The 107,335-nt window shown below is 47.2% G+C and overlaps 3 protein-coding genes and 1 long non-coding RNA gene across 6 annotated transcripts in view; 3 read left to right on the top strand and 1 right to left on the bottom strand.

Moving 5' to 3' along the window:
- The window catches only part of LOC116641632, a 14,510-nt gene extending 5,194 nt beyond the window's left edge, over window positions 1–9,316 (top strand). For both annotated transcript variants that reach the window (XR_004301207.1, XR_004301208.1), the window contains exons 2-3: window positions 6,451–6,670; window positions 8,775–9,316. This is a non-coding gene — a long non-coding RNA (uncharacterized LOC116641632). The remainder of the gene's footprint in view (window positions 1–6,450; window positions 6,671–8,774) is intronic.
- A 38,129-nt stretch (window positions 9,317–47,445) lies between these two features.
- Window positions 47,446–67,003, top strand: YWHAB (tyrosine 3-monooxygenase/tryptophan 5-monooxygenase activation protein beta). The gene is made up of 6 exons (XM_032419563.1): window positions 47,446–47,636; window positions 61,489–61,791; window positions 63,958–64,081; window positions 65,375–65,538; window positions 66,474–66,569; window positions 66,879–67,003. The coding sequence occupies exons 2-6, from the start codon at window positions 61,498–61,500 to the stop codon at window positions 66,933–66,935; spliced, it is 735 nt and encodes a 244-aa protein (XP_032275454.1). The 5' UTR covers window positions 47,446–47,636; window positions 61,489–61,497; the 3' UTR covers window positions 66,936–67,003.
- A 3,402-nt stretch (window positions 67,004–70,405) lies between these two features.
- On the top strand, window positions 70,406–89,275 carry PABPC1L (poly(A) binding protein cytoplasmic 1 like). Its single transcript, XM_032419943.1, has 14 exons — window positions 70,406–70,598; window positions 72,324–72,517; window positions 73,971–74,086; window positions 75,259–75,398; window positions 75,620–75,714; window positions 79,346–79,483; window positions 79,785–79,880; window positions 84,058–84,324; window positions 85,110–85,194; window positions 85,803–85,931; window positions 86,404–86,507; window positions 87,339–87,432; window positions 88,652–88,782; window positions 89,207–89,275. The coding sequence occupies exons 1-14, from the start codon at window positions 70,406–70,408 to the stop codon at window positions 89,273–89,275; spliced, it is 1,851 nt and encodes a 616-aa protein (XP_032275834.1).
- Window positions 89,276–91,851: 2,576 nt separating this feature from the next.
- Window positions 91,852–106,995, bottom strand: TOMM34 (translocase of outer mitochondrial membrane 34). Of its 2 annotated transcripts, none has more exons than XM_032419860.1 (7): window positions 106,747–106,995; window positions 103,105–103,204; window positions 101,852–102,004; window positions 98,789–98,958; window positions 95,931–96,078; window positions 92,302–92,428; window positions 91,852–92,116 (listed from the first exon to the last, which is right to left on the bottom strand). In XM_032419860.1, the coding sequence occupies exons 1-7, from the start codon at window positions 106,871–106,873 to the stop codon at window positions 92,012–92,014; spliced, it is 930 nt and encodes a 309-aa protein (XP_032275751.1). In that variant the 5' UTR covers window positions 106,874–106,995; the 3' UTR covers window positions 91,852–92,011. The 2 variants fall into 2 exon arrangements, with proteins under 2 accessions (XP_032275751.1, XP_032275752.1); XM_032419861.1 differs by lacking the exon at window positions 106,747–106,995 and adding an exon at window positions 105,802–106,096.
- Window positions 106,996–107,335: the final 340 nt, after the last annotated feature.

Here is a 107,335-nt window from a genome sequence, read left to right as displayed (position 1 = left end):
GTGGCGGTGGCGGCGGCGGAGGTGGCGGCGCAGCGCTCTGGCCCGCGGCGCCCCCAGCCGGCCGCGCGGGGCGGGCTCGGAGCAGCCGCCGCAGCCAATCGGCGCCGCCCGGGGGAGGGGGCGCCGCGCGCGGGGGCGTGGGAGCCGGGAGGGCGCGGGCGGGGCCCCTCCTCGCCGCCCCCAGCCCGGCAGGTGTGTGCGCCCCGTGAGAGGAGCGGGCCGAACCGGTTGCGCCCTGGTCCCCGGGCCGTGCCCCTCGCTCTCCCCGCCCCCCGCCCCCGGCTCTGTCCCGACCCCACGCTCAGCCCTCAGATTCGCCCCGGACGCAGGCGTCCAGTCACCGACCTAGACAGGCCTCACCCGGGGACGAAGACAAGCTCAGAAGGGACACACTCAGAGCGACCGGCGCACCGCACTCAGCCTCCCACACAGAGACCCTCAGATTCACACATGAACCCGCAGAGGAGCTCAAACAGGCTCCCACACGTTAGCATTCTCTCTGCAAGACACCCTCAGACTCACACACACACCCGGAGAGATGCACCCACAAACTCACTCATAGAGACACTTGCTGAATCAAATCCACAGACACCTTCTGACAGTCTCCAGAGACCCACACAGGTAGATACACCTGTGGACACCCTCAGACTCTCACACAAGATCCACAGAGGTAGATACACCCACAGACACACCCTGACTCAGAAGGAGACCTGCAGACGCACTCAGAGTGAAAAGCAGGGACACCCGCCCCCCCATCGCCCACACAGGGAGACCCTCAGATCCCACACAAACCCACAGAGAAGTTCAGACAGGCACACACACTCTCACGCACCCACACTACTCACAGACATCCTAAAATTCACACACAGAGACACTCATACACTCTGATGATGCACACTCTCAGATCTGCACACAGAGACACTCAGTGCCCCCCACCATTGACTCCCTGAGCACTGATTCACTCATACACACAGATGCTAGCAAACACTGGCCGACTCATACACGGTAACTAACCTTCAGACCCAGCCCCAGAGAGTCACTCAAACACACTTCAGTGCGCACACACATGCTCACACCCAGACACAGACATATAGTCTCAGTCACTCCGGGTGGTGGATCCATTCCCTCACACGCGCACACGGACAATGAGACACACTCCACCAGGATCACACGCTCACACAGACACACCCACATATACGCCTCCAGGGACCCACAGTCTTCAGACTCACACACACGTGGGTTCAGACACTCGGAGCCCCCAGGATGAACACAATCACAGTCAGAAACCCGAACTCCATTCTCTAACCCAGGGCCTGAGGTCCCCATCCAGCCAAGCCCCGATGTCTAACCTGGGCCAACTGCAGTCACACACTCTTTACAGAGCAGCCTGGGGCGAGGGCAAGATCCCAGAGTTTTGATCCCAGCCATGGCACTACCCTTCTGTGTGGCCTAGGGCAAAGCGGTTCACCTCACTGACCTGTTCCCTTGTCTGTACAATGGGGAGACCCTCTATCTTGGGTGGCTGTGAGAGTTAAGATAAGGTGTACATTAGTTTTCTGTTGCTGCAAAACACACTAAGAGGCTTGACGACATCCACATATTAGTGGACAGTCACATAGGTGAGAAATCTAAGCACTTTTAACACTGTTCTTTGCTTGGGGCCTCATAACGTATCAGCCAGACGGGGCTCTTATCTGGAGGCTCTGCAGAAGAATCCGCTTGTAAGCTCTCTCAGGTTGTTAGCAGTTTGCTGTTTCTTGTGGCTATGGGACAAGGCCCCTGTTTCCTCGCAGGCCTTTTGCTGGGGAGTTGCTCTTGAGTTGCTCTTAACTCCTAGAAATGACTCTCTGATTCTTCTCATGGCCTCCTCCATCTTCAAGGTCAGTATCAGGATGTCAAAAACAGAAGTCAGAGGTTGCTGCTCCTCTACCAAAAACCCTCCCGGGGTCTCATTTCACTTGTTGGACTCATTTCACAAGTTGGACGCAGTCCTAAGTCCTTTGGCTCTGCTCCCTCTTTGTCCTACCTCTTACCACACCACTGGCTCACTCCGCTCCAGATCCACTGTCCTGACTTTGCTGTTCCCTCTGACTGAAACACTTTTCCCTCCAGATAGCTGTGTGGCTCACTCTCACAGCACTGTGCTCAAACATCACTTTCTTCGTAAAGTGTTCCCTCACCACCCTTTGTAAAGTGGCAACACCCCTCCCTGAAATGCCACATCCTCCTTACTCTGCTTTATTTTTTCTCTCTAGCCCTTATCACTATCTGACATATCATATGTATATGACACCATACATATTTTTTCTTGCTTATTTGCTTATTGTCTCTCTCTCCCCCTTCCCAGAGTCTAGAAGAGTGCCTAGCAAAAAGCAGGTGCTCAGTAGATACTTGATTGGATAAATACCTCCCCACCAGTCTGAAAGATGAAGAACAGAGGCTTTCACAGGGGAAATGACACACTCAAGGTCACAGGGAGTGGGGGAAGGCCAGTGCGCTGTCCACTGCCCTGCTGGCTGCCTAAGACCATGGCAGAAGGAAGACAGGCCGGAGGGAGATCAGCACTCAGAGGCCTAGAGAAGGGACAGGACAACAGGGAGGCCAGGGAAGGCTGGCCTGGAGCTGGGGAAGGAGTCTCAGGGACCCATGAGGCATGTCTGATTGACCAGCAGTGAGGCTCCCAGGAACCAGGCCTGAATGTTAAAAGTAGACATGTGTGCCGGTTCAGCATGCAGACCCTGCTTGGAGGCCCGCATTCTAGCTTTTCCACTTACCATCTGAGTCACGATGGTGGTTTTAAAGCATGTGTGCACATTCTGACTGCCCTCCCATTGAGCAGTAGGGTCTATGTCCCCTCCCCTTAAGTCTGGGTCAGCCTTAGTGACTGGCTTGTAACCAGTAGAATGCAGAAGAAGTGACATGCGTCACTTCCGAAGCTGGGTCAGAAAGTTTCCGGCAGCTTCCTCCTGGCTCGCTTGGGTTGCGCACTCTGGGGGATGCCAGCCTCCACATAAGGACCCTGACTACCCTGAGCCACGCTTGCTGGAGAGGCCACAGTGGGCCCAGCTGAGCCCCCAGCCAACAGCCAGCATGAAGTACCAGGCATGTGAGTGAGTGATCACAGGTGTCTAACTTCGATGCAGCCCCAACTGACATCTGATGGCAGCTGCATGAGGGACACACAAGCAGGAACTGCTCAGGGGAAGCCCTTCCCAAATGCCTGGCCCACAGAATAAATGGTGGTTGTTTGACACCGCTAAATTTGGGGATAATATTGCATGCCACAATGGAATCGTGACCTTGAGCAAGCAAATGAACTTCTTCTGGGCCTGTTTCTTCAGTTGTAAAATGGGGACAATGCCTCCCAGTGTGAGTGTCATCATGGAGTGAGTTATAAATGTGGAGTTCTTAGAACAGTGCCCAAACACAGTACGTGCTCTGCAAGTGTGAGCTCCTACGACTCAGGACCGGACAGCCACATCTGTCAGAGGCAGACGTCCAGAGCTGGGAGGAATTGGAAAGGTCATCCAACGCCTCCCTCCGCTGGGAAAGAGGGAAACTGAGGCCCAGAAAGTGCAAGGGACTGCCTAAAGCCACATAGCCATGGGGACAGAGCTGTTAACAATGACAGAAGCCTCCTGACCTAGGCCAGTGCTTTTCCTGCTGTGCTCCAGGTTGCCTGCTCACCTGGCAAGAGAGGCAAGGGGCCCTGGGGTGAATGCAGACAAAGCTGGTGGTGTCAAGGAAGAGAAGCAGCCAACGGAAACAGACTTGGCCTCTGGCCAGCAATATAGGCAGCAGACTCCTGGTGTGATTTCTCCTTTCTTGGTTAGCTCATGCCTAAAATTCCCCCAGTAGGGTTTCGGCCTGTATACTTAAATCTTTGATCCCTTGTAAATATATCATTTTCCCATGGGAAATCGAAGTTGTCCACTACTTGCACCTGAGTACAAATAATGTGTTCTAAGAACAAGTTTGATGGTGGGAGATGCTCGAGATGGCGGATGGGGGAAGTGGCGAGTCTGGAACAGGGAACAGTGGGGAATCAGGAACAGACTCGAGGTGTGGGCTTCACAGCCCAGGGAGAGGGAGGATGCCAAGGGCCAGACAGCTCAGTAGATTGGAATCGAGGAAGAACTGCCTGCCTTGAGATAGGAACTGCCTATCCTTAGTTTAGCTGTGTGACCTTGGGCAAGTCCCCTCAGGGTTCCCATCAAAAAATGAGTATAATTCACATTCACTTTGCCAAGTCATGGTGAAGATGGGATGTAAATATAATGCCTGGCAGATCGTAGGTACTTAATAGACACATTCATTGAGTAATTTGGAGTGCCCACCCAGTCTAGTCATTGTACTCAGCCCCAGACACACAGAGAGGAATAAGACAGACCTGGTCCCCAAATTCATGGAGTTTACAGTCTGGCAACATTAAACAGATAATTATGCCAATAATTATTTAATTATAACATGATGTAATCATTTTATTGTAATAATAATTTTAACTACAATTGTGATGAGTGTCATAGAAGATATATATTTATGTGCTTTAGAGTGCACGTGTGTGCTTGTCTGCACCTGCAAGTGTGTGGGGGGGTAGGGCAGATCTAATCCAGCCTGCGGGAATCTAGGAAGACTTCCCTGGGGAGTGGCGTTTAAGCTGAAAATAGCACCTATTATGGGCCTGGCACTGTTCTTGGCCCTGAGGATGGATATATACAACAGTAAATAGAATAAAGTCACTGCCCTTACATTTGCATGTTAAATAATCCCTGGGGCTTCTCTGGAAGGAATAGATTGGAGTCAATTCAGAGGGTTGCCTTCCTCCTTCTCTTCAGATAAGTTCTAATTTGAACCAAAAGACCACTGACTGTTTCCTCCCTGGGAAGGGCCGGGGAGGCTGAGCAGGAGTGCCCTGTGGAAAGGTGAAGCAGAGGAGGGAGGGGGACCCTGGGTCCTAAGTCTCTGGGCCCTGGCCGGATGCAACAAAGGACAAGGCTGAGGAGGAACCAGAAGGGCTGACCCTGAGGAAGTTCCAGAGATGACCTGAGCCGGATTAAGAGATGGACTGGACTAGTAAAGACCAGGAAGGAAAAGGAAAGACAGAGGTACTGCCCAGCTTTAGAGCATCAAGAGAAAACACCGTATTTGGATGGAGCACCTCCTGTTCAATAGTTCTCCTCTGAGACAAAGCATTGAGGGAAGTGGCCCCTAAATTTTGCATATTTAGCAAGACCCTGGTGAGTGCCTTTCTCCAGAAAGGGAGAAGTGGCTAGAATATAGCTAAATCCAACAGGGCCCTGTTTGCAGCTTTGTCAGAGAGAGACTCTTCCTGTCTGTGTTCTGCCTACCGGGGTAGAGGTGTGCGTGTGTGTGTGTGCGTGTGTGTGTGTGTGCGTGTGTGTGTGTGTGTGTGCATGTGTAAAACATCTCTGTTTATGTGTGCATGTCTTGGAAGAGATGGGCATTTCTGCATATCTGTGTCCTTGTCTGTGAATGACCTTGTCTCTAAACATGTCCTTGCAAGGTGTGTGTTCCTGAGTGAAATGAGTCCAGTCTGGCCTTAAATGCAACATTCATCCTGGTGTATGTGTGTAACTGGGTTGTGTTAGTTATATTTGTATATCACTGTAAGATTCTGTTCTTGTGCATGTGTATCTGCCTCTCTGCATCCTGGTTGGTATGAATTTATCCTTGACTGAGCGTGAATGCAGTTTGTCCATGTAGACTGGTAGCTTGAGAGAGGACTCTTGTATTTCCTTGGCTTACTCCTTGCCTTAAGTGGCTAATACATGACTAAGCTGAGGGGGATAGAGGTATTAAAATCTTTTGTTAACTCCAAGTCCAAATCTTTTGTTAACTCCAAATCCCTAACCAACTACCTAACCATTATTTTATTCTTCCATCCATCCATCCACCCCTCCATCCAACTACCCACCTATTCATCTCAATTGCACTGACATTTACTAGTTATGGGGTTTTTTCTTTGAGGCAAATTCTAAATTTCTGTGTATCTCTGTTTTCTCACCTATAAAATGGGGATGATACAAGTATCTACCTGAAAGAGCTGGGAGTGGGTGGGGTGAATTAAGTGAGATATTGCATATAAAACACTTAGCACACTGCAGAGCACATAGTAGGTGCTTATTATATTAACTATAGTAACATCATCAGCATCATCATGAGACCCGGTTGGGCTGCCCCCAAGCAAGGCTTCACCTGGAGCAGCCCCAGGATCAAGATGCTGCTACTTTTCTTGGGTCATCCTTGATCAGCACGTGCACACACACACACACACACACACACACACACACACTGACCCAAATTGGGCTGGGATGTTAGCAAGAAATAAAATTGTATCGTCTAAAGTCGTTGAGATTTCAAAGGTGTTTGTTACAGCGGTTCACCTTCCCTAGCTAACGCCTTCACTACTGGGTATTTGTACTTCAACAGGGAGGAGATTGAAGTTGGGGTAATGGAGCTTTGTCTGGGCCATGGACCATGGGAGTGAAGAAAGCCAGGTTGCCCAGAGAAGCAGAAGAGCGAAAAAGAAGTCTGTGGAAATGAACAGAGCAAATCAAGCCGTGGGAATAGGGAGCAGGCGACCTCGATCGATGCCTGATACTTCAGTTCCCAGTTCCATTCCTTCATGAGGTCACCTGAAACCTACATGGTAGGTTGCCTACCCAAATCCCTCTTCCTGCCCCTTCCTCTGTTTTTATTTTGAGTAATTCAACCTCCACTACAAGCCTCACATTCCTCTTGGCCAGTGTTTGGTGTATGCATAGGACCCAGTTCTGACCATGGTGAAGTGAGTGAAATTTGGGGAGCCAGCAGCTACTTGGAAATGTGCCCTCACTCTTGAAAAACAGACACAAGAGAGAAACATCACTTTTTCCATGGCTGGACATATTCTTATTGCAACCAAGAGGGAAGCTAAATTAGGACAAAACTGCAACAGTGGATGGCAGAACAGGTAAAAAGAACCCAGATCCTTAATGATGTCATTGAGCCACTGAATTAACCAACCTTGGAGCTGCCCTACTTTGTGGGTTGGTGTAATTGTTAGCATATACATCTCATTATTGTTTAATACATTTTGCTTTGGGCTTCTTGGTTTTGGTTTTTGTTTTTTTGTTTTTTCGGATGTTTTATTTTTTGTCACCAAAAGCATCCCATGGATATACTTACCTGACTCTATTTCCTATCAGTGACTCTTTGACATTCCCCTGCATCTCTTCGATATGTTTTATTGGATACCAAGTAAGCCCAGACTCAGCCAGAGCTTCTCCAAGTCACATCTAAATGTTGATTTTCGTGGCAAGTGTCTTTGTTTCTGATTTGGGGGTAAAGAGAGCAGACAGGAAGGAGGAATGTGAGTGCCAGTCCTGGACCATGGGAGAAACATGTGGGAGAGGAGTAAGGCAATGATAGCCATCTCCCCCAGCCTTGTACCTGTGAACCCTGCTGACTCACGCACACATCACAGAGCCCTCGGAGAGTAAGTATTTACTGAGCACTTCCTTTGAGCCAGACACCATTCTAGGTCCTGGGGAATGCAAAAAACAATACTCAAACAGACAAAACTTTCTGTCCTTGTGAAACTGATAATGCTAATGGGGAGAAACAGAGAATAGAGAAGAGAAATAAGCAAGAAAAAAAAAACTATAGTGTTTGGATGGTAGTAAGTGCTGTTGAAAAAAAGTATATGAAATAGAGAAGGATAATCGGGAGTGTCCAGAGTGGGACTGATAATGTCATGCAGGATGGCCAGGGAAGGCAGCATGGGAAGGTGACATTTGAGGAAAGGCCTGAAGGGGTGACTCATGCAGACAACTGGAGAAAGAATGTTCTAGGCAGAGCAAAAGCCCTGAGGTGGGGAGTGTGCCTGCTGTGCTGGGAAGAGGCAAGGAGGCCAGTGTGGCCGGTGTGGATGAATGAAGAGGAACGTAAAACAATGTGCGGTCACATGGGTGCTCACGGGCAGGAGTGGCCGGTGGTCCGGGCCTTCTGGATTTGTGCAACGGGCATCAGCCACAAATATTATTATTTTGCTGCTCTTCTTTAAAATTACTTACTTTTTGTTTAGATGCATTTATTTGAAATGAATATTTTATAACACTACTATAAATGAAGACCCCAGTATTACTTGCCATAAATAGAAAGTAACCAGATAAGTAAATAGGACAAAACTGAAACAACAGTTTAGTTTTGAGTTATAGGGAGATACTGTAGCCTGCAGAAGGCTTGGGTCTGAAGCCAGCGATCTCTTTGATAACAAGCTGGTTGACAGTCTTAGAGAAGCCGTAAGACACAGCAGTCCCCAGTGAAGACTTTGTCCATGAAACAGAGACTCTCTTATGTTGCATAGTGTGACACATCATCTGTGTTCCAACTGTTCTGGTTTCCCTGGGACTGAGGGGTTGCCCAGGATGTTTTCTCAGGGCTATAACTGAGATGGTTCTGAACATCCTATCCCCAGGGGTCCCTATCCCATTCCTTAGTCTCACACCCTCTTGTTTCAGCTTGTTGTTTTCTGGGTTGCCCTTTTCATGGGCTGACTCCAAGATGATCCTCACCCCCTGGATCTATGCCCATGCATCGGGTACCCAAGAATACCCTTGAGTGTGGGTGCAACCTGTGACTTGCTTCTAACCTGTAATAGGAGACCAAAGTGATGGGATGCCACGCCCATGATTAGATCACATTCGATGGTGACATCCATATTGCTAACATACTCTCTCTCTTGCCCTTCTCTGTCTGCATGCTTGATGAAGCAAGAGGTCACATCAGGCAGACCCAAGGGCAACCTCTGGCCAACAGCCCACTAGGAATGAACACCCTCAATCCAAAAGGTCAGAGGAACCGAATGTTGCCAACAACCATGTGAGCTTGAAGGCAGATTCTTCTCTTGTTGAGCCTGCAGATGAGACAACAGCCCAGGCCAACACCTAGACTGCATCTTCCCAAGAGACCCTGAAGCAGAAAACCCAGCAGACCCTTGCCCAGACTCCTGACCCACAGAAACTGTGAGCTAATAAACGTGTGTGTATGTGTGTGTGTGTTTAAGCCCTTATGTACATACATGGTAATTTGATACTCAGCAATACATGACTAAGACATTCTTTCTGTCCCAGTGCTTCTCCAGGTCCTGCCCATCTGGATGGCTCATTTATGTACCCTTTAGACTTGACGCTATTATATCTGATCCTCAAGGAACCCTTTCCTGTCTCATTCTGGCTGCATCCAGCTGAGGCTGATAGTGGCTTGAGGTTCCCCCTGGTGAACAGAGCTCCATACTTGGGGGATCTTCACTCCCAGCCTGACAAACAGGACAATGACAAAATATCAAGGCTGGGAGGGGGTGGAGTCCAGGCCACTGGGCATCTGAAGACTGGCAAGCTGCCTGCAGGAGGTAGGGCTGGGTCAGGGCTGAGACTCTGCACCTTGACACTCCCTCCTGGCCAAGCCCCTAGCCTGCAGAGTCCCTGTAAGACACCGCCAGACCCTCTATTCTCTAGACTTTCTCCTTGCCCTCCCTGCTTCTGAGCTTCTTGCCCATCTCCTAGCTTCCCACCCTGATAGTTTTGTGCCTTGTTCTCTCTTCTCAACCTAGTTCCTTCCATTTGACAAATCATCTGGATAGCCTGCTCAATTTACAAATCAAAATAAATGAATTTATTACAAAAATAATTTTTGCACATTTTAGGAAATTGTGGGAAGAAAATAAGCACAAAGGCAAAATTGAAAATCATCTTCGTCATGCTACCCAAAGACAGACTGTCTAATTTTTGTCTTCATTTTTGAGATTCATTTTAACCTGATGTGTTTTCTCCCTTTTCCCCCCTTGACCGTGTTTCATATAAGTGCTTTTTTAATGGTCTCATACTGTAAGCAGTTTCATGGCCTGTGATCTGTTTTTTTCCACTTAGCTTCCTATCATGAACATTTTCCCACAGCAATAAATATACTTCTATGTCACTCTTTTAAATTACTGAATAACATTTCTTATGATTTAATGTTTTTGCTCTCGTGTTAAAATTCAAAGAAATATTCTTTGCAGTTCAGTTGTTGGACACACATTTAATGGCCTCTCTAGACGTGGAACCACTGGTCAAAAAGATGCATGTTTTGGAAGCTTGTAATAAGTATTGACAAATCTCCCCAAACAATATTGGCCCACTCCTCACTCTCCAGAAGCATATGACATTATTCCCCGTTCTCTCGAACTAGCTATTCTCTTTGTGATTCATTTTGTTGTTTGTCATCACAATCCCATGACTGCATAGCTCCCACTCCCCACCACCACCGGGCACCCACTCTCACATGTCAGATGTGTAAGCATCGACAATCCACCCCTGAAACCTTTGTTTATATATATGCATGTGTATCCCCAAACAATATATAATACTGCTTTGGGAGGGCATTTATAAAAACCTCATGTAAATGCTATTGTGCTATGTATTACATTCTATTGTCCCTTTTTGTTCAATCAATACGGGTGTTTTGGTTTTTTGTTTTTGTTTTTTACTGAGATCTGTGCTAACTTATGTAACTCAAATTCATTTGTTTTAACGACTGTCTAATTTTTGTCTTCATTTTTGAGATTCATTTTCAGACTGATGGAACTTGTTGCCATCATGTTGCTGTTATAAACAACGCTGCAATGAACATCTTCATACCTGTCTCTTTATCTCTGCTAGAGTTTCTAAGCAGAAGTGGGATTGCTGGGTGGCAGGGTTAACAGTATCTTTCCAACTCTTTTGACCAGGACACATCGTTAGAAATACATTTTTTATATCAGAATCTGGTAAGGCTCCCTCCACGAACACAAGTGAAACAAAAGTTTTGTGAAATAGTGCTTATGCTTATCATAAGAAAAACATTCTGGTGCGTTTTATTCCATTTAACTCAATTTCCTTTTCTAAACATTGATCACAACTTATTAATCTAATTTTATAACCTGTTAATGGCCCATGACTCACAATTTGAAAAATAATGGATTAAAATGTATTCAGTTTCATGAAATACTTTGAAATTACACGTCAGAGTGGCTACACTAATTTACAAGGCATTAGGTTCTCATCTCCCTATGTCCTAGCCAGCACTTGATTTTTTTTTTTTTCTGCCAGTCTGATGAATCTAAAGCAGAATGTCACTGTTTTTATTTTTCTTTCTCTGATTTCTAATAAGTTGTTTCTCTTCATGTGTTTATTCACTACTTGAGTTCCTCAGAAAGTGAGTTTGCCTATTTTTCTCTTGGGTTGCCAGATTTTTTTCTTGCTGATTTACTACTAAGTTTCTTATATAATTGAGATTTTAATTTTTTATCATCTGTTGTTGTACAATATGCTGCAAATACCTTTTCCTGGACTGTTACTTTGTCTGTGATGTCATTTATTGAACGGAAATCCATCAGTTATTTCCTTTATGGTTTTGTATCTTATTTAAAAAATGCTTACCTAACTCAATATCATAAAGATTTGCCTTTCAATTTTTTATAGCTTCTTAGTCCATCTGAAATTTGTCTTTACATGGTATGAGATAAGATGTTATTTTATTTTTTCCGTACAGTGGAGTCACTTTCCCAACACCATTAAAATAATCCATCCTTTCCCCACCAATCTGTGTTGCCCCCTCTATCACATACCAAATATCTGCATGCATGGGTCTCTTTCTGGATTCTTCTCTTCTGTTCCGTTGATCTGTAGTGCTTACACTTCAAAAAATTAGACTTTATAGTATGTCATAATATCGGGTAGGGTGAGATCCCCACCTTTGCTTTTTTTTTTTTTGAGACTACTTGTCTTAGCTACTCATGGAAACTTACTCTTCCATGCAAATTTTAGAATTAGTTTATCCAATTTCTCTCCCCCAAATATTAGTTAGAATTATATGAACTGACACCATGACAATGCTGTGCCTTACCTTTCACAAGCATATCTCCATTTATCTAAGAACTAAACCTCTCCTTCTGTGAGCTTTCTCTGACATGCTTGGTTAAGTTAATTTCTACATAATTAATTTTCTCTCCTTCTTTTGCTCTCTTTTTTAATATTCTCCAATTTAATCGATGGGAATGGTATCTTCTTTCAGGACAGCCAAGTTTTTTAGACAACTTCCCTTCATGACCCTGTCTCCTGGATCACCTCTTTGGCAAGGATTGACCCCAAAGATCTCAGAAACCCAGGCCCCTACCAGGACCAGGCAGATCCAGGAAAGCAATCATCAGATGGGCAGTTGCCAAGAGTTCTAATCTGTCAAAGGTGCTGTGCATCTCTGAGGCTCTAAAACAACTTTGCATATGAAATGAGATGGAAAGAATTACGCTGACCTGGATTCCTTTCGAGGGTACCACTAGGCTCATTTGAAGGGGATACTTAAACTGCTCGGGTATTGGGGGAGGGAAAAGATGATTTGCACTGTTGAACTGCTTTCTAAGGAAGACAGCTCTGCTCAACTGCAGGGCCCTAGTCTCATTAAGCCAGTTATGCAAGTTTGGGGCCAGAGCTGAATTGCTTGTTGCCACAAGGGTTCTTCCTTCCCAGCTCTTTTCTTATGCCTCACCCAACCTCCCTTCTAAGCAAATGCTTAGAACAGGCATTTAAAGGGAAAAAGAGACACTGGATTATTAGCTGCTCTGGGCACTATGCATCTCAGGCTGGCAAAGTATGGGATAGTGAGAGAGCAAGGGGTTCCTGACAAGAATGAAGCAGAAGCCCGAACCTAAAGAGACCAGGAAATCAAGTAGACCACCAAGGTAGGAACTTGGGAATGAGGACCAAGGCCAAAGCCCCATCACAGGAACTGTAGCCCATACAGGGGTGGAACAGGACTTCTTGAACCGAGTAATAGTCCAGTTATTGAAACACCAGCACGTGTCCCAAGAGAAAAAAAGTAGCTAAAGACCTGACCGGGCAAATCTCCAAATGAAAAAAAACAAAGGGCCAATATAAGAAAAGAAAATGGTCAATCTCACCAGAAAGCAAAACAATAATAAGGGATTCCCCCCTGCCCCATCTGATTGGCAAGGTTTTTTTTCTTTTTCCTTCTCTTTGTTCTTGTTTGCTCGCTCCCTCTCTTCTTTATGACGATACTGATTAGTGAGAGACAGTGGTGGAAGGGCGCTCACACGCAGCTGATAGTTCTGTGAATTGGCACAGCTTATCTGGAGGGCAATTTGGCAGACTGCATTAAAAACCCTAAAGACAAGCACTCTTTGATCCAGCAATTCTACTTCTAGGAATTTTTCCTAAGGAAATAATTAGAAGTGAACACAAAGATGAATAATAGCAGCTTAACATTAACTGGGTGTCCACTCAGTGCCAGGCAATATGCTAAGCTCTTTATGCTTACCTCAATTAGGCCTCACAGCCACAGCCAATGGGATGGGTATTGCCATGTCCATTTGCGGGTGGGGAAACTGAGGCTCAACAAGGTGTTGTAAATTGCACAAATTCAAGCCTGTCAAGCAAGTGATAGGCTGGGGCTCAAACCCCGATCTCTTTAACTCCCAAACCCATGCTCTGAACCACCTCACTATCCTACTCTCCAAAAAGCTGTATAAAAATGATGTTCCACATAGTACTGTTTAGAATAGCAAAAATTCAGAAATAAACTTAATTGTGCAAAAACTGAAGGATAATTAAATAAATCATGTAGAATCATGATAAAATACATAGACATTAAGAAGTTTTGAAAAAATTATGACAGGGAAATATTCATGATATACTAACCAAAAAATATGTAAAACAGCTAGGTCCTATTTTAACTTTTAAAATGCATATATGCCATTTTTATGAAGTTCAAAAGTAGGAAAGACTAGAGTGTGGTGATCAAGATTGGGGGGGTTGTCAATTGGGAGGCCTGCTAGGGTGCTGGAAATGTTCTAGATCTTGATTTGGGTTGGGGTCACATTGGTCTGTGCATACATAAAAAGCAATCCCGTTGTATAATTAAAATCTGTGTGCTTTAGGGGCACCTGGGTGGCTCAGTCGTTAAGCGGCTGCCTTCGGCTCAGGTCATGATCCCGGGGTCCTGGGATCCAGCCCCGCAACGGGGTCCCTGTTCAGCAGGGAGTCTGCTTCTCCCTCTCCCACTCCCCACTGCTTGTGTTCCCTCTCTCGCTGTGTCTCTCTCTGTCAAATAAATAAATAAAATCTTTTTAGAAAAATCTGTGTGCTTTATATAAGTTTACATAAGCCATGTTCCACTAAAAAAGAAAAAAATACATAAATGAATAGAAAAAGTCCTAAAGGAAAGGAACAGAAGAATGTTAGTAGTGATTGCTGCTAAATGTAATTTTCATTTTATTCTTTATACTATTCTCTACAGTTGACCCTTGAACAACACGGGTTTGAACTGCACGGGTCCACTTATACACAGATTTTTTTTTTCAATAAATACAGTCTAGTACTGTAAATATATTTTCTCTTTTTTATGATTTTCTTAACACTTTCTTTTCTCTAGCTCATTTTATTGTAAGAATACAGTATATAATACATATAACATGCAAAATACGTGTTAATTAACCATTTATGTTATCAATAAGGCTTCTGGTCAACAGTAGGCTCTTCATAGTTAAGTTTTGGGGGAGTCCAAAGTTATATGTGATTTTCAACTGCTCAGGGGTCATCAATGTCCAAGAGCCAATGGGTACTTTCTTTCCTTTCTTTTTTTTTAAATTTTATTTATTTATTTTGAGAGATCGAGAGAGAGCACGCGAGCAGGAGAGGAGGCAGAGACAGAGGGAGAGAGATAATTCTAGCAGACTCCATGATGAGTGCAGAGCTCAAGGCAAGGCTCCGTCTCATGACCCTGAGATCACGACCTGAACCGAAATCAAGAGTTGGACACCCAGCCAACTGAGCCACTCAGGCGCCCCCTTTCCTTTCTTTTTTCACAATGTCTATTAGTTTTGTAGTTAGAAAAAAAATAATGTCAAGCTCGTCATCGGAGGGGATATGGGGAGGAGAGCACACACTTGAGAGCCAGTTATGGTCCAGACCTGGCACTCTGGGGGTGAACTGGAGTCTGGTCTTGCAGGCAGGACACCACGGTTCCAAGGATAGAGAGAATGAAGGAGAGAAGCCCGGTGCCCGGCCCTGCTTGATAGGTAAAGCTGAGAGGCTCTGAAGAGCCTGGGATGGACTTGAAGTAACGTCCAGAAGACAAATTACTGCAACTTTAAAAGCCTGCCGGGGCGGGTGCTGCACAGAGCCATCCCACTCACGGCAACGGCTCCTGGCTCCTCGGCTCCTCCTCGTTCTGTTGCCAGTCAGACACCCGTGTTGCTCCCTCGCAATGACATCAGACCTCCGGGGAGCACACTGGCTGTCAATCAGAAGCCTTTCCTGGCAGCAGGAAGCTGTCTCTGCCTCCTCTCTTAAAAGGACAGCTTCTGCCTGGATAAGGGAGCTGGCTTTGGGCCCCCTTGCCTCTCTCTTTCCATTTAGAGTCTGATTTCCAGGGCAGTGGAGAAATGAGACGGGGTGCAAGGCAGGTTCTCATGGCTGCTTCCTAAGCCTCAGCTCATCCCTGACAATGAAATCCTGCCAACCAAGAAGTGGATCAGAATATAAAATTTAGGTATAAAGCAGCTTTGGTATATAAGATTACCTGTAAATATTAAATATGCTTAAATATAGAACAAGAAGAAAATAACTGGGCGAATTAGCAGTTCTCCCTTCCTTGCTAAGAAATACCAATTTTATTAGGTCCATCAAATGTGTTTAGTGAAAACAAAACAAAAGAAACAAACACACAAACAAACAAAAAAAAAACCCCACATTTCCTAGCCTCTTATGCAGCCAGGGGTGACATATAATGCAGTTATGGCCAATGAGATATAGACTAGGAATTTGTGGAAAGTTTTCTTTTTTTTTTTTTTTTAAGATTTTATTTATTCATTTGAGACACAGAGATACAGAGAGAGCATGAGCAGGGAGAGAGGCAGAGGGAGAAGGAGAAGCAGGCTCCCCGCTGAGCCAGGAGCCCGATGTGGGGCTCGATCCCAGGACCCTGGGATCATGACCTGAGCCGAAGGCAGACGCTTAACCATCTGAGCCACCCAGGCGCCCTGAAAGTTTTCTTGATAGAATCATTTTCTCCTTCTTCTAGTGAAATAAGGACATGGTGGCTGGAGCTGCAGCAGCTGTTTTGTAATCATGAGGAAAACCCCAGGAGACTTGCAGGGACCCCCAGTCCTGACATCCTTGAGGCCCTGAACCAGAGGCAGCAACTGTGTAACTCTTCACTACTTGTTTGTTTAAGCTACTGTTTGGTTTTCTGTAACCCATGACTAAAAGTGATCTTTAACTGTTTCACCCAACAATGTAAACATAATAATATAGCTAATACAAAATGGGAAGTTTGGGGAGAAGAGATGGGAAAAAGCATAACAATGCTAATGTTTCACAGGTAGTCACCACCTGAAATTGAAATATTTAGCTAAAAACAATGATGACTGCAACCTCCTGATGTTTTCCGGAGGGATCTTTGATGAGCTAATACTGCTTTCGATGGAAAAAGAGCTATCTAAAGTTCAGATAGTCTTTCATCTTTACTTTCATTTACAAAAATTCATTAAATCCCAGTCAAATAAATGATGCAAATGATAAAAGATATTTGAAATGTATTTCAAAATTGAAGAAGAGTATTATAATATGAAACAATTTTGATAAAATTATTTCTGATTATCTGTGTACATGCATCAAAAGATGCTTGGCATGACGTTCATTTCATTTGAATTATGCAAATTTCAGGCTTTTTAGGTTGTTTTTATTTTTAGACTTTAAAATTTGAAATGATTGTAGATTTGCAAAAGAGTTGCAAAGACAGTGCAGAAAGTCCCATCTCATTTATTCTTCACTCAACTTGCTCTAACATTAACATCCTTACAGAAGCATGGTGCATTTATCAAAATGAAATTAACTTGGTGATAGGTATGATGTGATTAACTACACTACAGACGTCATTGGGATTGTCCAATTTTTCCACTGATGTCCTTTTTCTGTTCCAGTTTCTGAACCAGGATACCATTTGGATTCAGATGTCAGGTCTCCTCAGGCTCCTCTGGCCTCTGACAGTTTCTCCATCTTTCTTTGTCTTTCATAGTCTTGACACTTTCAAAGAGGAGTGGTCAGATATGTTGTAGAATATCCTCAATTTTGGCGAGCCTCATGTTTTCTCATGATTAGACTGAGGTTGTAGGTTTGGGGGGAGTGATGTACTCTTCTTACCACATCACAGCAGGGGCACATAATATTAACATGTGCCATTACCACTCATGATGTTGACCTTAATCACTTGACTTTCTTACTTTTTTTTTTTTTTTTTTGTACTTTTCCATATTGCTTTACCTGCTATAATAAGGATGTGAAACCAGTGAGTCTGGAAGTACTTCATAAACCGAAGAACTCCAAAAATGTGAGGGTTAAATTTTTTATTTGAAAGAGAGAATTGATGTCCAAGCCTTGGTGGGAAGAGGGAATTGGAGATAAGTATAGCTACATCATCAATGTTTAATTGGTCTGGAGGCTAGCCAGGATGGCAGGGAAAGATAGAGATGACTTTGGGATTTATGTAACTGCTAGCAGAACAGATTATTAGGGCCTCATCCAGATATTTTTAATATAATATATTTCCCTTTCCCTTGTATCCCTGGGTAAGAGTGGAGGCCACTCCACTAGCCTAGTCAGAAATGACCTAAGAGAGGAGAGCTGATTCTGCTAGGAAAGCCAGTGGATGTGGTAACTCACACTGACTAAGCCCCATCTCTGGTCCAGGTGCTTCACCTTATTCATTTCATCCTCACAATGCTGCTAGCTAAGCATGATGATCAACTCCACATCATAGATGGGCAAATTCAGATTCAGAGAAGTGAAGCGACTTGCCCAAAGCCACACTGCCAGTTAACCATTAAATATCTCCCAGGCAATGTATTGGGTGGGTATGGGAAAGCTGCTGTTTGAATCGAGATCTCCCGGACACCAAAACTTCACTCACTCTCTTCCACTTCACACCACCTGCTGCCAGGGAAGAGCTGTGATCAAGTCCAGGAATTCCAATCATGGGGAAAGATGGTGAGCTATGGAGACTATCTACTATCCATGAGATTTTTCATCTTCTTCATAATCTCTCTGTCTCCTTACTGATCAGAGAGTCACCTCACATGAATTCTGGGTTCAGGACCCCACTACCCTTTGGATGCCTTGAACAGCTACCCTCTGCAATCAGATGGGACCAAAGGCCCAGGGTAACTGGGACAGCCTTTCCCTAGGATGCATCCAGCCAGGATGCAAAGAGAAACAAAGGGGAGAGGGGAAAAGGGAAAGAAAGGGGCAGGGCGGGTGGGGGGGGGGGTTGGTAGAGGGGAGAGAGAGAGAGAGAGAGAATGAATTGATTGCTTGGTTTGGGATTCCAGACTCTTCTTCTAGTCTGCCTCAAAACCAGCCCTAGTTTTGTCCCTCCTAAGGATAGATTTGAGCCAAGGAAGAATCCTTTTTTATTGAAGCTGATTCAAGTTTACTTTTTGCAACTTGAAACCAAAGTGTCCTGACGAGTACCTTTGCCTTACTCTGGTTTCTGTTCACTCTTAGTATCACTGTACCTGTGTGGCTTTTGCCTATCTGGGCCCCAGATCTGTTTCATGAGTGGCTATGGCTATAGGCTCTGGAGTCAGAGAGACTGGGGGTCAAATCCCAGTTCTTGCACCAAAAAGCTATATGGCCTTAGACAAGGATGTTACCTCCCTGAGCTTGTTCAATCTGATAAAATGGGGTGATAGTATTCCTGCAAGGGATATTATAAGACTTACACAAGATAATGTATGCAAAGTGCTTAGCACAACACAAATTTAGCTTAGCATTCAATAAATGGCAGTTATGATTATTAGCATTATTCAATTCTCCTTGCCAACTGGTCACAACTTATTGATTTCCCAATTCCATGAGACACCTGCAGACCTAAGCCATTTTTTCTCACCACATAATTCATATGCCACTGGAAGCCTATGGAGAAGTCCGCCCAGGGGTAGGAGTCTACCTCTGCCCCTTAAGTTACAACTCAGAGCTGGCATTCCAACAAAGGTTTGGAATTGTATGGCCAACCTATGTCCGGTGCTATGTCAGTAAATATTTCACAACTAGCGCTCCAAAATAAACGTTAACAAAAAATGCTTTTGCTAATTTCCATAGTGTAAATACTCCTTCCATGTCTGATTCCAAGCTATCAATGCGATGTCGTTCAACACAGAGTTGGGAAGAATGTGCGCAGTTGACCCTCACGAGCTAGAACTGGCCAGCTCCTGCACACCAGTGTCCATGCTAGGTGGAATTTCTCCCCAGAAGGGGGTATGGGCAGGGAAAGCATTCCAAAAGCTGTCTCCTAGCATAGTGATTAAAGCGGTGGTAGTGTGTCTTAGCCTGGGTTCTCTGGAAGCAAGGTCTGAAATGGGACTCTTGTTCGAGTGATTTATTGAGGGATCGCTCAGGTGAAGCCTTTGAGGGGCTAAGGGAAGCAGAATAGGACAGGGGAGAAAGGCCAAAAAATGTGGGTTCAGCTGAAGTCTTGCCTCTGTCTAATTTTGAAGAGAGCTCGAGGAGCGTGAACACTGCTAGGGAATTATCCCAGCCTGCGGCAAGGGGGCAGGAGACTCACACATCCAGTTAGTCAAGTCGTTGGGTGGCGGCTACCTTCAGGGGCACAACTTTCCAGGCCTTTCCTGGCAAGGGAGTTCATTGGCTGAGGGGTAATCTCAGAAGGGAGTAGCCATGACCTGTGAGCAACCAACCCTCACAGCAGCTGGGAGATGAGTGCGCCAGCCTGGTAAAGGGCATCTGGGTGGGGTGTCATCTACCATGGTGTCATCTATTATGTAGTGATAAGCGTCCTGATAATTTTTACCATGAAGATGATGGAGATGGAAATATCAGAAGTGGTAGCTGTGGTCAGCAGGCTGCTCCTGCTGGCAACACTAGGCTTGGTTGGGTTGGTGCTGATGGCATTGATGGCACTTGGTCGCATGGTGGTGATGGCGGTAATGATGGTCGTGTAACAGTAATGGTAGGGGCGCCTGGGTGCTTAGTCGGTTGGGTGTCCGGCTCTTGGTTTTCGCTCAGGTCGTGATCTCGGGGTCATGAGATCAAGCCCTGCTTCTCTCTCTCTCTCTCTCTCTCTGCCCCTCCCCACCCCCTGCTCGCTCTTGTTCTTTCTCTCTCTCTCAAATAAATAAATAAATATTTTTTAAAAAACAGTAATGGTAAACGGTGGTGTTGATGGTAATTGGTGGCTTGATGGGAATAGTGGTGGTGGTGGTGGTGGCGGTAACCGGAGGCATGCTGATGGCCGAGCTCCTGTGGGTGATGATGAATATGGCAAAGGTGCTGGTTACTGGGAGGGACCAAGGATACCAAAATCCCTATTTCTTCAAAGGTTGTCTCTTTCTTTTATGCTTAGTATTTCTACAGCGGCCCTGGGGAACAAAACTACTCAGGATTTCTTCTTGTCGAGACCGGTGAATGAAAACATGACCGAGAAAGTTGAAATGCATTCATTTCACCAGTGATGTCCTGCTGTGTGTGTGTTTTGTTTTGTTTTGTTTTTTGACAATGCACACATTCTCCAGGGCTGTGATTTATTCCGTTTGCCACTCTATGTCTTGGTTCACTGTGAAATGTAGGGGCGTGGTGACTGCAGACTTCCTAACCCATCAAACCTATCAGCAGAGTTTAACACGCCAACATTATATCAGGACGTCCTGGAGATTGCTAGAATGAATCCATCCTGCACTCAACGTGGGATGGTTGTTTTCAGCCAAAGAGCCTCGCTTGTAAGGACGAGGGCAGAGTGACTGATGTGAGTAAGCAGGTCAGCGTGCTGGTGGGGAGTGTGTCAGGGGAAGAGTCTGCAGAGTGGACGTCCTTTTATCTACCTCAGTGTCTGCCTGGATTTCTCTTCCTTCTCCTCCCTCCCTGGAGGGAGGCAGTGAGGCAGGAGGGGGTGCTCGCATTCCACTCCAAGCACCTATCACGTTATAGCTTCAACAGAGTAGCTCCCTACATGAGAGGTATTCCGGGACAAATGTAGATTTCATTCACTCATTCAATAAATATGTTTTTAGCCTCAGCTACAAGCCAGACACTCAGCTAGGTGCTGGGGATCGAGCATTTGGAAGGGGATGGGGGACAAAAGTCCTCGCCCATAAGAGCTTATGTTCTAGTAGATTAAATATGTCTCATTCTTATCACACACAGAGGAGGAAATTGAGGCTTTGACCAAAGTTCAGAGCTCAGATTTGAACTAAGGTCAGCCAGCTCTCAAAACCCATCCCCCTTGACCAATTCTATATTAACCTGCAGTGAACTTTTTTTTTTTTTTGGTTTTGCACCCAACATCTTCTTGCCATTCTTCTGGTACTTGAAACCTCGGGTTGCTTCCAGAAAACCACTCTTTCCAACACCATCTAGAAAGAAGGTCAGTCAAGGCACCCTGCCATCCTTAACTGTGGAGTGGGCTCATGACTCAAGCTATATCATTCCAGTGCTGGTTTCTGCTATCCAGATGGCCTGGAACTATGGTTCCCTTTGTGTTCAAGTTGGTTCTCCAGCTTCGCCTGAAATTCTGTGAACCATCGCATATTCTTCCCCCAAACTATTTTTTTCTCCAGCTCAACAGAATCCTTTTCTGTTGCATGCAATCAAATAATCAGACTGGCATGTGGTCACTTCACCCTCTGAGCCTCAGTTTGGACCTCAGGCAAGTTTTGTGATCTGCTAACTAGGAGGGATATTATCCACCTTGCAGGAAGCAGAAGGGAAGCTCTTGTCAACATCCCTGTTTTCTAGCACCTTCTTCAGACTCTAACCTCCTGGGAAAAGCTTCCCCATTCTTCGCTGGGGCTGCCAGACATGCAGATGCTGCATACTCAGCAGAAGCAGTGAAGGAGCCTGAGCTATATTTGAGCTTCCCTGAGAATACACAGACACAGCCTCCTGTTCTCTGGCTGGCCAAGGAGAGTGTAATTAACAGACTCTTCTTCAGAGCATGGACTGAACAGGTGATGGCTCAGCAAGTTCAGAATCACAGCCATGGCCAATTTCTCCTCCCCCAAGTCTATTTTTGAGTCACCACAGGTGCTTATGAAGGCCACATGTCAAGACTACAGGGCAGAGGAGAGACTTTTCTTGGAGAACCTGTCAGTTAGGATTGCATGAAGTTGACAGAACAGAAATCTGACCAAATAAAGCTTTATTTTTCTCATGTAACAAGGAACCTGGAGGTAGGCAATCCAGGCTGGTACGGAGGACTTATTACAAAGAAATCACTAAGGACTGAAGCTTCTTCTGTCTTCCTGCTCTGCTATCCTTAGCAGGTGGCTCTCACCCTCATAGTCACAAGATGGCTGCTGTACTTCCAGAAACCTCACCTACATTCCAGGCAGGAATGAAAACAAAGGCAATGAGGAAAAAGCTTGTCCCTGCTGACTTCCCCTACCCCTTAGTATGAAGAAGATGACAGATTCCCAAGAAGCCCCATCCAAAGGTCCACTTACATCTCATTGGTCAGAACTGGGTTAGGGGACCACCCTTAGCTGCAAGGGAGTATAGGCAGGTTTTTTGTTTTTTTTTTTTAACTGGGTGCATTTTATTCAAACAAAATTAGGATTCTGTTACTAAGTAAAAAGGGGAGACCAGACATTGGTTCAGCAACTAGGAGTGTCTGTCACAGAAAGCGAGATGGAGAATGAATGTTTGTGAGGGAAGTCTCTGAGGGGCTGAGTCAGAAACACAGGAGATGGACCAGGTTCTGGAGCCTCTGAGTGGCAAGATAGAGAGCCATCATCCTCACTGTGACATACAGAGAAAACCAGGCACCACATAAATATGTTCTGTAAAGACATGTTCCGAAACATGGGAAAGGTAGAGGGGTTTATCAAAAAGAGCCAAACGTCCTGGTTTTAAATCTCAGCCCTGCCGGATACCAACTCTGTGACCTTGGGCAAGTCACTTAACCTCTCTGGGCCTCTCAATTTTCTCAACTATAAAATGGGGAGGATAACTTGCAGTTTTTGTGTGGCTCAAGCAAGACCCCACGTATAAATTGTACATTGTAGGCATCTGACAAATGGGAGTTATTATTGGTCTAACTCCCTCATTTTCTAAATGGTGAAAATGAACCCTAGAGAGGGGAAGCAAGATGACCTAGGTCACACAGCCAGACAGAGGCAGACCTGAGACCAGGGCCAGCTTTCCGACTTCCAGCCTGGGCTGTGTTCCATTTCATCACCACTCTCCCTGTTAAAGAAAACTACTAACTTTCACCAAAGTTTGGGATGAGGCCCGAGTAGTGGAACAAAGTAGCAGGTTCAGAATTCTATTTTTTTTTTTTAAAACTGAACAAAGTGCTTTCAGACGCTTCAGATGCCAAAAGTCAAGCAGAAAAGGAAAAGACATCCTGACATACAGCTTCTGGTGAATTCTAGTCTTCATTATTTTTATCTTGATTCGTATGCACTGAGCACACTAACCACGTGTGACACAAAGCCGAAGTCCATCCCCAACGGCCAGAGCTAACACCAACCGGGCACTGTGTTAGCTTTCTATCGCTGCTGTAACAAATGAACACAAACCCACACGGAGTTAATCGCTGAAGTCTCTGTTCCTGCTGCTCCCGTCCCACTGTGTTTTGACAGAGATTTCCTCGAACACCAGGAACTAAAAACAGAACAAACAAGACACACCTCTCAGAACTGGTGGTTGCCAGAGAGGAGGGGGGTGGGGGATGGGCACAATGGGTGAAGGGGGGTTGGAGGTACAGTCTTCCAGTTACGGAATGAATAAGTCACAGGGGTGAAAGGCACAGCAGAGGGAATAGAGTCAAGGGTAATGTCATAGTGTATGGGGACAGATGGTGGCTATCCTTGTGAGCACGGGCTGAATCTCTATGTTGTACTCCTGAGGCTAATATCACATTGTGTGTCCACTATACTTCAATTACACACACACACACACACACACACGCACGCACGCACGCACGCACACACGCACACACCGCGCTCAGTATGTACAGACTGGCTCTGTGCTGCGGTGCTCCTCGTTCACAACTCTGCCCCAGACGGCACCCCTGTTTGCACTGAGCCGTTTTTAAGTTGCTTTTTTCTTCATTCAGCATTCACCTGGTTGCTCTAAACCTTGACGGTTTTCCAGAGTTTTCTGACAAAGTTAGTTCTGACGGTTTTCTGCTTGTTCTTTCAATGTTTTTCTGGAGGAGCTCGGAGCGCCTTGTCTTAGCAGCGGCTTGGACTGCTCCCACAGAAACATCATAGACTGGGTGACTTCTAAACAACAGGACTTTCTTTCTTACGGTCCTGGGGGCTGGAAGTCCAAGGTCAAGGTGCCAGCACGGTCAGGTTCCCGTGAGGGCCCCCTTCTAGGCGGCAGACGGCAGGCTTCCCGTCCTATCTTCACAGCTCAGGGAGGAGGAAGAGGAAGCACCGCTCTCTGGTGACTCTCATAAGGGCACTAATCCCATTAAAGGGCTCCACCCTCATGACCTCATCTCATCCTCCCAAAGGCTCCACCTCCTAATACCATCACTGGTAGGGGATGGGTAAGGTTTCAACACTCAAGTTTTGGGAAGACACGAACATTCAGTTCATAACATGCCTACTCTGCCATTTCTTTTTTAAAGATTTGATTTCTTTATTTGACAGAGAGCAAGAGAGAGAGAGAGCACGGGCCGGGGGGGGGGGGGAAGGAACAAGCAGACTCCCCACTGAGCAGGGAGCCCAACATGGGGCTTGATCCCAGGACCCTGAGATCATGACCTGAGCTGAAGGCAGATGCTTAACCGACTGAGCCACCCAGGTGCCCCACCATTTTGTTTTTTAAAGGCTTCCCTGCTGACTCTAATGTGTAGCCAAGGTTGACATCCACTACTCTGGGATCCTTGGCATCACTACTTTCAACAAGTTCCTCAGCTGATCCTGGTGTAGCCCATCCAAGCTTTGGGATCCTGAAGATTAAATAAACTCTGGGACTGACCTCAGGAAGTCCATTTTTTCTCCGCTTCCTCTAGTTCCTGGGAGCCAGACAGGATGAAGAGGTGAGCCTTTGTGTGCATGGCCTTCCATCTGCCCACTGCAGCACGTGGTGCCCATGCAGATATCCCGGAGTGAGTTGTTGCATTTGGGGTTAGTGTGAAGATTTGTTCCCATTTGCTTCCCAAAGGAATCAGAAGGGAAATAAAGAAAGGAACCCAGGATGTGCCAGATTCCTGCCTCCAAGTGTGACAGTTCAACTGAAGCTTGTCACCAGATCTCTGTTGGGACTTGGCATATGGGTCACCTCCACCCGAGCTAGAATCCCCCGGAAATCACTAAGATTTCAGGTCACAAGCTTTCAGGCTTTCAAGCTTTCAATGCAGCCAAGAGGACGAAGATCTCTCAGTCCAGCTGAACTCCAGGGTGTGCCCCCTCACAGACATGAGGTCCTTGAAGAGTAGTAAGTCATTCCGGGATGACCAAGAGATTTCCTCCTCTCTCACCATGTGTGATCACAGACAAGGCTTCCATGATCTGAGTCTCCGTTTCCTTGCGTGGATGGTGAAAATAATTACCTATCTCACATCTTGTTATTGCTGTAGAAGATAAAAGGCAGGGGAAGAAACACAGTCATAATAAATGTGTAGTAAAGAATAAAATAATGATAAATGTGTACTTTGACCCTGTTTTTGTTAAAAAATTATGTATGTCTCTTTATACATATTTTGATCTTTATATGTTTGTGTGCGTGTATATGTATATTTACGTGTGTATGCACACAGTGCAGTCTAGAACAATGTTCACCGAATAGGTAGTGGGATTGGAGGTGATTTTTGTTCTCCTCTTTGTGCTTTTCTAACTTGCTTATGATGTGCGTGTACCTATTCTTACAAAAGAAAACTGAGCTTTTGGGTCAAGAGAGCTGATTAAGTCCTTCTATTCATCTCTCCTCCCTCCAAATATCCCATTGAAATGACAAAATGAGCATTAAAGGACTAATGAAAGCTATCAAAATAATAGTAATAATCACTCTTAGAATTATGAGGTTTAAAATCTGGCCCATAGTGCTTGATGATTATCATCTCCATCCCCCATCCACTTACAGCCCTAAAGAGAACATTAATAGGAGGGGATTCTTAACCCTTCTTATGCCCTGGACCCCCTGCAGTCTGGTGAAGCCTGTGGACCTTTTCTCAGCATCATATTTTTAAATGAATAAGCGTCCATGCATAAGATTACAAAGGAAATCATTTATATCAAAAGGCAGTTATCAAAATATTTAAAAAACAAATCTGTCATATAGTAACATATGTGCTTCTGTATTAGAAGATTTAGCAGTGTGTCTAATAACCACAATCATTTCAAAGTCGTGACGAGCATAAGTGGTATTTTGAAATGACTTCAACAATAGCATTATGATAGAAAAATATCTGGTTTCTATGGGTAATGAAGTCACCGGAAGTGCTAATACTACCACAGTTTGTTCCTTATGTACGTAAGTGAAGAAAATGCTGCATTGAAATTGAGCTTTGTGAAAATAAAGACCGTGTTTCTCCTCCAGTATCATAGACCTCCAAATTTAATAGAATATATGTTCCCAGAGATCTTTGCTTAGATCTGTTCATCTGTCTGTTTGATCTCTTTCTCATTTACATTATTCCTCAAATGTACGAGGGTCCTTGGCTGTCTGCTCATATGGGAGCATGGGACCCACACAAAATTTATTGGACACCATGTGATTGGCGGGAGGTCTTATTCACTGCCAGCTTCCCTGAGACTATTAGGAAGCCCCCAACGTATCTTTCGGTTCTTCCTCCTGAGCTGGTCAAATTCTCCAGAGACAGTTCTTCTAGTTTCTTTTTCGGAGCCCATAATTCTCCCTGCCAGCGTTCTGGAATCTAGGTCAGGAAAGAAGCCTGTAAGGAGAAGATTGGGTGCGGCACGTCAACCTTCCATAGGTGAACTGTCGCTTAATCCCTCTGCTTTCAGGACGATGCCCCATCCTCCACCACACGTGGCGTTTCCCAACCCAGATGCCCTCCTGTCACAGCCCACTGCCGTCCAAGACAGCCGCTTCTGCCACATGCCGGTAGTTAGATCTAAATTCATTAAAATAAATGAAAGAAACGTTCAGGTCCTTAGTTGCACTAGCCACCTTTCACGGGCTCAGTAGCCCCACGGAGCCAGGGGCCAGCTACTGTATCGGACAGTGCTTGACATCTCTGTCGTTGCAGAAAGTTCCATTGAACGGTGCTGCTCTAGAGCAGGGGTGGGCATTTTTTTTTCCCCCTGTTAAGGGCCAGATAGTAAATATTTTTGGCTTTGCACGCCATATGGTCTCCTTCGCACCTACTTAACTATGTCATTGTAGCCTGAGATCTGCCGTAGACAATACGTGGAACATACATTGGAACGCATGGCCACGTTCCCACCAAACTTTATTTATGAGCACTGAAATCTGACTTTCATAGCGTTTCCACGTGTCACCAAATGTTATTCTTGTTTTGACTTTTTTTCCTAACCATTTGCAAAGACAAAACTATTCTTAGTTCGGGCTGTACCTCACCAGGCAGCAGGCTAGATTTGGTTAATGGACCATAGCTCGCTGACCTCTCTGTGTATTGCCTTAAAAAAAAAAAAAAAAAATCCCTGTAACTGTTATTTTAGTTATTTTAGTAGGTTCAAGGAGAAAGCAGTAGCTAAGGTGTATAGTCTTTTTTACCTAGAAATCTCATTACTGTTCAGGGCCTGTCTTCTCCCAGCATCTTAGGACCTACGGGCACAGAACCCTAGTTCTCTCATTCTGATGTTCACCTGTCTGTTTGGTCTCATCTCATTTACTATTCTCCACCTAGTGTCCAGCATAATGTTGGACATGTGGTGGGCTCTTCATCAGTAGAGCTGAATGATCAAATGCTCACCAAGCCACCTTCTTTGTATAATTTGTATAATTTGGCTTTTCACTGCCTTCACAAAGGAATGTGCTGGTCATGCTGATGAGAATATTCCAGTCTGCTCCGCAATTATATTTCCCGTTATCAGTGAATACACTGACATTCTGATTTTCCACATCAGTCCCGTGAGCTTGGTAAATGTAATCCCACCTCGGAGAGAAGACATCAGCTTCTAAGCCCGTGTAGAATCAAACAAATCTTGGTTACAGAAGTGTAAGTCTCAATTGAATTTGATAAGAAGACTTGTAAAGAGAGGGGAAGTAATCTGGCAGACATAAGTACTGGGAGATTTTAAATGCAGGGCTGAAAATGCCTTCTCAACAAGATAAGGGAGAGAAGGTTGCAGAATGTTAACACTGCCAAGGCCGTAAGAGGACTATATGCCCAGGGCATTGTTGGAAACCAATTGGATGGGGCAACAGCCACAGGTTAGATAAAATTATACGTATCCCAGGCTCCTAGAAGATAACAGAAAAACTTAAGTCTGGTGATGCTTTTTTAGATATAACACCAAAGCCACGATCCACAAAAGAAATCATTGATTATTAGCTGGACTTCATTAAAATTTAACACATTTGCTATGCAAAAGATAATCTGAAGAGAACGCAAAGACAAGCAACAGGTTGGGAGAAAATACTTGCAAAAGACACATCCGATAAAGGACTGCAATCCAAAATATGCAAAGAACCCTTAAAACGGAACAACAAGAAAACAAACAATCCAATTAAAAAATAAGTCAAAGACCCTACCAGCCACCTCACCAAAGATGATACATACATGGCAAATAAACATATGCAGAAATGTTCCACATCGTACATCATTAGGGAAATGCAAAATCAATGCCATGAGACACTACCACACAACCATGAGGCGGGCCAAACTCCACAGAGTATCGACGACACTAGATGCTGGTGAGGATGTGGAATGACAGCAATTCTAATTCATTGTACGGTGTCTGGAGAAATGTCCCCCTTCCTACTGAGTGGCCTTCCACCTCCCAGTCTGCCTGACATCAGATCCCAGACCCATAAGTTGTCTGGTTAATTGACTACATTATCTGTTTTTATGCCAAGTCCACGAGAGGTAAGATAAATATGTGAGAACGATTTGTGGCACAATGGGTCTTACGGATTTAACAAACACATCCTAGGCACCTGTAATCCAGCACATTCTTTCAGTTGTATCTTCACTCCCAGTTTACAGCTGAGGAAACATTTATCCCTCAAGAGGATGAATGACTCGCTCCATTTATATAAAGTTCCAAAAACAAAAGGAATTAGTTGACACTGTTAGAACAGAAGAATGGGTAATCTTTGGGGAAAAGGGATAGGTAGTGATTGGGAAAAGCACAGGGGGCCAACTGCTTGCTGGTAGGAAGCTATTTCTTGACTCAGTCTTGTTCTCTGGCTGTGACAATTCATCCATTTGTACACTTATGATTCATGCTTTTTTTGTTTGATATACTTACATAAATATGTATTAAAATGTCTCATATATTACTGCTAAAATGAAAACTGATAGATGGTTGAAATCGAAATTGAAGAAAGTCCTCCCAACATAGAACAAAAAGACGGAGATGGAAAAGACAGAGAGAGGCACCTGGGTGGCTCGGTTAAGAGACTGTGTCAGACACAATACATTTTAAAGATTCTAAAAGTTTTTCATGGATTAAAAATATATTCATCTATGGGGGCGCCTGGGTGGCTCAGTCGGTTAAGCGGCTGCCTTCGGCTCAGGTCGTGATCCCGGAGTCCCGGGATCGAGCCCCGCATCGGGCTCCCTGCTCAGCGGGAAGCCTGCTTCTCCCTCTCCCTCTGCCTGCCTCTCTGCCTACTTGTTCTCTCTCTCTGTCAAATAAATAAATAAAATCTTAAAATATATATATATATATTTTATGAAGAAAAAAGACTCAGACCGGTATTAGATTTCCCATCAGAATGGGGCACCTGGGTGGCTAGTTGGTTAAGTGGCTGACTCTTGATCTCAGCTCAGGTCTTGATCTCAGGGTCATGAGTTTGAGCCCCACGTTGGACTCCACACTGGGCATGGAGCCTACTTAAAAAAAAAAAGAAGAAGAAGAAGAAAGATTTCTCATCAGAAGTGAAAAGCCAAATGCCCATAATGTAGTATATTAAAAGTTCTGAGAGTTTTAACCTAGAACTTTATTCCTGGCCAAATGTAATCAAGTAGGAGGGTAACTTTAAGACATTTTCAGACTTGCCAGGACAAGAGAAAGTTTGTCTTTTTTTGTAATCTTGTTTTTTTAAGGTATGGACAAAACATGGATGTCTTGGTTGTGTTTGCAGGACAGAATATAATAATGTTCACTGCATCAGTTAGGATATGCTTGGTTATGCTGCAGTAACAAATAACCCCCCAAATCTCAGAGGCTTAGGACAACAAAGATTTACATCTCTCTCATACTACACGTTGACGGTCTACGGGTGGGGGTGCTCTGCTCTCCTGGGACCCAGACGAATGGAGGCTCTTCCATGTGGAATGTTGCTAGGTGTAGCAAAAGGCAGGAGAGCATGAGTGTCTTCGTGCAGGGCATGGAACTCCCACAGCCATTAGACGCTCCAGCTGAGGGTGACAAAGGTCACTCCCTCCCACAACCCCTCAGCCAGCACTAGTCACATGGTGACACACAACTAAAAGGGGGTGGGGAACTTCTGAAATCAGCAAAGCTGACAAAAGGTGGAAAATAGAAGCAGGGAGGAAAGACAGAGAAAAAATACTGCTCATGCCTTACGCTTTGGAAAGGGCGTCAAAAGGGATTGTCCACGTGAGGGAAGAAGAAAATAGAGGTTATGTTTATTGAACTTATGGGGAGAAACGAGAACTACAAGTAAGTATATAAATATCAACAGTAGAAGAAAGCAGGGAGTATAAGTAAACTTTACAGACAGTAAATATTGCCTAGCTATTGTTCATATTTAGGGAGATTATCACTAGAAAATCAAAATGATTACCAGAGGTTGCCCCAAGGGAGTTGGGATATGGGCACGAGAGTTTGCTTTTCATGGTAAACGGTCCCGTGCTGTTTGATATATCATCACACGTATGGACGTCTTCGCAGGGCTCTCCAGAGAACAGATAGGGATATGCATGTGTCTGTACTTGCGTGTGTATGAGAGAGAAAGAGAGAGATTTATTGCAGGAATTGGCTCACACACACACAGTCTGATGTCTGTAGGCTGGAAACCAGGAAAGCCAGTGGTGTAACAGACCAAAGGCCTGGGACCCCAGGGAGCAGATGGTGTAAGTCCTGGTCTGAGTCTAAAGAGCCAAGAACCAGGAGTGCTAGTGTCCAAGGGCGGGAGAAGAAAGATGGCCCAGCTCAGGAAGAGAGAGCAAATGCACCCTCCCTCTGCCTTTTTATTCTATTTAGGCCCTCAACAGATTGAGTGATCCCCCGCCCCCCCCCAACACCATTGGCAAGGTTGATCTTCTTTATTTAGTCTCCGGATTCAAATGCTAATCACTTCCAGAGACACTGTCGCAGACACACCCAAGAGGAACATTTTACCAGCTCTCTGGCCATCCCTCAGCCCAGTCAGGTTGACACAGAGAACTCACCATCACAATGAACTCCATTTTGTTTCAAATAACGTAGTCTTTGAGGTCGCACATACAAGCTTCACCACGTTGGGCCACTTTCCCAGACTTCGGCTTCTTTTTTTATAAAGTGGGGTGAGACTTTTATGAGGATTACGTGAAATCATGTATGGCAAGAGCCTGGCACGGCGCCTGACATGCAGCACACACAGGTTAGATTGGCGACACATCACACACCTCAGGTCCAGATTGGCTCTGTGCACAGAGATCTGGGCCCCAGGTCCTGACGGAGAAGGTTCTGGGAGACCGTCCAACCCACCTGCTTAGGCACGAGTGGCCAGCTCTTATCCACAGCCACACAAGGAGTCAGTCCACAGGACCAGGACTAGAATGGGCTCCTGTCTTCCCGCCCAGGGCCCTGCTGGCCAGCCCTACGGTCTCTGAATCAGAACCGAATTTGGCTCTGGACATAGAGAAGCATTCATTTGGGAGGGACGGAATCATTTCCTCCTGTGCAAATTTGTTTCTTTTTGTGTTGGCAAGTCCAAGGTGTTCTGACAAAGGTCAAAAGTATTTATTTTCTTTAATACTGTGGGGATCAGAGTGAGGCACAGATGAGGGTGAGCCAAAGCGGGGAAAGGAGAAAGAGGGGTGTTGCCAACTTTGAGAGCTGAAAGAGCTTCTTCTTATCACAGGAAATGGCTGTTTGGGGGGCACAGACGCAACCTCTGGTTTTCTATCAAAATCAGCAGAAATAACAAGGAGGGGAAACTAAGAAATCGTTGAACACAGATGATGCGGTTAAGGCCACCCTCCATCTGGTCCTGCCCACCTCCCCAGCTTCATCTCCCCCTGCTCCCTGCCCCATCTGACACCTGAGCCTTGCCGGTCCAGGGGCTGCTGAACTCCCCTATGCCATTCCCTCTGACTGGATTGCCAACCTCAGTTCCTGGGCCAGTTGGGCCCTTCCTCTAGGACTCAGATCAGGTGTCTTCTCCTCCTCAAAGATCACAATGCCCCCCCCCCCACTGCCCCCAGCTCTTCTGTGCACCCACCACATCCCATCTTGCCATTTTTAAACTTATCAAGCTGTGTCAAAATTGCCCATACACCCATCTGTCTTTCCAATTGGACTGGAGATCATACACTGGACCCTAAGGCTCAGATCTGGCATTCAGACAGAATTATATTTTATTTGGCCTGCACTATTTGGGCCCACATGGAGTTTTTACATTTTTTTTTTTTTTTTGCATTCATTGCCAAAAATTAAAAATTAAGAGATTGCACATAAAAATTCCAAATTCTGGCTTCTCTTGACAAATTGGAAATCCAGTAAGATGCATACAGTCCTTCACCCTTGAGGCAGCAGGCCCCTTTGGATTGAGCATGGTTCCTCTATTTCTCCGCAGTCCCCACCATGCCCTATGGTCTCTGCATTAAAGCCTCGTATCAGAGCTATTTGTCATAACTCTTGCAATACTGGGGTTTTTTTTTATAGTGGATTAAGGAAGAAAGTAAAATATTTATTTTACCCATGTTCCCTCTTCATACTTCATCCCCTTCCCTCATTTCCATCACCAGACTAGACCCTTAGGTACCTTGGCTTTCCACCCTTGCGCTAGGAGCGCCTTGAAAACACACAGGATGCTTATTCAGCCCTGTGGCTCCAACAGCAAGCACAGTGCCGCGCTCAGAGTTGGTCTCCATAAATGCTTGCTGGAATCATGAATGTAATTCTTGCTGTTAGAAGAGAATCCGCCTTAGCCATCCATTCAACAAATTTTACTGAGTTCATCTGTGTGTCCCTTTCCCTGACTTGGTGTTCTCTTTACTTTCAGAGTCCTGGATCCTCTTGTAACCCCCAAATAATCAAATGTCTCTGTAGATTGCCTTTAATAAAACCTTGCCCTTAGCAATTACATCAGAGAAGATCATAAGAACCATTGATTGGTAGTAGTAGTAGTATTACTAGTAATAAATATTTATCATTTAGTGAGAGCTTCCTGCGTAACCAGTCACTTGACATACATTTCCTCAATCAAGCTTTACAACTTTATTAAAGCAGCCTCCTTCCTGAACGATCTGCCACCGGGGCAATACCAGTGCCTAAAACTTGTCTTTTCATCTCACAGTCCAACTTTCCAGCAGGGGCTGGGAATTTTATTTCTTTTTGTTGTTGTTTCTTAGTCACTATGACGTTTTGGAAGAGATTTAAAGCGGCCCTTCAGGCGGGAGTAAGTGCTCAGTAGCATTTGTTGGGGAAGGGATGAAAGAATAAACAATAGAATAGTCAGCACTTGGTAAATGGTTGATGAAGGAGAATCAAATGAGCTAATGCATGGGAAACCGATGCATAATCTGTGAGTAGTGGAAATTGTAACCGCGAGGGACAGCACTGCAGTCTTGTCCGCTCGCGCCATCTGCTGGACACAAGGTAGCACAACAGGTCTGTTTCTGCTTTAGCAGCGCGTGGGGACGCAGGCTTCTGGAAATGCCTGCAAGGAGCTGAGTCAACGGTGGGGGCTGGGGGTGGGGGTACATTTCAGCAAAATCTAACCATGCTAAGTGCTTTACATGCATTATTTCTCTTCATCCTCTGCTGTCACTAGAAGAGGCAGATACTACTATTATTGTGTCTTTAGAGATTAAAAATCTGAGACTTACAGAGGCTTACAGTGAATTCATAGTGTGTGAAGCCATATAGCTAGTGGGTATTTGAGATAAGACTCAAACCCAGCTCTGTGTGACTTCAGAGCCTATTGAGGGTGAGGTTCCCCAGGAGTCAGACTCTAACATGGAGGTGTGCATGCAGAGTGCTCTCAGGAGCACAGAGGCAAGGGACAAGTCAAACTGCAATGCCGCCTTATGGGGGGCCTCAGCTGATGCCCACCCTGGGGGGAGGGAGGAGGAGTATGGAGCGGGGATGGCAAGGAGGCTGGACCTTGGGACTCCCACTTCATAGTCATTAGATGCAGTACTTGGGCTAGATTGTGCTCTTCAGCCAAGGGCAAGTCCCCAAGACGGACTCAGTTGAGCACCGTCAGCCCCCAATGCTCCCAGCAGCTGGGGGCTTAGGTGCCTCGGTCCAGGAGTGGGGCTTCTGGGCAGCATGCCAGTTTCCACTATGAAGCCAGTCACCTATCTTATCTGCAGTGCCGCTCAAATAAGGGGAACAGTTGGTAGGTAGACAATGTCAGTGGCACGCATAGTGGGAGGGGGACCGAAATCGCGAAAGGGGTTCTGCCCACCATTGGCTCAATGAACCTGCCATCCAGCTGCAAAAACCAGTGTGTTTTGACCAATTCATACAGAAATAATATATAGATTATTTCATGGGTTCCAAGCCATTAACAAAGAAGGAAAATACAATGTTCGGCTAGCTGGGCAAGTGATTGGTGATTCTTCACATCCTCAAATAAGGAACAGAGGGATTGAGGGCCACAAACTTGACTAATGCATTGGAGTAACTGATTTTTATTTTTATTTTTTTATTTTATTTTTTTAAGATTTTATTTATTTATTTGAGAGAGAGAATGAGAGAGCGAGAGAGCACATGAGAAGGGGGAGGGTTAGAGGGAGAGGCAGACTCCCCGCTGAGCCAGGAGCCCGATGCGGGACTCGATCCTGGGACTCCAGGATCGTGACCTGAGCCGAAGGCAGTCGGTTAACCAACTGAGCCACCCAGGCGCCCTGATTTTTATTTTTTTTTAATTTTTTTTTGAAGATTTTATTTATTTATTTGACAGAGAGAGACAGACCGAGAGAGGAAACACAAGCAGGGGGAGTGAGGGAGGGAGAAGCAGGCTTCCCACGGAGCAGGGAGCCCGATGCGGGGCTCGATCCCAGGACTCTGGGACCTGAGCCGAAGGCAGATGCTTAACGACTGAGCCACCCAGGCACCCCTGGAGTAACTGATTTTTAAAAATTCACTTTGTTTTGGGGAGCCAGGGTGGCTCAGTTGGTTAAGCGGTTAAGCGTCTGCCTTCAGCTCAGGTCACGATCCTGGAGTCCTGGGATCCAGCCCCATATCAGGCTCCCTGCTCAGTGGAGAGCTTGCTTCTCCCTCTCCCTCTGCCCCCCCCCCCCCGCCTCCTGCTCTCTCTCGTGGTCTCCCTCAAATCCATAAAATCTTTAAAAATAAATAAATAAATAAATAATAAATAATCACTTTGTGGTAAAACAAATTGTTTAAAAATATTTCTGTCTTTCCCCTACGCCACCTCCATAGGAGAGAACTTTTGATGCCGGAGGCTGCTGGGCTTGGTTATGCTCCTGCTTTAGCTTGAGGCAAAGCCCTGTACCTTGTTTCCGCACCCACTGACACTAGGCATGGCGGTGGGACTTGCTTTTCCCAACGGGATGATAGCAGTTTTGTCACAAGCAGAGGCTCGCAATGTGTTTGCATGGTTGACCTTGCCCTCTTGAGCTTCTATAATCCCAGAGAACATGGCCTGGCTAGCCTGCTAATCTAAAGAAGATGAGAGACACGTAGAACGATTTTGACCTCGTCTACAGCTTGGAGCCAAGCCCAGGCAAGCCCCACTCAGCCCAGCCTAGATCAGTCAACCTGCAGAAGTAGACGTGAAAATAAATGATGGTTGTGTTATACCACTGAGTTTGGGGGTGGCTCATAATGCAGCAATAACTGATTGGTACACGTCCAGAGTCGTAGAGGATAACACACATGCATATGTCAAGAATAATTTCAACTCTGTATGATCTTTCCTTAAGAACTGTCTTTAGACCTTAATCTCCATGTAGGATGAGACTCGTGCACTCAAACATGGAAAAAAATGGGCCAGACATTTTTCTTAGCATCTGTGGCAGAGATCAGTAAGTGTCTCCTGATAAATGTCTCCCTCTCTTCTACAAGGCAATGAGCAGTTCCAGGGTTCCCAAACCATTGGGAAACAGGACTATGAAAATCTGTGCAGGCCCCCAAAATGTGACACTGGTGTCTATTAGATACGGCCATGAGGATTCTGGACAAGGCAGAGTTTCCCTGAGGGAAGAGCCAGGGGTCATGGAGGTCAGAGGACAGGGACACTCCTCCTAGAAAGCAGGACCAACTCACCTGCCATAGAAAGATGAGTGTACAATTCCTGGAATCTGAATAGTATGTAGAGATCATCTCCCTTGTGCCTAAGTACATGGTGCCCCAAATGAATGCTCATCTTCCCAACTTCCCTTATAGTCAAGTATGGCCATGTAGCTGAGTTTTGCCCAATAGGATGTAAATCAGACAATCACATAGCAGATTGTAGAACCTTCATTAAGAGACAGCTGTGTTGCATCCAATACCTCCACCATTTCCCCTGGCCTCTTCCTCTTTTCTGTCTGGTTTGGATGCAGATGTAATGGCAGGAGTTGGAGCAGCTATTTTGGAACCTGAGGCGAACTTGGAACTAGCAGCTATGTAGAATGAAGCAACAAGATTAAAGGCGCCTAAGTCCCAGAAGACTTTATGGCACATATCAATGCCGAACTTCTTGTCTCCCACTTTTACAAGAGTGGGGAAATAAAACAACTTCTAACTTGTTAAAGTCACTGATATTTGTCATCTCTTTTATTCACAGACAAACCTAACCCTTACTGATACAGCATCCAACTATTGACAATTCATAGTCCCAACATCTAACTAGAAGGAAAAAGATCTTTTCTTTGTTGTAACTGTTAGTAGAAACAATAGCATTTTAAAAATTTATATCTGGAAGCGGTTCAATGTGCTGGAAAAAAAGACTCGATTGGAGTTAGAAAACCCAAGTTTTAAACCCAGCACTATTGCTGATGAACTGTGTGATCTTTTTTTTTTTAAGATTTTATTTATTTATTTGAGAGAGAGAGAGCATGAGCAGGAGCGGGGAACAGAAAGAGAGGGAGAAGCAGGCTCCCCAATGAGCAGGGAGCCCAATGCAGGGCTTGATCTCAGGACCCTGGGATCATGAGCTGAGCCAAAGGCAGACGCTTAACCAACTGAGCCACCCAGACGCCCCAAACTGTGTGATCTTTGTCATATTTTTTCCATTGGTACAGTGAGAAGGTTGGAAGAGGAAGCAGAATCATCAATAAACATAGGAAAAGATGCTTACCTTCACTAGGAATAAGAGAAATGCAAATTAAGACAAGCAGATACAATTTCACGCCAATCAAATTGGCAAAATCAAAAAGCCTAATAATTCCAGGTGTTGATGTAGATACGGAGAAAACAGGGATTTTCATACAATGCTGGTGGAACTGTAACTTGGTACAATCAATGTAAATTAACGATTTGTGGTAAGGCTGGAGAATGTGCATATATTATGATGTAGCAGCTCAACTTTTAAATATATACCCTAGAGACATTCTTGCGAGCGTGTCCCATGAGATGTTCTAATATGTTCATTGCAGCTTTGTGGAAACAACCTATAATCTCAATGTGTGTTATGGAAATAGATTAGATAAATACATTATGATATATTCAGGCAATGAGTACTGTCACAACAACAGTGAACAAAATTTTTTTAATTTTTTTTAAGATTTTATTTATTTGACAGAGAGAGCAGAAGCAGGCAGAGTGGCAGGCAGAGGAAGAGGGGGAGGGAGAAGTAGGCACCCCACTGAGCAAAGAGCCCGATGTGGGGCTTGATCCCAAGATGCTGGGATCATAACCTGAGCCGGAGGTAAATGCTTAACCGATCGAACCTACCCTGGCGCCCCCATAACAGTGAAAATTAACCATATCTGTGAGTATGAGCATGTTTAGGTCTTGAAACCCTAATGCTCAATGGTAAAAGCAAAGTACACAATGTTACATATAACAAGATGGCATTCATATAAAAAACTTTAAGCCCAGAAAGCAATTCTACGTATTGTTCATAGATATATATATATGTGGTAAAACTATTAAAATACGGTGGGAAAAAATATATAACCAATTCCAGATAGTGGTTTCCCCTGGGGAAATGAACTGAGGAAGGATATGAAAGTGATTTCAACTTTATTTACAATGTTCTGTATTTTTACTATTTAAAATTAGAAGCAAAACTGACAAGAGATTTGTCTCATTACTGCCTTATGATTTTGTATGTTTAAACCTTTGCATATATACATGAAAATGAAAGAATTGGAATAGAATGATCTAAGGTCTTATTCAGCCCTAAATTTATATGCACAAAACATACATAAAACATGATACAGTATACAAAGAATGGGGTTCAAATCCCAGATCAGTTGGAGGTCTTTCAGTTATGAGTGACCAACACACATACATATCACACCCACAACAAAATTTTCTGAAAGAAAAGGGAATTCATTGGCTCATGTTACCAAATAGTCATGTGCAGCCTTGGGTAAGGCTTGATCCAGGACTCAAAAGATGCCACCAGACCCATTTCTCAGCTCTTCCTGTCCACTGGCCCAAATATGATTACACAATTCCTGAAGCAATATCCAGGGAAGAAGAGACAATCTGTGTCCCTGAATTATCAGCAGAAGTCCTTGCTAATAATTAGAGCACTTTTTTTTTAATTAAGTAGGCTCCACACTCAGTGTGGGGCTTGAACTCATAACCCTGAGATCAATAGTCACGTGCTATACCAACTGAGCAAGCCAGGTGCCCCCAAAATGCACTTTTAAGTATTGGTTTTTTGCTTACGATATTGGCAAACAGTTAAGTCATTTCTTGTCCTGTGGGTAGGAGACTTGAGGGGATATCTTCTATTTGGTTCTCCAGATTGGCTCTCTATTCTGCCTCCTCCTCCGTGTCCTAGGGTAGGGGGCAGGACTGCGTGGGCTATAGCAACAGACTCCCTGGTCCTCAGTCATCTGGTTCAGTTCCCAGTAGTAGACCAGATGGAAAAGAGTGATTTGAGCCATTTATTCCCTCGGCTCCTTCCTTGTGGGGCCATATTGGGCGGGCTTCACCCACCCCATTCCACATGACTCTCCTCCCTGTTCTACTCCCTGCTCTCTCACCTTGCTCCTTCGGCCCAGGGCTGGTCATAGCTCCGCGGTTACCGGCCCTGGAGCGCTGCACTATTCTTTGTAAGCAGTCTTTATTAAACTCTCTTTGGAATTCTCTTGTGAGTGTGCCATATTAAGATTCAGAGATATTCATCAGTCATTCCACTTCTCCTCACCCACCCTAGAGAAACACTCACACATATGCCTACGGGGCAAGTGCAAGGATATGTGCTACACCCTTGTTTGCAATAAGAAAAAATTAGAAACAATTTAAACGTCTTCAAATAGGGAAATAGCTAAATAAGCTATAGTACATCCCTATTATGGAATATTATGCAGCTGTTTGAAAAGGAGATGGATCTATTTGTATAACATGGAAAGACTTAGACTTCTAAGATATATTTTTGCATGCAGAAAGTAAGATTCAGGAGTGCCTGGGTGGTTCAGTCAGTTGAGCGTCTGCCTTCGGCTTGGGTCATGGTCTCAGGGTCTTGGGATTGAGTCCCGCATCGGGCTCCTTGCTCAGCAGAGAGTCTGCTTCTCCCTCTCCCTCTGCCCTTCTCCCTGCTTGTGCTCTCTCACTCTCTTGCTCTCTCTCTCTGTCTCAAATAAATAAATAAAATCTTAAAAAAAAGAAAGATTCAGTACCATCATAAATTATATTAAAATTATACCTATTTCTATAGTTTTATGAATTCTATAGAACTATGGGGAAATTTTCACTGCCCCTCCCTGTGGAAGGATTATACATCTCTGCCCCCACTGAAGTGGGGCTTGGCCATATGATTTGCTTTGACCAAGGAAATGTGAGTGAAAATGACGCGATACTTCTAAGCAGAAGCTTTTTTTTTTTTTTTTAAGATTTTATTTATTTATTTGACAGAGAGAGATAGCGAGAGAGGGAACACAAGCAGGGGGAGTGGGAGAGGGAGAAGCAGGCTTCCTGCTGAGCAGGGAGCCCGATGCGGGGCTCCGTCCCAGGACCCTGGGATCATGACCTAAGTTGGAGGCAGTTGCTTAATGACTGAGCCACCCAGGCGCCCCATAAGCAGAAGCTTTAAAAGCTTCCATCATTCTTTCTTTTCCCTCTGCTGTGAGATTAGCACATCCTGGCTGCTCCTTCAACCTATGTCCAGAGAAACAGCTGCAGCCAACCCATGACAAACATGTAAGGATCAAGAAATAAATCTTTGAGGGGCGCCTGGGTGGCTCAGTCATTAAGCGTCTGCCTTCGGCTCAGGTCATGATCCCAGGGTCCTGGGATCAGGCCCTGCATCGGGCTCCCTACTCAGAGGGAAGCCTGCTTCTCTCTCTCCCACTTACCCTGCTTGTGTTCTCTCTCTGGCTGTCTCTCTCTGTCAAATAAATAAATAAAATCTTTAAAAAAAAAAAAAGAAAAAAAGAAATAAATCTTTGTTGTTGTAAGGCACTGAGATTTTGACGATGTTTGTTATTGCAGCATAACCTGACCTACCATGACTAATGAGCTCTGCTCTATAACTGCTACTTGGTTACTTTCGGGGGGGGGGGGGGAGGGGGGGGCATTGGGGAACAGGGATCACAGGGGACTTTAATTTTTAATCTTTAATATTTTAGTTTTCTTACAATGAAAGTATACCCATGCATCACCATGTAACAAAAATACATTTTTTAAAATGAATACAGCAGGTATTTTCTTACTTAAAATTAAATGCTAAAAAATATCATTCTTAAAATACACACACAAACACCCAACAAATTAATGGTTCTTTTTGCCCAGCTGGCACTCTGAAGAAACAGACTGGAGGCGGATAGCTCTGAGAACTTTCCAGGGCTAGAGGAAGTACTGGAGCATGACAATGCCTTGCCACTTTCTCTGCAGGTGGAAATAGGCAAAACCTAGACACACTGTGAAACTTCTTTCTGGTTCATTTATCATGAAATTGAAATGCAGACTCATAATCTTTTTTTTTTTTTTTTTTTTAGGTTAATGATGCCTGCGTCCTCAATGACCTCATTTATATGAGAGCAAAGGTGATTATGTGACCAAAAGTCAATTCAGCGATCTTGGAGAATTCTGGTCTCCTGACACAGTCTACTCTTCTGTGGCAAAGTTAGTGAGAGCCATGGGAGCTCTGTTTCTGATCATACCAATCGATCTAAGTCAGGATTTCAGCCTTTGTTCCATTAAAACAAAAAGCCAAAATGGGTTGGATGGATATCAAAGACCTCACTGAGTTGACCTGTCGTAGACTACCCCACAATTTCAACTTCTTATTCAAGCCAGACAACAACTCTCTGGTCTTTGAACTCTACTTTTGACCCAAATGTCAGTGGCCAGACGTGCCCAGTCCCCAGCTTCACGGGCAGCAGGAGTAGCCCTAACAACCCTTACCTCTCAATCACAGCTGTGGTGACTTTAAAACAAGAGTTGTCCCTTCCCTGCCCGCCCCCTTCCCGCTCTCCCCAAGTTGGCAATGCCAACTCTCTCAATGAGTCTGCAAGCACCTAATTTCCTATATTAAATTCCTTTCTGCTTAAAATATCTTGAGTGGTTTCTGCTTCTGTCTCCTACACAGAACTCTGACTAAATACAGGTTGGAAGATGATATTAAGAAAGGAGACCCAAACACACACACACACGCACACACACACACACACACACACACACGAAACATAAGAAAAGGAGAAAAAACAAGATTAGAAAATCATTCCAAGAGCTCAGATATGTGAATAATTGGGAGTTCCAGAAAGTAAAGACATAGAAAATAGGAGATGGAAGAAAGACATCTTCAAAGAAAGAATTCCCAAAAATATCCCAGAGCTGAAGTTTTTCAAATGGAAAGAGATCATCGAGAAACAATTAGACATTATGTGCCTGCTGATATGATGCAATAGGAAATACACAATCTCACCTGTAAAATATTCTTGCCAAAAACTGAACTGGAATCTACTACAGGATATTCAAGGCATGGTGTCACATTTTAAAAAACACCGCAAGGGCCCAATCAGCCAAATTCAAACTGTGAGAAATTCTATGGGATAATTTACCCAGGTTTTTCAACCAAATCAATTGTATTAAAAAAAAAAAGAGGAGGAGTAATTGTTACAGATTAAATGAGAATTAGCAACTAAATACAGTTGGTAGACCTTGAATCCTGACTTAAGTAAGCCAATATTAAAAAAGTCATTTTTGAGACAAATAGGGAAAATCAAACATAGACAGTATGTTAATTTCCTTAAGTGTGATCACAGAATGGCGGTTATGTCACTATTAGTTTTTAAATTCTCTTCTGATAGAGAGATCTGTTAGAGCTACATACTAAGGTATTTACAAATACAATGATAAAATATCTGGGATTTGCTGTAAAATCCTCTTGCAAAAATGGTATGAAGGATAGGGGCGCCTAGGTGGCTCAGTCAGTTAAGAATCTGACTCTTGGGTGCCTGGGTGGCTCAGTTGGTTAAGCGACTGCCTTCGGCTCAGGTCATGATCCTGGAGTCCCTGGATCGAGTCCCGCATCGGGCTCCCTGCTCCCCAGGGAGTCTGCTTCTCCCTCTGACCCTCCCCCCTCTCATGTGCTCTCTCTCATTCTCTCTCTCTCAAATAAATAAATAAAATCTTAAAAAAAAAAAAAAAAGAATCTGACTCTTGATTTCCGCCCAGGTCATGATCTCGAGGTCATAAGATCAAGCCCCACACTGGGCATAGAGCCTGCTTTAAATTCTCTCCCTATGTCCCTCCCTGTGCACGTGCTCTCTCTCTCTCTCTCAAAAAAAAAAAATGGTATGAAGGATAGATCAAATATTAAAATAAAACTGGGTGATGGGTACGTGGACTTTACTGTTCTACTTTTGTGTTTGAAAATTGTCATAATAAAAAGTGAAAGAAAGAAAGAAAGAAAGGAAAAAGGAAGGGATGGAGGAAATAAGGAAAGAAAAGGAAGGGAGGGGAAGTGAAGTGGGAGGAAGGAAAGAAGGAAGGAAGGAGGACCACTGGGTGTCTCAAGCCTATTAACCATGAAATTTCAGAGTAATAGGAACAAAAAGAAACTTTTAGAGAAACAAACTAGGTTCTTACTTTACACATCTACATAAGAATGGCTGAAATAAAAAACAAAACAAAAACAAAACCTGACAACACCAAATGCTGACACAAATAGGAAGCATCAGGCACTCTCTTTCACTGCCGGTAGAAATTCCAATTCCGCTTTGGAAGACAGCTGACAATATTTTACAAAGCTCAACATAGTTCTAACATGTGATTTAGCAGTCATGCTCCTAGGTATTCACCCAAATGAGCTGAAAACTTATGTCCACACAAAAACCTGCACACGGAGGTTTATAGCAGTTTTATTCATAATTGTCAGAAACGGAATCAAGGTATCTGTCCCTCAGTAGGTAGATCAAGTATTGGTAGGGCTGCTATAACAAAGTACCATGAACTGGGTGACTTAAAACAACGGAATTTCTTCTCTCACAGTTCTACAAGCTAGAAGTCTGAAATCCAGGTGTCAGGAGGGCTGGCGGGGTCAGAGGTCCCCCCGCTATGAGACTCTGGGTAGAGTCCTTTCCTGCCTCTTCCTAGTTTCAGGTGTGGCTGTGGGTCCTTGGTGTTCCTCGGCTTGTGGCTGCCTCTGTCATCATAGGGCCAGTTTCCCTTTTTTTATGAGGCCATCAATCATAGTGGGTTAGAATCCACCCTAATGACTTCATCTTGCCTAGATTACATCTGCAAAGGCTTTTCCAAATAAGGCCACGTTCACAGGTACCAGGAATGAGGACTTCAACATATCTTTTTGGAAGACATGAATCAATCCATTACAGCAGGTGAATGGACAAACTGCGGTGCATTCATACAATGGAATATTATTCAGTGATTAAAAGAAATGAGCTCTCAAGCTATAAAAAGACCTGGCGGAACCTTGAATCATACTGCTTAGTGAAAGAATCCAGTCGGTAAAGGCTACCGACTATATGATTCCAACTATAGGACATCTGGAAAAGGCAAAACTAAAGCCAGTGTGAAAGAGGAGTGATTGCCAAGGATCAGGGTGAGGGCAGGGGGTGAGGGTTGAATAAGTGAATAGTTGAGTTTTGTTTGTGGTTTTTTTTGTCTTTTTTTTTTTTTTTGCTTTTAGCCTAAATGTTATTTAGAAAGAGCACAGGCCCCCTGGGGACAGGATGGGGCAAAACAAGCAGCACAATTCTGCCTCCTGTTCACTATCTTCTCTTGTTGCCCCAGGGGGCAGAAGGCACAGGGGAGCTTTAAGACGGTGAAACTGTTCTGTATGGTACTATAATGGCAGATACTGGACGTTACGCATTTGTCAAAATCCACTGAACTGTACAACAAGAACGAACCCTGGGACACCTGGGTTGCTGGGCCAGTGAAGCATCTGACTCTTGATTTCGGCTCAGGTCATGATCTCAGGGTTGTGAGATAGAGCCCTGAGTCGGGCTCTGCGCTGAGTATGGAGCCTGCTTAAGATTCTCTCTCTCCCTCTCTCTCTCTCTGCCCCTCCCCCACCCCCGCTCATGTTCTCTCTCCCCCTAATGTAAACTTGAGTTTAGTTAATAATAACATATCAATATTGGTACATCAATTCTAACTAATGTACAACACTAAACTAAGATGTTAATATTAAGGGAAACTATGGGTGGGTAGAGATTGGGTATATGGGAACTCTCTGTACTATCTTTTTAAATTTTCTATGAATCTAAAACTGCTCTAAGAAATAGTCTATTAATTTAAAAAAAAAAAAAGTCCTTTATGGAATCCAAGGCTCAAGTATCTTCCCTTTCAGAAAGTCTTTCCTGTTCTCCCACCACACTCCCAAGATGGGTTGGGGCCCTTCCCCCAGGCTCCCATAATATCCTGGGCATTTATATTCTTATGGCTGCATCTGTAACATTTTAATATGTTTGTGTCTGTCAATTAATAGCTGTGGTTTGCTGACCTCTGGCCTGGAATGCAGAGATGGTGAAAGCGGGTAACCATGCAACCCGTTAGCAGATACTCAGGGATGCCTGGCAAAGGGCACTTCTGTTCCCTCAGCGTACTGATGACATCACTTGGGTGTAATTTTCATGAGCCCTCTGACCCACCAAGGCATTTTCTGGATGGGGACAGAAGGCACAGTCCGATTACATTAAGTCTTATTTCAACCTGAGCAATCTCTAGATTATTGATCTTTTTGGTTTGCCAAAGATGGATCCCCATGGAGAAATTTTTGCACTGGGAAACTCTTCCAGGGTTCAAATCCTGTGTTTTGCTTTGTTTTGTTTTAAGATTTTTATTTATTTGACCGAGAGACACACATCGAGAGAGGGAACACAGCAGGGGGAGTGGGAGAGGGAGAAGCAGGCTTCCCACCAAGCAGGGAGCCCAATGCGGGGCTCGATCCCAGGACCCCAGGATCATGACCTGAGCCGAAGGCAGACGCTCAACGACTGAGCCACCCAGGTGCCCCAAATCCTGTGTTTTTAATGTCAAATCCATGCTGTTTACATTACACAACATCCTCTTTCACTCTTGCTCAAGTTAAAAGTGTAGGGGTCACTGGCACAAATGCCTATATGACAGATAACGTAAATGAGAAAAGCAGACTCGGGTCAGGAGGGGACCCTGGCACTTTGAAAAGTCTATGCCTGACCTAGAGTGGGCAGTCACTCCTTGGCTTCAGCCAATTGTTGCCACACAGAAATGTGGACACAGTGTTGCCAGACAAGGCACTGAAGGCGATTTCTGGTCACACAGAAATCGCTCAGTCTTTAAAAAATGTTGGCAACTAACACAAATGGTTTAGAAATACTGGAGCGGGCATAGTGGGAGGATAAGGCATCATCCAATTGAAATGGGGTTTTATGATGGAGGGGAAAGAGCAGGGAAAGGCGGAAGGTTAAGGGCGGCTTCTGGGGAACCTCGACACGGTCACACTCAAGGAGCTTATCACTTGTCTTCCAGGTCTGAGTAACCACCAAAGGATTTAAGCAAGAACGGGAAGATAAGAATGGCATTTTTTAAAGAGTTGATGGGGGCAGGGCTGAGGGTAGGGTGATGAGTTAGAAGTCTATCATTCAGCTAAGTAAGGGTAAAGGAGAGATGACAAAGGCCTACTTACTTTGTTCTTTCTCCTACCAGACTGTCAACTCCAGGACAGCAGGGCCCAGCAGCCTTGTGCTTGCTGTGTCTCCAGCACTAAGTACAAAGCCTGCTCCATAAATATTTGTTCCAAGAATGAATGAAAGGGAGGGAGAGGAGGTGAGAGACATTCTGGAGAACTGAGTGGGGGGCTGTAAAGGTCGGTTTCTTCTCCTTAAGCTTCCCCTAGGAGCCTTGGGAAGGGCGTGTCTCAACGAAGAGATCGGAGACACGGGCTTCAAAAACAAAACAAAACAAAAGACTTGGCCGGTTCGATTCCTGGCACTTCACGTGGCCTGTCCTGTCCACAAAAGGAGAAAATGATGAGTGCCTCGAAGGGCTGACGGAAGATTAAGCGAAAATTGAGGCATGAGCAATTTCTGTCCTTCCCTAGGTCCAGTATTCCCAAACCACACAGCCAAAGGGGATTGACCTCAGCTTCCGAACCGGTGGCGATTCCTTTTTGGGTGGGGAGGGAACCGATGACCCCGGCGTCTGTGGGCCTGGCCCTGCCGGGTTCGAGCCCAAGGAAGGAGCGCAGCACCGGGGGCTCGGGCCCGCCCAAGCCCTCGCTTCGCCCAGTACCCCCGGTTCCCACACATTACCCCCCAGCTCCGCCCCCTCTTCTCCCACTGCCTCTTTCCGTCCCCCGCCTCCATTTCCGTCCCCCTCAGTCCGCCCCCTCCTCGCTCCCGGTCCGCGGCGTCCGGGTCTCCGCGCTGCTTCCTCCTCCCTCCGCCAGCGCCCCTCTCGGGCGGCCGGGGCAACCCCGTGCCCCGCTCGCCCAATGAGGAGCCGGCGCAGGGGCGGGGCGGGGCTCGGGCCGGAGCGGAAGTGGTGACCGGAGCGGAAGTGGAGCTGCCGCCACCGCCGCCGCCGATTCCGGAGCCGGGGTAGCTGCTGCCGCCGTCGCTACTGCAGCCGCCGCCGCTGCCGCCTGAGGAGTGGGCTTGGGAAGGAAGCGGTCACCGCGCTCGGAGCTTCGCTCACAAGCGTCTTTGCCTCCTGTTGCCCTCCCCCGGTGAGTGCGGCGCAGGGTCCGCCCGGGGCCCCTGGGGGCCCAAGCGCGAAGCCCCCCCCCCCCCCCGGCGGCGACTGCCGTGGCGACGCGGGCGACCCGCGGGTGGGCCCCGGGAGGTGGTGGCGCGCAGCTTCCCCGGCCCCGCGCGGCCGTCTGTGGCGCGGGCCCGGCCTGGCCGCGGCCCCTCCCTGTTTCCGGGGCCGGGCCCCTTAGCTCTCGGAAAGGCCCAGGCAGCCCTCGCCGCCTGCGGCCCTGCCCTGCAGGCGGGGTGCGGCTCCGTACGGGGTCGGAAGGGACCTTGAGCCGCGGACCCCCGACCCTCCCTCCCCACCTACCTTCGATGCCCGCGCGACCCCTCCCTGCTCCTCGGGCGGCGAAAACCGACCCTTTAAGCCCTGTCACCCCTGCTCCTTGCTTTCTGGTTTCCAAAAATTAAAATTTAACCAAATACGGGCGAGTTTTCGAGCCCCAGGGCCTCTGTTGACCCCCTCTGGATGGGTAAGGGGTTTAACCTTGGGAGAGAGCAGAGGGAAAACCCCCCCCTCCCACTTTGCAGTAAAGCCATTTCATCATCGTTCGCTGGTTTGGGAGCCTAGCAGGACCCGAGATTTCCTGAGAAGCACAAGGTTGAGGGTTGAGTCAAGAAAAGGCATTTGTTGGAACCGATTACTGAGTCAGGCCCGATCTCCAGGAAAAAAAAGATCGGAGACTGAAAATCGGGAGTGTTTTCCCACGGTATTTACCGTCATTTAATGCCAGAGTCTTTTGTCCTCACCCCAAATTCCCCCATACTGTGTGTTACCACGTTTTTAGGACTGAAATTTGCCTGGTGGCCTCTCTGGTGGTAGGGAAGGGATAGGATTGATTTGGGCCCCTTTTCTTCAGAGGATTGAGTACATCTTTGTCTATTGCAAATGGAGAATGCATGTAATGGGGCTTTCAAAGGTGGCAGTATTGGTAAGACAATTTGCCAACCTTTCCGTAAAAATGCATGTCTCTTGTCCTTGTCTTCACTTCTTTTCTTTTTGGTAAGGCCAGATAAGCATCAGACTCTGATTTTACTTGCTGTATGTGGGAGACCGGATTTGGCAGGATGATGTTAGGAACATACAAAATCAGGTGGCCACAGGATCCAAAAAGAAAGATGAAGCACTTTCAAGAATATGAAAATTTTCTGCATTTCTCACTGTGTCTCAATTGTTCATACGAAACCACACATATAGGCAGTTTATAGAACTGGACACGTGGCTACTCAGCTTTTTGCATTTTCTCTTTGGAAATGTGTATGTATAAATAATGTTTGATTCTTAGTGATTTCTTCTTGACTGCTTCCAGTGTACCCCATTTCTCAGGAGTTGTCTGAGCCCTCATTTTTCTTGGATCTCTTTCCTTAGAAGCATACAGGAGGGTGAGGGTAAAACCTCTTAGTTTTACTAGACCCAACTTAGAATTTTAGGTGTGGTCTTCCAAATGGAAGAGTAATAATCCAGTAGCAACTGCTGAATGATCTTCCTAGCCTCTCTTTTCAGTGAGATAAGAAACCATTCACCCATATTACAGATGAAGTCTTTATGAGAAATGAGGTAATTTGGCCTAGACCACACGCCTAGTTTTTAGATTGAATATCCTCATTCATCAGGAGCAAATATTTCTGGACTGTCAGCCCCTGGAGTATGGCTCCTACCCTATAATCTTCTGTACATTTCCCATCATGCAGTGCTTGTGTTATGTTGAAGCCATTTTAGAATTGGAGCTCTATAGATCAGGGAGGCAGCCTCCATAAAACCAGGCTGAGCAAATCCCATGATGCTAGTTCCGGAGGCAGAGTCTCCAGAGATTTGAGCCACTGCGAAAAGTGCCTTTTGCTCATTTGGCTGTGGATACAGAAACAAAGAGCACTGGACCTGGAGTCAGATAAATTTGATTCAGGTCTTGCCTGCAGCATTTTCTAACTGTGGGATATTCAGTACGTTACTTAATCTCTGGTTCTTAGTTTCTCTATCTCCAGAGTTGTCTTGGGGCCTTTTTACAAACTGTAAACTGTTAAGTACAAGCTTTTGGTTTTGTTTTTTGAATCACAGAATTCACTATTAATGGCTTTCTTTTTTTCTCCAGCTGCATTCTGATGAGACCCATCCCTGCTTTGTATACGTGTTGCTTTCAAAAATTGATATGTTATTGTAGAACTTTATTTTGTGTACAGCATCTCCAGTCTTTCTGAGCCTGTTTTCTCATCTGTACAGTGCAAATGGTAATAGCCTTTGTTGTGTTCTTGTGATAAACTCAATAATCAAAATAAGCATTTGGGATATAGTAGGTGTTTAATAAATATTATTTGACCATATCCGTGAATATACATAGAGACTAGATACAGGATATTGCTATATGGCATAGACACATAGAATCTATCTGTATGTGATTTATTCAGCAACTGATGAGGTAGCATCAGGGCAAATAGTCTATAATAATAATAGTATCACATTGCCTACTATGTGCCAGGCTTTGTTCTAAGCCCTTTACACATGCTAACGAAGCCTTCATAACAACCAATGGTAGGTAAGTATTGTTAGCCCCATTTTACAGATGAGGCAACTGAGGCACAGAAGAGTTAAATAATTTTCCCCGGGGTACACACACACACACCCACACAGCACAAGGTAAGTAAGTACTGGAGCCAGGAATCAACCCCAGGCAGTCTGGCTTTAATGATAAGTGTCCAGTGGTGGAGCATGTTTCATGTGAACACCATTTAGTCCTTAATTTTTCTTTACATGTATCCTATTGAATGTGTTTGGACAGGAATTTTAGCTATTTTTGAAGATACATGTGTAATTTATTGGAGGGACTATATTCCTTCTGGCCTGTGGGGATGATACTGCTGGTGTGCATCAGGAAGCAAGCTTGTGAAAAACCCAGTGCTTCTAGCCTTTTCTTCATACTAGGGAGACAGTTCATCAGTTACTTTGTGCCATGCTGATTTATCTAAGACTTGGTTCTTCATCTAACAGAATTTGGTCAGGACTCCCATCACTAATTTTGGTTTATCATACTACTTTTTCTATAGATTTTTAGATTTTCCATATTTTGTCGGGGAGGAAGAGATGAGGAAATAGTAAATTATAATAGTGAATTATGTCGTATTTGGCTTCCTGTTCTTTCGGAGGCACCGAACTGGGCAATTTTCCTTTAAGGAATAAGGATACCCCAGAATGAACTAAGATTGACTTGTAAAGGGACTTTCGTTCCTTGGTTCCTACATTTTTCTAGGGAGAGGTGACAGACAATTCACACTAGCAAGAGGGCAAGAAATTCATTGGATAAAAGCAATTTTTAAGCATTACAACCATCTTGGTCTCCACACGAGTATGGTTCTGGCAGTCATCTGTATGTCATGGGGGAGAAACTTAACAGTTGGAGCTGGATTCTAAGGGAATTTTTCTAAGGGGAATACTTAGGGAGGAAAAAGAGACTAAAGTACTTTCTATTTTGGGATACATGTGCTAAAAGCCAAGTAAGAAAGCTTACTGCTTTCTGGGCTAAAAGATCTTCTAATATAGGCATAGTTATGTGTTTCTAATATGTACTTATAATGAGATGAGATTGATTGATGGCCTCAAGAGAACAAGTCATTCCCAGCAGACTGTAGGTTAGAGAGAGGACTTTTTTTTTTTTTAATATGGCCAGTCCTCACTTATGTAAGTTTCTTCCTGTTAGTTTTATTTCATTGTTTTCCCTAAGAGACCCAGCAGTAAAAAGTTATTTCTGAATGGCCTTGACCTGGACAGAGGTGACAATAAAGTAGATACGAGTCCTGGCCATTGTTACTGTTTGCCCACAAACCTCACCTTAAAGCTTGTTTGATAGTCTGTTGAGCTTTTGGCATGTGCTGTTTTTAACTTAAGTTTGATTTTTAAAGCTAGATAAATTAAGGCCAATCCCTGAAACCTCGCTGTGATAATTCTGTATGGTTTTTTTGAAAAATTGTCCATTCTGTCTTTTCCAAAAGTATGCAGTGAGAATCATAGTTGATTGTTAGGCGTTAGTGCCACACAGAGGAAAGGCGTGTACCCATTTTACCGTGTGACCCTGGGCAAGTTACTCTAGGCATCTATAAAAGGGAACAGTGGCACCTACCTCATAGAATGTTTAGGATTAAATGAATTGATAATAAAGCCCTAGTGCTTTACACATTTGGGTAAACTATAAATGATGGGTATTTTTGTTATGTTTACTGAATCAGTTAGCTGGTATGGACTTTTGGGAAAAGAGGAGATGGACAGAAAGTACTCCAAGGGCTTGTTGAAACTCAGTTTGAATCTATAAATATAAAAATTGGTAGCTAAGAAATATAAGTCAAAAAGCATAGTGTTGTTTCCTGATTGGAGCTGGGGTGGCTCTATTCTAAAGTAGACTAAGGCAGAGGATAAATATAGTCTGTACTTTATAGGTCAGGTGTGGTCTACTTACCTCTGTCCACATAGGAAATAACAGCCTTGTGCACTTCTTTTAAAAAGTGCACCAAGTGATCAAATAGTCATACTCAGCATGGCACGCATTGTGCCACACGTTGTGTACCCAGAGATAAAAGTCTGGGTTCCTCCCTTAAGCTCACAGTCCAGTGTGGGAGTCAGTAAAGACATTTACAGTAAACTATGCTAAGTGCTACTTTAGAAATAGGCATAGGTAAGTTAACATGTGCCTTTCTTGTGAAAGTCTTTAAAGAAATCCATCTGGATTTAAAAGAAATGAGGTGTTGTAGGTAGTGTCCCTTCCCTGGCTGACCACGTTCGTTAGAATTTTGTGTGGCTGCCATTTGAGTGCTTACAGTGTGTAGAGACTTAAGTATTTTGCATCATGAACTAAGTTACTCTTTCCAAGAGCCATATTAAATAGATTTGCCTATTTTATGCATGAGAAAACAGAGGTCAGGTAACCTATGGCGTTGGTGTATGGTACTGGTAAATTGGGCTGGGTCAGTCCATTATGTTGGTGGGCTCAAAGCTTTTGAACCCTATTCACAGAATTGACCAATGGAGCTGTGTTTATGGATCAGAATTAGCAGATTGTCTAGGATTGATCACCTAACGCCAAGAGGTTAATTTATTGTCCTGTCTGCTGTTGATTCACAGTGCGTGACCTTGGGCATGTCATTCAATACCTCCATTTTTTAAAGTTTAATTTTGGCTAATTGGACATAATTAACAGTGATACTGAACAACTGATATGGAAGAGGGAAGAGATTTTGAAGTGGAAGTGAAGTTTCCCTCCACAATTCTGTGTTTGCTGGACATCAGTGCTAATGATTTTGTACTTAGGACATGCTGTGTTTAATTTTCTAACAGAGAGCTGGCAAATGTTTGAATGGAGTTCAGTTTATGACAGGACTGTGAAATTTGTGTGTAGAATGGCACAGAGACATTTTTAGAGTGGGTGTTTTTCAGTGAATAAGAGCTAGGAGTACTTCACTTTTTCTGGGTAACACCCCCTAACCACCCGGCCCCACTGACTTTCTCAAGTCCCTCCTGCTGTAGCTTGGCATCTGTTTTTCCCTTAGCAGAGTGACTCCGGAACTGTAACTCTGGCCTTGTGGTGCTGTGGGTGCTCTGTCTGGAATGGTACGACTGTGAACGCTAGTCAGAATTTACTGTCAGTTCCTTACCCCATGGAAGCTTGTGAGTCCAGATTTTTAAGATGCTCCTGTCAGTTTTCTCTCCAGATTCATAACTCTGCTCATCTCTTTATCTGCTTTGGCCTTTGATTTCCTCAGTTTCATCTAGAAAAACATAATGTGCTCTTTATTCATACATTGGTGTTTTTTGTACCTACCTGGAGTATCCTTTTTTTTTTTTTTTTTTAAAGATTTTATTTATTTGACAGAGAGAGACACAGCGAGAGCAGGAACACAAGGGGAGTGGGAGAGGGAGAAGCAGGCTTCCCGCTGAGCAGGGAGCCCGATGTGGGACTCGATCCCGGGACCCCGGGATCATGACCTGAGCCGAAGGCAGACGCTTAACGACTGAGCCACCCAGGCGCCCTGGAGTATCCTTTTTCTCTCCTGGCAGAACCTCTCCAGCCCAGAAAACCAGTGAGGACCCAGCCACTTTTAAACCAAACCTCTTCCCTCTAATTCTAGCTGGTTGCTTCTTCAAGAAGCTTTATAACCCTTAAATATGTGCCATCTTCTGTTCCTACCCGGGGAGTGTAAGCTCTCAGAGGCGAGCACCATGCTGTTCTAATTGTATTTCTTGTGAATTTTGAGAAAAGTTCCTGGACATACTGGTAGTGTTTTCATTACAGTGGTTTCAACACACATTAAATTATATGCACTACATTTTTATGAAATAGCATAAGAGTAAGAATGTGTTGGAGTGTCTAGATGGCTCAGTCATTTGGGTGTCCTACTCTTGATTTCGGTTCAGGTCATGATCTCAGGGTCGTGAGATCCAGCCCTGCGTTGGGCTCCACGTACTGAGCGTGGAGTCTGCTTGAGATTCTCTCCCTCTGTCACCTCCCCCCCCAAAAAAAATCCAAACCAAAACAAAAAGAGTAAGAATGTACCTACTGAGCCTTTACTCTGACCAGCATCATCTAGCCATTTTTTTGTACATCCTTGAAAGCTGCTAATGTTTCCTTTTAACATTTAAGGAAACTGAGGTTCAGAGAAGTTACTCTAAAAATCGCCTGATTTCTCTTTAGAAGCTGAGATTTGTAGTATGTAGGGCTTTCCTAGAAACAAATTCCATTCCTGTGTTTCATAATAGAGGTTTAGTAATCCTCACACATGATAGACAATGGAATCCATAATTTTAAATTTCTAGGAAATTATCAAATTCAATTAAAGCTCAGTATTTCGGAATTGAGCATGGGGCACCTGGCTGGCTCTGTCAGTAGAGCATGCAACTTTTAATCTCAGGGTTGTGAGTTCAAGCCCCACATTGGGTGTGGAACCTACTTTAAAAAAAAAAAATTGAGCCTCTTTTTTTGAAAACAAAACATAGCTGAAAGTTCAGTACTTCTAAAGGTCACATTTCACAAGGTCATTCTCTTCCTTTGCAAGGCTGCTTTTATTTATTTATTTATTTATTTATTCCTTTGCAAGGCTGCTTTTTAAAAAAAAATACGGTTTAACAGTGGGTAGTCATTTGTATTTTTATTTTTACCCTCTTATACTTGGATGTCTGCTTCTGGCCCCTGGGAGATGGCCTCTGAGTATCCTGAACCTGGATAAGAGAAATCCCTTAGGCAAAGAATTTTGAAACAGAGGACCTTGATTGGTTCATAGATACTCTTATTTCAGCATTTACTGTCAGATTTGAGGTTTCATGTATTTGAAGGAAATCCTGTTATTTCATGGGCACCCTTAGAATTATTTTTCATAATATTCTTTTTAGGGGTGTTTTACGAAAATAAAATACTTTTGCACATCTTTTTCTCCTTATTCCTATTATATGTATCTCTTTAACCAGATCTATGACATTAAATCTCTTCTTTTGACAACCACATAGTCTTGGACCAGCCGTCCCTTTTCTTAACCTCTCCCCTGTTAGATATTTAGATTGTTTCCAGTTTTTCACTAAGCATTGCTGTTTTAACCAGCACATGCTTCCCATTCCTCTAAAGTGCTGCATCCAGTGGCTTAGAACAGATAGACACCCATCATCATCCTGTGGCTGTGCTTGAGAACTGTTCGGAGGCATCTCTCTGTTGCCCAGATCTGTGCCCAGCACAAGGAGAAGTTTGCTCTGGTGTCTTTGTGCTATTAGTATCAGGCCTGATGGTGAAACTGCAGTCTTTTAAGGTTTTTTAGGAGGCAAATAAAGGCTCTCTTGCTGAGGTTTTTCTTGGTGTAGGACATTGATTGAAAGTCTTAGAAGAAAAGTAGGTCCTGATTATAAACCATCACTTCTTAGCATTCAGTTCAAGAAAATTCAATTAGGAACTGTTGGATAAAAGTGTTGCAGTTCACCTGTGTCCGTTTTGAGGCTATTGAAGGGTGGAGTCTTATCTAGGAATGTTAACGTTAACACTGTAACATATTCACTTCCTGTAGGAGATGAATCTAGACTTGCTTTCCTTCTCATGGGTTGTATGTTAAATAAATAAGAATCCGGGTGCCTGGGTGGCTCAGTCGGTTAAGCGACTGCCTTAGGCTCAGGTCATGATCCCAGGGTCCTGGGATCGACTCCCACATCGGGCTCCCTGCTCTGTGGGGAGCCTGCTTCTCCCTCTCCCACTCCCCCTGCTTGTGTTCCCTCCCTCGCTGTGTCTCTCTCTGTCGAATAAATAAATAAAAAATATTAAAAATAAATAAATAAATAAATAAATAAATAAATAAGAATCCAAGCTCACACTGTGGTCTGAAACAGTGATGTGTAGGTCCTGTGAGATGAACAACAGTACTTTGATTTGGTTTGCACGATGCATTTTTAGAAAAGATTTCCTTTAATTCCCTGCATCTCCTCTTCACAGCACGTCTTCTGAGGAGGGTGCTGTATCTCCAGTGTACAGATTGGAAGGCTGACGTTGAACAAGTGCACATGGCTTTGTAGTACACATCCCTCTCTTAGACCTAGTCGTGCTGCCTTTCTGCTCTCCCGCATACAGCTGCCCTGGGTTCTTTCTGCTCTCTCAGTACTGACTTGTTGAAAAAATTTACAGGGGCGCCTGGGTGGCTCAGTCGGTTAAGCGTCTGCCTTTGGCTCAGGTCATGATCCCAGGGTCTTGGGATCGAGCCCCTCATTGGGCTCCCTGCTCGGCGGGGAGTCTACTTCTCCCTCTCCCACTCCCTCCAGCTTGTGCTCTCTCTCTCACCTTCTCTCTCTCTCTCTCTCAAATAAATAATCTTAAAAAAAAAAATTACAGCTATTTATTTGAGCATTAGTTTTGTGCTTGGCACAGTGTGAGACCTTAAATGAGAAACAAATGTGAAGCTTTCCTTTGAGGACATAAACACGTGGAACTGCTTGTAAAAGGACACTACTCCTCATCTGTACCAGCAAACGTATGTAGTGTAGGCCCTGGACGGTGTGATAGGCTACAGGTGTGCTTGGATTCACAGGCTGGTACCTCAGTTGGGGGCTGGGGTAACCATGGAAGACTTTTTAGCCAGTTGGATGGATAGAGTTTGCATAGCAGGAAATAAATAGGAGAGCATTCTGGAGTGTGGCCAATGATAAAGCCTGACAGGTATGGAAGAGCCAAAATCATGAAGGACTTCGAAGGCCAGGCAGAGTTTAGATGGAGCTGCCCAAAAGAGAGTCATTCAAAGTGACTGAGTGAGGGTGACGGCAGGACTAAGAGTCACTTTGTTTTTCTTCTTTTTTTTTTAATTGAAGTATAGTCGATACGCAATGGCACATTAGTTTTGGGTGTACGAGATAGTGATTCGACAAGTCGATGTGTTAATTCTGTGCTCACCCAAATGTAGCCACCATCCGTCACTGTACAACGCTGTTACAGTACCACTAACAACATTCCCTGTGCTGCGTCTTTGACTGAGTAATTTTGAAGTAGGGTGCAGGAATATAACACATGAGGATTTAATGTGCTTGTAAAGAATAGGTGCTTTGAATTATTTGAGCAGAGAGAAAACTCTGCCAAATTTGCAGTTTTATTCTTTCATGTGGGGATCTGTTCATTCATTCAGCAGATGCTTGTTCATACTAATTATGTGCAAGGCACTGTGGGAGATCTGCCCGAAAGAGTTGATGGTGTGGCGAGGGACTTCAAGATATATACAAATAATTTTAGTACTGGAGAAATGTGATAGGACATTAAGAGAGGTATAGATGAAATGCTTTGTTGAGAGTATATCACAATTTCCACATGTGACACTAGCTCCATGTGGCTGGTGGCTATCATATGAGACATCTCCAGCTTAGCAGCTTAAGAAAGGCTTCATGAAGGGGATGGCACTTGAGCCATGCTGTGAAGAATTTTGTATGCTGAGTAAATGGGAAAAGACGGAGTGGCTTGGTGAGCAAAGACAAGGAGACACAAAAGCAGACTCTGTAAGAAAACCAGTTTGGCAGAAGCACAAATTGTATGGAAGGCATGTTTTGGCAAAAGTCGAGGAAGATAAGTTGGAAAATCTTCAATGACAGGAGGGAATCTGGCTATATCAGCAGGAGGGAACTTTAAAGAATTTTGAGCAGGAAGTGACTCGATCAAGGTTTTAAGAATGGGTCTGATCATAAAGACATGAAGGGGACTGCAGGTAGTGGATCTAGGGAGAGGGTGAATGGGAGGCTTAGTGCAGATGTAGAACTAGGAAGAATTCCAGATCTCCCTTGTCTCCTGCCTTCCTCCAAACTGCTGGGTGTTGTGTAACCCATTTCCTGTTGAAATTGGTCTAGCTGCTTCAAAATCCGTGTTATATAAGTCAAAAGTTATGTAAGCAGTAGGCATCAGGACATTTAGCTGTGGATTTTGTTTGTTGTAGTTGGGTGTGTGTGTGTGTGTGTGTGTGTGTGTGGAATTAAATTTTTTTAAACAGATGGATACATTTTTTAAGCATGCATTTGGTCTTACCATATCATGATGGCTCTCAATGTCCAAGGGCTCTTCCAGTGATCCTGAAGAATCTTAAAATAGTTGGCTCCCCAAACAGGCCACATTTGATTTTGAGAGAAATAGGGCATGTACCTTTGGGAGCTCCCAAGGAGTAGTCAGGATTCTCCAGAGAGGTGTGATTTAACTTTCGATGTTTGGGAGAGGAGCTTATTGGGGGGCCTGGTAAGGCCAAAGAGTTTCATGGCATCTTTAGCAGTGTTGATCTTTTGTATTTCTCTATTACTCTTTTATAATGCTGCATGGGATGGCTTAGCTCTGAATTGGCTTTTGGCCAGTACTTTATTAATTGGAATCTTTCCTGGTATAGTTGTGCAGGTGCTGTTTGATGAACTTTGGAGTGGGCTACTGAATGACTGCTAACTTTGAATTTGTCTGCAGACTGGACATTTCTGAAGTTGTTTAAAAGTTAACTTCTGTCTTCTTCTCACTTTGAGGAACAAAGAAGTAGGATTATTTGCTGATGGAGGTTGTATCCTGATTGAAAGGCTTTGCGGTCAAGAAAGTTAGACATAAACTGAGAAAGTATGTAATTTGAAGCCGCAGAATGGTGTCCTTTTGATGTACTTTTTTTTTTTAAGATTTTATTTATTTGTCAGAGAGAGAATGCGCACAAGCAGGGGGAGCAGTAGGCTCCCCGCTGAGCAAGGAGCCCGATGCAGGACTCAATCCCAGGACCCTGGGATCATGACCTGAGCCGAAGGCAGGCGCTTAACCAACTGAGCCACCCAGGCGTCCCTTTTTTTTTTTTTTTTTTTTTAAAGATTTTATTTATTTATTTGACAGAGACAGCAAGAGAGGGAACACAAGCAGGGGGAAAGGGAGAGGGAGAAGTAGGCTTCCCACTGAGCAGGGAGCCTGATGCGGGGCTCGATCCCAGGACCTTGGGATCATAAACTGAGCCACCCAGGCGCCCCAGGCGTCGCTTTTGATGTACTTTTATCAGAGTAGACTAGGCTGTGTTGTGACAACAAATAGCACCAACATCTCAGTGACTTCACCCAACAGATTTCTTTTTCACACTGCCATGGCCAGTGCCAGCCTATAGGAGTCTCTGTACAACAGAGTGACTCAGGGACTCAGGCTACAGGCACTAGCCACCGTCGAGAGCACATGGCCTTCTAGGCGCCTGATGTCAGAGAAGAGAGCCTGGCAAATGACATACAGGCTTTTCACAGTTTTCACCTGGAAATGGCATCATTTCTGCTGTTTCATGACATAACTCACCCTGTGACCCATCCTGAGGGCCTGGGGGCTGCCAGGAAATGTAGGAGAGCAAGTGGAATGTTTCGTGAGGATTATTATCTCTGTTACAGTCTCATTCCAGTGACGTGGGTGAAGATGTCAGGCAGATCAGGTGAGACTTGCTTCACTTGAGTGGAAGCTTAGAATTGGCGAGCCTTATGGAGGACACAGCTCGAGTATGACTTAGATAATAAGCCATGGGAAGAAAAATAGGAGTCCTGGACTTAGAGAACCAACTCCTTCTCAGTTGTTTAGATTTGGGGGAGATCTTACCATTGTGCTCCATCTAATAAAACAGTTTCATGTGGTAGGGCCCTGTCTGTAGGATTTCTCACTTGAAAATACAGAAATGACTTGAGGCAAAACCATTTTGTGAGGAGAGGGTAATACTTCTTTTGCTATTTTTTTTTTTTTAAATATTTATTTGGCAGAGGGCGAGGGAGAAGCAGGCTCCCCGCTGAGCAGAGAGCCGGACGCGGGGCTCGATCCCAGGGCCCCTGGGATCATGACCTGAGCCGAAGGCAGCCACTTAACTGACTGAGCCACCCAGGCGCCCCTTCTTTTGCTATTTTAAAATTATTGTTTTCAGTCTTAAATTGTGATACTGTGTATGCTGTAATGAAAGAATTTGGGGTTTTGTGGGGTTTTTTTTAAGATTTTATTTTTAAGTAATCTCTACACCCAACATGGGGCTCAAACTCATGACCCCAAGATCAAGAGTTACATGCGCTACTGACTGAACCAGCTAGGTGCCCCTGTAAGAATTTGTTCTAAAAATACTGATACTTCTGCTACTATTTAAAGTAGTATTTACCGTATTATACTTTAAGAGAGTAGTGTATTTTTACACTGTGGCACAGATGGAGACATCGAAATGTAAATTAACAGTGCATAAAACTTATTGGTTAACAAAATTTTTTAGCTACATATTATCCAAAAATTACTGCATTCTCTCTAAATAGTTATTATTATAGTGGGGAATTGACTAAGGTGAGGTGAATAATTTGAGGGGTATTTCCTGATCGGTGTATAGAGGATTTGGTAAGCTGAAGTCACTAAAATTTTTGTCTACTTCAGAAAAAATTTTAAATGAACTCAATTATGGTTTGGAGCTGTGTCTTGAATACACCGATCTCTTACAGCCTATACCATATAGAAAATTAGTGCCTGATAATTTGTACATAATGCTCTAAACTTCTCAAAGCACCTTTACGTAGATTAGGTCATTTGTTCTCACAGCAGCCCCATGGAGAGTAGGTAATGTTCTTACTTTCCAGTAAGGAAATTGAAGCTCTCAGAGGTTAAGTGATGTGACCAAGGTCATACTCCACTTGCAAGTAGCAGAGCTGGTGCTAGAAAGAGCCAGATCTGCCTGCCTTTAGTTTATGCTCTTGTCTACAGTGTGTCCTCCAAGTTAGCAAATTGCAGAAGATAAGACAAAAATGGCTCCTATTTTTTTAGGTTCCTACTGCTTGATGGGCACTGCCAGATGTAACATTTAAAGTCCTGTCTTTGCTTTAAGATTGAGGCAATCCTCAGACTTAAGGTGTTTTTCCTGATACTGTGGGGGGAAACCAGATTTGGCCAAAACCAGACAATTCCTGAAAGAAGTTAAGGAAGTGTATTTAGCATAAGCTTCTAAAGGAATAAGTTCTTCAGCAGCCTGCATGTGTTGGGGACGCAGATCAGGCTCGTGGGGACGGAGAGACTGGAGTCTGCGGTCTCTTAGCAGTGTTGCGGGCACGACCCTTGCCTTCTCTGAACCTCCATTTCTTCACCTCGAAAGGGGGAAGGGATTGTTGTGAACATATCTACCCTTTAGACTGTTGGGAAAATTAATTGGCAAAACAATTAGCAAGGTACTTAGCCCTGTAAGTGCTCATGTTCAGTATGGCGGAGGGCATTTGCAACTACACGTTTCATATTTACACATGATTCTTGCCAGACGGGTTGGAAGGAGGTTCACACATGCATTTCCAGGGCCCTGAAGCCTGACACTTGCTTTCTCTCCCTTCTCTCTCTCTCGCTCCTGTTCTAGGGAACGACCATGGATAAAAGTGAGCTGGTACAGAAAGCCAAACTTGCCGAGCAGGCCGAGCGCTATGATGACATGGCTGCAGCCATGAAGGCCGTCACGGAACAGGGGCACGAACTCTCCAATGAGGAGAGAAATCTGCTCTCCGTCGCCTACAAGAACGTGGTGGGCGCCCGCCGCTCTTCCTGGCGCGTCATCTCCAGCATTGAGCAGAAAACCGAGAGGAATGAGAAGAAGCAGCAGATGGGCAAAGAGTACCGGGAGAAGATAGAGGCCGAACTGCAGGATATCTGCAATGATGTTCTGGTAAGAGGCCAGGGTTTCAGTTTCAAACGGCGATTTCCAAACAGTATTAATGTAACGTTCAAATGCAAACTCTCAAACTGCTCATGAGAGAAACGTGTCTGAATATACTGGAAAGCTGCAGTCGGAACTGATTTTTAAGCATATGATGTGATTTTTCTCACCTCCTGTTTGATCAGAGGTTGCTCATCACGAATGGGGTATTTTCCTCTCCCTTCAAAAAGACCTGTGACAAACAGGAGCAATGCATCCACGTCCCTCCATCTTTTCTTTAGAAATTGAGTGCATATAGGCAGGCTCTCAGGTAGGTGCAGCCACAGATAGGCTGTTCTGTGGCCGAGCCGCGATGTCATCTCCAGCTGGGGAGGCGGGAGCAAGAAGCCGAGCTCCCGATCACCCTCTCCCAGTCATGTCCGCACAGTGTAAGGTCCTGAAAGTAAGCGACGTCTGTCAGTTCGGCCTGCGTTCCAAAGCCAAATCAAAAATGGTTTGGGGATTGTCCTCTCCTGGGTTTTATATAAGCCTTAGTCAGATGATTGATTCGTAACTATTTCGCTCTGGCCAAGGTCTGGGGTTGGATGGGAGGGGTGCGTATCCTAGAGCAAATCATGATCATACTGTTTTTCCCTCACATCCTGAGCCCACTGGGAACTTTCTTTTTCTTCCAGGTGAAATCAGGTAAAAATGAACGGTGAGGGCTGCTTTGAAGGGAAAAGGAATTCACACTTGTGGATCTACCTCCTCCCCTGCTGGCTGCCTCTCCGAATTACTGCCCATGACACCTTTCTTTTGAAAACCAGTACAAAGCTTGTCAGCCATCAGGCAGTACTCCTCCTCCCTAAACCATAAGGAGTTACACCCTGTCTGTCTGCAAAGAGTATTAAAATGACTACTGCCCCTTGCGTCTTCTCACTTTGATTGATTAAGTCCCCTTACAACTAAGCTTTTGCATTGAGCTGCTCTTGTTAGACTCATGGTGTAAGAGTGTCACGGCTAAATTTGTTGCCTGCTGGTAATTTGGGGGTTTGTTAATGGTGCACTAATTCCTGACTGTTAGGTACATCTGGTATTCAGATGAAGTATGGCATGCATTCCAAGGGCAAGAAAGTTCCATAATTCCTGAAATGTAGACCAGCTTTTAAGAGCATCTGAAAGAATGTGAAGAAAAGCATGGTACTTACTGCCTCTTAACCAGTTTTTCAGGATGCCACATTCTAAAACAACTCTTCGAAAATATTGCTCTGTATACGAAGCTTGGACTCCTTCAGAACTGCTTTTGTTGTAAGCATAAATGTTTAAAGGAATTTATTATTAATAATAGTATTAGCTACTTTTTGAGTGCTTACTACGTGCCAGGCATCGTGTTAAGCGCTTTATGTACACTAGCTCATTTATCCTCATAACTACTCTAGAAGGTGGCTATTGTGCTTCCCCATTGTAGAGCCGGGAAAACTGAGGCTCAGGGTGCTTAAATCTTTTGTCCAGGGGCACAGATGGTAAACGGCAGAGGAGGGATTTCTACCCAGGTCTGATTGATTTTCGACTTAGTTTTTGGCAGTTTTGCTCTATTATCACCTTTTTCCTCCCCAAAGAAAGATTTTTTTCTTTTTTTAAATTACAGAAGTAATACAGGTTCATGGTTTTAAAAAAGGGGGTGGGGGGTGACCAGGCAGAAGAGTATAAATCAGAAAGTAAAAATCATTTCTAATCCTATCACATAGAGAATCATTATTAACATATTGATCAATATCCCTAAAGAGTTTTCTCTTATGTATTTGCGTGTACACATACATATTTTAATATTAAAATAGGATTCATGTGGTACTTACGATCTTTTTGTTTCACTCAGACTTCTTTTGAGAACCTTTCCATGTTACCGGTGTAGTTCTGCATCATCATTTTTAAGGCCTTACGTGGCATTCCATTGTATGGCTATACTTTAATCAACCCCTTGTGGATGGTCAGAGTGATTTTTAACTGAAGAATACAGGCATCTGCTGTTAGGACCTGGGCTAAAAACCACTTAAAAGCTTTGGATGCAAATGATTATTTTTTTTTAATCTTCAAAATTATTTAGAAGTGGTAGTGTGTCTTGAATCTCAAACATAGTTTTTAACATCTTGTAAATAATATTTCCAGATTCTTAACAGAATGTGAATCATTTTTTAGGAGCTGTTGGACAAATATCTTATTCCCAATGCTACACAACCAGAAAGCAAGGTGTTCTACTTGAAAATGAAAGGAGATTATTTTAGATATCTTTCTGAGGTGGCATCTGGAGATAATAAACAAAGTAAGTAACTTTTTTTTTTTCTTTAAGAAATTTGATCAATAGTGGAGCCAGTTCTCCTTACTAATTTTAAACAGTTTTTGCTTTGTTTACCATAGATACGAACATCACAGTACTGAGAATTTAAAAGACCATTAGCATTATGCTGACCTGTGGTTAGCAGGTCAGCGTAATGGGGGTGGACAAATTAATGTATCTAAGGGGAAAGTGCAGGGAACATTAAAAGTGTGATGAAGTAGTGCATTTAAAGAGATCTTTTTCTTTTTTTTTTAAGATTTTATTTGTTTATTTGACAGACAGCGAGAGAGGGAACACAAGCAGGGGGAGTGGGAGAAGCAGGCTTGCCACTGAGCAGGGAGCCCCATGCGCTCGATCCCGAGATCCTGGGATCGTGACCCAAGCCAAAGGCAGACGCTCAACAGCTGAGCCACCCAGGCGCCCCTAAAGAGGTCTTTTTCTTAAAAAAAAAAACAAAAAACTTGAGGATTATTTGGTATCTCTGTTTTTATTTTATTTTTATTTTATTTTATTTTTAAAGATTTTATTTATTTGACAGAGACAAAGCGAGAGAAGGAACACAAGCAGGGGGAATGGGAGAGGGAGAATCAGGCCTCCTGCCGAGCAGGGAGTCCAACGTGGGGCTCGATCCTAGGACCCTGGGATCATGACCTGAGCCAAAGGCAGACGCTCAACGACTGAGCCACCCAGGCACCCCGATATCTGTGTTTTTAGAAGTAAAACTTCAAAATGTCTGATAGTACAAAACCACCGTAGTAAATAGTGATTTGTTTCCCTTATCACATAAGCGTTTTGTGATGGTGAGAACTACAGCTCTGCTTTATTAAGTGCCTACTATGTGCCAAGTATTTTAGAGTCTCATTTATTCCTTACACAATTCTATGAGTTCCGGTGGGGATCTGCCCATTTTTCTGATGAGGAAACCAAGGCTCATGGAGGTTTTCACTTATTCCAAGATTCACATTTAGTGAATGAGTGTTGGGAATTCAAGTTTGAGTCTGTTGACTCTCTAAAGTCCATGATTCTTCCACTGGAGCATATTGTTTCCCATGTTCTATTTTGTTGAAGATTATTTCTGCTTTCCCCCAAAGCATTTAATGTAGTACTTGGCTTAGAATAAACATGTAAGAAATGGTTGTTAATCAGATGGTGGAGACACTGACCCCTTTTTTGATCACTCCTCATTCTTGCATGCTGTGGTAAAATAACTGGATGGTAATCCAGCATGTGATGACCTAGGAAAGAACCTCCCCTTTAATGTTCTTATCTTTCTTATAGCCACTGTGTCGAACTCCCAGCAGGCTTACCAGGAAGCATTTGAAATTAGTAAGAAAGAAATGCAGCCTACACACCCAATTCGACTTGGCCTGGCACTGAATTTCTCAGTCTTCTACTATGAGATTCTAAACTCTCCTGAAAAGGCTTGCAGCCTGGCAAAAACGGTGAGAAAGACCCTCTGGGGTTTCTGATTGTAGTAAAACACTGCTTGTGTGTGTGTGGTGGTTTTTTTTTTTAATAACTTCTTTTTATTGCCTGAATTTAACAACTGATTGTCCTAGACCTCTCTGAAGATGTTCTGGAGAGAGGAGTAGATCTTTTGTGACATAAATACAGACCTGTCACTTTTTGATTTCTTCTCAACACTTCCTGCTGATTTTTGTTTTCGTTGTGTAATTACTGGTTTGGGGGTGGTTGTAGAAAATTCAGGGGGAAGGTAGTGTGTTGTTTCTTGTCAAGCTTTGGGCTCTGTAGGCCTCTGTTACGTATTGTAGTCCTTGTACTGAGATTTGAAGTTACAGCTGTGTGAAAGAACTCAGGCCAGGTTTTCATTGTGTGTGCTGGGTTACCTCCTATCTTCTATTAGTAATTCAGTCGCCTTTTCTACATATTTTTTAGTCTTTCAGCATGCACAGTGTTACTTAAATTTTTTTTTTTTTTTTTGGAAAAAGTACATGAAATGAATTCTCTAAGGTCTATCACTTAATTGAATCAAATTTAGTGCTGTGAACTTCCGTTTTCCCTTTATTCCTTGTATCCAGACCTTTTGAGTTTTAGTAAAGAAAGAAAAGGATTACCAGAAGTATCTTTGGCAATTAAAAAATGATGTGGATTTGTGCTGGGTTGACAGTAATACCTGCTGTCTTATCACATATAGTGAGGTTCTTACTGGAATTTTTTGTCATTGTTGGTTGGTGCTTTATAAACATGCATTATCTGTTTGTTGAAACAACTAGCAAACAAGGTCATTAATAATAGCCTCAGTTCCCCCAAAGTACTGTACAGGAAAAGAAAGTATATTCATTTGTTAACAGAAAAAAATTGGGCTAAACTAGCTCCAGAGAACCTGTGACAGTCAGCTAAAGGCTCTTTGTTGTAGGCCTTTGATGAAGCAATTGCTGAATTGGATACACTGAATGAAGAGTCTTACAAAGACAGCACCCTGATCATGCAGTTGCTTAGGGACAATCTCACAGTAAGTACTGCTGGTTTACAACACTGCTTTTGGAGGGTGTAGAGTCTTGTTCCTATCACCGACCTAAGAATTCACTATTGCCTAAGACTTGAGGGGATTTGTACCCTGTAAGTAGAGTTAAATGTACTAAATTGTTAAATTGGTTGTAAATGACTGCTGAAGTTTTGGCCTTCGCAGTTCTTGCGGCCTGCAGTAAGACAGTAAGAATTTGAAGCAGTTAAGTGAGATAAGGTGGTCCAGACTGGGCCTACCTCCCTGAGTGCATTTTAGGAGCCCTGTTTTGATTAGAGCTCTGTTTTTCTCTTGCAGCTGTGGACGTCGGAAAACCAGGGAGATGAAGGAGATGCTGGGGAGGGAGAGAACTAATGTCTGTTGTGCTTCGTGATCTGTTCAATGTCACTCTGTACCCTCCACATATATCCCTTTGTGCGATAAAAAAAAAAAAAAAAGAGTCGTACGTCGACTTTCAGTTTTTCACAGCCTCAGCCTAGCAAAATGGTCCATGGGATAAACAGCTGGTGTTTGTATCTAAAACTCAGATTGGTCACATAAATGCCACGGCATTCTGAAATTTTGATTTTGATTAACATTGATAGGATTACTGTGTGTTGAATTTTTTTTAAACTGAACACTGTGATTATGGGGTTTTGTAACTTAGCAGAACTCTTACTGGTAGAAAAACTAGACCTGAATTATGTGTAACTTTTTGGAAAGTTTAATCTGATATCAAACTAGTCACTGAAATAACAGTTCCATTGTAAAGTTGTACAGAAAGTTATAGAGATTATATTGGGACGTGGAGTGAGACACCTGTCCTGTGACATTCAAGTGTGACAGCAACTCACAGTAGTTCTGCCTGTTTTTTGGGGATTACAGACACTTGGCCAGTTTGGGCTGTTGCCACTCGAAAGTTCATGACTGCAGATGTCCACAGTGTCTTCCTCTGAGTAAACTCGAAGCCTGAAATGGAAACTCTTTGTGGCAGATAATTGGGTTTTGACACCATGCAAAGGTCCAGTGTTCCTAGAACACGTGACTGACAACCCTTTCCCACAGCCATCTGACTGATTTGCAACTTGCGCTCCAGTAGTGGAATCTGTTTTCCTTGTAACCAGGACCTGAAGAAGGAAAAAGCCGTGTATCTCATGAATGGCCTTATCTGTTTCCTGGGTAATACCTTTAAGAGTCATGTTCTACAGAGATTGCCTTTCACTTAAGAAGTACTCAGTCTTTGGGTGCTTCCTAGCTTGGGGCTTTTAAATTTTGAAATCAAACATTCTTCCCACTGTCCTTTTTGACTGTTGACTTTGGTTTTTCTTTTCCCTCTTTAAGTTTCTGTCCTGTTTCCTTAACATTTTTTCTTTTTGAATTCTGTCGTTGTCTTCTGTTCTTTGTTTACTACTGTTTGGGCAGGGTGGGGGCCTGAAGGGGGTGAGCAAAGATGGCGAGCACTTTGGTCAGCAGGCCTCGCTTCAGAGAGTTGAGAAGAGCTTCCAGCACACAGCTCTGGCTTCCTCCGGTTCTCGGCACGCTTGTTGCTCTTCAGTCAGACCGAGATTGAATCAAAGAAGTGTTTTTAAATACCCATGATTTCTCCCTGTGTTGCAGCCAGCCCTGATCACGCTTGTTAGTACCTGTCACCAGATCTCCCAAGTGTGCTCCTCCAGCCAAGTTCACAGACCTGTTTGAACAAGACCCTATAATGCAGGGAAGTTGCATGAACACCACAGTGGGGAGAGTCCAGAATAGCCAGGCCTACCAGTCTCACAGTACCCCCTCTCCCTTGAACATTCCACGTAGCTGTAGTGTCCACCTGTTTGTCCATCTGCTGAAATGAGAAAAGAAACATTCATGCACTGATTTAAAACCAAAAAAAAAAGAAAAAAAATCCCTCCCCCCTTTCTAGCTGAACAAAAATGTGCAGTTAATACTTGGCGCTTGAAAATGCAGTAGTGAATGTGGAACGAGCCTGTCTGTATATCTGGTAGCTCTTTCTTGCTTCCGTTTTTCCTTACCAGGATTCTGCCTCACGTTTGCTTCTGTGACGGTCATATTGCCTAGCAAGCACTCCTGTGGTTGTGAAAATAGTATAGCAAAAAAAAAGAAAAAGAAAAATCCCCGGTTATTGATGTACTAGATTTGTGTATGTCTTTTAAACAGTTCTAGTTCCCACCCTAACACGGAATAATCAGGAAAAGTGTAAAAATTCAAAAGTGAAATAAAAAATTTTATCAGTTGCCTGTGAACTGATGTATGGCGCCATCTCTGTCACTGCCAGGACCAGCTCCCTCTTCTGGTCACACTCACTCGTGGCTCTCCTCTTTCTTTAAAAGTAGGGAACATCTTTATTTCATCCTATTTAGAACCAGAAGCCAAGGTGTTGTAAAGGGGAAGAAATTACCATTAATAAGCAGCCACTCTCCACCTACTAGGGGACGCTTCTCCACCCTCCACAACAGACCATCCAGGCGTTAGGTCCTCTTTTGTAGCTTCGAAGATTTGCTACGAACAGTTAATTTTGCATCCCATCAAGATGCACACACACACACACACACACACACACACACCCTTTTTTAACCCTGAGGTGTAACCAAGCCTGTGAGAGATGCTTGCATAAGGCTTGGTCATCCGCAGGCTTCTACCACACTGTCCTCTGTCCTAACACTTTCTGGGAGCCCGCAGCACTGTTTCCTCATGGCATTTGTCCCCTTTCTGAAAACTTCCACACTCCCATAAGGAGAGGGAAGAAATGAGGGTTATTTTTCAGCCCAAGATTAGAATAAGTGGCGCTTGCTTGCTACTGCATGGAAGCTGAGCAACCAGACTAGTTCAGAGCTCTTCCGCCTGTGGAAACCACACTCAAGCAAGGTCAGTGGGAGCCTGCCTGCTTCGTTGCAGTAGGGAACCGGGAGAGTCCCTGTGAGGGGCAAGGGGAAATACTGGGAAGTACGACTGGCCCACAGCGCATTGCAATTTTCTTCTAGGTGCCTCCACACCACCAGTAGGTTGAGGCTGCAAGCGCACCTTGGGGCTACTGCCACAGCCTTGTACTGTGAGGTCCCTTCTGTCCCCATAGAGTAACTGAAGCTTCCTGATGGAATGCAGGTGGAATGGCTTAGTCAAAAGAAAGTTGGGGTGGGCTGGGGGTCGCCTGGGTGGCTCAGTGGGTTGGGAATCCGACTCTGATGTCCTCTCAGGTCATGATCTCAGGGTTGTGGGACAGAGCCCTGTGCTGGGCTCCACACTGAGCGTGGAGCCTGCTTAGGATTCTCTCTCACTCCTCTGCCCCTCCCCGCCTCTCTCTCTCAAAAAAAAGTGGGCCAGGAATATCCTTTGGTGACACGAGAGCCAGCGTCAAGGCCTTGGTCTCGAATTCTCAAGTGGAGCAGTCAGTCCCGGTCATAAGGCCGGTTCCAGAGCGGGTACTGGATTTGGGCTATCTTGAGAAAAAGACTCCTTTCAGGAGGCAAGGGGCACAAGCTTTGAAACTGGGTGTCGGGCTCAGGACTCTCCTCGTCTGTGAGACGCCCAGAATGCAGCGGCTCCCCTCTGCGCCGTCGCGGTTTTACTGAGAAGGGAAACGGACCCAGACGCCCAGAAGGCAATGACCTTCGGGACTGGAACAAGTCTCGGGCCGTCCCTGAGCCGCGTCCCCGCAGCCCGAGCCGCGGCGGGGTTGAGGGCGCGCCCCGCCTCCGGAGGCGGGGTCCCAGAGGCCCCACCTGGGGCTCCTGGAGCGCTGAGGGGTCCCAGGTGGGGCGCGGGGCGGGGCGGGGGCTAAAGGGAGGGGCGGCCGCTCGGGACGAGAGCCCCGCCGCAGCGTCTCGGCGAGCACCATGAACGCCAGCGGCCCGGGCTACCCGCTCGCCTCGCTCTACGTGGGCGACCTGCACCCCGACGTGACCGAGGCCATGCTGTACGAGAAGTTCTCGCCCGCCGGCCCCATCCTGTCCATCCGCGTGTGCCGCGACGTGGCCACCCGCCGCTCGCTGGGCTACGCCTACGTCAACTTCCAGCAGCCCGCCGACGGTGAGCCCGGGGGAGGGGGGACGGACGCACGGACACCCGGACGCCCGGGCCGACCGACAGCTGCTCGGGGCCTGCGCTGGCATCTCTGGCTCGTTTTGCAGCCAGGGAAACTGAGGCCCAGAGGGCGTTGGAAGGGGTCCTCGCCCTGAGACGGGAACGGGCAATTAGTGTGCGCCTACTGTGTGTTTTACTGGTGATCCGTCTTGCAGAGGACAAATATGAAGGCTGAGTGAAAACAGCCAACCAAGGGCTTTGGGGTCGGGCCGACCTCGGATTAGCAAGGCGGCAGCTGTGTGACTTTGAGCAATTACTCAGCCATTCTGAGTTTCAGTTGCCTGTCTGAAAAATGGGGAGCGTACCTGCCTTTATAGAGTGGTTGGGAGGATGAGAAAGTCAAAGCACCTGGTGAGGATGCAGGTGATGAGTGGGGAAGCCAGGAGAGCCGGGCCTTGGGCTCGCGCCTTTCCCAGCTGCGAGATCTGAGTTTGCACCAGATCTGGTCTCCACTCCAGGCCCCAAAACCGGTTTCTCAGAGCTGATAGGATTGATTAGAGTTTCTCGGGTGGTTATGGCCACACTCTCTGTGACAGTGGAGAGGATAAAGAGTAAGAGCACCGGGTTTTCCTAAAGCTCTGCCGCCAGGGTGTGAACCTGAGCAAGAGTTCACGGAACTCCACACCTCTCCGTCTGTGAAAAGCGGCTAAGGCTTATTCCCCAATAGCACAGAAGGAGTGAGCTGTGTAAGTGAAGTATTTCCAGGATCCTCTGGTGCATGGTAAAACACCCTGGGTGGGTGGGAAGGTTTCCCAAACGAGGGTTTGCTGGGGTGCTTCTGCCTGTTTCCCAGCAGGTGACTGAGCTGGATTCCAGAGAGCCTTCTCCTTTGCTCTGCTTTACCCACCACCGCCTCTAACCTCTTCCTCCAAGCCCTGCACGCTCTGACCTTTCTGCCAGACTTCACAGATGAGATAAATGGAGCTCCAGGGAAGAGAAAGGATTTTGCCTCTTAGCTGGGAGGGAACAGGCCCTGGCAGTGGCAGGAGGATGGGCGTAGCCTGCTGTTTTCAGACACATTACCATTTACCAAACTCCTATTTTGTGCCAGGCACAAAGTGTGAGGCATCTTGTGTATCTTATTTTTCAACCTGTCCGACCCCCTGGAGGAAGATAGTATTATCCCCCTTTGTTGGATGTGGAAAGGGGGTAATTGTCTCCTCATCCCCACTTCACAGGTGAAGAAAGCAGCTCAGAGAGGTGTTCTCCCCCAGAGCCCTACGACTTGGGATTGAGTCTCAACTCTGCCCCTCGGTACCTCTGAGCTCTGATTTCCCCTAACTGCTGCCACTCTTCGTCTTATGGGCTCTCCTTTATGTTTTCATCTACTTGGTGTGCTCTCGAAAACCGCAGTAGACCTTGCTCCGCCACTGACCCTCCCCCTTTCCCAGCCTCTGTTTTCCCTCTGCGAAGTGGGGAGAGGAATCCATGCTCACGCGGCTCTTACGAGGAGCTGAATGAGACCCCAATGGGAAGGTGGGAGGAGGGCGCCGCACATTAATTCTTTCTGCATATCTCCCCTGAGGCTCCAGGTTCTTCTCTCAAGTGAGACCCAGACAGTGATCTTTTTTTTTTTCCCTCTTTTTGAAGCACCTCGGGGCTCAGGGAAAGAAATACTCTTACTTGCTCCTTTTTCTCCCCCCCCCCCCCCCCCCCCCAACCCTGGTCCAGCGGAGCGGGCACTGGACACAATGAACTTTGAAGTGATCAAAGGCCAGGCCGTCCGCATCATGTGGTCCCAGCGAGACCCAGGACTCCGCAGGTCGGGTGTGGGCAACATCTTCATCAAGAACCTGGAGGACTCCATTGACAACAAGGCCTTATATGACACCTTCTCCACCTTTGGGAACATCCTCTCTTGCAAGGTGGGTGTGTGTCCTTGCGGGGGAGGGTCTGTGTTAAATACCCATGTGGCAGAAGGCTCCCAAGCAGCACCCCGCTTCACACCTTGCTGAGCTGTCAACAACAACGCTTTCTTTAGCTCATAATTCTGCAGTTGGCAATCTGGGCTGTGTTCGGCTGGGCACTTCTGCTCTCAGCTGGCTCCTTCATATGCCCGCTGCAAGCTGCCTGGCTCTGCTTCTAGAGGTGGCTGGCTGTCAGCTGGAGCACCTCGGCTCTCTCCCTATGGTCTTTCCTCCTCCAGTGGGCTAGCCCAGACTGGTCTCATGACAAGGGCAGCATCCCAGGAGACTGGAAGCTCACCAGGCTTCTTGAGATGTAAGCTCAGAACTGGCCCGCCATTCCTTCCACTGCATTCTGTTGGCCAAAGCAAGTCGTAAGACCAGTCCAAATTCAGAGAGAGAGAGGACACTAGACGCGACAGGATAAAGGGCATGGATACCAGAAGGCTGCTAATTAAGGCCATCAGGGCGGTCAAGCCTCGAGGCTTCCTCTGGGCCACTGAGGATTGGTCAGAAAGCTGGATGTGACCCGGGCGAGTCTCTGAGGCCTAACGAGGACCCACTGTGGTGGTGGGCTAGGTTAGATGCAAGGCACACGGTGTGGGGCCTACCCTGGGAGCTCTCAGGCTGGTTGGAGATGGTGAGACTTTTAGGAAAAGCTGGAAATTGGGCTCTGCGGGAGAAGCCTAGTGAGCCGTGTAGTCAGAGGCTCAGGATAGAAACCAGTTCCACGGGGCTGCCCTGGAAAGGTTTCTGTAGCAGGTGGGAAGAGCACTAAACCCATGGAGTCCGGCCAGCTGCTGAGAAGTCAGCACAACACAGTCGGTCGGATCTTGGACTTTGGTGCTGACTGTCTGGGGTTCAAATTCCGCCTCTTCCACTGCCTGGCACTGTGACCTTGGACCAGCTGAGTAACCTCTCCATACCTCAGCTTCCTCTAAAAGTTAGGGGCCGTGGTAGAACCTACCTCATAGGCTTGTTGTGCATGTGTTTTAAGTCTGGTAATCTTCACGGCATTGAAAGGACACCCGGCACCCTGTTCACCATCTAAGTGGTAGCTATCATAATCAGAAACTTTGGTGGCTAGTGACCTTGGACTAGTCCTTCATTTCCATTTTCCCCCAACAGGCAGTGGGGGCTCAGAGGTTAAGAATTGCCTGGAGGGGCTCTTATAGCAAATAGGACAAGATAAGCATGTGATCCCCTTAGCAGGTGCTTGGCCCAGAGTGGGGCCCCAGTCAACATGATTAAATCTGGATGGAAGAGCTCGGGCTGGAGTGGAACGTGGAGGGACTCTGTGTGGGGTACAGAGTAAGCACTCAGATAGTAGTTATTTGTTACCTTTGCCATTCTTCTGTACCTGAACCCTCTGTGGGGTGCCCCCCCAACCCCGTCCTTCTCCCCTGTGGCCCAGGTGGTGTGTGACGATCACGGCTCCCGAGGCTTCGGCTTTGTCCACTTTGAGACCCATGAGGCTGCACAGCAGGCCATTGCCACCATGAACGGGATGCTGCTGAATGACCGCAAAGTGTGAGTGGTGGGACGTGGGGGGGCCAGAGGCTGCCCGTCACCACCTCTTGGGCACCGGACACTGAGCCTCAGCCAGAACTCTCCTGGCGGTGTGACCTTGGAACAGTTCAGTCCTTCGGGAGCTCCCTTTCCCCAGGGAAGAACGGGGCTGCTGATATTCCTTAGAGGATTGCTCCGAGTTGTAAGTGAGGGGCTTTTGAAATTCCAGCAGGAACAGCTAATGGCCAGATCACCGCTGGATTCAGTGATTTCATCTGTTTTCCAGCCTTCTCGGCATGACTGAATTTTTTTCTTAAGCCTCTTGTGTTGTTTCATGGGGTAACCCTCGCGTGGGCCGTGTCTGGTTCTCTCACCACTGCTTCCCTAGTGCATCCAGTACCTATTACATGAATAAGCAAATGCCTGTGATCAGAGTTTCATCCCCAGTTTTTATTTTATTTTGTATTTTTTAAAAAGATTTTATTTGTTTCAGAGAGAGAGAGCGCAAGCATGCATGAGCAGGGGGAGGGGCAGAGGGAGAAGCAGACTCCCCACTGAGCAGGGAGCCCGATGTGGGGCTCGATCCCAGGACCCTGGGATCATGACCTGAGCCGAAGTCAGACACTTAACCGACTGAGCCACCCAGGTGCCCCTGTAGTTTTTTTTTTGTTTTTTTTTTTTTTTAAGTAATCTCTACACCCAACGTGGGGCTTGAACTTATAGCCCTGAGACCAAGAGTCGCATGCTCCACTGACTGAGCCAGCCAGGCGCCCTTCATCCCGTTTTATAGTTATGAACGCTGAGGCTCAGAGAGGTTAAGTAACTTGCGCAGGGTCACACCGCTAGGCAACTGCAGCGTGAGGATTCAGGCCCTCGTTTGTATGACTCTCAAGTTCATGCTTGCTCTTCTCTCCTGCACGCTCAGCTGCCTGGTGTATGGTAGGAGTTCCCTGTGCCTTTGCCCCAGGAACGAACTCTTCTTAACCTTATGCTAGAGCATAGAATCTTGGCTGTTGGAAGTGGTCCGACCTTGACTGTAGTCCATCTAAAGAGTATTGCCCTGCCCAGCCTCCCGATTCGGGATACAGGGGCCTTGGGGGCTGGCAGCAATTGACGCCACTGACCCAGGGTTGCCGGGTGGGATGGGGGTGGTGGAGGGCTGGCGGCTGCCTACCCCATCAGTGTGTCCACAGCTTCGTCGGCCACTTCAAGTCCCGACGAGAGCGGGAAGCAGAGCTGGGAGCTCGGGCCATGGAGTTTACCAACATTTATGTGAAGAACCTCCATGTGGACGTGGACGAGCAGGGCCTGCAGGACCTCTTCTCCCAGTTTGGTGGGTGTGTTCCCCAAGGGAATCGGGGATCACTTTGTCCTCTATCCCCAGGTTGGGCTGGGAGGAGGGGCAGCCTTTCTGGGGGCTTCCTGAGGAGTCAGCAGGGGGCAGCACTAAGTAGTCTCAAGCCCCCAGGGGGTGGGGGCAGGTGGGGGGGGGAAGGGAGGGGAACATCCTGGGGCTTCCCAAACTCCCCTTTGAGCCAGGTTGGCCCTTCCCAGGGAAGATGCTGAGTGTGAAGGTGATGAGGGACGACAGTGGCCACTCCCGAGGCTTCGGCTTTGTCAACTTTGAGAAGCATGAGGAAGCCCAGAAGGTAGGAGCCTCCCCATGGCTCTGTTTCATGGAGGAGGCACCAAGCCAGCACTAGGAAGAAAGGAGATCAGGCTCAGGGGGCTCCAGCTGCCACGGAGGAGAAGAAAGTCCCTCCCCAGCCTGGGCCCACACCAGTCAGGGCCCTTCCTACCTGTGGCAAAGGCAGAAGGTTGTAGGCTCCTTTGGGTGCTTCCAAACCCTAAGGCCGACTGCTTTTCGTAGATTCTTGCCCACATGGGAGGTGGAAGGGCCTCTGAGACAGCCACGGCCCTCTTCTTGAATTGATGGTGGGACTGAGGCTGGGGAGGGGAAGTGCTATGTGATTCCTAGCTCCCAGGTCTTTGCAAATGCTGTTTCTCAAAATGTTTCCCTTCTCTTGCTCCTTAGATTAGTGCTGTCCAATAGAAATATAACGGCAGCCACATTATTTTCCAGCAGCCACATTAAAAAGGGTAAAAACAACAACAACAACAACAAACTGATTTTAATAATGTCTCATTCAACTTAACATATTGAAATTATCACTCCAGTGTATATTCAATAAAAAAATTGAGATATTTTACATTCCCCTTTTTTTGTATTAATTCTTTGAAATCTGGTACTCCCAGCACGTGAACTCAGACTAGCCATAGTTCCCGTGCTCAGTAGCTCCACGTGGCTAGTGACCACCATATTGGACAGTGTGGCTTTAGACAACTTAGCGCTTACCCTGTGGGTTTCCGCTTATACTTTCCCTCCTCCGAGAAGCCTCTTCTAACCTCATGCTTCTGGCGAGGTACCCCTTCTGCCCCTCTCCATCAGTAACACAGATCTCCATGTATAGAACTGAGGGTAGAGACTGGGTCTCATTTCACAGCTAAATCTCTAGTGTTGCACCTGCCAATAGATACCAGATACCTATTGGCTGAACAAGTGAATGGAACGAGGTCACATCGTGACAGAGCTGGAGTAATGTTTTCCTATTTGGCTTCCCACTCTAAAGCTCTTTCCCAAGCTGCTGCCCCATTAAGACCATTGGACATGGGGGATCTCAGCTCATTGTGGATTCTGGCTAGAGAGATCTGACCCGGTGCCACCTTGATGGCAGCCACGTCTCCCTGAGCACTTAGCAGGGGCCAGGCACTGTGCTAAGGGCTGCATACACTCTCCTCTCTGTTCCACCAGCGTGGGCTCGGCCGTTTTCACCAAGTGCTCCAAGGGTGTAGCTGGTAAGAGGCATCACTGGGATTAGAACCCGCTCTTTCTGACATCGAAGCTTTGTTCTTAAGTGCAAATGGCCCCTTTCAAAGGTGACCTCTTGCGTGTCCTTGGACAAATCCCACCCTCTCTCTAGGCTTTGGTTTTCTCAACTGTAAAATGACAAGTTGAATAGGTGGCTGAAGCTTCAGGGATCCATAGATGCCAAGGTCTTAGAGACTTTGGCAATGACTTTTATTTATTTTCTGTAAGCGTACATTTTTTTTTTTACAGTGTTATATTAGTTTCAGGTGTACAATATAGTGATTCCATACAATTCCAAACAATTCCATACACACCGTGATGTTTATAGCCACATTATCTACAATAGCCAAATTATGGAATCAGCCCAAGTGTCCATCAGTTGACAGATGGATAAAGAAGATGTGGGCTGTGTGTGTGTGTGTGTGTATACTTATACACACACGCTCAGTGGAATATTACCTATAAAAAATGAACTCTTGTTAAATAGGTGATGGGGATTGAGGAGTGCACTTGTTGTAATGAGCACCGGCTACTGTATGAAAGTGTTGAATCACCATATTGTACACCTGAAACTAATATTATACTGTGTTAATGAACCTATTTCACCCATCCCTCACCCTCCTCCCCTCTGCTAACCATCAGTTCTCTTATAGTGAAGAGTCTGTTTCTTGGTTTGCCTCCCTCTTTTTTTTTCCCTTGCTCATTTGTTTTGTTTCTTAAATTCCACATGAGTGAAATCATATGATATTTATCTTTTTCTGACTATTTTGCTTAGCATCATACTCTCTAGCTTCATCCATGTCCTTGAAATGGCAAGCTTTCATTCTTTTTTATGGCTGAATAATAATCCAAAACTGTAGTCATCAAAGCAGTATGGTACTGGTACAAAAATAGACACACAGATCAATGGAACAGAATAGAAAACCCAGGTAACGACCTTTTAAGACTGAGGTGGAACTAACTTTATTGGGGCCCGAGAGTATGTTTACATGGATTTGCATGTTTAGGTGGGGATGCTAAAGTCACTATTATGTGAAAATATTTTTTTATTTTTTTAAAGATTTTATTTATTTATTCATGAGAGAGAGAGAGAGGTAGAGGGAGAAGCAGGCTCCCCTAGGAGCAGGGAGCCCCATGCGGGACTCGATTCCAGGACCCCAGAATCATGAACTGAGCTGAAGGCAGATGCTTAACACCCAGGCTCCCCGTGAAAATATTTTTTTTTAAGTGAGTGAGAGGGAGAGAGAGAGCACAAGTGGGGAGCAGGGGCAGAGGGAGAAGCAGAACCCCCTGCTGAGCAGGGAGCCTGATGTGGGGCTTGATCCCAGGTCCTGGGATCATGACCTGAGCTGAAGGCAGATGCTTAACCACTTAACCGACTGAGCCACCCAGGCGCCCCTATGTGAAAATATTTACTAACTAGCTGACCACTTAAAAAGTCAGTTCCCTTTTGTTCAGGCCCCACTTTGGGCATAGAGCTTACTTTAAAAAGTCCCCTTTCAGGGCGCCTGGGTGGCTCAGTTGGTTAAGCGACTGCCTTCGGCTCAGGTCCTGATCCTGGAGTCCCGGGATCGAGTCCCGCATCGGGCTACCTGCTCAGCAGGGAGTCTGCTTCTCCCTCTCCCGCTCCCCCCTCTTGTGCTCTTTCTCTCTCTCACTCTCTCTCTCAAATAAATAAATAAAATCTTTAAAAAAAAAAAAAAAAGTCCCCTTTCAAACATTTCTCCTCACTAATGCTAGTGTCTAATCCTAACCATTGAGCTGGTACACACACGAGTCTACCTTTTGCTGATTTTTTGCAGATGAGTCCATGTAAATTCAGTTCAGGATAAATGCATTAAGAGAAGTTGCATGTCTTGAAGAAGAGAGAGCCACTGACAATTTAGGACATGGCAGTCTTAGGTGTAGATACAGTTAAGAACCTAAATGTTAAATATAGGAAATTTGCTTATTTCAATTTCACTTTTTAAAGTACAGCTCCAATCAAATTTTTTATTTTTGTTTTATTTTTTAAAGATTTTATATGCCAGAGAGAGAGGGGACAAGCAGGGGGAACAGCGGGCAGAGGGAGAAGCAGGCTCCCTACTGAGCAAGGAGCCTGATGAGGGACTGGATCCCAGGACCCTGGGATCATGACCTGAGCCAAAGGCAGACGCTTAACTGACTGAGCCACCCAGGCGTCTCCACATTTTTTATATCTGTGGTTTACTCTGAAATTTTGTCCCATGTTTTCAAAAAGTGGATTCACTTTAAATGGCCTTTATCCTGGTTCTAATTATTCTCAGCCAGCAAGGCTGGCCTAGCTTGCAGGTGGCTCCCTTCAGGACCGGACACTGGGACTGGAGACCAGGGCCCCAGGGGAGGGGTGGGGGGAGGTGGTTACCAAGGACTCTCTCCCCTCCCCTGGCCAGGCTGTGCTGGACATGAATGGGAAGGAGGTGAGCGGGCGGCTGCTGTACGTGGGCCGGGCCCAGAAGCGTGTGGAACGGCAGAATGAGCTGAAGCGCAGGTTCGAGCAGATGAAGCAGGACCGGCTGACCCGTTACCAGGTGACAGCCCCCTGCTAAGTGAGCGTGTCCGTGTGTGGAGGGTCCTGAATGGGAAGCCTTCCTCCAGCAATCCCACGTCTGGGAACTTGGCTTTAGAGGGTTTGGGGGGGGGGGAGTGGCTGTAGCTTCCAGGGGATGGGCACGCTGAGTGATTGGGGGGCATGGGTGCCATGCAAGACGAAACAGGAGGCTGGGTGGCCAGGGCTTCCAGGCCCCCCCATGGCCTGCGTTGGCCCCTGACACAAGGCTACCTGGGGCTTGGAGGGGAAGGGACACACTGAGCAATAACCTTTCTTTCTAGGGTGTGAACCTGTACGTTAAGAACCTAGATGACTGCATTGATGATGAGAAGCTGAGAAAAGAGTTCTCTCCCTATGGAGTGATTACCAGTGCTAAGGTGAGGACTGGGAGAACCTACAGGGGATAGAGAGCCTGCCTGTCCTGTCCTACTGCCTGCACACCCCTCCCTCCCTCCCTCGTGGCTTCCAAGGGGTTGGTGCTAAGCTACTCCTTTTAGGGTTTGGGGGGCTATGTTTGACTCCCATTGGAGCTTGATGTCCGTCTGCAGCCTTGTCTGCTCTGGAGGGACAGAGGGTGGAAGTCCAGTCCCAGTCACACAGCTGGACTTACTGGGGCTCCCTATAACCTTGGTTCATTCAAAAAGCATTTATTGAGTGCCTACTGTATGCCAGATTCTAGAAATTCATGTCTCAGAATTTCCGCTGACTCTTGTCTTCTGGACCTCAGTTTCCCCATTTGGAAAATGAGAGGGTTGGGCTGCTTCATTTGTCATTCATTCTTCCCCATTTACTGAGCACTTGCCACGTGCCCAGCCCACTTAGAACCTGACACGTGATGACTGGGTGTTCTACTTTTTAGCCCATGTCTTCTGAACATCATCTATACGATGAGAGTGTCGGGCTCATTGGATGTTTCTCAGCCCTGGCTTATTAACCCCTCCCCCCGGGGAGCTCTTACAGACACCTGAGTTAGACAAATGGAAGATTTCAGAGTAGGGCCTGGCATTTTATTTTAAAGCTCCTCAGATGATTTTCATATAACCCAGTGTTCATTCATTCCATACTTAAGCACCTCCTGTCTTACCAGGCCCTCTGGGAAGTCTATAGTAACGAGTTAGATGTGGTTCTTGCCCTTGACTAGCTTATAATCAAGTGAGGAGGTCAGATGCATCACTAACTCAAATCCATTATAAGGTGTTTGTGGGATGATTGGGGGTATTGGAGGCAGAGCTGTGGTAGCTCAGGGGAACAGGAAGGAGGGCTTCCTGCAAGAAGTGGCGGTGGCAGAAGCATTTGGCTTGACTGTGAGGAGGTAGGGAGCTGCAGGGAGGAATGAAGAACTTTCCAAAGATATCAGTGTGAGTGATGGGGCTGGAGACCAGAATATGTGATGTGATGGTTGGGTTCTTGGGAAGTGGTCTAGAAGTTCTTTTGCCTTTTGAATCCAATTGCATTGTTTAAATTTTTAAATCTTTTTTAAAGATTTTATTTATTTGTCTGAGAGAACACAAACAGGGGGAGCGGCAGGCAGAGGGAGAAGCAGGCTCCCCGCTGAGCAGGGAGCCCAATGTAGGACTCGATCCCAGGACCCTGGGATCACGACCTGAGCCAAAGGCAGACGCTTAACTGACTGAGCCACCCAGGCATCCCTGTTGAATCCAATTTTAAATGTCCTTCAGGAAGCCTGGTGTTTAGGGCAGAGGTTCTAACAATTTTTGAGTTAAGGATCTTTGAAAAAATGACAGAGCTATGGGACATGTAAATAAGCATCAGTAAATTTGCTTAAACGTTATAAAAAAGCTATGGGCCCTCTTTCCCAGCAAATATATACCTTGTGTAGTATTGTGGTTAAAAAATGGGATGTTAAAGTTAATTAGAACTAGGTGTAAATCCCAGTCCTACATTAACTAGCTGTAGAATCTGAGGGAAGTGACTTTGCCTTTTGGAGTCTGTTTACCCATCTGTGAAATGGGAGCAACATTACCTACCTCTCGAGGTATCCTGAGCACTAAGGAGCCTGCATGCAGAGCACCTGCCCACAACAAGTAGTGAAATGATGATCTGATTATTCACACGTGGTGTCTAATTTCTGGAGATTCACCGACCTCCTTGAGGACTCCTTGAGGGAAGGGAATTGTAAAAATCTGGGTTGCTCAGAGTTGCAGCACTATCTTGTTAATTGACCAATTAGGTTATAAAGTGGGGATTTTATGTAAGTTTATATTTATGATTTCGATTGTATATAAAATACAGTGAGAATGAAAATGAGTTAAGGCATATAAAGTGCTAAAAATACTATCATGTTTATAGTAAGCTGCATAAATGTATTTTGTCATTATTTACTACCTAACAGAAGTTCTTATTTACTTGTTAAGACAATACTTTTGTGCCAAGAAAACCTGGGTTATGAAAGCCTATGGATCCCTTCTGAGAATATTTTTCAATGCATAAAAGAAAGTTCAGAGGAGGGGCACCCAGAGGGCTCAGTCGGTTAAGCGTCTGCCTTCGGCTCAGGTCATGATCCCAGGGTCCTGGGGTAGAGCCCGACATCGGGCTCCCTGCTTAGCGGGGAGCCTGCTTCTCCCTCTCCCTCTGCCTACAGCTCCCCCTGCTTATGCTCTCTCTGTCTCTGTCAAATAAATAAATAAAATCTTTAAAAAAAAAAATTCAGAGGATTACAAAAAAACAGTTATATTGAAACATAATTATCAAAATATGGAGGTGACAGCAGTAGGTGCTTCCTTATTGTATCCAGCTATAAGATCTAGGGAGGTAGCATTAGCATAGATGATATTTTGAGGGCAGCAGTGATTAACATGATATGAAAATATTTTCTTTCTCTTCCTGACAAAATCCCAAGCACAGCCAAGACTCCCCTATTTTTGTTGTCCATATTCACAATAGAAGGGAACGCTAATGTGAAAACAAAGAGGCCATTTTTTTCCCCATCCAAGTTCATAGACCCCCTGACTTCTATCCACTGGCCTCCCTGAGGGCGATCTGTGAACCCTCAGGCCCAGGCCCCCATGTGAATGGGTAGCAAAGTGCAGTTTGAACACCAATTATGTAGAACATGGTCTCTAATAAAGCAGATTTAAAAAGTATGTCGGTTCAAGTCCAAATGTGTGAGCCAGGCCAGTGTCTCGATCCCAAAAAGGATTACGAACCATACATGCAATGTGGATTGGATCCTGGAAGAGAAAAATATTAGAAAAACTAGTGAAAGCTGAATGAGACCTGCGGTTCAGTTAATAATAGCATTGTGGCTGATAATTAATAGTATCGTCCCAATGTTAATATACACATGTACCCTGTTCACATTGGAGCAAGCTGGCTGAAAGATAGCCACTCTGTACTATTTTTGCAACTTTTCTGTATATCTAAAGTTATTCCAAAATTTAAAAGTTATTAACAAAGCTAAGAACCTCTTCCCAGACTCCTAACGAACTTGGCTCAGTGCCTTGGAGAGGCAATGGACATTTACCAGAACACTGCATTGGGTTTGAATCCTGGCTGATGGGTGTCCACAGGCTGGGTGACCCTAGAGAAGTCGCTCTTTTTTTTTTTTTTTTTTTAATTGTAGTAAGGACTGTTATTTCTACCACAAAGAAAATAAGTCACCAAAAATATAAATTTAAATCATTTTATATTCCATGCAAATCTAATTGGACTTTCTAGGAAACTTACTCTTTTTTTTTTTTTTTTTTAAAGATTTTATTTATTCATTTGAGACAGAGAGAGAGAGAGAGAGCATGAGCAGGGAGAGAGGCAGAGGGAGAGGGAGAAGCAGGCTCCCCGCCGAGCCAGGAGCCCGATGTGGGACTCCATCCCAGGACCCCGGGATCATGACCTGAGCCGAAGGCAGACGCCCAACCATCTGAGCCACCCAGGCGCCTCTAGGAAACTTACTCTTAAGAACATTGTATTCTTTTCCTAATTCCCAAATGAACCAAAAGAATTGTATGGGTAGTTTAAAAAAACCAAAGAGTAGTCGAAATGCAGATTTTCATCACAGGGACCTCAAATGGAGTGTTTAAGATTGTGGCTCTAGGAAAAGAACCCTGCCCTGTTCTTAGATTTTAAGCAATCCTAAACTATCCTTTTCCTTCATGATAGCCCATGTGATGAAGGTAGATTCTGTTTAAACCAGCTTTCCATCACAGCTTAGGAAAATCATTTCAGAAAGAAAATATAAAAATCCTGAAATGCAGCGGTTCCCACGGACTCTGCGGAGTGTCCTATTAAGCAGCAAGCAGCCCCCAGTTAGCAAGTGGCCTGATCTCCACCAAGTCACTCTTGAGCCCCACTTCCGTCGCCTGTGAAGTGGGAGTGGTGCCCCCATCAGGTGGCAGTACACGTGACATGAAAAGGCACATCCAGTATCTGGCATGCAGTGGGCCTCAGTCAATGTCGGGGGGACGGTTTTTCTGGGCCTGCTCAGTGCCGGGCTGGGTCCTGGGGCGGAGGGGCTGCGGGGACGGGGAGGAGGGGAGCAAAGCCCCCAGGAGTCTTCCTTCCCCACCCCCAGCAGCCCTTGTCTTGTCTTGCTTTTAGGTGATGACAGAGGGTGGCCACAGCAAGGGGTTTGGCTTTGTGTGTTTTTCCTCTCCAGAAGAGGCGACCAAGGCCGTGACCGAGATGAACGGGCGCATCGTGGGCACCAAGCCACTGTACGTGGCACTGGCCCAGCGCAAAGAGGAGCGGAAGGCCATCCTGACCAACCAGTACATGCAGCGTCTGTCCACGGTGCGGGCGCTGGGCGGCCCCCTCTTGGGCTCCTTCCAGCAGCCCGCCGGCTACTTCCTGCCTGCCGTGCCCCAGGTGATGACCCGCCCGCACCCCTTCCCTGACAGCCAGGTAGAGCAGGACGCCAGCTTCCCAGGTAGATGTGGGCTCTCCGCGTGTTTCTGCTGGAAACTTGGCAGGCAGGCTGTTTTAACCCCGTCCGTAAGAGGCGGGCAGGCGTGTTGCTGTCAAACAGCCCTTCCCACCCAGGGAGAGATTTGTGTTCTGCGCAAAGAGACCCTGTCTGGTCAAATAAGTTTGAGAAACAATGCATTAAATAAAAGGGACCTAGCTTTCTGTGCTGCACGCCACTCGCCTATGCACATTACTCTCCCCTAACGTGTTGGTGTGCATTTGCGCCTCCCCACCCCAGCAGAGAGCGTGTAGCATTTCCCCGGCTTAGCCGGTCCTGACTGTGGGCCGCCTGCCAGCCTCCCTGCTGGAGGCCCGTGTTCCGAAGGGAGCCCACGGGCCTTAGAGGAAGCGGAAAGGTGTTGGCCATGAGCAGCTACTGGGATGGGCATACCGGCTCCTTTTAGCGGTAGCTTCAGCCGGCACAGGTCCGAGTAGGTGTGACCATCTCGTGCCGCTCTCTGGGCTCCCTGCTCTGATCAGGGTCAAGGATTGAACCTAAGACCTTTCCCCGGAGGGCTCAGGGCTCACGGACAGCCTGAGCTGAGCAGCAGGGGCCTCATCCCAGCTCGTGGGGCCTCACTAACCAGTCCCTGGAGGGGGCAGTGGCGTTCCCTCAGGGGTGTCCGGGAGGGGATGTGGTTTCTCACCTGCTGCAGGCCCCTGACTACCAGTCTTCTCCCTCACAGCCTCCAGCCCAGGCTGCGTACTATGCCTCCGGCCCCCCCATGCAGCCCGCCCCCAGGTGGACGGCCCAGCCTCCGAGACCCTCCTGTGAGTGACTCAGCCCCTGGTACCCTCAGCCTGGCCGGCGGGGGTGGGCCCCGCAGGGCAGTGTGGAACCCGGGGCTAAGAACACCGGCTTTGGGGGCAAGCCTGGCTCTGCTAGTCCCCTGGGTGTTCATTCGGTGGGTAACTTCACCTCTAGTTTCCTCTTCTGAACGAGGCGTGCACGAAGCACCATGCAGTGCCCGACTTGTAGAAGACTCGCGGGTGTAGCCGTTCTCTTCAGTTAGCGCCCGAGACTGGTCTGTGACCGTCACAGTGAACTCCGGGGGCTGTGCGGCTGATGGATGGCCCCCCCCAGGAGGGGCGCTCACGCTGACTTGACAGTGTCTTGGGGGCCCCGTGGGTGTGATCATGATGCTGGTGCCTCCTGGGCTCTGGGTAGAAACAAGTTGGCTTTGTGATTGTAGATTTCCACACACTCCCCTTCCCCGGAGTCCGGGTCTGACTCGGTGAATTCACTCATCTCTTTTGCTGAGAACGTTCTGGTTCCCCCTTCCCATTCCCTTCCTCACCCTGGAACCTTCAGGGTGCAGTGGGCCACTCGGATTGTCCTGCCCCACCAACTTTTCTGTCCCTGTTCTCTGTGCCACAAGCCACCTACCCTCCAGCTGCCTCAGTGGTCCGGCCACCAGCCATGTTGCGGCGCCCCCCGGCCCAGGTCAGCAGTGTCAGGCAGGCCTCTACCCAGGTGCCACCCCCGCTGCCCCACACCCAGAGAGTGGGTGAGTGTGGGCAGGGCCGAGACGAATGGGGGTGTGAGGAGGGCGGGGCAAGGGCTTGGTGCTGGGTCGGCACAGGTGGGGGGTCAGGACTGGCTTCCACGGTGACCTTGTCCTGGGCCCTCTTGGAGAGCAGCGCCCACTGGAGGCTGTGTGGCACAGGAGTTCTCGTGGGCCCCGGAGTCCCCCAGACCCAGCTCCTGGGGCCAGCTCACTCTGTGGCCTTGCTAACCATCTGATCACCTCATCTTTAAAAGAGGGATGAAAATAGCACTCCGGTTTGGTCCCGCGGGTGAACGAGCTCACACGTGCCAGGGCTTAGCCTTAGATCGGACCTTAGCGAGGACGCAGGAGCCGTGTGCACGTCCATGTGCCGGCCTCCTGGCTCGCGCTGGGCTGCTACGTGGACGCTCATCTTTAGGCTTTGTGGCTTTCGATCACTGTCAGGCCATAACAGCCCCGTTATTTCTTACAGCCAACATCGGCACCCAGACCACAGGAGCCAGTGGGGTGGGATATTCTACACCAAGCGGGCCTCTCCTGACGCACAAATATCCCTCAGCACCACACAACCCTGGGGTAAGGCTGGCCTGACTGCCCTCTTAGTCCGGGCTCCGGGAGGCTTGGCTCAGAACCTCGGCTAAGGCATTGGAGGCATTGGCCCTCTCTGGGCCTTGTTTTTTGTTTGTCTTTTTTTCTTTTCTTTTCTTGAATTGTGAAGTTTCATTTACTAATGTGTACAATCAAGAAACAATCCCCCTTACTAACAGAAGGAGGGAAAGGGCCAAGATCACATTTGGTTTATTAATTATGATTTGCTCTGCCTGGGTTATTAGAAAAATTAATCTGGATTTCTTTAGTATTCAGCGTTGAGCAGCAAGGAAAGAGCTTCTAGAAATACGCTGAGTATTTGAAAGGTTGTGATTAAAAAAGCTATGTATTTATCTCCCTGCCCCCTGCCCAAGTCCCAAACTCGGCATTATCCTATCCTGTCTAGAATTTCAATGCGTATACTTCAAACTCTTTCTTGCAAAAAGAACAGGTGTCATCTTTAAACGGCAAAATGCGCTGGAAGTTCCCGTAATGTGGAAGGGTCAGGAGTATGCTGGGGATGTGGCCATAAAGCTACGTGATAAAAAGTACGTTATTTGGCACAAAGTGAATAGTAACGCTTTCCAGCGGCAGCATTCAGGCGGGGGCCGTTCTAGGTTCCTGGCACCGTGGAAGGCATCTGAGTTAGAGTGTCTAGACCACTGTGCCCTTGTTAGGGACATTGTCCGTACTTTGCCCCTGTGCCCCGCTCTCCAGAGCTTCCCTGGAGGCCTGTGCCCCGCTGACAGGGTAAGTGTGGCGAGGCCTTGCCTGTCCGTGGTGGTGAAGGGACGTGTCCCCCTCCTGTCCCGTGTACAGGTGCAGGAGCCCGCTGTGTGCATCCCGGGACAGGAGCCCCTGACGGCGTCCATGCTGGCCGCGGCACCGTTGCACGAGCAAAAGCAGATGATCGGTGAGTGGCTGCAGCCGGAAGCGGGGGCTGAGAGGGGGCCAGCCTGGTGGGGGGAAACCTTGCGTGGAGGTCAGACATGTGGACGAGGTCCAGCATTGCTGTGGACCGACCTGCTGGGGTCGCCTCTGCTCTCTCGGCCTCCCTCCCTCTCTTAAAACACTGGTCAGATCAGATGGTCCCAAGATTTCTTCGGCTCTGCTGTTCCAGGCCCCCGACGGGCTGGAGAGAGCCCAGCTGTGGGCAGATTGGGGGCCAGGAGCCACGGTATGGTCTTGGGTTTCTGCCGGTGGGCGTCGCAGCTCCTCACCTCTCCTGAAGGGGAAGAGGCTGTCCCCACATGTCATCCAGCTCCCAGTGGCCACTGCAGGGAGGCGGGAGATAAGTGTGCATGGGGCATGGGGCACACACACGTTCCCTGCTGGGCTGTGAGTTCCTCGTGCAGTTTGTCCCCAGTCCGGTGTCTACGGCAGCCCCTGCTGAAGGATGCCACTCACTGTCGGATGAATGACAGGCTTGCTACTGGGTGGCAGGTTCTTCCGTCCGTGGCCACCAAGATGTCCAGAGCCGCTCTGAGGGCCCCCTTTGCCACCACCCTGTTGTTTCCTCAGCTCACTTGGGGTCTTGCCACTTCCCACTGCTCAAAGGAAATTCTACATGGGCTTCATGGAGGCAGGAGGCTGTTAACCGTTCCCTGTAAACCTCTTCACTTTCCTCGTGGGCAAACCTCTCCCACCCCAGCACCCCAGCCTGGCCAGACCCTCCACACATGGCCGAGAGGGGCCGGCCACCAGTGCTAGGCCCTGTCACTAGAAGTGCCTGATGGTGGAAGGTGAATTTATCTTGTGTATGTGGCTCCCCCCGCCCCCTCAAAAGTCCAGTTCGGCATTAGCATATCTTGTCTAGAATTCCAGTGTGTATATGGGAACTATTTCTTTTAAGATGAGCAAGAGTAGTCTTTAAACCCCAAGTCTGTGTCCGACCCTGTGTAGGTGACTTCACCTAGAATATCAAATTTGATTCTTCAAATTAGCCTCCGAAGCAGGGTTTGCTCTGCGCACTTCATGGTTGGGAAAGAGGCTCCCAGTGGAGCTCAGGGACACAGCCTGGAAGGAGCAGTTCTGGGACGAGCCCCAGATGCCTCACTGCTCCATTCCACGGTGCCCACCACCCTGCCCCCCGCCCCTGGGCTGCTGGGGTATCAGCCAGGTGTTCTATACAGGTGAGCGTCTGTACCCCCTTATCTACGATACCCACACCCAGCTGGCGGGCAAGATCACGGGCATGCTGCTGGAGATCGACAACTCGGAGCTGCTGCTCATGCTGGAGTCCCCAGAGTCCCTCAATGCCAAGGTGGTCTGGGGTCTGGGTGCCAGGGTGCCCTGCGAGAGCTCAAGACCTCTCCCAGAAGGGCTCCCAGGCTGTGGCTGGGACGGTTTCCCTTTTCCCTAATGCCAGCTAGCACCTGCTGGAATCTGTGAGCGGCGGGGGGGGGGGGGTGTACTATCCCAGCCCTTCCAGATTATTCTCTGCAGCAGCTCCCCGTGCAAGGTTTTGGTACAAGGAGCTGTGTTGTGACGGAGTATAGGGTTAAGATTCTCCCAGCTGTCCAGCAGTGGACACCTGTCTGGAGCAGGTGACGGGGTTTCCGTCAGGGGCACTTGGGGGCAGCAGTGCAGCGGAGGGAGGGGACCTCGAGCACCCAGCACGCTCAGGCACTCCTCTCCTAGGGCCCCGCCGGGCGGCACCAACCCCCCCCCCCCCCCGTGTCCCACAGGTGGAAGAGGCTTTGGCAGTGCTGCAAGCACACCAGGCCACAGAGCTGACGACGGGGAACGTGCTCTGAAACCAGGTGGGTGGCTCGGGGCGGGCCCGGGGGCACAGACGGACACGGAAGCCGCTGAGCCCAAGGGAAGCTGGGAAAAACTAGTCAGGGACTGACTTTCAGAAACTGTGTGGCTGCCGTTCTCTGAGGCACCAAGGAGTTTGGGGGAAGCTGTAAGGATCAAAGGAAAAGGACGGACGGTAGGATTAGAAGGAGCGTCGACCACCGTGCAGAGTGCGGTGTCCTCTTACCAGCTACCCGGCCTGGCCTCACTGGGGACGGGCCGGGCTCCCCTGCGCGTTGGCCGGCTTCACGCTCCTTGCCGGGAGGCCTGCCTTGGCCCACTACCTTCTTAGTTCAAGGCCGCGAGTCTGCTCTATGTCAGAAACGTTTATTCCTACCCTTTCATCCCCAGACAACGGAATCCTCACTCCCTTGGCTGACAAGAGAATGGCGTTTCCTGCTCTTGGCTCTCCGTCCCTGGGAACCGTAACTTATTTCCCCACGGGGCCGTATCTGTACTTGAGCTCTGGATGTGGAACGAAGGCTAGTCACGCCGCCAGCCTATCACCTTTTGCTTTGTGCATTAAAAGTGCTGCAAACTCTGTCTTGGCTCCCAGGAGGCCTTCTTGTGTCTGAGGGAGGTGGGGCAGAGCAAAGGGTGGGGGTTTGACTGGGCTGGGGAATTGCCTGGAAGGAGCAGAAAGCCAGAGTGCGCGGTAGGTGTGTGCACGCGAGCAGATCCGCACCCGGCAGTGCTCCTCACACGGCACTGAGAGAAGAACTAAAGCTACGGGTGCCCGTGTCTGATGCGCATGGAGCTTTCTGGACGCCTGGCTTGAGTGCCCTGCAGCGCAGGTATACACCCCGGAAGCACCAACTGCTTCTGGACTCTGGCTGACTGAGGGGCTGTGTAACGTAATTCTAGAAGAAACCACATAGAATCGCTTTCGGGTACCTTCCCAAGTCATGATTTTACCTTCTATGTGTTCATTAGCAAATCAAGATGCTTGCCTTCCAGACCTTGAGAAGAAAACGTCAATTGTGAATGGAACTAAGCCTGCCTCCCATCAGTTAAAGAGTCTTGCCTGAGAGGTGACAATAAAAGGGGTACAGCTCCCCACTCTGGTCCCTTGGCCACGCACATGGGTCTCTCTGTGAACCCTACAATCTGCTTAGCTCAGAGGTCTGTGGACTCATCCTTCAGAGGTCAGATGCTGTGCTACCAGCTGAATGGTGCTCAGCACTCCTGTGACAGGAAGCAGAGGGACAATGAAATCCCTCTGCTGTGTCTTAGAGTCCTCAAACTGCTCGCTGCTCCATTAAGGGGAAAACAATTTGGGCGCCCAGGGGGCTCCTTCGGTTAAGCATTTGCCTTTGGCTCAGGTCATGATCCCGGGGTCCGGGGATCGAGTCCCTCATCGGGCTCCCTGCTCTGCAGGGAGTCTGCTTCTCTCTGCCCTTCCTCCCACTTGTTCTCTCAATTTCCCTCAAATAAAAATCTTAAATTGTCCCCCCCCTTTTTTTTAACTGGGACACAGCCCAGGAAAGCACTTTCTGGTCCCGGTCCTCACCCTCTCCTCCCAGCTGGGGCCTTTACAAATGTCTGTTTTGTCTGCTGGGACTGCCTTTCTGCCCTCTTCCCCAGTTAAACTCCCACGTTAGAACTCAATGCAAGCTTTACCTCCTCAGGGACCCCTTGCCCCCCAAGTCGGGGAGAAGCGCCGCATGATGGCTCCTCTAAGACGCGCAGGCTGCAGTCTGTTGCTGGGGTTCTCGGCCTCAGCTGTCCGAGAGCGGGGACCGTGTCGGTTACTGTGCTTTCCCCCGCACTGTACACACAACCTGACCCACGCACACAGTCCAGGAAGTCTGGTCGACAAGTGCGCAAGTGCTCAACACGCTGCAGCTCTTTGTTCCTGCAAAGTTCCAAGCACGAAGTGTACAGAAGTACGGCAGACATCTATGTACCAGAAAGATGTTTAATGCAATAGCTTGGATACACAGTTCAACAAAATCAGTCCATTTAGTTCAAATTAACTTCGCGTGACAAAGAACCAAGAAGCTTGGAGGGGGCCACTGTTGAGGTCAAAAGATGGTCCCTGGCCAGAGTGGAAGGACACAGACTTCAAGGCCTTTCTCTCCATCCCACCTTCAGGAGCGGCCACACCTCCGGACTCTTAAAACCGCTCAGGCACCTCCCCGCAGGAGGGGGTAGCAGCCCAGAGCTACAGACAAGGCCACCCGCGGGTCAGGATTCTGTGTCCCTACCAGAGGAGGGCCCAGCCAAAAGGCACTGGAGCTCAGAACACCGGGAGCCCTGGGACGGACAGGGTGGGGATGGCAGCCCTGGAGAACCAGCTCAACAGGCTGCTTTGGGCTCTAGTTTACCCCTCCCCCCCTCCCGACCCCCGCGCTCAGTTTGCTCAGATGAACCACAGTGAGATGGGTCTGGGGAAGCTAGGAGGGCAGCCGTGGGGAGCATGCTTGGGGCAGGGTCGGAGCCAAGTGCTCTGCTAGCTGTCTGGGGCAGGCGGCAGTGGGGACCGTTCCAGCAGAACAACATCTGGGGGGGTTTTGTTTTGTTTTTTCTTTTTACTACTCTGAGCTTAATTTTGAACAAAGCAAAGCCTCTTAAGGGGTGGGAAGCCAGCACGTCTGAGTGGCCTCAGAGCTCGCTCGGGGGCATGCTGGGTCCCAGGAGCAGGCACAGAGGAGGGAGCTCGGGCAGAGGCTTCCCGCTAACCTTCTGGGTCTTCAGTTTAAACTCTGCTTAACTTCCTGCTGCAGCCTCCGGGCAGGGCCGTTCCTGGGCTCAAGCTGCAGGAGACTGCTGATGTCTGCCAAGCTGGATTTGTAGTCCTGAGAGGGGAGAGAAGGGGCTGAGGACGAGACCTGACTGAGGTGGGCTGGGGCTGCCAAGGCCCACAGGGTCTCGAACCCCAGCCTGCGGGCCTGCCCTGAGCCACCGCGGGGGCTGCCCCGGGGGGGGGGGGGGCACACAGGCACAGGCGTCTCAGCTGGTGCCTTTCGGTCAGGCTCTTTACCTTGAGTGCCTTGTAGGCTTGCGCTCGTCTGTACAACGCCTTCACGTTCTTTCCATCCCACCGGAGGGCCTCCGTGCAGTCCCTCACCGCTTCCTTGTACTGCTTCAGGGCCAGATGGCAGAGCGCTCTGCCGGGAAAGGCCGTCGGGAGGGTCCGGTCACTGCTCAGCGGCCGCCCACCAGCCGAGCGGTGACCTGGGAGGCGGCAGACACCGCTCGGGGCCGGTGGCCGTGCGGCTTCCTCACCCGCACGGCGGGACAAGGGGACCGGCGCCAGGCGGACGCTCCACGTCCCGGCCGTCCTGGCCGTGTGGCCTGTCCCTTGGGCTGCCTCCCGCTCCCAGCCTGCGCTCTTTTGCTCCTGAACCCCCCCCCCCCCGCCCCCGACAGATTGAGAAGTCCTCTACCGTAAGTACTGGACCCTGAGCACACGCACGCGGACACGTCAGCGGGCAGGCGCAGGGTCTGCGGCTCACTCTGAAATGCGCCCAAACCGAGCGGCACCGGTCAGTGGCTCCGTGCGATAGAGCAAACGTAGCAAAACGTTAACGGGGAATTTGGGTGGTAGGTGTGAGTGTCCAACGTACAATTCTTTCAGCTTACACCGTGAAAACTTTCATAATCATGGGAAAAAAATAGCTGCATACATCCATACAACAAAATGTTCTGCATCGACGGGGAAAAAAGTGTGTACATCTTCCCCATTCTTTTCTCCGGATATGGCCACTAAGAACAGGTGTCTTGGCGCTCCTTCTGTGACTCCAACCACTCCACCTCACCGTTCCCGATGGGGGCACTATTCACTTAGTTGGAGGAACCACAACTTACTTTGCCAATTCCTTATCTGGAGGTATTTTTCATTGCTTCCGGTTTGCTAATACAAGATGCTGCCATGAGCATCCTTGTGCATAAAACTTACATGCCTACTGGGAGGAACGGATGGGTCAGTAGATACGTGCATTTATAATCGTGACTATTATTGCCAAAATGCTCTGCAAAGGAGCTGCTCTCTGAGGCTCTATCAGTAACTTTCTATTTTCCTGTAACTGTACTAATCCTGGGGTCAATCTTTAACTTCAGTCAATAATGGAAGAAAACAAGGTCCATTTTAATGTAGTTGCTTTAAATATGGGCAAAGCTCAGTATCTTTACATAAGGCTTTTTAACCTCATGAAATCAAATTTACCTTTCCTTTAACGACCTCTCTGGTCCCTATCCCCCACCCCACAACAATTTTATTTTAATACTTTCCCCACTGCAAGATAATTAACCCATGCATTCTTCTACAACTTGGTGGTTTTATTTTCTACATTTGAAACTGTGATCCACTTAGAATTTACTTTAAAATACAGAGTGAGGTAGGGATTCAGGTTCATTTTTAATTTTAAATGAGACTCTTCTGAAGGTCCATTCAGGGCAAGCTGTAGGTGCTGGGCACCCGAGTGATATCCCCACTCAGGTACCAAATGCACAGAGAGAAGGGAAGGAAGCCAAAGACGATGAGCTAGTACACAGAGCTGCACAGGCACGAGGCGGAGCATTAAAATGGCATCCAGGACGTGGTATAATTTCAGCCACAATGGATGGAAAATTCAGTTTTGTGTCAAGTTATCAGTCCTCAAAATTAAATTTATAAATTCAATGTAACCACAACCAAAAGCCCACCAAGATACTTTTTGGAGTCTGTCAAAACGATCCTAAGGTTTAGCTAGAAGAACAAACCTGGGAAAATAGCCAGTGATGCTCTGATTAAGAACAAGGAGAAGACCAGCCCTACAAGATAGTATAAAGCACTAATAATTAAAACAGTGTGGCACAGGGGCGTCTGGGTGGCTCAGTCATTAAGCATCTGCCTTCGGCTCAGGTCATGATCCCAGGGTCCTGGGACCGAGCCCCGCATCGGGCTCCCTGCTCCGTGGGAACCCTGCTTCTCCCTCTCCCACTCCCCCTGCTTGTGTTCCCTCTTTGTCTGTCAAATAAATAAATAAAAGCTAAAAAAAAAAAAAAAAACCTGTGGCAAAAACATACTTGTATGAAAAATTGTATTTAAACAAAACAAAGCATTGTCTTGAATGTATTAAAAATCCAGGAAAACAGGCTAATAGAGGTCTCTCTCAGTATGAAGCAAGTGAGTCCAGAGGGCCCAGAGATGGGGGCGTCAAAATGCTGCAGCAGAAACCTAGAACAAACGGGCAACAGCCCTTCCTTCCGGTGAGCCTGGCGGACTGAGGCATCCCTGGTCCAATCAGCCAGTAAAACCACAGGTCTCAAATTCCAAAATCCACACTTTAAAACAAAAAGTTCTCTTTTGAACTTATTTGACAGCAAAACCTGACCTGCCCAGGCCTGAGGTTACATGGAATTTCCCCGTGTTTCAGGCAGAAATGTTAACAATGAACTTCAGCCACTGCCCAGACCCTGCGGGAGTATCATGTGATCCAATATACAGACTGTATTACCTTACTCGGATCTGGAACACATTTTATCCCAAGAATTTTGGATAGGGAATGGCAAGACTATAGTAGATCCAAGATTTTTGAACTAAAGAGTAGTTATGTGTATGTTAGCAGGGCGGGAAAAACAATTTATAATATTCTGTAGTAAATCTTTTATAAGCAAGATTTGGATCAGATAAGGTCCCTTGCTGAATGTTTCAAGCTTCTGACAGTAAAACTAATAGAAAGATCTCATCGGAGCCAGGCTGCAAGTCTGTCTCCACCATTTACTGGCAGGGTGAGCAGAGGTAAAGCCCTTCTGGCTCTGAGCTTCTGATTTCTTGACTTTAAAAGGGGAAGACCACCTACCACCAGTACGCCCGAGTGTGTTGCAAAACCGTGGCTCCCACCCAATAAAGGAATAGTGACCCCACTGTCGGTGGAAAGAACCGGCATTCACGTCCAGCAGCTCGTGGTGCGGGGTGTTCCACTGCGCCACAGGTCACACCCTTCAGGCTAGACGGGACCATCTCTCTTGCTCCCAGGCCAGGCGATAGTTAGTCCACACCCCGGGTTCTGTCCTGGTGCTGAGACGGTGCCAACCCTTCTAATAGGAGGGTCCGGGGAACCCGTGGGGCTGGGGCAAGGGGGAGGGCTACGAGACACATGTTGAGGCTGTGTTTGTATAAGCACACCGCTCTTACTTATGGAGTGTGCTCATCTGGATGGTTCATGAAAACCTGAGGGGAGGGAGGCTGACAGAGCCCAGGCTCCACGTTGGCATCGCTCAGTTTCTTTCCTTTTTTTTTTAAGAATTTTATTTATTTATTTAACAGAGAGAGAGCACAAGCAGGTGGTGTAGCCAGCAGAGGGAGAGGGAGAAGACTCCCCGCCGAGCAAGGAGCCCGATGCGGGGCTCGATCCCAGGACCCTGGGACCACGACCCGAGCCGAAGGCAGTCGCCCAACCGAGCCACCCAGGTGCCCCGGCATCGCTCAGTGTCTATTCCTTTAAGAGAGCGAATACCACTGGCCACACCTGCCTCACGGGGACCAAAACAACTGGGAATGCCTATCTCGAGCTGCGACACACTGACTAAGCGCTAGGAATGAAGAGCCCGCCCCAGTCCGAGAGAAGACTATGGACAGCAGCCGACGTCCTGAAATCCCCCAGGCCAGCGGCTGGTGGCAGATACCTGTTGCTGTATGTGGCGGACTCCATGTCACTAAAGGAGAGGCTTTCACTGTACTTCTCAATAGCTTTCTTATGGTTTCCCTTCTTTACAAGCTCATTGCCTTCTTCCTTCAGAACTCTGGCTCTCTCCACATCCCCAGCAGAAGACACTAGATGCAAATTCAGAAGAGGAAAAAGCCATGGAGCGGGTGCCCGAGATCCATGAGGCCTTGCCGGCATCGGCTCTCCCGCGTCATCTGCGGCCTTCTCCCCCCGCCCCGAGACTCCCTACACTGCTCGGAAGCAGCCTCCCGGGGGGAAGGAGGCCCCCTCACAGGGCTTCTGGGAAATTCAACAGGTTTTCAGTCAGAAGAGGTTGGGGAGTCCTGATGGAAACACACACAGACATGCACGTAAGAACAGATACGTGGTAAAGAGCAAGCTGGGTTCTAGCCCCAGCACTGCCCCTTAGTAGCCGGGGACCTCGGGCGACCTGCCTAAGTCTCTGGGACCTCAGTTTCTCTGTACGCTGGGGCATTAGCTACCCCACTCAGGGCTGGCGTCAGGACAAAACCTGAGAGTACACCACAAAGTGAGGAACACCCTATAAACTTAAAGCAGGAGAATAAAAAAGTATTTAAATAAGCAAGCATCTCAGAAAGAAAGGGTGTAGCTCCCGGGCTTGCAGAAGAGGGCAGAAGAGCCCACCGTTCCCCGTCTCTGCTTGGCCTGAGCCTGCACCTTCCCTCGCCCACCCCACGCCGCGTGGCCCCAGCCTTGACGGACAGAGACACGAGCTGAAATCCGGGCTGCTCGCCTGGCCCTCAGGCCCTTCACTGCGCAGCCACAACTCAATGCTCCAGCCCCAGCTCCCAGATCACCGGGTTTCTTTAATTTTTAAAAAACTATCTCTATAAAATCCTGAGTATTTGCAACATGGGTAAGGTTTTAGGAACAAAACTAACACCCTTGAACTCATCCCTCACCTTAAGAAATAGAACATTTACTAAGACCTTTAAAGCCCTGTGGGGCCCCCCTCCCCAAGTCAATCCACCCCTGGAGGAAACCATGATCCCCAATCCTGTGCTTCCTTCCCCCTTTTTTTTCTTGGTAGCTTAACTATATACGATAGTTCCTACAAACCATTTGCTGTTCATTTTGTTTTTAAATCTCGTATAAAAGAATAAATAATTCAAGTATTCCTCAGATTCGGCCGTACTGATGCAGATCCCTGTAGTTCGTTCGCACTGCTGTGCTATTAGGCTCGTTCATCCCTTCTACTGAGAGCCCTGCGCGGTTTCCGGTTCTGTTGTTTGCTCTTGCAAACACCCTGCTGTGACCCTTCCTGCGCGTCTCCTGGGGGGGCTGCGGCGTCCACACCCCTTCGGCTTTGCCCCGGCTCTCCACACACCAGGCTGCAGGCGCGCGGACGGACTCCCACTGCTCCCCAGTGATACCCACGCACTGCATTCTCTAGCTCTCTCCACCGCCCCTGCCACAGATGCCCTTCCCTCCCCTTGCCCAGCTGAAGACCGCCCCCCTCAGCCCCCGCAATGTCCAGCTCAACCTGTCACCTCCTCCGGGAGCCTTTCCCCGGCTCCTCCAAGTGCACACGTGTTGGTGCCTGTTTCGAACTCCCCAACACTAAAGGCCCTGTGTCACGCCATTCGGCACAGAGCTGGAAAACAGATGGCTCGGCGACTCTGAAAGAATGAAATACTTGGTAGGTGCCCTGAAGCCATTTTCGTTAGCGCCCCACATTTCCATTCTGGAGAAGAGTCGGGGGACACTTGCCAGGTTCCCACAAACCAGAGTGAATGCGACCCACGGCCAGACACGTTCCCTCCCAGGAAGGGGGGGTGACCCTGCCCTCCACTACCACCCACGGCAGGCTCCAGCCCTCAGACCTGCTGCACCTCCGCTCCTCAACACCTAGCTCACTGGGCCCAGCTAATTCCCTGGGGCGCCGGTGAACCACTGCCTGAAGAACGGCCCCTCCATTTTACACGGTCAAGGTGAACAGTCTCCTGTTTTGGGGCTACCTGGCTTTGATCGCCCCTCCCTATTCCACCTCCAGGGCCTCAGGTGGTGTGTGTGTTCCTGGGGAAGCGTCACCCTCTCGCTATGAAGGTGGGGGCAGATGGCTTAGGGCAGAGGTCATCACAAAATTTCAGCCCCTGGTCCCAGTGACCAGTTCCCAGAGAATGGCCTGTGACCAAACAGGCCACAATACACCGAGACAGTGTATTTAAAGGGATTTAAAGGAAAGAAACCCTTTCTTAGGGAGCTCTCAGAAGAAAATCACCTCTTTCTCTTCCTCTGGGCCATGAGGCATGGCCTAAGGGGACGAGGCCAGGAACTACTTTATAGCTGTTTTACCACTGGGAGGGAAGACTGCCCCAAGACAAAGCAGACACACCAGAGAAGAGAGCTGAGAGGAGTACCGAGGAATGGAGTCCGAGTCTGATAATGTAGTGAGCTGCTGGAGCAAACCTTGCTTGAACCTGAACTCGTAACTTTCAGTTACATGAGCCAATACGTTCTCTTTGTTATTTTTACCAAAGTGTTGAGTTTTCTAAACCATCCTAGCTCATCCATCCCCACTGCTGCCAGAGAAAAGAGAAGGGAACTAAAGCTGTATAGCTATGAGCCACACTGAGCGTCCAACATGCCTTCTCTATCTCTGAATCCAGACAGTGGTGGGAGGGCTTTCGCATCGCCCTCAGGATAGAATTGAGAAGACTCTAAGAGATGAAGACTTTTTGTTTCACAGATAATTTTTAGAGCTCAGCTTAAGCAAGGCCTATTTTTACAGGATGACTCTAAAGAAAGTGGCCACGAGGAGACTGTTAACACTCTGGGCAGGAAGTCACAGCTTACCTCTGCCCTTGGAAGTTGTGGTTTCTCTGAATTTTCTCTTAGCCTTCTCTTTGTGGTACTCCAAAGGCACGGAATCCCACCTCCTCTGAGCTGTGACAGGCACCAAGGGGATAGAGGGCAGCTTCAGGCGCCACTCGGGCCCCAGCGAGTCCACGAGAGCTCTGGTCATTCTGGAAAGGCAGACAGAATTACAGGGAGGTTTCCGGCTGGGTCAAGAAGATACTCCCCCTCTCATAAATCCAGAGGGGGTGGAGAGAGCCACCATCCCTCTACAGCCTTCCGACACGCAGCAGGAAAGGAACAGATGTCGGCCACCATGACACTTGTGCCCCGCCTGGCCCTCACTTGGCCACACTCTGTTAAGTCCGAAGTGGGGATGGCTGCTTGTTAAGGGTACTTAAACCTTACCCCCAAAGGACCACACATGCCCCCAAGAAAGGATCACATGTCTTATATTTTCTCAGTGGATCTATTATAAGGCCAGGCAAGCACCTGACCTTTGATTAATGCTCAGAGATCTTTATAAAATACAAATCCTGTGTCATTCTCAAATTTTGAACTCCTCCAGCGGTTCCCACTTCCCTAGGCTGACAGTGCCCGAGATCTGGTGTGCCCCCCCCACCCCACTCCCCCCGCTCCACTTTTACCAGGAGCTGCATTCCCTCTTGATCCATATGTTCCAGCCTTTGCCCTTGCTTTTCCTTCTACCTGGAATGATCTCTTCACTCTCCATCCCCCCCCTTCTGGGCCCAGCTAACTTGCTTCAAATGTTGCTCAGGGACCACGTCCATTTGGCTAAGAAATCTCCAGCACCTAGCACATCACCTGTTACCCGCCCGGGCCCAGTAAGCATGTGCTCGATCAGTGAATAAAGCCAACTGTATGCTTTTCCTGCCCCAACCACGGCGCTCCGTGCGACTAGAAGGACGGCGTCCCAGGTGGCGATCACTACAAACTCACTGCCTCTGACTAAGCCCTCACAGCTGTTTTTCTGACTGGCACAGCTATTTCAAACCTCTACCCTCCTCAGCCCGGCTCCCTTACCCTCCTCCTTTTTCAGGGCAAACTTCCAGGTCCCACAAATGCAAACCCACCTGCGTGGGCACCAAATCCTTCCTAGGTCTCTCCTGTCACAGATGAAGAAGTGACGAGGCCAGTCTCTCCGCCTCAGCTCTGGGTCTCACCTCGTCCTGCCTCTGTCAGGAACCACCACCAGCAGCTCTCCTCTAGCTTCAGCCTTTCTCTCTACCGACTCCAAGTGGCCGCACTGAACCGTTTCCTCACTTAGTAAGACCCCCTTGGGGACCCCACTCTGCCATCGCAGCTGGACTCCTCTGCCTCTTCACGGCCAGGCTTCTCGAACCCCCTGCCACCCGGGCTTCTGACCCGCCGCATGCTTCCGTCACAACCACCACTGACTCTCTTTCTTAAACTCAGAAGTCCACTAACTCATCACAACACCTGATGGGAGTGAGGTTTTCATCCTTCTGGAAATACTTCTTCCCTAAAGGCTCCGCGTTTCCTCCTCCCCTCCAGCCTCTGTTCCCCCGAAGTCCCTCAAATGTTGCAATTTTCTAAGCACCATCCTCTTCCCCTGGCTCACTTGCTGTGGGGGTCTTTTTTTCCTCCCACAACCTCAACCCACCTCTATGCTGATGACCTTCGAATCCATAGGTCTGCCTTGTATTTGTCTCTTTTTGCTCCAAAACCCACGTAAATACCAACCACTGTCCTCATGTCTCTCGTCTCATGGTCCCCTCCAACTCAACATGTCAGCCACCAGGATGTTTCTCCTATTTTTCCCTTCTCACCACCCCCAACACCCAGATTCATCGAACTACTACCTAACAGTCCCCAGAACTGGTCCCACTGTCCTCTTTCCAGCATCTCCACCATCTGAGTTCCCGCCCAGCCCTTCCGACTCTGCTCTCCTTCACGTCATCCTGCAACACGGCAGCCAGTGAGCTTTCCTCTCAAATCTGCTCACACTGCCCCCCTGCTGAAGACCCTTTCACAAAGCCTCACCGCGCCTGGCTTAGGTCCGGGCCCTGTGTGGTCAGGCCTCACCTCACACGTCCGAGCTGAGCTCCTCGCCCGCAGTGCCAAGCGACATGGGACGCCTCACAATTCCTGGAACACATCACCCCGGCTCACCCTGCACAGTGTCCTTCCTGCTGCGCTAGCCCCAGATCTCTTCGTTTCTCAGCCTCAGCTCACCTCCTCTGGGAAGTCCCGACTGGCTTCCTCCTTCCCCCCCGGGGTGCCCCTTTCTGCCCCCTCAGCCCCCGGGCCACCTCCTACCGCAGCACTCACCACACTGTGGTGCGCGTGGCTGTGACTGACTGGGGCTCCCCACGAGACCGGGGGTTCCGTTAGGGCAGGAAGAGCTACGTGTCGGGCATCAGCCCAGGCCCTAGTGCAAAGTCGGGCACACAGAAGTGCCAGATTCTGTTGAATGACTGAAAGTAAAAGGAGGCAGAGAGAAAACCAGTCAAGCTAAAAATGATACACTAAACACGCGCCATGAAGTCCTGTGAAGGGTTTGCTGCGAGTGTAGCGTCTGGCTTTCTAGCAGCCCATGCAAAGAGGGGAAACACGATCAGTACACAAACGAGGGCAGCCACGAGGCGGAAACAAAGCACCACTCAGAAACTCCGAACAAAATGGCGCCTGACGAGCCTCGTGAAGGGGTCACAGTACCACGGGCCGACGCGTCCCTGCAAACACCAGCCTACAGCCTCGTGTCCCGGCTGCCTGCACCTGTGTCCCACTCTCCCCGCTCTAGTTAGGTCTGTGAAGCAAGTGGGGTCTTCCCCAGGGCACCTGGCACAATCCCTTACACAGAGCTCAATACCTTATTACCCCGGTAAGGAATCGGAGCAGCTGGGCCATCGATCCATCAGTCCCCTCACTCTGACCCCTCAGGCCCCTGCTAACCACAACAGCGGACTGTCCTCCTGCACTTTCCCCACGTGCTCAGTAGGCCTCGGGGGACCCCCAAGAGCGGACCAAAGCCATGGTCCCGAGTGAGTCCAGAGAGACCGTCTGCAGAGTCAGGCTCACCGGCTGATGCCATCCAGGGCCGACACCACACGGTCATCTATCTGCAGCACGGTCCTGTAGTCCACGTAGGCCAGGGGGTACTTCTCCAGGGCCTCGTAGGCCGCCGCCCGCCGCAGCAGGGGCTTCATGCTGAAGGGCATCAGGGCCAGTGCTCTAGAGCCAGAGGAAGAAATGTCACCGGCTGCTGAGTCACCCCCCCCGCCCCCCCTTCTAGGAAGGGTCATCCACAGCATTCAGTGTACAGGAGGTCGTATCTGGCACAGAGACGCTGCTAAAAATGTCAGGCCTTAGCCGAGGGACTTTCTATCTTAGACCAAAGTGGAGAAGGTACGATGAGCAGAAAACCACTAAGACTGAAATCTGTGTGCTCGTGCACCAATTTTCCGAGTCGCAATCCCCCCAGATCAAGAACAAGCACCTGTAGCTTTCATTCTTCCATGTGTTTCTACAGAGTCCGACCCGGTGGGAGGAACAGGCTCCGCAGTCAGATGGAGTGGTGTTTGAATTCTACCTCTGCCACCAGCCACGGGACCCCAGGCAGATCACCTTACGGCCTCAACTGGCTGCAACCCACTTCTAGCCTGGGCGGGACGGTAAACTTACCCCGCAGGGCGGTCATGAGCCCTCCGGGGAGGAAACCTAGCACGGGCCTGGTACGGAGCCACAGAGCACAGGCCCCACGAGCCCGCTCCCCTCTCCTCCTCCCTCAGCTACCACCAGGGCACAAACCTAAGGCGATGCTGCAGACGTGTGTCAGCTCAGTGAGGAGGAGAGAAAGCGGTGTCAGACTGGCTCGCAGAAGAAAGAAGGATGACAAACCGCTGAACACCTGTTACAACAGGTCATCGAGGGATAACTTCTTCTCCTTGCTTGTTTTGCGGCAATTCACTAACCTCTGTCCCCCTTTCTTTCCCTCTCACACACATCCACCCCAGAAAACACCGGGGCGAGCCAGTCACTAGCCTGCAACTCACCCTCATCCTCGGGTCCCCGATCTCACAAGGCCCGTAAGGCCCACCTCTAAGTCCCCACCTGACTCCTGCTCTTTTGGCAGACTCCAAAGACACAAGTCAGGGGCCGTAAGCACCAAGTAGAGCCTCCTATCCTCCGTGAGCTGGTGACACTTAGGGACACGTCCTCATTATCTGACACAGCTGTTAACTGCTGGGATCGACCCCGAGAAGAGAACAGGCCAGATGAACAGAGCTTCCCCTCCGAGACCCTGAGGCCCCGAGGCCGCCCCGCCCACTTACGAAGTGCAGTCTTTGACGCAGTCCCGGCAGTTGCCGTCCTTCAGGTGGCAGGCTGCGCGGTTAGAGAAGAGGATGCTTTCTTCTTCAGGGTTCGAACAGCCTGGCCAGGGGGAAGCAGAAAGTACGAGATTAACAGGGTGGGAAATGGATGCCCCGGGACTCTGGGGTGTATTTCATACCCGGAGCTCTCTGGGCTTCCCGCTCAGGCTCGTTGGGCTGCCAGGTTCGTCATTCTCACATGGGAGCGAGAGCAGCAAGCTTCCCGCCACTCACGGGGAACCAAACACCTCCACTCACTCCAGCACTGAAGCTAGGACCAGGCAAAAGACAAAACGTGAACCAGCTGGCTTCTGCTCAAGGAGATCCATGCTGTAACTATGTGTGTGTGTGCGCGCGCGCACATGTGTGAATTTTGTTACAAAAAGCATGTAAACCCAATTAAGAGGGGTTCCTGAAAAAGGAAAAGAAAAATGTGATAAGGAGACTGAAGTCTCCTTCACTCTGAAAGAGAGACTAATCCTACTTGGTCAAATCAGAAAGGATTTTGCCAGGGAAGAGTCCTCTGGGTCTGGCAGGGCTATGCAGAACTTAATCAGGGGAAGGATTCAAGCGACCCAGTGTGGAGGAGAACTATCAGACACTTCTCTAAAGGCAATCCTTATCCTCAGGAATCCCAAAAGCCCATGTCTTTTACTGTGTAGCCACAATGACTTTCAATTTTAAAAAAAATTTTTCGGGGCACCTGGGTGGCTCAGTTGGTTAAGTGTCTGCCATCGGCTCAGGTCATGATCCCGGAGTCCCAGGATTGAGCCCTCGTTGGGCTCGCCACTCAGCAGGGAGTCGGCTTCTCCCTCTGACACTCGCCCCTCCCGTGCTCTCCTCTCACTCTCTCAAATGGATAAATAAAATCTTTAAAAAAGTAATTTTTCAACCACTTCATACCCACTAGCATAAGCCATAACGGAAAGCAAACAAACAAAACACCCCGAAAATTATTAAGTGTTGACTCCGTAATTCCACTCCTGGGTATATACCCCAAAGAAGTAAAACAAACTCTCTTCTGAAAATTACAAAACATTTAGAAAACAGTAAAACAGATGCTTGACATCCATCATTGGACTTGGCATACATTATATTTGTTTCCAACCTTTTTCATTTTTGAGATGGCTAAAGTTCCACTCATCCTCACCCTTTTCCCTTTGCTTCCTGCCCAGACCTCCAGATGTCAGCACAGTCTTGAAGTTGATAGGTAACATCCTCCCGTATGCATGTTTGCCCACTTCTATTACATATGCATTCACAGGGAAGAGAATATACCATTTTATATCTTTCAAAGCTTTCTGAAACTAAGTGGCACCCTACTCCCTATCCTTCCGCAACTTACTCTTTTTTCACTAAGTATGTTACCATATTGAGGCATGATGGCGTTCATTCAATATCAACAATAACAAACTAATAAAATAAGAACTTTCCCCCTTATTTTGCCAGGCCCTGAGTGAGACAGCAAAGTACAGGAAAAAAGTAAAATATATCCTTGCCCTTGAGGAACAAGCACAAATACTCAAAACTCGTAGTCCATATCAAGTCTCAAGTAGCAGAGGTGCAGTGGGAAGGGCAGCGGAGGAACTGAGGATCCTGCCCGTGAGCCCGCACGAGTCACTCAATCCCTCTGATCGCGTGTGCTCCCCTATCACATGAACATATCACTTCACAGACTTGCGGGAAGGGTTCATTTTGTTAGCTTGTTCCCTGCCGTCCTTTCAAGATCAGCAAAAGTGATCAGAGAAATCAAGGGATTTGCCCAGAAATCATCTGGAAAATCAACAGCAAGAGCAGAACCAAATGCTGTTCCCCTACTAAGTCTAGACCCCAGGCCAGCCCTTCTAAGGATCCAAAATAAATCCAGACAAAAGCACATGCTCTTCCAGACCAGCTGGGGTAGGATGAAAGAAAAAGGCAGTAATATCAATATCTCAGATTCATCAGTGACTTCATCAAGTGAGGCTGAGATGAGGAGGCGGGCCTAAAGAGGAGTGTTCTAGAAAAACAAGAGGGGGCAAAAGAGGGGCTTGAAATTGCAGAAGTTCAAATAAGACAGATTGGAATTTGGAGAGGATTTGGGGAGAAGCCTAGCAAAATGATTCAAAACTTGGACTTGCAAATCAGTCAGACCCGCATTCAAATCCTGCCTCTGATATGTCTTCATTGTATAACCCACTGTAGACAAATTGAACTCTTCTGGACTCCTCGTCCATAAAGAGTCTTACCTGTAGGTTTGTAAGAAGATAAAAAGGAATGAGGTCTGTAGTGCCTAGCACACAGAAAAGCACTCAACAAATGCTAGCCAAGAAGAGAAGGCAAAAGGAAATAGGTACTACAGAAAATGAGGGCGCACGGGTAAGACACTTTGGAGGAGAGGTTTGGGGCAACGGGCTGATTAGAATGAGGCTTACCTCTTCTCCAAAGTGTCTTACCCAGGAGCTGGAGGCTGGGAGAACTGATAAAGGACATGGTGCTCCTCTTTTTAAAACAAAACTCCCCAGTAGCTTCCCATCAGGGAATAAAATCCAAACTCCCTACCACAGCCTACCGTGTAAAATGCCTACACAATAGGGCTCTGCCTATCTAACTGCCCTCAAAACTTACAATTCCCCACTGGCTCACTATGGTCTGGCTCCTGCAACACACCATGCTTACTCTGTCTGGGGGCCCGTGGAATGAACAGTTCCCTCCACCTGGAATGCTCAGCACCCAAAACTGTGTGCACTTGGCTTCTTCTCATCATTCAGATGTCACTTCAAAGGTCACTTCTTCTTCAAAGTTGTCCTTGACCTTCCACTCCAAAGGAGCTCCCCAGTCACCTCTCTTACCACATCACTGTATTTGTCTTCTTTGCAGCCCTGATCCTTATCAGACAGGCCTTGTTTACATCTGGATAAAGAAAGTGTGGTATATCCATACAATGGAAAATTATGCAGCCTTAAAAAAGAAGGAAAACATCTGTCACATTGCTACAACATGGATTATAATGTCCTCAGGACCATTACGCTAAGCGAAATCAGTCACAAAAGCCAAATACCGTATGACTTCACTGATCTGAACTATCTAAACTAGTCAAAATCATAGCTACACAAAGTAGAAAGGTGGAAACCAAGGGCTGAGGGGAGAGAAGGAAGATCAGTGTTTAGTGGGTACAGAGTTTCACTGCTGCAGGTGAAAAAGTTCTAGCGATCTGTTGCACAAGAACGTGAACGTATTTAATACTTCACTTAAAAAATGGTTAAGACAGTGAATTTAATGCTGTGGGGTTTTTTTTTTTTTTTTTACCGAAATAAAAAAATGTGATAAAACACCCATTAATATGGAAATATGTTTTTGATATGCCAGTAAGTGAAAAAGAACCAGTAATAAAACCGTATTACAATTTAAAAAGGGGGGGGGCAGAGAGGGCCAAGGAAGTTTCTCGTAGGATGCCGAAGCGGGGAATGGGCGGGAAGGGTGCCCGGTGGGCCTGGTGAGCCAGCTGGCCGCGGGGAAATCAAGTCGCAGGCACCCCGGGCAGGAGCGAGGTCTGGGCGGCCGCGGCGGGGGACGCCGGAGGGAGTGGCCGGCCTGGCGGGGAAACGGGGGCCACGGTCGTACCTTGCGCCTGCAGCATCCACAGCGCGCGGCTGTAGAGCACCGCGGCCTCGGCGAACTGGCCGTTGCGGAAGCTCTGGTTGCCGGCGGCGCGGAGCCCGTCCACGGAGTCTGCGAGCTTGGGGCCCATCCCGGGCCGGGCCGGCGCACCGGGGGGCGCGTCCGTTACCGCGCGGAGGCGTGCGCAACAGCGTCCGAGCGGGAACACCGGCTGGCGAGGACGTGAGTCCGACGGCCAACCACCCCGGGAGGGGGCGGGACGCACGGGGCGGGGCCAGAGCTGCGCGCGCCAGGGGCCTTCTGCGCATGCTCGGGTCGGGACTTACCTAGCGAAGCGCGTTAGGGTCCCTGGAGGTAGGCTGAGAACCTGGGGATGCTAAAACTCTGGGTGAAACAATGAAAGAGGCCGGGTCCCCGCTCGCGAGGGGCTTACATTCTGGTGGGAATCGACAGGCTGTTAACTCTTGAGCAAACGAAGACGATAATCTCATAATGTGATTAATGCTAGAAGAAAAACAAAACAGTGATGTAATGGAAAATGACCACATGGGGACTATTTTAGATAAGGGGGGGTGGGGTGGGGTAGGCGTCT

This window comes from Phoca vitulina, unplaced genomic scaffold (genome assembly GCF_004348235.1).
Source record: "Phoca vitulina isolate PV1807 unplaced genomic scaffold, GSC_HSeal_1.0 scaffold22, whole genome shotgun sequence".
In the NCBI taxonomy this organism is placed as follows: domain Eukaryota; kingdom Metazoa; phylum Chordata; class Mammalia; order Carnivora; family Phocidae; genus Phoca; species Phoca vitulina.
The sequence above is the reverse complement of the archived record's forward strand: the minus strand, read 5'-3'. Positions and strand labels throughout refer to the sequence as shown.

What these genes read in the sequence shown, in the direction of transcription:
- TOMM34 (XM_032419860.1), bottom strand. Translation starts at nt 106,873, where the DNA reads ATGGGCCCCAAGCTCGCAGACTCCGTGGACGGGCTCCGCGCCGCCGGC. An exon ending in TGCGTCAAAGACTGCACTTC is followed by an intron (nt 102,005 to 103,104) that starts GTAAGTGGGCGG and finishes CTCTGGCTCTAG; the next exon opens with AGCACTGGCCCTGATGCCCT. An exon ending in CACAACTTCCAAGGGCAGAG is followed by an intron (nt 96,079 to 98,788) that starts GTAAGCTGTGAC and finishes ATTTGCATCTAG; the next exon opens with TGTCTTCTGCTGGGGATGTG.
- YWHAB (XM_032419563.1), top strand. Translation starts at nt 61,498, where the DNA reads ATGGATAAAAGTGAGCTGGTACAGAAAGCCAAACTTGCCGAGCAGGCC. An exon ending in ATCTGGAGATAATAAACAAA is followed by an intron (nt 64,082 to 65,374) that starts GTAAGTAACTTT and finishes TCTTTCTTATAG; the next exon opens with CCACTGTGTCGAACTCCCAG. An exon ending in CTTGCAGCCTGGCAAAAACG is followed by an intron (nt 65,539 to 66,473) that starts GTGAGAAAGACC and finishes TCTTTGTTGTAG; the next exon opens with GCCTTTGATGAAGCAATTGC.
- PABPC1L (XM_032419943.1), top strand. Translation starts at nt 70,406, where the DNA reads ATGAACGCCAGCGGCCCGGGCTACCCGCTCGCCTCGCTCTACGTGGGC. An exon ending in CTGCTGAATGACCGCAAAGT is followed by an intron (nt 74,087 to 75,258) that starts GTGAGTGGTGGG and finishes GTGTGTCCACAG; the next exon opens with CTTCGTCGGCCACTTCAAGT. An exon ending in CCAGCCTCCGAGACCCTCCT is followed by an intron (nt 85,195 to 85,802) that starts GTGAGTGACTCA and finishes CTGTGCCACAAG; the next exon opens with CCACCTACCCTCCAGCTGCC.